Source organism: Poromitra crassiceps (assembly GCF_964638095.1).
Source record: "Poromitra crassiceps genome assembly, chromosome: 20".
Classification (NCBI taxonomy): domain Eukaryota; kingdom Metazoa; phylum Chordata; class Actinopteri; order Beryciformes; family Melamphaidae; genus Poromitra; species Poromitra crassiceps.
Window position 1 is genome coordinate 18,242,458 of NC_139637.1, and position 144,179 is coordinate 18,386,636.

General features: G+C 51.5%; 1 protein-coding gene across 1 annotated transcript in view; it reads left to right on the forward strand.

Moving 5' to 3' along the window:
• The window catches only part of LOC310794422 (CD209 antigen-like protein 2), a 4,771-nt gene extending 269 nt beyond the window's left edge, over nucleotides 1-4,502 (forward strand). The window contains exons 2-6 of the mRNA XM_083656424.1: nucleotides 2,210-2,323; nucleotides 2,427-2,576; nucleotides 3,569-3,717; nucleotides 3,871-3,980; nucleotides 4,112-4,502. Coding sequence (XP_083512550.1) covers nucleotides 2,278-2,323; nucleotides 2,427-2,576; nucleotides 3,569-3,717; nucleotides 3,871-3,980; nucleotides 4,112-4,262 — 606 coding nt within the window. The 5' untranslated portion in view covers nucleotides 2,210-2,277 and the 3' untranslated portion in view covers nucleotides 4,263-4,502. The remainder of the gene's footprint in view (nucleotides 1-2,209; nucleotides 2,324-2,426; nucleotides 2,577-3,568; nucleotides 3,718-3,870; nucleotides 3,981-4,111) is intronic.
• Nucleotides 4,503-144,179: the final 139,677 nt, after the last annotated feature.

Below are 144,179 nucleotides of genomic sequence, written 5' to 3' on the forward strand. Positions count from 1 at the left end.
AGTCTTACCCTTCTGGCTCTCCCCAGATCGGCAGAGGGTGGAGCAGCAACCAGGATAAATACATTTAGATTTGCACTAATGGGCGGAAAAAATGCTATAAAAAATCTGGAAAAAAATAAAAACAAAAAACTAAATTATTCAGTCTTATCCATCAATATTTTTGCTCCTTTTCTCATTCACTTCCATGCCACCACCTGCTCTCCCTGCCTGCCCTGTTGAATGATCATGCTCTCTCTCTCTCTCTCTCTCCTTCTTTGCTCTGACACCAGAGTGAACAACGAAATACTATCAGTAAACTCGTGACTAGAATTGATACACATATGGAGACCGCAGGAGTCTGTTATTAGTATTAGACTTGCAATGTCATTATTCGTAATGTCGTAATAACAATATTTGCTCATTTTATACCTTACCTCCATACACCACTCCGCAGTAGTCAACAAAAGTTAAATAATATTCACTAAAGATGGCAGAACATGGACAAATGTTGGCAAGAAACTCATCCTGAAGGAATGGAAACCCCCCTCCTCACCTTCTTTTCGAATGTGGTTGACAGACATTACCTCGGTTACGGATGGAGAGACTTAGGTTCCTGAGGACCAACTCACTTAAAAAATTCTCGGCCATCTGGGACCTGTTCCTGGCCTACCTTGATGATGTTAGGGCTGGGGTGACAGTAGCCGCAAAACGCGACTATTTCACTCGAGTACCTCTCCCATCATAGTCGCGCTCGCCCGACCCCTTTATCGAGGGAAAGTTGCACATTTAGCGATCTACAAGCTTCAAACATGCACCAATCACTAATATAAACTACGCACCTTGTTGCCACGGATGTTGTCGAGCAGGCCGCGCTGAGGCCGCGCTTTGTTAACTCGTATTTTAAGAAAGTTTGGGTTATTTGTGTGTCCGGAAACATTATTTTCCCTTCTCCAACGACTCTTCTTCTTTTTTGCTGCTCACCGGTTCAACTGCTCAACTGCGCCACCGCATCATGGGGTATTACATCATGTGTCAAGTATGGGGTTTGCCCTGTGTCGTTCTGTCAGTCACAGGTTTCTGTTGGGTGGCGCAGTTGAGCAGTTGAACCGGTGAGCAGCAAAAAAGAAGAAGAGTCGTTGGAGAAGGGAAAATAATGTTTCCGGACACACAAATAACCCAAACTTTCTTAAAATACGAGTTAACAAAGCGCGGCCTCAGCGCGGCCTGCTCGACAACATCCGTGGCAACAAGGTGCGTAGTTTATATTAGTGATTGGTGCATGTTTGAAGCTTGTAGATCGCTAAATGTGCAACTTTCCCTCGATAAAGGGGTCGGGCGAGCGCGACTATGATGGGAGAGGTACTCGAGTGAAATAGTCGCGTTTTGCAGCTAGGGTGACAGGTGACTCGCCTGGCTGGTTGCTCGTGGGCCCCTTGCGTGGGATCCCTTAGACAATATCTCATTATAAGTAACATATATACATTATAAGTAACGCTATAGCTACATAAGCACCTTAAGCGGCTTGTAGCACCACGTTGTAACATTGAATGTTGATAATGTTGGGTTTTTTTTCTGTGTGTGGCCTGTTCGTGTGTTTTGTTTGTGTACTGCTCAGAAAAAATTTAAATAAAATATTGAGGGGAAAAAATGGCAGGACACTTCTCTGCGATTCAGGCAATACAGACTACACCCACCTTTCTTCTTTTTGAAAAATGGAGTGACAAACTGTCGCCCTTTCTTTGATCTCTCGTCTTTCCTTTTTTGGCTTTAGCACGCTGCTGCCTGCTCCTGCTGCTCTCACCGCGCTTCTGTCTAGGAGGCTTCATGTGGTAGTCAGGAGTCAGGACCGAACCATTTAATGAAAAACGAAGGGGGCGGGGCATTGCGCAATACAGAGGGTGTCAGAGGGTGATGAGTATTATTTTGCCAAAACAAAAGAAGAAAATAAAAAGAAACCATTCGTTTTATTAGTACATTATGAATAAAATATTCTAATGATGACAGGTTAATATTGAAAAAAATCCCTACCGTTGATTTTTTTTTAGGGCCCTATATTTATATATTTGGAACTCTGGGCGCAGCGCAAAAGTGGCAAAATCGAGCTGTGCGTGTCGGGCAGCGCTGCCATCTAGTTGAGCAGCGCTGCTTGTGTAGGGGGCTTCAGAATTGTGCTAATCACCCCCCCCCATATGCCCATATCCTAAGTGTTTCTTCTGTATTTTGGATTTAGGATGGTTAGCTGGTGTTATCCATCCAGTGACCCAGCCCTGCAGGGTGACTGCAGTGTGTCTGCTGCTGATGTGTCTTCTCCTCCTGGCTGGCCTTATAGGCGTTGTGCTCCACAGTGAGTCATTCCCTCCCTCTATCACACATTAGATTTGCCCTCTTCGGCATTTGTAATTTTGTCTCTACCTAAATTTAACCACTGTTTTGGATTTCCTGTGCAGATACAAAGGCTGGTGGCAGATTAGAAGAGAAGCTCTCAAGACTAGAAGAGAGCCTCTCAAGGTGCAACTCCACATGCTTCGCAGACAGAAGCAAACTGCAGATCCTCAACAAGACCTGGGCTGAAAACGGAAACACTTTGTTTGAGCTCAGTGAGTGTGTGTGTGTGTGTGTGACGTGTGTGTGTGTGTGTGTGTGTGTGTGTGTGTGTGTGTGTGTGTGTGTGTGTGTGTGTGTGTGTGTGTGTGTGTGTGTGTGTGTGTGTGTGTGTGTGTTTACATTCATGAACATTTCTGTCAGGACCACTACACTTAATATTAGTCAATATTAATTAATAGCTATATGCAATATTTATATTTGGCAGTATGGCTCTGTTCTAGGAGCTCCCTGCACTTCCATGTGCTTACATGGAAAGCCTATAACAGGGAGAGCAGCAGCAACTTCTGGGAGCTTCCTGTGCTTCCATGTGTTACATGGACAGCCTGAGTCAGTAAGAGCAGCAGCAAAGACCCCCCAAAACAACCAGGCAAACCTCCCTGGCTCTCCATGTACTTACATGGAAGAACCAGCAGGAGGAGCTAGCTGAACACAACTTAAGAAGGAAAGCCTCTTAGACTGAAATGATAGAGAGGCAAAGTGACCGCCTACTTCCTGCTTCAGCACTGTACCAGAGATTTCTATCCACCATTTATTTTCCAATAGACATTTTGTCAAATGCTTATAAAAATAGTTTTACTTGGTCAAACCAAACTGTTCAGCTATATTTAGAATCGGAAGAGACCATAGAACATTTCACTGGGAACAAAACTTTAGAAAATATATAATAATATATAATATATAATATATATAATATTTTCTTTAAATCTGCAATTTTTTTACGTTTTGGGCCCAGTGAAATGTTATGCGGCCTCTCCTGTCTCTAAATATATCTGAACCGTTTGGTTTGAACCAGTAAAACTATTTTTATAAGCATTTTACAAAATGTCTATGGGAAAGTAAATGGCAGATGAAAATCTCTGGTACAGTGCTGAAGCAGGAAGTAGGCGGTCACTTTGCCTCTCTATAGCAGTGAAGGGCGGATCGATTTGTGTGCATGAGCATTAGTGCTTGTATTTGGTGCTCATAAGATCCTCTTCTCTTGCAGAGCGTCTCTGTCAAGCTGATGGAGGATGTCGCGTATTCGGCAACAGCTTTTACTACATTTCTACTAATGAAAAGAGCTGGGAGGACAGCAGGCAGGACTGCATACAGAGAGGAGCACACCTGGTCATCATAAACACTCTAGAAGAACAGGTAAAGAGAAAAGTGGCAACACGTGTTTCCCCGAAGTTGCTGTTTGAATGTAAAAATCTCTTTAGAGTATTTCATTGGATAAAATTTTATTAAAACGCTCATATTCCAAACGTTGTTTGAGTGATGTAATTTGTCTTTGAAACAATCCAACAGAAATTCATCAATTCCTTGAACAAGAAAATGTGGATTGGTTTGAGTGACCGGGATTCGGAGGGAATCTGGAAATGGGTGGATGGTAAACTTCTGAACAGCGCAGCCACAGGGTAAGACATTCATTCTTCAGTCCTATTTAACAGTAAACAGTCAACAGGTTATGGCCTGATAATGATAATCCATTGTGCATCTTATTTTCCATCAAGTAGCCTACAGTTGACTCTTTTCTTTTTTTAAACAGGTTCTGGAACACAGGCCAGCCCAATGGAGTCTACCAAGGTGAAAAGGCGGACTGTATCCACACAAATTTTCATCAAGAACTAAACAGCTGGAATGATTGCAGATGTGACTTAGCGCAAAACTGGGTCTGCGAAAAAGTGATTGACTTCTAACATTGTGTCATCTTAAATGAAAAAATGTGACTTCAACCCCGCACACCAAGGTTGTCATTGTCATTCACACAGAGAACGTGAAATCTCCTTAAAGGAACACTCCGCCCATTTTCAACCAGCTTTGTATCATTAGAACATCAGTAGTATATCAGAAAACTGTAAACGGTTTTGAAGTCTGTCATTTAATTTGACAGTTATTGAGTGTTAAAGTGTGGACTGGTCCACACCAACTCAAATGAATAACTCAGCAACTCTCAATAACTGTCAAAACTATTCATAATTCATCTAGTTTGAAAGTTATTGAGAGTTGATTTGAGTTAATGAGTTATTAATTTGATAATACTGTTCCTTTAAGGGATTGTCTTTTATTCTTTGTAAAGTACTTTGTCATCGATTTCTTTGTCATAGCTTCAGAACAGGAATGGCTGTTGGGACCAGGATCAGTATTTGTTAAGCATCCAGTAGAAGTGGAGTTTTACCAGCGCCTCTTTTCCACAGTCTCAACTCAGGACTTAAAAAGTGAATTTTGTTAGCAAGATTAGATTGTGCAACATCCTGCCTGAGGAACTGAGCTAAAATAAGAGATTAGACTGATTATCTTTAGATTGCTTATCTTTCAAATCACCTCAAATACACGTTCATTGATCTACTGTAGTTTTGCAGGTTTTTCATTTTCTTGTCGTGTTTTTATTTTTGTAATTTCTTTTAAACAATTTGTAACTCCTTTGTATATTTTACAATTCCTTATTTTATGCCGTATGATAAACTACATTGCAAACTTTGCTTTTATAAGAGAACAAGGAGAGAAGTGTGCTATATAAATCAAATGTATTTTGCCAACTTATTCTGTATTAAGAAATAAAATGTTTTTAGAAACAATAGATGGTCTTGATTAAGCATGCTCACAGCTGCTCTTTTACAAAAACAAATGAGCCAATCTGTGTGAGAACAAACAGAAGTGAACCTGTTCACTTAGGTTTGTGAGCAGGGCGATGCCTCAACCACTCCTCTAACAACTGGCAACCCTGGTAAGGTTACTTATACCTGGTGACCCCTTTCTGCTCTGTTTGTCTCAGATCTCTCGACCCACCGTCACTTCCCTTTCATCCATCCACCTTCCTACCTCATCCCTTCATCCATTCATCCTCACATCCATCATTCCTTCTTACGTAATCCGGTGCATAGCTCTCTCACGTCTCATTCTAGGTTCCCGTCCTTCAGCACGTCCTCCGGACCCAGACCAGCCTAACAGATGACATCCTCCTCCATCTTCACATCATTATACACACATACGCACATCTGACCATCTTTAATCTTTCAGCGATATATTGTTGTCTTGTGGTCCTTGCTACTAAACCAGCTTTCATTTGATCAAGCCCAGGAAATACTTTCACTAAAAGTCTGTTTTAGTACAGCAGCAACTTTAGCAGATCAGTCTCACTTGATTGTGCAAATGATATGGGAACTCTAAAAAGATTGTTCATTAACAATTTCTAAATTTATTTATGAATGCATGCCTAGGTTTCAAATGAAGAGCAGGTTTACAATGCCAGGTAGTTTATGCATCTCACATCAATTAGAACTTTAAAAATAATATCTTAACTTTACCTCACTGCCACAATGAGTGTTTCCTGTTAAAGCTGCTTCTTGTGAGCTGGGTGATTGGGTCAGGGGGCCCTGAGGCAGAGCCTGATTCATGATGCTGTCACTATCTTTACATTGACTGCCCTGCTGTCAAAGGGCTTAGTCATTTATATCAGTCACCTATAATACTGCCTATATGTAAGCTTGCTTTGTAGTGTAGCATTGTAGTGCAGGTTGGGCCGGGTATTTCTATGAAATGCCTATGCTTCTATGAAACCACCAGTCACATGTTTATCACACTTCTGTGTTTCTCTGAGAGCTGTAGCACAGAGAGGTGTGATAATGCCTATATGCTGCTATGAAACCTCATCCTGTTTAACACATCTCTTCGTTTGTCTGTATTCTTCACTGGTTCACTCACTCACACCCAGACACTCACAGTAGCTGATGATTGAGACAGAAGATGGAGATGTCTGAGCACGATCACATCTACGACAACGAAGATTGTCTGGAAAAAAAGGAGCGTCTAAGAGAGAGGGATGAGAGAGCCTTATTCACACCTGGAAGGAGCGACGAGGTGGAGGAGAGCGTAGTGGACCACTATGAAAGTTTAGACAACTTGGCGAGGGTAGTGAACTTCTATGACAGTTTAGGCAAGCATGAGGGTCGCAATCCCAGATTAAATACAGAGAACACACCACATCAGCAGCCTGGTGAGTAACACATCCACACACATATGAAAATATATCACATCGGGCCCCACCAAAAATAAATAAATAAATTCAACCCAGTCTCCAAAAAATTGTAAAATAGTAACGTTTTGGACCAACGTTGCTATGTTACAATTTCAGCTCCAAAATTGTAAAATGGTAAGGTTTTTTTTTCGGGGGTCTCCGACCCCACGGACCCCACGGACCCCTCTAACCTCTCCCAGACCCTAACCCTAATTATGGTTTGTGAGGGGGAAATGACAGATCGGTACCTATTTTTTACGTCATTGATATTCCTTATTGAACTTTGTTGCAGTACCGCCCAAAATCAGCCAGGGGACGACGTTGGCAACAAACTACAGTTAGCAGAGGAGAAGAAGAAAGTCCAGGGGGCGCTCTTGAGAATAAAATACGGTTCAAAGATAGGATTATTGTAAGAGAAGAAGAAGCGTGTCATGGTGTGTGTGTGTGGGGGGGGAGGGGTCTAACAGATGTTGTGCCAGGTCACTTGGAACATTGCTTGAGGGAAATTCCACTGATGGATGGGGGGGGGGGGAGGTATGAGTCACCATCTGAACCAGTTTGAACCGGTTCCTTATCTGTTTGTCCCAAGCTACACTTGGCTACCAGCCACGCTCGACCGCTCGTGCTCCAGCTCCAGCTCCAGTACGAGCTCTACGGCTCGTGCGAGAACACGAGCTCGACCGCTCATGCGAGAACTGGACCTGCACTCGAGCACAAGCTCCACCGCTCTTGCGAGACCGGCACTCGAGCTGCAGCACGAACTCGACCGCTCATGCGAGAACGGCAGTCGAGCTGCAGCTCGATCACAAACTCGACCGCTCGTGCGAGGACATGAGCTTGACCGCTTATGCGAGAATGGCACTCGTGCTGCAGCTCGAGTACGAGCTCCACCGCACGTGCGAGAACGGCACCAGCTCACACAGCATACTCTGATCATTGTTGTACAATATTGTTTTTTATTTTTGTCATTGGTCTCTCGAGCACTCTTGCGTGCCCGGCACCGTTCGCGAGTTGTCGGTGTCCGTGTCTCGAGCTCGAGCACCGCTCATGCGAGAACGGCACTCGTGCTGCAGCTCGAGCACGAGATCCACCGCTCATGCGAGAACGGGACCTGCACTCAAGCACAAGCTCCACCGCTCTCGAGCTGAAATGGCACCAGCTCACACAGCATACTCTGATCATTCTTGTATAATATTGTTTTTTATTTTTGTCATTGGTCTCTCGAGCACTCTTGCATGCCCGTTCGCGAGTTGTCGGTGTTGTCCGTGTCCGTGTCTCGAGCTCGAGCACTAGCTCGACCGCTCATGCGAGGATGGCACTCGTGCTGCAGCTTGCGCGCGAGTTTGACGGCTCAGGCGAGAACACGAACTTGACCGCACATGCAAGAACGGGACCTGCAATCGAGCACAAACTTGACCGCTCATGTGAGAATACGAGCTTGACCGCTCATGCGAGAACGGCACTCGTGCTGCAGCTGGAGCACGAGCTTGACCGCTCATGCGAGAACATGAGCTCGACGGCTCATGCGAGAACAGCGCTCGAGCTGTAGCTCGAGCACACACTTGACCGCTCATGTGAGAACACGAGCTGGGCCGCTCCTTCGAGAACGGCACTCGTGCTGCAGCTTGAGCACGAGCTCGACGCCTCATGCGAGCACACGAGCTCGACCGCTCATGCAAGAACGGGACCTGCACTCGAGCACAAGCTCGACTGCTCGTGCGAGGACACCAGCTCGACAGCTCATGCAAGAACGGCACCTGCGCTCAAGCTCGAGCACGAGCTCGACGGCTCATGCGAGAACACGAGCTCGACCGCTCATGCAAGTACGGGACCTGCACTCGAGCACAAGCTTGACCGCTTGTGCGAGAACACCAGCTCGACCGCTCATGCGAGAACGGCACCTGCGCTCAAGCTCGAGTAAAAGCTCCACCGCTCATGCGAGAACGGCACTCGTGCTGCAGCTCGAGCACGAGCTCCACCGCTCATGCGAGAACGGGACCTGCACTCAAGCACAAGCTCCACCGCTCGTGCGAGACCGGCACTCGAGCTGAAATGGCACCAGCTCACACAGCATACTCTGATCATTCTTGTATAATATTGTTTTTTATTTTTGTCATTGGTCTCTCGAGCACTCTTGCATGCCCGTCCGCGAGTTGTCGGTGTTGTCCCTGTCCGTGTCTCGAGCTCGAGTACTAGCTCGACCGCTCATGCGAGGACGGCACTCGTGCTGCAGCTCGAGCGCGAGTTTGACGGCTCAGGTGAGAACACGAACTTGACCGCACATGCGAGAACGGGACCTGCAATCGAGCACAAGCTCCACCGCTCGTGGGAGACCGGCACTCGAGCTGCAGCACGAACTCGACCGCTCATACGAGAACGGCAGTCGAGCTGCAGCTCGATCACGAGCTTGACCGCTCATGCGAGAACATGAGCTCGACTGCTCATGCAAGAACGGGACCTGCACTCGAGCACAAACTCGACCGCTCATGTGAGAATACGAGCTCGACCGCTCATGCGAGAATGGCACTTGTGCTGCAGCTCGAGCACGAGCTTGACCGCTCATGCGAGAACATGAGCTCGACTGCTCATGCAAGAATGGGACCTGCACTCGAGCACAAGCTCGACCGCTCGTGCGAGGACGACACTCGTGCTGCAGCTCGAGCATGAGCTTGACAGCTCAGAGAACACAAGCTTGACGGCTCGGGCGAGGACACGAGCTCGACCGCTCATGCGAGAACGGGACCTGCACTCGAGCACAAGCTCCACCGCTTGTGCGAGACCGGCACTCGAGCTGCAGCTCGAGCACAAACTCGACCGCTCGTGCGAGAATGGCACTCGAGCTGTAGCTCGATCACAAACTCGACCGGTCGTGCGAGAATGGCACTCGAGCACGAGCTCGACCGCTCATGCGAGACTGGCACTCGAGCTGCAGCTCGATCACGAGCTTGACCGCTCATGCGAGAACATGAGCTCGACTGCTCATGCAAGAACGGGACCTGCACTCGAGCACAAACTTGACCGCTCATGTGAGAATACGAGCTCGACCGCTCATGCGAGAACGGCACTCGTGCTGCAGCTGGAGCACGAGCTTGACCGCTCATGCGAGAACATGAGCTCGACGGCTCATGCGAGAACAGCGCTCGAGCTGTAGCTCGAGCACACACTTGACCGCTCATGTGAGAACACGAGCTGGGCCGCTCCTTCGAGAACGGCACTCGTGCTGCAGCTTGAGCACGAGCTCGACGCCTCATGCGAGCACATGAGCTCGACCGCTCATGCAAGAACGGGACCTGCACTCGAGCACAAGCTCGACTGCTCGTGCGAGGACACCAGCTCGACAGCTCATGCAAGAACGGCACCTGCGCTCAAGCTCGAGCACGAGCTCGGCGGCTCATGCGAGAACACCAGCTCGACCGCTCATGCAAGTACGGGACCTGCACTTGAGCACAAGCTTGACCGCTTGTGCGAGAACACCAGCTCGACCGCTCATGCGAGAACGGCACCTGCGCTCAAGCTCGAGTAAAAGCTCCACCGCTCATGCGAGAACGGCACTCGTGCTGCAGCTCGAGCACGAGCTCCACCGCTCATGCGAGAACGGGACCTGCACTCAAGCACAAGCTCCACCGCTCGTGCGAGACCGGCACTCGAGCTGAAATGGCACCAGCTCACACAGCATACTCTGATCATTCTTGTATAATATTGTTTTTTATTTTTGTCATTGGTCTCTCGAGCACTCTTGCATGCCCGTCCGCGAGTTGTCGGTGTTGTCCGTGTCAGTGTCTCGAGCTCGAGTACTAGCTCGACCGCTCATGCGAGGACGGCACTCGTGCTGCAGCTCGAGCGCGAGTTTGACGGCTCAGGTGAGAACACGAACTTGACCGCACATGCGAGAACGGGACCTGCAATCGAGCACAAGCTCCACCGCTCGTGGGAGACCGGCACTCGAGCTGCAGCACGAACTCGACCGCTCATACGAGAACGGCAGTCGAGCTGCAGCTCGATCACGAGCTTGACCGCTCATGCGAGAACATGAGCTCGACTGCTCATGCAAGAACGGGACCTGCACTCGAGCACAAACTCGACCGCTCATGTGAGAATACGAGCTCGACCGCTCATGCGAGAATGGCACTTGTGCTGCAGCTCGAGCACGAGCTTGACCGCTCATGCGAGAACATGAGCTCGACTGCTCATGCAAGAACGGGACCTGCACTCGAGCACAAACTCGACCGCTCATGTGAGAATACGAGCTCGACCGCTCATGCGAGAATGGCACTTGTGCTGCAGCTCGAGCACGAGCTTGACCGCTCATGCGAGAACATGAGCTCGACTGCTCATGCAAGAATGGGACCTGCACTCGAGCACAAGCTCGACCGCTCGTGCGAGGACGACACTCATGCTGCAGCTCGAGCATGAGCTCGACAGCTCAGAGAACACAAGCTTGACGGCTCGGGCAAGGACACGAGCTCGACCGCTCATGCTAGAACAGGACCTGCACTCGAGCACAAGCTCCACCGCTTGTGCGAGACCGGCACTCGAGCTGCAGCTCGAGCACGAACTCGACCGCTCGTGCGAGAACGGCACTCGAGCTGTAGCTCGATCACGAACTCGACCGGTCGTGCGAGAACGGCACTCGAGCACGAGCTCGACTCCACATGCGAGAATGGTACCAGCACACTCTTGCGTGCCCGGCACCGTTGGCGAGTTCTCAGGGGTGTCCGTGTCTCTAACTTGAGCACCAGCTCGACCGCACATGCGAGAACGGCACTCGTGCTGCATCTCCAGCACGAGCTCGATGGCTCAGGCGAGAACACAACCTCGGCCGCTCATGCAAGAACGGGACCTGCACTCGAGCACAAGCTCGACCGCTCATGCGAGACTGGCACTCGAGCTCCAGCTCCAGCACCAGCTCGACGGCTCATGCGAGAACAGCGCTCGAGCTGTAGCTCGAGCACACACTCGACCGCTCATGTGAGAACACGAGCTGGGCCGCTCCTTCGAGAACGGCACTCGTGCTGCAGCTTGAGCACGAGCTCGACGCCTCATGCGAGAACACGAGCTCGACCGCTCATGCAAGAACGGGACCTGCACTCGAGCACAAGCTCGACCGCTCGTGCGAGGACACCAGCTCGACAGCTCATGCGAGAACGGCACCTGCGCTCAAGCTCGAGCACGAGCTCGACGGCTCATGCGAGAACACAAGCTCGACCGCTCATGCAAGTACAGGACCTGCACTCGAGCACAAGCTTGACCGCTCGTGCGAGAACACCAGCTCGACCGCTCATGCGAGAACGGCACCTGCGCTCAAGCTCGAGTACAAGCTCCACCGCTCGTGCGAGAACGGGACCAGCTCACACAGCATCACAGCATGCTCTGATCATTCTTGTACATTATTGTTTTTTATTTTTGTCATTGGTCTCTCGAGCACTCTTGCGTGCCTGGCACCGTTCGCGAGTTGTCGGTGTTGTTGGTGTCCGTGTCTCGAGCTTGAGCACCAGCTCGACCGCTCATGTGAGAACGGCACCAGCACTCGAGCTCCCACCCGTGAACCCTTGCGCGCCCGGCACCATTTGCAAGATGGATGGGGATTGCATCTTTTTTTCAGATGATTGCATTTTTGTCAGAGGGTGATATTTATGTCAGACGACATTGGTTCTGTCAGAGCGACACAGACTTGTTGATATTCACATGCTTGGCTGGCTACCTAGTGCTGCTTGGTGGAGACAGAAGAGGCCCGTTGTCTGAGGGAGGAGGAGTTTGAGTGTGTATACGTAGCTGTGCCCCTATACAATTTCTGCACTTTGCTAAGCATGGAAGGACTATGAAGAAGGCCACCTGCATGGCTTCAACGTTCGGAAGGAGAACTTCATTAGCTGGGCATGTGTGTGCGTAAAAGCCTGCACCATCGAGAAATTGATACAGCAGCTGGGAATCGGTGCCAATCCCAAATGGGTTGTATCCTCTGATAAGCAGAGAGGACGGAAGCAGCTCCACTGCTCATGCGACAACAGCACTCGAGTCCCACATGTGTTTGTCCGTGTGCGAGAGAGAGAGAGATAGTTTCCTCTTTCTCTGCTGGGAGAGAGCAACAACACAGGGACTGAGAGAGAGGAGAGAGGGCGCGTGTGTGTGCACAAACTCAACTCAATCTCCGGCTCGGGGGTGGTCCTATGACCCTCCACCGACAAGTGGACTCTGCTCTCACCTATGAATGGGAACAGGTCGGACGCCAGCGCCACAGTACTGAACAACAAAGTGTACATCTGCGGTGGTGTAGGTGAGATACCTCCACTACATAATAGTAAGCCGAAGCCTGAGCCCTTGGCCACAGCCGAGTGCTACGACCCAGACACCGCCAGTGGATGAAGATCGCCAGCATGAGCAGTGAGCGTGCCGAATTGGGCGTCATTGCCTACAGACAGTGCGTCTACGCAGTGGGCGGAAAGACGCGCAGCCCTACAACACTGCGCAGCGCCGAGGCCTACGACCCGCTAACCGACGTGTGGAGCGCCGTGCCCAAGATGCGGGATTCACGCAGCGGCTTCGGCATAGGGGTGGTGGACGACGGGAGCACCAAAGAGTGGCACCAAGCCTGCGGGATGGGGGCCATAAGCATAGATATCAGCTGCTGTGTGTGTCTGGAGCATGCTCTACGAATGGACCCTTGTCTAAAGCTTCTCTCTCATAACCATAGATTGTTATAGTCCATTGTCATAGACTGTGTTGCATAGTTGCTCTATTGCTGACAAAAATGTGTTAATGTAAGTCGCTTTGGATAAAAGCGTCTGCCAAATGACGTAATGTAATGTAATGTAATAACCTGTCTAAAGCTTCTCTGTCATAACCTGAAATGTTGTTAAGAATGAAATAAAAACGCATACTCTGATAATGATTGTAGAACATTGTTTTTTCAAAACTTTGAGGAGACCAGAACTTTTATTACAGCAAGGCTGCTGCTCCATGTGTGACAATAAAAATAACTATAATGAAACATTTGTGTTATTAGTTTGGGTACATCGATCTATGCTCGTCTTACACAACACATTGGACCGACCAACACCTTTTACATGGGCGGGCCCCGGCCTGCCCGTGCTACACGACCAGCTGGACCAGGAAGGGGGCGGGGGACAAGGGGCACAGGGGGGAGTGATTCTAAAACGCCCCCTCCCCGTGCTCCTGCTCCTGCATATGTATATCTCTCTCTCTGGCGGCCCCCGGTGGCGTAAGGAATAAGTACGTCCTTATAGTACAATGTATCTCTCTCTGGCACCCCCCGGTGGCCGTAAAGAATAAGTACATCCTTCTAGAAGATTCCAGAAGATTCTATTTTTCTGGTGCCCCCCGGTGACCGTAAGGAATATTTACATCCTTATAGTACAATGTATCTCTCTCTGGCGCCCCCCGTTGGCCACCTTTCCGGAATTCCCCTTTCTTGGAGTGCTATATATAGCCGATATAACAATCTGTCTCTCTCTGGCGCCCCCATTCCTGCTGGCCGGAATGCCTATTTATATATATATATATATATATATATATATATATATATATATATATATATATATATATATAGATCTATGTACATGTACACCATTAGATCCTTATAGTACTATCTATCTATCCATCCATCCTCCTCTCTCTGGCGCCCCCCGGTGGCGATATTATATATAATATATAACTATTATATATATCATATAACAATCCACACCATTAGATCCTCATACTGCTATCTATCCGTCACCCTCTGGCGCCCCCCGGTGGCCGAAATGCGTATTTACATCCACCCCCCCCCCCACCCACATCATGCCACCTTTCCGGAATTCCCCTTTCTTGGAAGGCTATATATAGCCTCAGCCTACATAACAATCTACACCATTAGATCCTCATAGTGCTATCTATCCGTCGCCCTCTGGCACCCCCCGGTGGCCGGAATGCCTATATCTCTCTCTCTGTCTCGCACACAGACAAGCTCGTGTTCGAGCTGCAGCAGGATTGCTGTTCTCGCATGAGCGATCGAGCTGGTGCTCGAGCTCAAGACACGGACACCGACAACACAGACAACTCGCGAATGGTGCCGGGCACGCAAGAGTGCTCGAAACCAATGACAAAAATAAAAAAAACAATATTGTACAAGAATGATCAGAGTATGCTGTGTGAGCTGGTGCCGTTCTCGCACAACCGGTCGAGTTTGTGCGCAATATTCCTCTAGTGATATCTACATCTGTGTGTAAGTGAGTTCATTCTATCTGTGATGATTAACAATAATAAACTAACATCGACAAAGTCAAAGTTGTGTTTTCCTCTTTATTGCAAAATATATCAAAAGCACAATACAGCCGACCGCAGACAGCGAGCTCGGTGATACTGACAAACTCCTGTGCGCCTCAGTCCTCGAACACCACCCCAGGACCACTCCCGAGCCTGAGATTGAGTTGGGTTTGTGCACACACGCGCCCTCTCTCCTCTCTCTCAGTCCCCGTGTTGTTGCTCTCTCCCAGCAGAGAAAGAGGAAACTCTCTCTCTCTTTGTCTCGCACACAGACAAGCTCGTGTTCGAGCTGCAGCACGATTGCCGTCCTTGCATGAGCGGTCGAGCTGGTGCTCGAGCTCAAGACACGGACACCGACAACACAGACAACTCGAGAACGGTGCCGGGCACGCAAAAGTGCTCAAAAGACCAATGACAAAAATAAAAAACAATATTGTACAAGAATGATCAGAGTATGCTGTGTGAGCTGGTGCCGTTCTCGCACGGCAAGCACGGTCGAGTTCGTGCTCGAGCTGTGCGGTGGAGCCGTCGAGTTTGTCGTCGAGTTCTCATGCGAGAGCAGCTCGAGCACGAACTCGACCGGTCGTGCGAGAACGGCACCAGCTCACACAGCATTCTCTGATCATTCTTGTACAATATTGTTTTTTATTTTTGTCATTGGTCTCTCAAGCACTCTTGCGTGCCCGGCACCGTTCCCGAGGTGTCGGTGTTGTCGGTGTCCGTGTCTCGAGCTCGAGCACCAGCTCGACCGCGCGTGCGAGAACGACACTCGTGCTGCCGACCGGAGACAGCGAGCTCGGTGATACTGACAAACTCCTGTGCGCCTCAGTCCTCGAACACCACCACAGGACCACTCCCGAGCCCGAGCTTGAGTTGGGTTTGTGCACACACACGCGCCCTCTCTCCTCTCTCTCAGTCCCCGTGTTGTTGCTCTCTCCCAGCAGAGAAAGAGGAAACTCTCTCTCTCTCTCTCTGTCTCGCACACAGACACGCTCGTGTTCGAGCTGCAGCACGATTGCCATTCTCGCATGAGCGGTCGAGCTGGTGCTCCAGCTCAAGACACGGACACCGACAACACAGACAACTCGAGAACGGTGCCGGGCACGCAAGAGTGCTCAAAAGACCAATGACAAAAATAAAAAATAATATTGTACAAGAATGATCAGAGTATGCTGTGTGAGCTGGTGCCGTTCTCACACGGCAAGCACGGTCGAGTTCGTGCTCGAGCTGGGCGGTGGAGCCGCCGAGTTCGTCGTCGACTTCTCATGCTCGAGCAGCTCGAGCAGGAACACGACCGGTCGTGCGAGAACGGCACCAGCTCACACAGCATTCTCTGATCATTCTTGTACAATATTGTTTTTTAAATTTGTCATTGGTGTCTCGAGCACTCTTGCGTGCCCGGCACCGTTCGCGATGTGTCAGTGTTGTTGGTGTCGGTGTCTCGAGCTCGAGCACCAGCTCGACCGCTCATGTGGGAATGCCACTCGTGCTGCAGCTCGAGCACGAGCTCGACGGCTCGGGCGAGAACACGAGCTCGACAGCTCATGCGAGAACAGCTCGAGGACGATCTGGACGGGTCGTGCGAGAACGGCATTGGCGCTGCAGCTCGAGCATGCGCTCGACTGCTCATGTGAGTACACGGGTTTGACTCTCTCTCAGTCCCCGTGTTGTTGCTCTCTCCCAGCAGAGAAAGAGGAAACTCTCTCTCTCTCTCTCTGTCTCACACACAGACAAGCTCATGTTCGAGCTGCAGCACGATTGCCTGCAACACGCACCCTCTCTCCTCTCTCTCAGTCCCCGTGTTGTTGCTCTCTCCCAGCAGAGAAAGAGGAAACTATCTCTCTCTCTCTCTGGCTCGCACACAGACAAGCTCATGTTCGAGCTGCAGCACGATTGCCTATTCTCGCATGAGCGGTCGAGCTGGTGCTCGAACTCAAGACACGGACACCGACAACACAGACAACTCGAGAACGGTGCCGGGCACGTGCTCAAAAGACCAATGACAAAAATAAAAAACAATATTGTACAATAATGATCAGAGTATGCTGTGTGAGTTGGTGCCGTTCTCGCACGGCAAGCACGGTCGAGTTCGTGCTCGAGCTGTGCGGTGGAGCCGTCGAGTTTGTCGTCGAGTTCTCATGCTCGAGCAGCTCGAGCACGAACACGATCGGTCGTGCGAGAACGGCACCAGCTCATACAGCATTCTCTGATCATTCTTGTACAATATTGTTTTTTAAATTTGTCATTGGTCTCTCGAGCACTCTTGCATGCCTGGCACCGTTCGCGATGTGTCGGTGTTGTCCGTGTCCGTGTCTCGAGCTCGAGCACCAGCTCGACCACTCATGTGAGCACGACACTCGTGCTGCAGCTCGAGCACGAGCTCGACGGCTCGGGCGAGAACACGAGCTCGACAGCTCATGCGAGAACAGTTCGAGGACGATCTTGACGGGTCGTGCGAGAACGGCATTGGCGCTGCAGCTCGAGCATGTGCTCGACTGCTCATGTGAGCACACGGGCTCGACTCTCTCTCAGTCCCCATGTTGTTGCTATCTCCCAGCAGAGAAAGAGGAAACTCTCTCTCTCTCTCTCTGTCTTGCACACAGACAAGCTCGTGTTCGAGCTGCAGCAGGATTGCCGTTCTCGCATGAGCGGTCGAGCTGGTGCTCGAGCTCAAGACACGGACACCGACAACACAGACAACTCGCGAATGGTGCCGGGCATGCAAGAGTGCTCGAAAGACCAATGACAAAAATAAAAAACAATATTGTACTAGAATGATCAGAGTATGCTGTGTGAGCTGGTGCCGTTCTCGCACGGCAAGCACGCTCGAGTTTGTGCACAAGCTGTGCGGTGGAGCCGTCGAGTTCGTCGTCGAGTTCTCATGCTCGAGCAGCACCAGCTCACACAGCATTCTCTGATCATTCTTGTACAATTTTGTTTTTTAAATTTGTCATTGGTCTCTCGAGCACTCTTGCGTGCCCGGCACCGTTCAGGATGTGTTGGTGTTGTCGGTGTCCGTGTCTCGAGCTCGAGCACCAGCTTGACCGCTCATGCGAGAACGACACTCGTGCTGCCGACCGGAGACAGCGAGCTCGGTGATACTGACAAACTCCTGTGCGCCTCAGTCCTCGAACACCACCCCAGGACCACTCCCGAGCCCGAGATTGAGTTGGGTTTGTGAACACACACGCACCCTCTCTCCTCTCTCTCAGTCCCCGTGTTGTTGCTCTCTCCCAGCAGAGAAAGAGGAAACTCTCTCTCTCTCTCTCTGGCTCGCACACAGACAAGCTCATGTTCGAGCTGCAGCACGATTGCCTATTCTCGCATGAGCGGTCGAGCTGGTGCTCGAACTCAAGACACGGACACCGACAACACAGACAACTCGAGAACGGTGCCGGGCACGCAAGAGTGCTCAAAAGACCAATGACAAAAATAAAAAATAATATTGTACAAGAATGATCAGAGTATGCTGTGTGAGCTGGTGCCGTTCTCACACGGCAAGCACGGTCGAGTTCGTGCTCGAGCTGGGCGGTGGAGCCGCCGAGTTCGTCGTCGACTTCTCATGCTCGAGCAGCTCGAGCAGGAACACGACCGGTCGTGCGAGAACGGCACCAGCTCACACAGCATTCTCTGATCATTCTTGTACAATATTGTTTTTTAAATTTGTCATTGGTGTCTCGAGCACTCTTGCGTGCCCGGCACCGTTCGCGATGTGTCAGTGTTGTTGGTGTCGGTGTCTCGAGCTCGAGCACCAGCTCGACCGCTCATGTGGGAATGCCACTCGTGCTGCAGCTCGAGCACGAGCTCGACGGCTCGGGCGAGAACACGAGCTCGACAGCTCATGCGAGAACAGCTCGAGGACGATCTGGACGGGTCGTGCGAGAACGGCATTGGCGCTGCAGCTCGAGCATGCGCTCGACTGCTCATGTGAGTACACGGGTTTGACTCTCTCTCAGTCCCCGTGTTGTTGCTCTCTCCCAGCAGAGAAAGAGGAAACTCTCTCTCTCTCTCTCTGTCTCACACACAGACAAGCTCATGTTCGAGCTGCAGCACGATTGCCTGCAACACGCACCCTCTCTCCTCTCTCTCAGTCCCCGTGTTGTTGCTCTCTCCCAGCAGAGAAAGAGGAAACTATCTCTCTCTCTCTCTGGCTCGCACACAGACAAGCTCATGTTCGAGCTGCAGCACGATTGCCTATTCTCGCATGAGCGGTCGAGCTGGTGCTCGAACTCAAGACACGGACACCGACAACACAGACAACTCGAGAACGGTGCCGGGCACGTGCTCAAAAGACCAATGACAAAAATAAAAAACAATATTGTACAATAATGATCAGAGTATGCTGTGTGAGTTGGTGCCGTTCTCGCACGGCAAGCACGGTCGAGTTCGTGCTCGAGCTGTGCGGTGGAGCCGTCGAGTTTGTCGTCGAGTTCTCATGCTCGAGCAGCTCGAGCACGAACACGATCGGTCGTGCGAGAACGGCACCAGCTCATACAGCATTCTCTGATCATTCTTGTACAATATTGTTTTTTAAATTTGTCATTGGTCTCTCGAGCACTCTTGCATGCCTGGCACCATTCGCGATGTGTCGGTGTTGTCCGTGTCCGTGTCTCGAGCTCGAGCACCAGCTCGACCACTCATGTGAGCACGACACTCGTGCTGCAGCTCGAGCACGAGCTCGACGGCTCGGGCGAGAACACGAGCTCGACAGCTCATGCGAGAACAGTTCGAGGACGATCTTGACGGGTCGTGCGAGAACGGCATTGGCGCTGCAGCTCGAGCATGTGCTCGACTGCTCATGTGAGCACACGGGCTCGACTCTCTCTCAGTCCCCATGTTGTTGCTATCTCCCAGCAGAGAAAGAGGAAACTCTCTCTCTCTCTCTCTGTCTTGCACACAGACAAGCTCGTGTTCGAGCTGCAGCAGGATTGCCGTTCTCGCATGAGCGGTCGAGCTGGTGCTCGAGCTCAAGACACGGACACCGACAACACAGACAACTCGCGAATGGTGCCGGGCATGCAAGAGTGCTCGAAAGACCAATGACAAAAATAAAAAACAATATTGTACTAGAATGATCAGAGTATGCTGTGTGAGCTGGTGCCGTTCTCGCACGGCAAGCACGCTCGAGTTTGTGCACAAGCTGTGCGGTGGAGCCGTCAAGTTCGTCGTCGAGTTCTCATGCTCGAGCAGCACCAGCTCACACAGCATTCTCTGATCATTCTTGTACAATTTTGTTTTTTAAATTTGTCATTGGTCTCTCGAGCACTCTTGCGTGCCCGGCACCGTTCAGGATGTGTTGGTGTTGTCGGTGTCCGTGTCTCGAGCTCGAGCACCAGCTTGACCGCTCATGCGAGAACGACACTCGTGCTGCCGACCGGAGACAGCGAGCTCGGTGATACTGACAAACTCCTGTGCGCCTCAGTCCTCGAACACCACCCCAGGACCACTCCCGAGCCCGAGATTGAGTTGGGTTTGTGAACACACACGCACCCTCTCTCCTCTCTCTCAGTCCCCGTGTTGTTGCTCTCTCCCAGCAGAGAAAGAGGAAACTCTCTCTCTCTCTCTCTGGCTCGCACACAGACAAGCTCATGTTCGAGCTGCAGCACGATTGCCTATTCTCGCATGAGCGGTCGAGCTGGTGCTCGAACTCAAGACACGGACACCGACAACACAGACAACTCGAGAACGGTGCCGGGCACGCAAGAGTGCTCAAAAGACCAATGACAAAAATAAAAAACAATATTGTACAAGAATGATCAGAGTATGCTGTGTGAGCTGGTGCCGTTCTCGCACGGCAAGCACGGTCGAGTTCGTGCTCGAGCTGTGCGGTGGAGCCGTCAAGTTTGTCGTCGAGTTCTCATGCTCGAGCAGCTCGAGCACGAACACGAGCGGTCGTGCGAGAACGGCACCAGCTCATACAGCATTCTCTGATCATTCTTGTACAATATTGTTTTTTTAATTTGTCATTGGTCTCTCGAGCACTCTTGCGTGCCTGGCACCGTTCGCGATGTGTCGGTGTTGTCCGTGTCCGTGTCTCGAGCTCGAGCACCAGCTCGACCACTCATGTGAGCACGACACTCGTGCTGCAGCTCGAGCACGAGCTTGACGGCTCGGGCGAGAACACGAGCTCGACAGCTCATGCGAGAACAGCTCGAGGACGATCTCGACGGGTCGTGCGAGAACGGGATTGGCGCTGCAGCTCGAGCATGCGCTCGACTGCTCATGTGAGGACACGGGCTCGACTCTCTCTCAGTCCCCGTGTTGTTGCTCTCTCCCACCAGAGAAAGAGGAAACTCTCTCTCTCTCTCTCGCACACAGACAAGCTCGTGTTCGAGCTGCAGCACGATTGCCGTTCTTGCATGAGCGGTCGAGCTGGTGCTCGAGCTCAAGACACGGACACCGACAACACAGACAACTCGAGAACGGTGCGAGGCACGCAAGAGTGCTCAAAAGACCAATGACAAAAATAAAAAACAATATTGTACAAGAATGATCAGAGTATGCTGTGTGAGCTGGTGCCGTTCTCGCACGGCAAGCACGGTCGAGTTCGTGCTCGAGCTGTGCGGTGGAGCCGTCAAGTTTGTCGTCGAGTTATCATGCTCGAGCAGCTCGAGCACGAACACGAGCGGTCGTGCGAGAACGGCACCAGCTCATACAGCATTCTCTGATCATTCTTGTACAATATTGTTTTTTAAATTTGTCATTGGTCTCTCGAGCACTCTTGCGTGCCTGGCACCGTTCGCGATGTGTCGGTGTTGTCCGTGTCCGTGTCTCGAGCTCGAGCACCAGCTCGACCACTCATGTGAGCACGACACTCGTGCTGCAGCTCGAGCACGAGCTTGACGGCTCGGGCGAGAACACAAGCTCGACAGCTCATGCGAGAACAGCTCGAGGACGATCTCGACGGGTCGTGCGAGAACGGCATTGGCGCTGCAGCTCGAGCATGCGCTCGACTGCTCATGTGAGTACACGGGCTCGACTCTCTCTCAGTCCCCGTGTTGTTGCTCTCTCCCACCAGAGAAAGAGGAAACTCTCTCTCTCTCTCTCTGTCTCGCACACAGACAAGCTCGTGTTCGAGCTGCAGCACGATTGCCGTTCTCGCATGAGCGGTCGAACTGGTGCTCAAGCTCAAGACACGGACACCGACAACACAGACAACTCGAGAACGGTGCCAGGCACGCAAGAGTGCTCAAAAGACCAATGACAAAAATAAAAAACAATATTGTACAAGAATGATCAGAGTATGCTGTGTGAGCTGGTGCCGTTCTCGCACGGCAAGCACGGTCGAGTTCGTGCTCGAGCTGTGCGGTGGAGCCGTCGAGTTTGTCGTCGAGATCTCATGCTCCAGCAGCTCGAGCACGAACACGACCGGTCGTGCGAGAACGGCACCAGCTCACACAGCATTCTCTGATCATTCTTGTACAATATTGTTTTTTAAATTTGTCATTGGTCTCTCGAGCACTCTTGCGTGCCCGGCACCATTCGCGATGTGTCGGTGTTGTTGGTGTCCGTGTCTCGAGCTCGAGCACCAGCTCGAGCGCTCATGTGAGAACGACACTCGTGTGTCAACTGCTCATGTGAGTACACAGGCTCGACTCTCTCTCAGTCCCCGTGTTGTTGCTCTGTTCCAGCAGAGAAAGAGGAAACTCTCTCTCCCTCTCTCTGTCTCGCACACAGACAAGCTCGTGTTCGAGCTGCAGCACGATTGCTGTACTCGCATGAGCGGTCGAGCTGGTGCTCGAGCTCAAGACACGGACACCGACAACACAGACAACTCGCGAATGGTGCCGGGCACGCAAGAGTGCTCGAAATACCAATGACAAAAATAAAAAACAATATTGTACAAGAATGATCAGAGTGTGCTGTGTGAGCTAGTGCCGTTCTCGCACAACCGGTCGAGTTTGTGCGCAAGATTCCTCTAGTGATCTCTACATCTGTGTGTAAGTGAGTTAATTCCACCTGTGATGAATAACAATAATAAACTAACATCGACAAAGTCAAAGTTGTGTTTTCCTCTTTATTGCAAAATATATCAAAAGCACAATACAGCGGACCGGAGACAGCGAGCTCGGTGATACTGACAAACTCCTGTGCGCCTCAGTCCTTGAACACCACCCCAGGACCACTCCCGAGGCCGAGATTGAGTTGGGTTTGTGCACACACACGCGCCCTCTCTCCCCTGTCTCAGTCCCCGTGTTGTTGCTCTCTCCCAGCAGAGAAAGAGGAAACTCTCTCTCTCTCTCTCTGTCTCGCACACAGACAAGCTTGTGTTCGAGCTGCAGCAGGATTGCTGTTCTCGCATGAGCGGTCGAGCTGGTGCTTGAGCTCAAGACACGGACACCGACAACACAGACAACTTGCGAATGGTGCCGGGCACGCAAGAGTGCTCGAAAGACAAATGACAAAAATAAAAAACAATATTGTACAAGAATGATCAGAGTATGCTGTGTGAGCTGGTGCCGTTCTCGCACAACCGGTCGAGTTCGTGCTCGAGCTGTGCGGTGGAGCCGTCGAGTTCGTCGTCGAGTTCTCATGTGAGAGCAGCTCAAACAGGAACTCGACCGGTCGTGCGAGAACTGCACCAGCTCACACAGCATTCTCTGATCATTCTTGTACAATATTGTTTTTTATTTTTGTCATTGGTCTGTCAAGCACTCTTGCGTGCCCGGCACCGTTCGCGAGGTGTCCGTGTCCGTGTCTCGAGCTCGAGCACCAGCTCGACCGCTCATGCGAGAACGGCACTCGTGCTGCCGACCGGAGACAGCGAGCTCGGTGATACTGACAAACTCCTGTGGGCCTCAGTCCTCGAACACCACCCCAGGACCACTCCCGAGCCCGAGATTGAGTTGGGTTTGTGCACACACACGCGCCCTTTCTCCTCTCTCTCAGTCCCTGTGTTGTTGCTCTCTCCCAGCAGAGAAAGAGGAAACTCTCTCTCTCTCTCTGGCTCGCACACAGACAAGCTCGTGTTCAAGCTGCAGCACGATTACCATTCTCGCATGAGCGGTCGAGCTGGTGCTCGAGCTCAAGACACGGAGACCGACAACACAGACAACTTGAGAACGGTGCCGGGCACGCAAGAGTGCTCAAAAGACCAATGACAAAAATAAAAAACAATATTGTACAAGAATGATCAGAGTATGCTGTGTGAGCTGGTGCCGTTCTCGCACGGCAAGCACGTTCGAGTTTGTGCTCCAGCTGTGCGGTGGAGCCGTCGAGTTCGTCGTCGAGATCTCATGCTTGAGCAGCTCGAGCACGAACACGACCGGTCGTGCGAGAACGGCACCAGCTCACACAGCATTCTCTGATCATTCTTGTACAATACTGTTTTTTAAATTTGCCATTGGTCTCTCGAGCACTCTTGCGTGCCCGGCACCGTTCGCGATGTGTCGGTGTTGTCGTTGTCCGTGTCTCGAGCTCGAGCACCAGCTCGACCGCTCATGTGAGAACGACACTCGTGCTGCAGCTCGAGCACCAGCTCGACGGCTCGGGCGAGAACACGAGCTCGACAGCTCATGCGAGAACAGCTCGAGGACGATCTCGACGGGTCATGCGAGAACGTCATTGGCGCTGCAGCTCGAGCATGCGCTCGACTGCTCATGTGAGTACACGGGCTCGACTCTCTCTCAGTCCCCGTGTTGTTGCTCTCTTCCAGCAGAGAAAGAGGAAACTCTCTCTCTCTCTCTCTCTGTCTCGCACACAGACAAGCTCGTGTTTGAGCTGCAGCGAGAATGGCACTCGAGCATGAGCTCGACCGCACATGCGAGAACAGCTCGAGCATGAACTCGACCGGTCGTGCGAGAATGGCACCAGCTCACACAGCATACTCTGATCATTCTTGTACAATACTGTTTTTTATTTTTGTCATTGGTCTCTCGAGCACTCTTGCCTGCCCGGCACCGTTCGCGAGTTGTCGGTGTTGTCGGTGTCTGTGTCTCGAGCTCGAGCACCAGCTCGACCGCTCATGCGAGAACGGGACCTGCACTCAACACTCTCTAACAATATATCTTTGCAAGTTACAGAATAATTATCTACGCTATCCCCAGTTATAAAGGAATGCACGATATGTATGACTAGGCTTAGCCAATTGACAGCGCCAGTGCGTATGGGTCTGTAAGACATATCCCATTAAACAACGTTAATTTCGATGCATAACATTGCTTATCACTAGGCGATAAGCTGTGGTAGTAAGCCGAGAACTGCATTTTAAAACTAAAATATAACTGTGTGTTGCAGATGGGCATAGAGCAGTCCTGACAGCGGGGCTTTTTCACTGTCTGTGAATGCTGGGCTGACGGCTTTCTGCCTACACGATGCGCGCGCAGCTTGCTTTGTTGTCATTGTGACGTAGGCGTATAATTGGTCTATAGTACAATGTATCTCTCTCTGGCGCCCCCCGGTGGCTGTAAAGAATAAGTACGTCCTTCTAGAAGATTCCAGAAGATTATATTTCTCTGGTGCCCCCCGGTGGCCGTAAGGAATAATTACGTCCTTATAGTACAATGTATCTCTCTCTGGCGCCCCCCGTTGGCCACCTTTCCGGAATTCCCCTTTCTTGGAGTGCTATATATAGCCGATATAACAATCTGTCTCTCTCTGGCGCCCCCGCCCCTGCTGGCCGGAATGCCTATATATATATATATATATATATATGTATATATATATAGATCTATGTACATGTACACCATTAGATCCTTATAGTACTATCTATCTATCCATCCATCCTCCTCTCTCTGGCGCCACCCGGTGGCGATATTATATATAATATATAACTATTATATATATCATATAACAATCTACACCATTAGATCCTCATACTGCTATCTATCCGTCACCCTCTGGCGCCCCCCGGTGGCCGAAATGCGTATTTACATCCCCCCCTCCCCACCCCCACCCCACCCACATCATGCCACCTTTCCGGAATTCCCCTTTCTTGGAAGGCTATATATAGCCTCAGCCGACATAACAATCTACACCATTAGATCCTCATAGTGCTATCTATCCGTCGCCCTCTGGCGCCCCCCGGTGGCCGGAATGCCTATATATATATACATATCTACATCTACATCCACATCTACACATATCCTTACAGTGCTATCTATTCCTCGCCCTCTGGTGCCCCCCGGTGGCCGGGATGCGTATACACCCCCCCCCCACACCACAACCCCACACCCCCACCCCACCAACACACAGCCTTACATAACATGAGGAATTCCCCTCCCTCTGCCGCCCCCCGGTGGACGCAACGGCCCCCGGTGGCCGTAAGGAATAATTACGTCCTTATAGTACAATGTATCTCTCTCTGGCGCCCCCCGGTGGACGGGATGCCTATCCACACCCCCCCCCCCCCCCCCCCCCCCACCACCACACCCACACACCCCCACCCCACCCACACACAGCCTTACATAACAGCCGGAATTCCCATAAAGGTCAAATAAATAAAAAGAAAAAAAATATTTATATATATTCATCTGATGAACACGATTCATCTGGATGTGTGTGGGTCTGTGGGAGAGTTGGAGCCCGGTTTCGTGAGATGGTTGATTGTGTTTTTTTTTACTTTTTTGGAATAAAGACAAAACTCTCAGAATGAACTGCAAGGTGGACCCTTATATGACACCCAGTAGCAAAAAGACAGACAAACAAGGAGTCAGAACTGATTGGGTTGAGGTGTTCATTTTTATTTATTTTCTTTTTTGCAAACATAACCAATACAAAACAACAAATGTTTTACACAAACACACTAAAACCACCAAGTATCGATCGCTCGCATATTTTATTTATGTTTCAGAGCTATATCAGTACAACAGGTACATTTTAAGATGCTCTGGTACAATGGGTTAAAAACACAAAACATTGAATTGCAGTTTTCAAATTGTCAAATTTCAATTGATTGATGATAACAAAATGCTTTTAATAATAGCCTTATAAAAACAGCATACGTATAAAAAAATATACGATACACTTTAATGTCATGTTGATACAAACACACTTGTTTTTTTTATTGTACAAAGCACTAAGTACAGTCACCAATATTGGAACCTGCGTCCAATATCATAGAATTTCTGACTATAACAGTGGTAGACAGTAATAGAGTAATTTATGCTCTAATCAGACGAACTGTACTTGGGCAGTGTTTACGTTGCACAAGGCAGGTCCGAAGCAATCGTTCACCATCAAAGGGTCTGCTGGTTGGCGGCAGATTAGTTCTTGGTTGAGATCGATGTCGCCCGCAGCCGCCTGAGTAGGACGTTTAAAAAGCGTTTCGATGTAGTCCTTCTTGGTAACATTAAACGCAGACTGATATGCAGGATACAAGGGTGGCGTTTGTGTGCCCTCCGGCAGCTCAAGAAGCTGGCAGATCTTGACTAGGAAGCCCACCAAGCTGCTCTGTTCGACAGCTTTGCAGCCTAAGACAACCTCCACGTTTCTACTGTACTGGGACTTGAGCCACAGGTTCAAAGCGTAGGTCATGTTGTTGAAGTTGGCCAGGTTGTATTCAGCTTGGTCTAGCCCCAGGATCTGGTCATTCTGCATGAACCACATCGCCAAAATCACTGCTGTGTCCAGCACAAAGGCACACCAGTGAAATGCCAGCCCGGCGGGTAGGGACACATGGAAGAGTCGGGGGAGGTTGTCGTCTTTAGCCACCATCTGGGCCGGTGTGGGCCTGTTTAGGCCGACTGCGACATGGTTCCAGAAATCCGGCAGGTGGGGGATGCACGTGTAGCGCAAGCTCAAATCCAGCGGCACTTTCTCCAGGCACTTGAAACTCATACTGTCCCTGGCGTCCAGCAGCTTACTGTAGGCTGGCAATAGAGAAGAGAGGAGAAAATCAGTTATGTTTACACAGACACACAGACACACAAACTTGGAAACTGACTCTAATTCGAAAGGGACACTTACCTGTAAGCAACACCCGCAGGGTGATATCCGGCTGGTTCTCTATCATGGTGTGGACATAACGTTCCTGAGCTTCGAGGGTTTTGAACTCATCAGCGGGCACCAGGTTCATGTTCCATTTGTGCTTCTGCACAAACAGAGCTTTCAGGACTATCATGTCTATAGCTGGGCACGACGAGATGGCATTCTTCGATTTAAGATGGTGCTCTTTGCATCCTCCGTTCGTCTTGTAGCACTTGAAGCAGCAGATGCAATGGCAGGCCATCCTCACGGCCCTGTTGAGTTGGATGTAGTAGCTGTCGGCGTACAGCTGTGTGTTGAACACAACCTGGCAGAGGCCGCAGGTTGTCATTTCGAGAAGCTGCATAATACAGTCCAGCATGTATGCCTTACTGTTATAGCAGGCTGACAGGCTGAGGTGATCGCTGGTCTGGATCCTGTTCCTCAATGCCCCCTGCAATCTTTCAAACTTTCTTTTTGGGCCCTCGGGCTGCACTCTTCTCTCTGCCTGCAAACCGGCTGTGTTCCTCTGATTCAGGGAGATCTGGGCAGGTCGCTTCCTGGGAGCGTTGGATGAATTCTGAGGACGGGAAGAAGAGACCGACGCCTGGGCGGGGTTCCTCTGATTCAGGGAGATCTGGGCAGGTCGCTTCCTGGGAGCGTTGGAGGAATTCTGAGGACGGCAAGAAGAGACCGACGCCTGGGCGGGGTTCCTCTGATTCAGGGAGATCTGGGCAGGTCGCTTCCTGGGAGCGTTGGTGGAATTCTGAGGCCGGCAAGAAGAGACCGACGCCTGGGCGGGGTTCCGGACTGGCTGTGCCCCTAGCATTTGGGTCCGATTCTCTATCTCTGCTGTAATATCCATGTCGAAGAATGTTTCCATCCTGCTCCCCAAATCCCTGAGTGGGTCAGAATGCTGTGTTACTCCAACCAAGGCGTCAGAGCAAGCGTTATTGATCACGGCCAGCTCATCGTCGGCCGAAGGATAGAGAAGGTTCAGGTCGACCCTCTCTAACCTCACAACGGGCATTAGCGCCGGGCTGCCGTCGTCGTCGTCGCCGTCGTCATCGCCGTCGTCATCGCCGCCGCCGCCGCCGTTGTCGTCGCCGCTGCCACTGCCGCTGCCACTGCCGCTGCCACTGCCGCTGCTGCTGCTGCTGTCATCGCTGTCTGGTTGGCTGTTGTTCTCGGTCCAAGGTTTTCTGTTGCTTAGGTTGCGTGCAGCAACAGACTCCTGAGAAACAGACACAGATCTGCTAGCATTATACATGCTGTCACACCATGGCCAAACATTGTCATTATAGCGCTGTTTGCTGATAGACTTTGCCAAACTCCTTACATTTCCATGCTGGGGCTGCTCGTGCGCCGATTCTCCCATAGGCTCCTCCATCTCTTCAGTCTCGATCTGTTGCGTGTCCGGAGTCACCACGTCTGTGCTAGCCGGGGTGATAGAGGCGACAGCTCTCTCTAAGGCCTCCGTGCGGGATGTCTCTTCCTCAGAGAGCAGATCACCGTCGACATCCAGGAAGCGCTCACGTTGATCTCCAAAGCCATTCCAAGCTGGCTGTCTTTGTGCAGATTTGCACGAGGCGCCCTCATGGAGGGGGCTCGAGGAGCTCCCTGCCTTTCTCTCTCTCTGGCTCCCCTCAGGTTTGCTCTGCTTCGACCTCCTCTTGCTGTGGAGGGTGCTCGCGGAGCTCACAGCCTTTCTCTCTCTCTGGCTCCCCTCAGGTTCGCTCTGCTTCGAACTCCTCTTGCTGTTAAAGTCGAAAATCGTGCTGGGGTCCACGTAGCGGAAGACCCAGTGTCTTCCGTCTGTCAGCGGTGACCTGCTGCCCTTTCCAGGCGGTCCGCTCCCACTACCCTCCGATGACCTGCTGAGTTTACAGGGTGTTGGAGTTCTGTCCTCCGAGCTGTGCCGTTTGCCCCCCATCCATGGCCTGGCTTCATCCCATCCAGGCATCCCGTCTCTAGGCCGCCGATCGTTCAGATTAGGTCCCTCCAGCCTATTAGAGCCCGAAGACGAGTGCGGCGAGTCTCCACACATATGGTCAAACTGCTCTCGCTGCCTAGGCGGAATAGAAACCTGACACTTAAGTCTGCTGTTCAGCTTGTATGTCAGCGGCATCCTATACTGGAGCTCTCTCTCTGGAGAGTTCTCTCTCTGCTTCGAGTTACACTCATATATATGAAAAAGAAAACAACGTCCCTGGATAGGAGGTCCATCCTCCAGTTACAGAGAACACCTTCTCTCACAAAAATGTCAAATGCCCCTCCTACAAAGACGAACGCGACGACAAACTCGACGACGAACTTGACGACGAACTCGACGACGGACTCGACGGCTCCACCGCACATGCGAGAACAGCAGTCGAGCTCCTTTCGTGCTCGAGCTGTGCGGTGGAGCCGTCGAGTTCTCATGCTCGAGCAGCTCGAGCACGAACACGACCGGTCGTGGGAGAACGGCACCAGCTCACACAGCATTCTCTAAACATTCTTGTACAATATTGTTTTTTAAATTTGTCATTGGTCTCTCGAGCACTCTTGCGATGTGTCGGTGTTGTCGGTGTCCGTGTCTCGAGCTCGAGCACCAGCTCGACTGCTCATGTGAGAACGACACTCGTGCTGCAGCTCGAGCACGAGCTCAACGGCTCGGGCGAGAACACAAGCTCGACAGCTCATGCGAGAACAGCTCGAGGACGATCTCGACGGGTCGTGCGAGAACGGCATTGGCGCTGCAGCTCGAGCATGCGCTCGACTGCTCTTGTGAGTACACGGGCTCGACTCTCTCTCAGTCCCCGTGTTGTTGCTCTCTCCCAGCAGAGAAAGAGGAAACTCTCTCTCTCTCTCTCTCTGTCTTGCACACAGACAACCTCGTGTTCGAGCTGCAGCAGGATTGCTGTTCTCGCATGAGCGGTCGAGCTGGTGCTCGAGCTCAAGACACGGACACCGACAACACAGACAACTCGCGAATGGTGCCGGGCACGCAAGAGTGCTCGAAAGACCAATGAACAAAATAAAAAACAATATTGTACAAGAATGATCAGAGTATGCTGTGTGAGCTGGTGCCGTTCTCGCACAACCGGTCGAGTTCATGCTCGAGCTGCTCTCGCATGAGAACTCGACAACAAACTTGACGGCTCCACCGCACAGCTCGAGCACGAACTTGACCGGTTGTGCGAGAACGGCACCAGCTCACACAGCATACTCTGATCATTCTTGTACAATATTGTTTTTTATTTTTGTCATTGGTCTCTCAAGCACTCTTGCGTGCCCGGCACCGTTCGCGAGGTGTCGGTGTTGTCGGTGTCCGTGTCTCGAGCTCGAGCACCAGCTCGACCGCTCGTGCGAGAACGACACTTGTGCTGCCGACCGGAGACAGCGAGCTCGGTGATACTGACAAACTCCTGTGCGCCTCAGTCCTCGAACACCACCCCAGGACCACTCCCGAGCCCGAGATTGAGTTGGGTTTGTGCACACACACGCGCCCTCTCTCCTCTCTCTCAGTCCCCGGTGTTGTTGCTCTCTCCGAGCAGAGAAAGAGGAAACTCTCTCTCTCCCTCTCTGGCTCGCACACAGACAAGCTCATGTTCGAGCTGCAGCACGATTGCCATTCTCGCATGAGCGGTCGAGCTGGTGCTCGAGCTCAAGACACGGACACCGACAACACAGACAACTCGCGAATGGTGCCGGGCACGCAAGAGTGCTCGAAAGACCAAAGACAAAAATAAAAAACAATATTGTACTAGAATGATCAGAGTATGCTGTGTGAGCTGGTGCCGTTCTCGCACGGTCGAGTTTGTGCTCGAGCTGTGCGGTGGAGCCGTCAAGTTCGTCATCGAGTTCTCATGCTCGAGCAGCTCGAGCACGAACACGACCGGTCGTGCGAGAACGGCACCAGCTCACACAGCATTCTCTCATCATTCTTGTACAATATTGTTTTTTAAATTTGTCATTGCTCTCTCGAGCACTCTTGCGTGCCCGGCACCGTTCGCGATGTGTCGGTGTTGTCGGTGTCCGTGTCTCGAGCTCGAGCACCAGCTCGACCGCTCATGTGAGAACGACACTCGTGCTGCAGCTCGAGCACCAGCTCGACGGCTCGGGCGAGAACACAAGCTCGACAGCTCATGCGAGAACAGCTCGAGGACGATCTCGACGGGTCGTGCAAGAACGGCATTGGCGCTGCAGCTTGAGCATGCGCTCGACTGCTCATGTGAGTACACGTGCTCGACTCTCTCTCAGTCCCCGTGTTGTTGCTCTCTCTCAGCAGAGAAAGAGGAACCTCTCTCTCTCTCTCTGTCTCGCACACAGACAAGCTCGTGTTCGAGCTGCAGCAGGATTGCTGTTCTCGCATGAGCGGTCGAGCTGGTGCTCGAGCTCGAGCCACGGACCCCCGACAACACAGACAACTCGCGAATGGTGCTGGGCATGCAAGAGTGCTCGAAAGACCAATGACAAAAATAAAAAACAATATTGTACAAGAATGATCAGAGTATGCTGTGTCGAGTTCGTGCTCGAGCTGTGCGGTGGAGCCGTCGAGTTCGTTGTCGAGTTCTCATGCGAGAGCAGCTCGAGCATGAACTCGACCGGTCGCGCGAGAACGGCACCAGCTCACACAGCATTCTCTGATCATTCTTGTACAATATTGTTTTTTATTTTTGTCATTGGTCTCTCAAGCACTCTTGCGTGCCCGGCACCGTTCGCGAGGTGTCGGTGTTGTCGGTGTTGATTTCCCAAATGGTGAACTTGGGCCTGAGCAATGTTCCAGCGCCGCCGCTTTCCTAAATGACGCGGTCTACTGTGTTGGCGGCTACACAATAGATGAGAGAGGTTTGTCCCGCACTCTCAGCAGAGTGCAGAAGTTCGACCTCCTTACCCGTTCTTGACACGATGCGGCAGCCATGCATCATCCTCGCGATAGGCACAGCGTGTCGTCCGTGAAGCGTCTGTCGTACCCGTAGCCTCCCATGGCATAGATACTGCCATTCAGTACTGCCACGCTGTGCCCATCGCGAGGATGATGCATGGCTGCCGCATCGTGCCAAGTAAGCGTACAGAGGTCGTACCTCAGCACTCTGCTAAGGCTGTGGAAGTCCCCATGCTCGTCGAGCGTGAGGCCGCCAACACAGTAGACAGCGTCTAGACAGCGTCTAGACAGCTAAAGCCACCCCGAATCCTATCTCTTTGTTTCAGAATAAAGTCTCTGATGACGGCCAACAGGACGTCATGCGGATCCTTCATTAGGTTGTCGCAGGCACCGTTGCCGAATCTAGCGGCCACCGGGTCTGGCACGCCGTGCACGTGCCACGAAGTGAGTCTCTCATCTATCGTGTAGCCGCCAACACAGTAGACAGCATCATTTAGGAAAGCGGCAGCGCTGGAACATTGCTCAGGCCCAAGTTCACCATTTGGGAAATCAAACCAGAGGTCGGCACGGGGATCATATACACGAATCCCATCTCCTGTCGACTGAGCACTGTGGCCTGGTTCATGGACACACTCGTCAATTTGGGCAAAGGTCATAGCCGCAAGAGAACATTCAAGCTCGTCAACTTCATGGACAGGAACTACCATTTCGACAAGGCCGCCATAGAGTCGATCCTGAGCCGGCAGAACGAGACGTTCATCGCCGTCAAGGTTGCCTCGCTGCCCATGGCATTCAAGGACTACACCGGCATGCCGGTCCCTATGGAGAAATGTAATGAATTGATACAGTCGGCCATGTTTTGGCCAACCAGGGCATCGAACAAAACCTCGTGTCGACTCCATCATGACCAGGTGGTCTCGGTCGACACGGCCTGCGAGACTGAAACGGCCCTCACGCTCCGAGTTACCAACTCCGGAGCCCGAATCCCGACACCATCGTCGACCTAGTGTGCTACTACCTCATCCTCTGGCTGGCACGCACGCACGTGGCATGCTGCGAGGACGATGAGCTGGACCTGGTCAATTTCAGCAAGCTGGTGATCAGGAGAGCCTGGTCCCTCCTGCTCACGGCACAGCTGCACATGGGGGTCAGCCGCATCCCTGCTTCGAAGTGTGCCATAGTGGCTTCCGAGATCGCCATAGACACGGCCTGCCGAGGGGCTAATTGGGTACTCTGCGGCAGGGCTTTGCCTGCAAAGGGCCTGGCCGAGTTACTGAAGCGGACGGGGACAGATTTTAACGACCTGGCCACCGTGCGAGAGCTGTTTTCCCGCCAGTGCCCGGTCTGCAACATTGTCAACGTTGAGATACGAGAACGCCTGATGGACTTGACTTCCGACAGTTGCTTGATGTGTCAAGGACTGGCAAAGTAATGTGTGTACAGGACTCTTTGTGGGTCGAGATCAATTCAACACGACTTGTATATCAGATCAGTTGTACAGATGAATAAAAATAATAAACTACAATCGACAAAGTCAAAGTTGTGTTTTCCTCTTTATTGCATATATATATATATATATATATATATATATATATATATATATATATATATATATATATATATATATATATTGTCGCTGGCTATGATCTCCACGACTTGTATATCAGATCAGTTGTACAGATGAATAAAAATAATAAACTACAATCGACAAAGTCAAAGTTGTGTTTTCCTCTTTATTGCATATATATATATATATATATATATATATATATATATATATATATATATATATATATATTGTCGCTGGCTATGATCTCCACCGCAGCTGCCAGCGCGTCGGGCTGGATGCGCCCGCGCATATTTCATATTGCCGATCTCGCAGACTACGGCATCGATCTCCTTGTCGTACTTGGTGAGTCCTGGCACGACGGGACGCCTCGCACTGCTTGTCGAGCGCCGCTATGGACTTAGAGGTCATGGAGATGGCGATGTCGAGCTCGGCCTCGCTCTTCTTCTCGTAGCGCAGTAGGGACTCGTGCGTACGGCGGTGGATAAATATGCTGGCGAAAAAGTTGGCGCCGCAGAACATGGCGAGAAACGCAAGCTCGGCCAGGCCCCGGGAGATCTTCTCGCCGGGGCCTTGGCGGCGCCAGCCGTGCATCTCAGTGGCAGTCTGACGCCCAAGTGGGCACGTTCGCTGCTCATGCTGGCAATCTCCGTCCACCGGTCGAACAATAATAAACTAACATCGACAAAGTCAAAGTTGTGTTTTCCTCTTTATTGCAAAATATATCAAAAGCACAATACAGCCGACCGGAGACAGCGAGCTCGGTGATACTGACAAACTCCTGTGCGCCTCAGTCCTCGAACACCACCCCAGGACCAATCCCGAGCCCGAGATTGAGTTGGGTTTGTGCACACACATGTGCCCTCTCTCCTCTTTCTCAGTCCCCGTGTTGTTGCTCTCTCCCAGCAGAGAATGAGGAAACTCTCAAACGGCACGAGCCGTTTAGTTCGTGCTCGAGCTGCTCGAGCATGAGAACTCGACAACGAACTCGACGGCTCCACCGCACAGCTCGAGCACGAACTCGACCGGTTGTGCGAGAACGGCACCAGCTCACACAGCATACTCTGATCATTCTTGTACAATATTGTTTTTTATTCTTGTCATTGGTCTTTCGAGCACTCTTGTGTGCCCGGCACCATTCGCGAGTCGTCTGTGTTGTCGGTGTCCGTGTCTTGAGCTTGAGCACCAGCTCGACCGCTCATGCGAGAACAGCAATCCTGCTGCAGCTCGAACACGAGCTTGTCTGTGTGCGAGACAGAGAGAGAGAGAGAGAGTTTCCTCTTTCTCTGCTGGGAGAGAGCAACAACACGGGGACTGAGAGAGAGTCGAGCCCGTGTACTCACATGAGCAGTCGAGCGCATGCTCGAGCTGCAGCGCCAATGCCGTTCTCGCACGACCCGTCGAGATCGTCCTCGAGCTGTTCCCTTGCATGAGCTGTCGAGCTCGTGTCGTCGCCCGAGCCGTCGAGCTCGTGCTCGAGCTGCAGCACGAGTGTCGTTCTCACATGAGCGGTCGAGCTGGTGCTCGAGCTCGAGACACGGACACCCACAACAGCGACACATCGCGAACGGTGCCGGGCACGCAAGAGTGCTCGAGAGACCAATGACAAATTTAAAAAACAATATTGTACAAGAATGATCAGAGAATGCTGTGTGAGCTGGTGCCGTTCTCGCACGACCGGTCGTGTTCGTGCTCGAGCTGCTCGAGCATGAGAACTCGACGACGGACTTGACGGACAGCGTCTAGACAGCTACACGACCGCAGATGTACATTTGTTGTTCAGTACTGTGGCGTCTGTGCCCGTCCTCTTCCCGTTCATAGGTTGGAGCAGAGTCCACTTGTCGGTCTGAGGATCATAGCGTTCGACACTGTCGTGCGTGAAGCGTCTGTCGTACCCGTAGTCTCCCATGGCATAGATACTGCCATTCAGTACTGCCACAATGTGCCCATCGCGAGGATGATGCATGGCTGCCGCATCGTGCCAAGTAAGCGTACAGAGGTCATACCTCAGCACTCTGCTAAGGCTGTGGAAGTCCCCATGCTCGTCGAGCGTGAGGCCGCCAACACAGTAGACAGCGTCTAGACAGCGTCTAGACAGCTAAAGCCGCCCCGAATCCTATCTCTTTGTTTCAGAATAAAGTCTCTGATGACGGCCAACAGGACGTCATGCAGATCCTTCATTAGGTTGTCGCAGGCATCGTTGCCGAATCTAGCGGACACCGGGTCTGACACGCCGTGCACGTGCCACGAAGTGAGTCTCTCATCTATCGTGTGGCCGCCAACACAGTAGACAGCGTCATTTAGGAAAGCGGCAGCGCTGGAACATTGCTCAGGCCCAAGTTCAGCATTTGGGAAATCAAACCAGAGGTCGGCACGGGGATCATATACACGAATCCCATCTCCTGTCGACTGAGCACTGTGGCCTGGTTCATGGACACACTCGTCAATTTAGGCAAAGGTTATAGCCGCAAGAGAACATTCAAGCTCGTCAACTTCATGGACAGGAACTACCATTTCGACAAGGCCGCCATAGAGTCGATCCTGAGCTGGCAGAACGAGACGTTCATCGCCGTCAAAGTTGCCTCGCTGCCCATGGCATTCAAGGACTACACCGGCATGCCGGTCCCTATGGAGAAATGTAATGAATTGATACAGTCGGCCATGTTTTGGCCAACCAGGGCATCGAACAAAACCTCGTGTCGACTCCATCATGACCAGGTGGTCTCGGTCGACACGGCCTGCGAGACTGAAACGGCCCTCACGCTCCGAGTTACCAACTCCGGAGCCTGAATCCCGACACCATCGTCGACCTAGTGTGCTACTACCTCATCCTCTGGCTGGCACGCACGCACGTGGCATGCTGCGAGGACGCTGAGCTGGACCTGGTCAATTTCAGCAAGCTGGTGATCAGGAGAGCCTGGTACCTCCTGCTCACGGCACAGCTGCACATGGGGGTCAGCCGCATCCCTGCTTCGAAGTGTGCCATAGTGGCTTCCGAGATCGCCATAGACACGGCCTGCCGAAGGGCTAATTGGGTACTCTGCGGCAGGGCTTTGCCTGCAAAGGGCCTGCCGACCGACGCGTGGAGCGCCATGCCCAAGATGCGGGATTCACGCAGCGGCTTTGGCATAGGGGTGGTGGACGACCAGTTGTTCATATGCGGAGGAGAATGCCCCAACAGCTCCAAGATGGAGCGCTACGACGGGAGCACCAAACAGTGGCACCAAGCCTGCGGGATGGGGGCCATAAGCATAGATATCAGCTTCTGTCTGTGTCCGGAGCATGCTCTAAGAAATGGACCCTTGTCTAAAGCTTCTCTCTCATACCAGCGCCGCTGCTTTCCTAAATGGCGCGGTCTACTGTGTTGGCGGCTACACGATAGATGAGACAGGTTTGTCCCGCACTCTCAGCAGCGTGTGGAAGTTTGACCTTCTTTACACGTTCTTGGCACGATGCGGCAGCCATGCATCATCCTCGCGATGGGCACAGCGTGGCAGTACTGAATGGCAAAATCTATGCCATGGGAGGCTACTCACACAAAGAAATGAATCACGACAGTTTGGAATGCTATGATCCTCAGACCGACAAGTGCACTCTGCTCTCACCTATGAACGGGAACAGGTCGGACGCCAGCGCCACAGTACTGAACAACAAAGTGTACATCTGCGGTGGTGTAGGTTGGATACCTCCACTACATAATAGTACGCCGAAGCCTGAGCACCTGGCCACAGCCGAGTGCTACGACCCAGACACCGACCAGTGGACGAAGATCGCCAGCATGAGCAGCGAGTGTGCCGAATTGGGCATCATTGCCTACAGACAGCGCGTCTACGCCGTGGGCGGCAAGACGCGCAGATCTGGGACACTGCGCAGCACCGAGGCCTACGACCCGTTAACCGACGCGTGGAGCGCCGTGCCCAAGATGCGGGATTCACGCAGCGGCTTCGGCATAGGGGTGGTGGACGACCAGTTGTTCGTAGATATCAGCTGCTGTGTGTGTCTGGAGCATGCTCTACGAATGGACCCTTGTCTAAAGCTTCTCTCTCATAACCATAGATTGTTATAGTCCATAGGTCCCGCACAGAATCGTGGAGTAACGAGGAAGAATGAAATAAAAACGCATACTTTCATCATTCTTATAGAACATTGTTTTTTCAATACTTTGAGGAGAAATATATATATATATATATCTAGATCTACATCTACACATATCCTTACAGTGCTATCTATCCCTTGCCCTCTGGTGCCCCCCGGTGGCCGGGATGCGTATACTCCCCCCCCCCCCCCACCCCACCCACACACAGCCTTACATAACAGCCGGAATTCCCCTCCCTCTGCCGCCCCAGTATGAGGATCTAATGGTGTAGATTGTTATATGATGATATGTTATATATAATATCGCCACCGGGGGCGCCAGAGAGAGGAGGATGGATGGATAGATACATAGTACTATAAGGATCTTATGGTGTATATATATAATAGTGCAATTTGCAGGCAAAGCCCTGCCGCAGATTGTATATATATATATATATATATATATATATATATATATATATATATGGTATATAGTCCCTATGAGTATTTTTAAAACCAGGGTAAAAATATGGAGGAAGCTGAAATCCAGGTCTGCAAATGTTTTGATCCATAATGAACCCTGTTGTGTATTTTCTTACGTTTTAGATGTTTTTGTTTGTATTGGTTATGTTAAAATGTCTGCTTTCTTGGCCAGGTCTCTCTTGAAAAAGAGATTTTCAATCTCAATGAGACTAACCTGGTTAAATAAAGGTCAAATAAATAAAAATAAATAAACAAAAAAATATATATATATTCATCTGATGAACACGATTCATCTGAATGTGTGTGGGTCTGTGGGACAGTTGGAGCCCGGTTTGGTGAGATGGTTGATTGTGTGTTTTTTTTTACTTTTTTGGAATAAAGACAATACTCTCAGAATGAACTGCAAGGTGGACCCTTATATGACACCCAGTAGCAAAAACACAAACAAACAAGGAGTCGGAACTGATTGGGTTGAGGTGTTCATTTTTATTTATTTTCTTTTTTGCAAACATAACCAATACAAAACAACACATGTTTTACACAAACACCCTAAAACCACCAAGTATCGATCGATCGAATATTTTATTTATGTTTCAGAGATATATCAGTACAACAGGTACATTTTAAGATGCTCTGGTACAATGGGTTAAAAACACAAAACATTGAATTGTAGAGTTTTCAAATTGTCAAACTTCAATTGATTGATGATAACACTTTTTTTTAATAATAGTCTTATAAAAACAGCATAAGTATAAAAAAAATGATACACTTGAATGTCATGTTGATACAAACACACTTGTTTTTTTCATTGTACAAAGCACCAAGTACAGTCACCAATATCGGGAACTGCGTCCAATATCATAGAATTTCTGACTATAACAGTGGTAGACAGTAATAGAGTAATTGATGCTCTAATCAGATGAACTGTACTTGGGCAGTGTTTACATTGCACAAGGCAGGTCCGAAGCAATCGTTCACCATCAAAGTGTCTGCTGGTTGGCGGCGGATTAGTTCTTGGTTGAGATCGATGTCGCTCGCAGCCGCCTGAGTAGGACGTTTAAAAAGCGTTTCGATGTAGTCCTTCTTGGTAACATTAAACGCAGACTGATATGCAGGATACAAGGGTGGCGTTTGTGCGCCCTCCGGCAGCTCAAGAAGCTGGCAAATCTTGCCTAGGAAGCCCACCAAGCTGCTCTGTTCGACAGCTTTGCAGCCTAAGACAACCTCAACGTTTCTACTGTACTGGGACTTGAGCCACAGGTTCAAAGCGTAGGTCATGTTGTTGAAGTTGGCCAGGTTGTATTCAGCTTGATCTAGCCCCAGGATCTGGTCGTTCTGCGTGAACCACATCGCCAAAATCACTGCTGTGTCCAGCACAAAGGCACACCAGTGAAATGCCAGCCCCGCGGGTAGGGACACATGGAAGAGTCGGGGGAGGTTGTCGTCTTTAGCCACCATCTGGGCCGGTGAGGGCCTGTTTAGGCCGACTGCGATGTGGTTCCAGAAATCCGGCAGGTGGGGGATGCATGTGTAGCGCAAGCTCAAATCCAGCGGCACTTTCTCCAGGCACTTGAAACTCATACTGTCCCTGGCGTCCAGCAGCTTACTGTAGGCTGGCAATAGAGAAGAGAGGAGAAAATCAGTTACGTTTACACAGACACACAGACACACAAACTATGAAACTGACTCAAATTCGAAAGGGACACTTACCTGTAAGCAACACCTGCCCGGTGATATCCGGCTGGTTCTCTATCATGCTGTGGACATAACGTTCCTGAGCTTCAAGGGTTTTGAACTCATCAGCGGGCACCAGGGTAATGTTCCATTTGTGCTTGTGCACAAACAGAGCTTTCAGGACTATCATGTCTATAGCTGGGCACGACGAGATGGCATTCTTCGATTTAAGATGGTGCTCTTTGCATCCCCCGTTCGTCTTGTAGCACTTGAAGCAGCAGATGCACTGGCAGGCCATCCTCACGGCCCTGTTGAGTTGGATGTAGTAGCTGTCGGCGTACAGCTGTGTGTTGAACACAACCTGGCAGAGGCCGCAGGTCGTCATTTCGAGAAGCTGCATAATACAGTCCAGCATGTATGCCTTACTGTTATAGCAGGACAGGCTGAGGTGATCGCTGGTCTGGATCCTGTTCCTCAATGCCCCCTGCAATCTTTCAAACTTTCTTTTTGGACCCTCGGGCTGCACTCTTCTCTCTGCCTGCAAACCGGCTGTGTTCCTCTGATTCAGGGAGATCTGGGCAGGTCGCTTCCTGGGAGCGTTGGACGAATTCTGAGGACGGGAAGAAGAGACCGACGCCTTGGCGGGGTTCCTCTGATTCAGGGAGATCTGGGCAGGTCGCTTCCTGGGAGCGTTGGAGGGATTCTGAGGACGGGAAGAATAGGCCGACGCCTGGGTGTGGTTCCTCTGATTCAGGGAGATCTGGGCAGGTCGCTTCCTGGGAGCGTTGGAGGAATTCTGAGGACGGGAAGAAGAGGCCGAAACCTGGGCGGAGTTCCTCTGATTCAGGGAGATCTGGGCAGGTCGCTTCCTGGGAGCGTTGGAGGAATTCTGAGGACGGCAAGAAGAGACCGACGCCTGGGCGGGGTTCCGGACTGGCTGTGCCCCTAGCATTTGGGTCCGATTCTCTATCTCTGCTGTAATATCCATGTCGAAGAATGTTTCCATCCAGCTCCCCAAATCCCTGAGTGGGTCAGAGTGCTGTGTTGCTCCAACCAGAGCAAGCGTTATTGATCACGGCCAGCTCGTCGTCGACTGAAGGATAGAGAAGGTTCAGGTCGACCCTCTCTAACCTCACAACGGCCATTAGCACCGGCCCAAGCTCGCTTCTGCAGATTCCTCCTCCTCTCAAGCAACTTTGGATCAATCCTATGTGCGGCCTCTTGATGTAAGGCTCAGTCTCCTCTTCTCGCTGCAGTGGTGAGCCGAGAAGATGCACAGAGTCCAAATAACTACATCAGCCATAATGGGGAAGTGTCCAGTCTCCCGATAGCTCTGCCCGTGGATTGTGAAGCAGTCCTCTGCGCTTCTCCCGGTGTAAGGGCTTACCAGTCCAGCCCGATGCTGGGGTCCAGAGTGAGTTCCTCTTCTGTGTGGGATCCTCTTCGTTGTAGACTGGCCCAGATGTATTTGAGACAATCTCTTTTATAATGTTTGTGTGAGTCGATCCTCCCACCCAAAGTGGCCTGTTCAGAACGTGGGCCATTCAACATCGTCTCATTCCATATTTGGTTATCATGATGTCACAATGTCGCAATTAATGGAAATACCCATTTCCATTGTTCTCGCATGACCGGACGAGCTCGTGCTCGAGCTGTTCTCGCATGAGTGGTCGAGTTTGTGCTCGAGCTGCAGCTCTAGTGCCGTTCTCGCGTGAGCGGTCGAGTTCGTGATCGAGCTGCAGCTCGACTGCGTTCTCGCATGAGCGGTCGAGTTCGCGGCAAGCACGGTCGAGTTCGTGCTCGAGCTGTGCGGTGGAGCCGTCAAGTTCGTCGTCGAGATCCCATGCTCGAGCAGCTCGAGCACGAACACGACCGGTCGTGCAAGAACGGCACCAGCTCACACAGCATTCTCTGATCATTCTTGTACAATATTGTTTTTTAAATTTGTCATTGGTCTCTCGAGCACTCTTGCGTGCCCGGCACCGTTCGCAATGTGTCATGTTGTCGGTGTCCATGTCTCGAGCTCGAGCACCAGCTCGACCGCTCATGTGAGAATGACACTCGTGCTGCAGCTCGAGCACCAGCTCGACGGCTCGGGCGAGAACACGAGCTTGACAGCTCATGCGAGAACAGCTCGAGGACGATCTCGACGGGTCGTGCGAGAACGGCATTGGCGCTGCAGCTCGAGCATGCGCTCGATTACTCATGTGAGTACACGGGCTCGACTCTCTCTCAGTCCCCGTGTTGTTGCTCTCTCCCAGCAGAGAAAGAGGAAACTCTCTCTCTCTCTCTGTCTCGCACACAGACAAGCTCGTGTTCGAGCTGCAGCACGATTGCCGTTCTCGCATGAGCGGTAGAGCTGGTGCTCGAGCTCAAGACACGGACACGACAACACAGACAACTCGCGAATGGTGCCGGGCACGCAAGAGTGCTCGAAGGACCAATGACAAAAATAAAAAACAATATTGTACTAGAATGATCAGAGTATGCTGTGTGAGCTGGTGCCGTTCTCGCATGACCGGTCATGTTCATGCTCGAGCTGCTCGAGCATGAGAACTCGATGACAAACTCGACGGCTCCACCGCACAGCTCAAGCACGAACTCGACCGTGCGAGATCGGCACAAGCTCACACAGCATATTCTGATCATTCTTTCTTGTACAATATTGTTTTTTATTTTTGTCATTGGTCTTTTGAGCACTCTTGCGTGCCCGGCACCGTTCTCGAGTTGTCTGTGTTGTCGGTGTCCGTGTCTTGAGCTCGATCAACAGCTCGACCGCTCATGCGAGGACGGCAATCGTGCTGCAGCTCGAACACGAGCTTGTCTGTGTGCGAGACAAAGAGAGAGAGAGAGAGTTTCCTCTTTCTCTGCTGGGAGAGAGCAACAACACGGGGACTGAGAGAGAGGAGAGAGGGTGCGTGTGTGTGCACAAACCCAACTCAAGCTCGGGCTCGGGAGTGGTCCTGTGGTGGTGTTCGAGGACTGAGGCGCACAGGATTTGTCAGTATCACCAAGCTCGCTGTCTCCGGTCGGCAGCACGAGTGTCGTTCTCGCACGAGCGGTCGAGCTGGTGCTCGAGCTCGAGACATGGACACCGACAACATGACACATTGCGAACGGTGCCGGGCACGCAAGAGTGCTCGAGAGACCAATGACAAAAATAAAAAAAAAATTTGTACAAGAATGATCAGAGAATGCTGTGTGAGCTGGTGCCGTTCTCGCACGACCGGTCGAGTTCGTGCTCGAGCTGCTCTCGCATGAGAACTCGACGACAAACTTGACGGCTCCACCGCACAGCTCGAGCACGAACTCGACCGGTTGTGCGAGAACGGCACCAGCTCACACAGCATACTCTGATCATTCTTGTACAATATTGTTTTTTATTTTTGTCATTGGTCTTTCGAGCACTCTTGCGTGCCCAGCACCATTCGCGAGTTGTCTGTGTTGTCGGTGTCCGTGGCTCGAGCTCGAGCACCAGCTCGACCGCTCATGCGAGAACAGCAATCCTGCTGCAGCTCGAACACGAGCTTGTCTGTGTGCGAGACAGAGAGAGAGAGAGAGGTTCCTCTTTCTCTGCTGAGAGAGAGCAACAACACGGGGACTGAGAGAGAGTCGAGCACGTGTACTCACATGAGCAGTCGAGCGCATGCTCGAGCTGCAGCGCCAATGCCGTTCTCGCACGACCCGTCGAGATCGTCCTAGAGCTGTTCTCGCATGAGCTGTCGAGCTCGTGTTCTCGCCCGAGCCGTCGAGCTCGTGCTGGAGCTGCAGCATGAGTGTCATTCTCACATGAGCGGTCAAGCTGGTGTTCGAGCTCGAGACACAGACACCGACAACACCGACACATTGCGAACGTTGCCGGGCACGCAAGAGTGCTCGAGAGACCAATGACAAATTTGAAAAACAATATTGTACAAGAATGATCAGAGAATGCTGTGTGAGCTGGTGCCGTTCTCGCACGACCGATGAACTCGGCGGCTCCACCGCACAGCTCGAGCATGAACTCGACCGTGCTTGCCGTGCGAGAACGGCACCAGCTCACACAGCATACTCTGATCATTCTTGTACAATATTCTTTTTTTTTTTTGTCATTGGTCTTTTGAGCCATTGGTCTCTTGCGTGCCCGGCACCGTTCTCGAGTTCATGCGAGAACAGCAATCCTGCTGCAGCTTGAACACAAGCTTGTCTGTGTGCGAGACAGAGAGAGAGAGAGAGAGTTTCCTCTTTATCTGCTCGGGAGAGAGCAACAACACGGGGACTGAGAGAGAGTGGAGCCCGTGTACTCACATGAGCAGTCGAGCGCATGCTCGAGCTGCAGCGCCAATGCCGTTCTCGCACGACCCGTCGAGATCGTCCTCGAGCTGTTCTCGCATGAGCTGTCGAGCTCGTGTTCTCGCCCGAGCCGTCGAGCTCGTGCTTGAGCTGCAGCACGAGTGTCATTCCCACATGAGCAGTCGAGCTGGTGCTCGAGCTCGAGACACCAAAACCAACAACACAGACACATCGCGAACGGTGCCGGGCACGCAAGAGTGCTCGAGAGACCAATGACAAATTTAAAAAACAATATTGTACAAGAATGATCAGAGAATGCTGTGTGAGCTGGTGCCGTTCTCGCACGACCGGTCGTGTTCGTGCTCGAGCTGCTCGAGCATGAGAACTCGACGACGAACTCGGCGGCTCCACCGCACAGCTCGAGCACGAACTTGACTGTGCTTGCCGTGCGAGAACGGCACCAGCTCACACAGCATACTCTGATCATTCTTGGACAATATTTTTTTTTTTTTTTGTCATTGGTCTTTTGAGCACTCTTGCGTGCCCGGCACCGTTCTCGAGTTGTCTGTGTTGTCGGTGTCCGTGTCTTGAGCTCGAGCACCAGCTCGACCGTTCATGCGAGAATGGTAATCATGCTGCAGCTCGAACACAAGTTTGTCTGTGTGCGAGCCAGAGAGAGAGAGAGTTTCCTCTTTCTCTGCTGGGAGAGAGCAACAACACGGGGACTGAGAGAGAGGAGGGAGGGCGCGTGTGTGTGCACAAACCCAACTCAATCTCGGGCTCGGGAGAGGTCCTGCGGTGGTGTTCGAGGACTGAGGCGCACAGGAGTTTGTCAGTATCACCGAGCTCGCTGTCTCCGGTCGGCTGTATTGTGCTTTTGATATATTTTGCAATAAAGAGGAAAACACAACTTTGACTTTGTCGATGTTAGTTTATTATTGTTATTCATCACAGGTAGAATGAATTCACTTACACACAGATGTAGAGATCACTAGAGGAATGTTGCGCACAAACTCGACCGGTTGTGCGAGAACGGCACCAGCTCACACAGCATACTCTGATCATTCTTGTACAATATTGTTTTTTATTTTTGTCATTGGTTTCGAGCACTCTTGCGTGCCCGGCACCATTCGCGAGTTGTCTGTGTTGTCGGTGTCCGTGTCTTGAGCTCGAGCACCAGCTCGACCGCTCATGCGAGAACAGCAATCCTGCTGCAGCTCGAACACGAGCTTGTCTGTGTGCGAGACAGAGAGAGAGAGAGGGAGTTTCCTCTTTCTCCGCTGGGAGAGAGCAACAACACGGGGACTGAGAGAGAGTCAAACCCGTGTGCTCACATGAGCAGTCGAGCGCATGCTCGAGCTGCAGCGCCAATGCCGTTCTCGCACGACCCGTCCAGATCGTCCTCGAGCTGTTCTCGCATGAGCTGTCGAGCTCGTGTTCTCGCCCGAGCCGTCGAGCTCATGCTCGAGCTGCAGCACGAGTGGCATTCCCACATGAGTGGTCGAGCTGGTGCTCGAGCTCGAGACACCGACACCAACAACACTGACACCTCGCGAATGGTGCCGGGCACGCAAGAGTGCTCGAGAGACCAATGACAAATTTAAAAAACAATATTGTACAAGAATGATCAGAGAATGCTGTGTGAGCTGGTGCCGTTCTCGCACGACCGGTCGTGTTCGTGCTCGAGCTGCTCGAGCATGAGAACTCGACGACGAACTCGGCGGCTCCAGCACACAGCTCGAGCACGAACTCGACCGTGCTTGCCGTGCGAGAACGGCACCAGCTCACACAGCATACTCTGATCATTCTTGTACAATATTGTTTTTTATTTTTGTCATTGGTCTTTTGAGCACTCTTGCGTGCCCGGCACCGTTCTCGAGTTGTCTGTGTTGTCGGTGTCTGTGTCTTGAGCTCGAGCACCAGCTCGACCGCTCATGCGAGAATGGCAATCGTGCTGCAGCTCGAACACGAGCTTGTCTGTGTGCGAGACAGAGAGAGAGAGAGAGAGTTTCCTCTTTCTCTGCTGGGAGAGAGCAACAACACGGGGACTGAGAGAGAGGAGAGAGGGCGCGTGTGTGTGCACAAACCCAACTCAAGCTCGGGCTCGGGAGTGGTCCTGTGGTGCTGTTCGAGGACTGAGGCGCACAGGAGTTTGTCAGTATCACCGAGCTCGCTGTCTCCGGTCGGCAGCACGAGTGTCGTTCTCGCACGAGCAGTCGAGCTGGTGCTCGAGCTCGAGACACGGACACCGACAACACCGACACCTCGCAAACGGTGCCGGGCACGCAAGAGTGCTTGAGAGACCAATGACAAAATTAAAAAACAATATTGTACAAGAATGATCAGAGAATGCTGTGTGAGCTGGTGCCGTTCTCGCACGACCGGTCGAGTTCGTGCTCGAGCTGCTCTCGCATGAGAACTCGACGACAAACTCGACGGCTCCACCGCACAGCTCGAGCACGAACTCGACCGGTTGTGCGAGAACGGCACCAGCTCACACAGCATACTCTGATCATTCTTGTACAATATTGTTTTTTATTTTTGTCATTGGTCTTTCGAGCACTCTTGCATGCCCAGCACCATTCGCGAGTTGTCTGTGTTGTCGGTGTCCGTGGCTCGAGCTCGAGCACCAGCTCGACCGCTCATGCGAGAACAGCAATCCTGCTGCAGCTCGAACACGAGCTTGTCTGTGTGCGAGACAGAGAGAGAGAGAGAGGTTCCTCTTTCTCTGCTGAGAGAGAGCAACAACACGGGGACTGAGAGAGAGTCGAGCACGTGTACTCACATGAGCAGTCGAGCGCATGCTCGAGCTGCAGCGCCAATGCCGTTCTCGCACGACCCGTCGAGATCGTCCTCGAGCTGTTCTCGCATGAGCTGTCGAGCTTGTGTTCTCGCCCGATCCGTCGAGCTGGTGCTCGAGCTGCAGCACGAGTGTCGTTCTCACATGAGCGGTCGAGCTGGTGCTCGAGCTCGAGACACGGACACCGACAACACCGACACATCGCGAACGGTGCCGGGCACGCAAGAGTGCTCGAGAGAGCAATGACAAATTTAAAAAACAATATTGTACAAGAATGATGAGAGAATGCTGTGTGAGCTGGTGCCGTTCTCGCACGACCGGTCGTGTTCGTGCTCGAGCTGCTCGAGCATGAGAACTCGATGATGAACTTGACGGCTCCACCGCACAGCTCGAGCACAAACTCGACCGTGCTTGCCGTGCGAGAACGGCACCAGCTCACACAGCATACTCTGATCATTCTAGTACAATATTGTTTTTTATTTTTGTCTTTGGTCTTTCGAGCACTCTTGCGTGCCCGGCACCATTCGCGAGTTGTCTGTGTTGTCGGTGTCCGTGTCTTGAGCTCGAGCACCAGCTCGACCGCTCATGCGAGAATGGCAATCGTGCTGCAGCTCGAACATGAGCTTGTCTGTGTGCGAGCCAGAGAGGGAGAGAGAGAGTTTCCTCTTTCTCTGCTGGGAGAGAGCAACAACACCGGGGACTGAGAGAGAGGAGAGAGGGCGCGTGTGTGTGCACAAACCCAACTCAATCTCGGGCTCGGGAGTGGTCCTGGGGTGGTGTTCGAGGACTGAGGCGCACAGGAGTTTGTCAGTATCACCGAGCTCGCTGTCTCCGGTCGGCAGCACAAGTGTCGTTCTCGCACGAGCGGTCGAGCTGGTGCTCGAGCTCGAGACACGGACACCGACAACACCGACACCTCGCGAACGGTGCCGGGCACGCAAGAGTGCTTGAGAGACCAATGACAAAAATAAAAAACAATATTGTACAAGAATGATCAGAGTATGCTGTGTGAGCTGGTGCCGTTCTCGCACAACCGGTCGAGTTCGTGCTCGAGCTGTGCGGTGGAGCCGTCAAGTTTGTTGTCGAGTTCTCATGCGAGAGCAGCTCGAGCATGAACTCGACCGGTTGTGCGAGAACGGCACCAGCTCACACAGCATACTCTGATCATTCTTGTACAATATTGTTTTTTATTTTGTTCATTGGTCTTTCGAGCACTCTTGCGTGCCCGGCACCATTCGCGAGTTGTCTGTGTTGTCGGTGTCCGTGTCTTGAGCTCGAGCACCAGCTCGACCGCTCATGCGAGAACAGCAATCCTGCTGCAGCTCGAACACGAGGTTGTCTGTGTGCAAGACAGAGAGAGAGAGAGAGAGAGTTTCCTCTTTCTCTGCTGGGAGAGAGCAACAACACGGGGACTGAGAGAGAGTCGAGCCCGTGTACTCACAAGAGCAGTCGAGCGCATGCTCGAGCTGCAGCGCCAATGCCGTTCTCGCACGACCCGTCGAGATCGTCCTCGAGCTGTTCTCGCATGAGCTGTCGAGCTTGTGTTCTCGCCCGAGCCGTTGAGCTCGTGTTCGAGCTGCAGCACGAGTGTCGTTCTCACATGAGCAGTCGAGCTGGTGCTCGAGCTCGAGACACGGACACCGACAACACCGACACATCGCAAGAGTGCTCGAGAGACCAATGACAAATTTAAAAAACAATATTGTACAAGAATGTTTAGAGAATGCTGTGTGAGCTGGTGCCGTTCTCCCACGACCGGTCGTGTTCGTGCTCGAGCTGCTCGAGCATGAGAACTCGACGGCTCCACCGCACAGCTCGAGCACGAAAGGAGCTCGACTGCTGTTCTCGCATGTGCGGTGGAGCCGTCGAGTCCGTCGTCGAGTTCGTCGTCAAGTTCGTCGTCGAGTTCGTCGTCAAGTTCGTCTTTGTAGGAGGGGCATTTGACATTTTTGTGAGAGAAGGTGTTCTCTGTAACTGGAGGATGGACCTCCTATCCAGGGACGTTGTTTTCTTTTTCATATATATGAGTGTAACTCGAAGCAGAGAGAGAACTCTCCAGAGAGAGAGCTCCAGTATAGGATGCCGCTGACATACAAGCTGAACAGCAGACTTAAGTGTCAGGTTTCTATTCCGCCTAGGCAGCGAGAGCAGTTTGACCATATGTGTGGAGACTCGCCGCACTCGTCTTCGGGCTCTAATAGGCTGGAGGGACCTAATCTGAACGATCGGCGGCCTAGAGACGGGATGCCTGGATGGGATGAAGCCAGGCCATGGATGGGGGGCAAACGGCACAGCTCGGAGGACAGAGCTCCAACACCCTGTAAACTCAGCAGGTCATCGGAGGGTAGTGGGAGCGGACCGCCTGGAAAGGGCAGCAGGTCACCGCTGACAGACGGAAGACACTGGGTCTTCCGCTACGTGGACCCCAGCACGATTTTCGACTTTAACAGCAAGAGGAGTTCGAAGCAGAGCGAACCTGAGGGGAGCCAGAGAGAGAGAAAGGCTGTGAGCTCCGCGAGCACCCTCCACAGCAAGAGGAGGTCGAAGCAGAGCAAACCTGAGGGGAGCCAGAGAGAGAGAAAGGCAGGGAGCTCCTCGAGCCCCCTCCATGAGGGCGCCTCGTGCAAATCTGCACAAAGACAGCCAGCTTGGAATGGCTTTGGAGATCAACGTGAGCGCTTCCTGGATGTCGACGGTGATCTGCTCTCTGAGGAAGAGACATCCCGCACGGAGGCCTTAGAGAGAGCTGTCGCCTCTATCACCCCGGCTAGCACAGACGTGGCGACTCCGGACACGCAACAGATCGAGACTGAAGAGATGGAGGAGCCTATGGGAGAATCGGAGCACGAGCAGCCCCAGCATGGAAATGTAAGGAGTTTGGCAAAGTCTATCAGCAAACAGCGCTATAATGACAATGTTTGGCCATGGTGTGACAGCATGTATAATGCTAGCAGATCTGTGTCTGTTTCTCAGGAGTCTGTTGCTGCACGCAACCTAAGCAACAAAAAACCTTGGACCGAGAACAACAGCCAACCAGACAGCGATGACAGCAGCAGCAGCAGCGGCAGTGGCAGCGGCAGTGGCAGCGGCAGTGGCAGCGGCGACGACAACGGCGGCGGCGGCGGCGATGACGACGGCGATGACGACGGCGACGACGACGGCGACGACGACGACGGCAGCCCGGCGCTAATGCCCGTTGTGAGGTTAGAGAGGGTCGACCTGAACCTTCTCTATCCTTCGGCCGACGATGAGCTGGCCGTGATCAATAACGCTTGCTCTGACGCCTTGGTTGGAGTAACACAGCATTCTGACCCACTCAGGGATTTGGGGAGCAGGATGGAAACATTCTTCGACATGGATATTACAGCAGAGATAGAGAATCGGACCCAAATGCTAGGGGCACAGCCAGTCCGGAACCCCGCCCAGGCGTCGGTCTCTTCTTGCCGGCCTCAGAATTCCACCAACGCTCCCAGGAAGCGACCTGCCCAGATCTCCCTGAATCAGAGGAACCCCGCCCAGGCGTCGGTCTCTTCTTGCCGTCCTCAGAATTCCTCCAACGCTCCCAGGAAGCGACCTGCCCAGATCTCCCTGAATCAGAGGAACCCCGCCCAGGCGTCGGTCTCTTCTTCCCGTCCTCAGAATTCATCCAACGCTCCCAGGAAGCGACCTGCCCAGATCTCCCTGAATCAGAGGAACACAGCCGGTTTGCAGGCAGAGAGAAGAGTGCAGCCCGAGGGCCCAAAAAGAAAGTTTGAAAGATTGCAGGGGGCATTGAGGAACAGGATCCAGACCAGCGATCACCTCAGCCTGTCAGCCTGCTATAACAGTAAGGCATACATGCTGGACTGTATTATGCAGCTTCTCGAAATGACAACCTGCGGCCTCTGCCAGGTTGTGTTCAACACACAGCTGTACGCCGACAGCTACTACATCCAACTCAACAGGGCCGTGAGGATGGCCTGCCATTGCATCTGCTGCTTCAAGTGCTACAAGACGAACGGAGGATGCAAAGAGCACCATCTTAAATCGAAGAATGCCATCTCGTCGTGCCCAGCTATAGACATGATAGTCCTGAAAGCTCTGTTTGTGCAGAAGCACAAATGGAACATGAACCTGGTGCCCGCTGATGAGTTCAAAACCCTCGAAGCTCAGGAACGTTATGTCCACACCATGATAGAGAACCAGCCGGATATCACCCTGCGGGTGTTGCTTACAGGTAAGTGTCCCTTTCAAATTAGAGTCAGTTTCCAAGTTTGTGTGTCTGTGTGTCTGTGTAAACATAACTGATTTTCTCCTCTCTTCTCTATTGCCAGCCTACAGTAAGCTGCTGGACGCCAGGGACAGTATGAGTTTCAAGTGCCTGGAGAAAGTGCCGCTGGATTTGAGCTTGCGCTACACGTGCATCCCCCACCTGCCGGATTTCTGGAACCATGTCGCAGTCGGCCTAAACAGGCCCACACCGGCCCAGATGGTGGCTAAAGACGACAACCTCCCCCGACTCTTCCATGTGTCCCTACCCGCCGGGCTGGCATTTCACTCGTGTGCCTTTGTGCTGGACACAGCAGTGATTTTGGCGATGTGGTTCATGCAGAATGACCAGATCCTGGGGCTAGACCAAGCTGAATACAACCTGGCCAACTTCAACAACATGACCTACGCTTTGAACCTGTGGCTCAAGTCCCAGTACAGTAGAAACGTGGAGGTTGTCTTAGGCTGCAAAGCTGTCGAACAGAGCAGCTTGGTGGGCTTCCTAGTCAAGATCTGCCAGCTTCTTGAGCTGCCGGAGGGCACACAAACGCCACCCTTGTATCCTGCATATCAGTCTGCGTTTAATGTTACCAAGAAGGACTACATCGAAACGCTTTTTAAACGTCCTACTCAGGCGGCTGCGGGCGACATCGATCTCAACCAAGAACTAATCTGCCGCCAACCAGCAGACCCTTTGATGGTGAACGATTGCTTCGGACCTGCCTTGTGCAACGTAAACACTGCCCAAGTACAGTTCGTCTGATTAGAGCATAAATTACTCTATTACTGTCTACCACTGTTATAGTCAGAAATTCTATGATATTGGACGCAGGTTCCAATATTGGTGACTGTACTTAGTGCTTTGTACAATAAAAAAAACAAGTGTGTTTGTATCAACATGACATTAAAGTGTATCGTATATTTTTTTATACGTATGCTGTTTTTATAAGGCTATTATTAAAAGCATTTTGTTATCATCAATCAATTGAAATTTGACAATTTGAAAACTGCAATTCAATGTTTTGTGTTTTTAACCCATTGTACCAGAGCATCTTAAAATGTACCTGTTGTACTGATATAGCTCTGAAACATAAATAAAATATGCGATCGATCGATACTTGGTGGTTTTAGTGTGTTTGTGTAAAACATTTGTTGTTTTGTATTGGTTATGTTTGCAAAAAAGAAAATAAATAAAAATGAACACCTCAACCCAATCAGTTCTGACTCCTTGTTTGTCTGTCTTTTTGCTACTGGGTGTCATATAAGGGTCCACCTTGCAGTTCATTCTGAGAGTTTTGTCTTTATTCCAAAAAAGTAAAAAAAACACAATCAACCATCTCACGAAACCGGGCTCCAACTCTCCCACAGACCCACACCCATCCAGATGAATCGTGTTCATCAGATGAATATATATAAATATTTTTTTTCTTTTTATTTATTTGACCTTTATGGGAATTCCGGCTGTTATGTAAGGCTGTGTGTGGGTGGGGTGGGGGTGTGTGGGTGTGGTGGTGGGGGGGGGGGGGGGGGGGGGGGTGTGGATAGGCATCCCGTCCACCGGGGGGCGCCAGAGAGAGATACATTGTACTATAAGGACGTAATTATTCCTTACGGCCACCGGGGGCCGTTGCGTCCACCGGGGGGCGGCAGAGGGAGGGGAATTCCTCATGTTATGTAAGGCTGTGTGTTGGTGGGGTGGGGGTGTGGGGTTGTGGTGTGGGGGTAAGGATATGTGTAGATGTGGATGTAGATGTAGATATGTATATATATATAGGCATTCCGGCCAAAGGGGGGCGCCAGAGGGCGACGGATAGATAGCACTATGAGGATCTAATGGTGTAGATTGTTATGTCGGCTGAGGCTATATATAGCCTTCCAAGAAAGGGGAATTCCGGAAAGGTGGCATGATGTGGGTGGGGTGGGGGTGGGGAGGGGGGGATGTAAATACGCATTTCGGCCACCGGGGGGCGCCAGAGGGTGACGGATAGATAGCAGTATGAGGATCTAATGGTGTAGATTGTTATATGATATATATAATAGTTATATATTATATATAATATCGCCACCGGGTGGCGCCAGAGAGAGGAGGATGGATGGATAGATAGATAGTACTATAAGGATCTAATGGTGTACATGTACATAGATCTATATATATATACATATATATATATATAGGCATTCCGGCCAGCAGGGGCGGGGGCGCCAGAGAGAGACAGATTGTTATATCGGCTATATATAGCACTCCAAGAAAGGGGAATTCCGGAAAGGTGGCCAACGGGGGGCGCCAGAGAGAGATACATTGTACTATAAGGACGTAAATATTCCTTACGGCCACCGGGGGGCACCAGAGAAATATAATCTTCTGGAATCTTCTAGAAGGACGTACTTATTCTTTACAGCCACCGGGGGGCGCCAGAGAGAGATACATTGTACTATAGACCAATTATACGCCTACGTCACAATGACAACAAAGCAAGCTGCGCGCGCATCGTGTAGGCAGAAAGCTGTCAGCCCAGCATTCACAGACAGTGAAAAAGCCCCGCTGTCAGGACTGCTCTATGCCCATCTGCAACACACAGTTATATTTTAGTTTTAAAATGCAGTTCTCGGCTTACTACCACAGCTTATCGCCTAGTGATAAGCAATGTTATGCATCGAAATTAACGTTGTTTAATGGGATATGTCTTACAGACCCATACGCACTGGCGCTGTCAATTGGCTAAGCCTAGTCATACATATCGTGCATTCCTTTATAACTGGGGATAGCGTAGATAATTATTCTGTAACTTGCAAAGATATATTGTTATGTTGATAATGCACACAACTCAATAATGACATTATGTAACGTTACTTGGTCGTTAACTAACCGAGCGATGTGGCTGAGCAGCCTACAGTTTCAGGCAGCTTACCTGATTATGAAATGAGTCGGGCATTTTTAATGATGTCCTCGTTCCAATCAGTTCAACTCAATAATGACATTATTTAACGTTACTTGGTCATTAACTAACCGAGCAATGTGGCTGAGCAGCCTTCCAAGAAAGGGGAATTCCGGAAAGGTGGCATGATGTGGGTGGGGGGGGGGGGGGGGTGGATGTAAATACGCATTTCGGCCACCGGGGGGCGCCAGAGCCCGTCATGCCAGGACTCACCAAGTACGACAAGGAGATCAATGCCGTAGTCTGCGAGATCGGCAATATGAAATATGCGCGGGCGCATCCAGCCCGACGCGCTGGCGGCTGCGGTGGAGATCATAGCCAGCGACAATATATATATATATATATATATATATGCAATAAAGAGGAAAACACAACTTTGACTTTGTCGATTGTAGTTTATTATTTTTATTCATCTGTACAACTGATCTGATATACAAGTCGTGTTGAATTGATCTCGACCCACACAGAGTCCTGTACACACATTACTTTGCCAGTCCTTGACACATCAAGCACCTGTCGGAAGTCAAGTCCATCAGGCGTTCTCGTATCTCAACGTTGACAATGTTGCAGACCGGGCACTGGTGGGAAAACAGCTCTCGCACGGTGGCCAGGTCGTTAAAATCTGTCCCCGTCCGCTTCAGTAATTGGGCCAGGCCCTTTGCAGGCAAAGCCCTGCCGCAGAGTACCCAATTAGCCCCTCGGCAGGCCGTGTCTATGGCGATCTCGGAAGCCACTATGGCACACTTCGAAGCAGGGATGCTCGGCCGCAACGACTACGTCGGTGACATCGCGGCCATTGCGGCCCGGAGACGAGCCGGCAGGGCATGCGGTGCTGGCTCCGCCAAGGATGAGGCAATGCTCTCCGTGGCAGAGGCTCTGAGTTCTCAATTTTCCGACTCCGAGGCCCTGCGTTATGTCGTACGGGCGTACATCATGCTTTACATCCAGTACGTGGAGGTGTGGCGCGACATGAGCACTAGGGTGCGCAGCGAACTCCCCATCATGGAGTTCGTGAGGCTGACCAGCGGCAGGCCCGGCGCGGACCGATGCGAGCCCTGGTCCGAGGCACTGGCCTACGCGACACGCATGGAGGACAGGATGAAGCTCATGGTGCCCGCGAAAATCCGGGATATGTGCGTTGCGGACCTGTAGGCCGTCAAGCCCCTTTTGACAGGAGTACCCACGGGCTGCGACTTCCGGGTACCTCTGGACGCCGCGTCCGTCTCGCTAGAGGCCGTCCGCTCGAGGCTGGACGAACACGTTTCGCAGTGGGCCGCCGACCAGCGGCAGATGGACCTCTACCTGGACATGCGGTCCGACCTCAGTCTGATGACAAACTTGACCGCTCACGAGCGGTGGAGCTTGTGCTCGAGTGCAGGTCCCGTTCTCGCATGAGCGGTCGAGCTGGTGCTCGAGCTCGAGACACAGACACCGACAACACCGACAACTCGCGAACGGTGCCGGGCAGGCAAGAGTGCTCGAGAGACCAATGACAAAAAAAAAAAACAGTATTGTACAAGAATGATCAGAGTATGCTGTGTGAGCTGGTGCCGTTCTCGCACGACCGGTCGAGTTCATGCTCGAGCTGTTCTCGCATGTGCGGTGGAGCTCATGCTCGAGTGCCATTCTCGCTGCAGCTCGAACACGAGCTTGTCTGTGTGCGAGACAGAGAGAGAGAGAGAGAGTTTCCTCTTTCTCTGCTGGAAGAGAGCAACAACACGGGGACTGAGAGAGAGTCGAGCCTGTGTACTCACATGAGCAGTCGAGCGCATGCTCGAGCTGCAGCGCCAATGACGTTGTCGCACGACCCGTCAAGATCGTCCTCGAGCTGTTCTCGCATGAGCTGTCGAGCTCGTGTTCTCGCCCGAGCCGTCGAGCTGGTGCTCGAGCTGCAGCACGAGTGTCGTTCTCACATGAGCGGTCGAGCTGGTGCTCGAGCTCGAGACACGGACACCGACAACACCGACACATCGCGAACGGTGCCGGGCACGCAAGAGTGCTCGAGAGACCAATGACAAATTTAAAAAACAGTATTGTACAAGAATGATCAGAGAATGCTGTGTGAGCTGGTGCCGTTCTCGCACGACCGGTCGTGTTCGTGCTCGAGCTGCTCGAGCATGAGATCTCGACGACGAACTCGACGGCTCCACCGCACAGCTGGAGCACAAACTCGACCGTGCTTGCCGTGCGAGAACGGCACCAGCTCACACAGCATATTCTGATCATTCTTGTACAATATTGTTTTTTATTTTTGTCATTGGTCTTTTGAGCACTCTTGCGTGCCCGGCACCGTTCTCAAGTTGTCTGTGTTGTCGGTCTCCGTGTCTTGAGCTCGAGCACCAGCTCGACCGCTCATGCGAGAATGGTAATCGTGCTGCAGCTTGAACACGAGCTTGTCTGTGTGCGAGCCAGAGAGAGAGAGAGAGAGTTTCCTCTTTCTCTGCTGGGAGAGAGCAACAACACGGGGACTGAGAGAGAGGAGAAAGGGCGCGTGTGTGTGCACAAACCCAACTCAATCTCGGGCTCGGGAGTGGTCCTGGGGTGGTGTTCGAGGACTGAGGCCCACAGGAGTTTGTCAGTATCACCGAGCTCGCTGTCTCCGGTCGGCAGCACGAGTGTCGTTCTCGCATGAGCGGTCGAGCTGGTGCTCGAGCTCGAGACACGGACACCGACAACACCGACACCTCGCGAACGGTGCCGGGCACGCAAGAGTGCTTGACAGACCAATGACAAAAATAAAAAACAATATTGTACAAGAATGATCAGAGAATGCTGTGTGAGCTGGTGCAGTTCTCGCACGACCGGTCGAGTTCCTGTTTGAGCTGCTCTCACATGAGAACTCGACGACGAACTCGACGGCTCCACCGCACAGCTCGAGCACGAATTCGACCGGTTGTGCGAGAACGGCACCAGCTCACACAGGATACTCTGATCATTCTTGTACAATATTGTTTTTTATTTTTGTCATTTGTCTTTCGAACACTCTTGTGTGCCCGGCACCATTCGCAAGTTGTCTGTGTTGTCGGTGTCCGTGTCTTGAGCTCGAGCACCAGCTCGACCGCTCATGCGAGAACAGCAATCCTGCTGCAGCTCGAACACAAGCTTGTCTGTGTGCGAGACAGAGAGAGAGAGAGAGAGTTTCCTCTTTCTCTGCTGGGAGAGAGCAACAACACGGGGACTGAGACAGAGGAGAGAGGGCGCGTGTGTGTGCACAAACCCAACTCAATCTCGGCCTCGGGAGTGGTCCTGGGGTGGTGTTCGAGGACTGAGGCGCACAGGAGTTTGTCAGTATCACCGAGCTCGCTGTCTCCGGTCCGCTGTATTGTGCTTTTGATATATTTTGCAATAAAGAGGAAAACACAACTTTGACTTTGTCGATGTTAGTTTATTATTGTTATTCATCACAGGTGGAATGAACTCACTTACACACAGATGTAGAGATCACTAGAGGAATCTTGCGCACGAACTCAACCGGTTGTGCGAGAACGGCACTAGCTCACACAGCACACTCTGATCATTCTTGTACAATATTGTTTTTTTTTTTTGTCATTGGTCTTTCGAGCACTCTTGCGTGCCCGGCACCATTCGCGAGTTGTCTGTGTTGTCGAACACGAGCTCGACCGCTCATGCGAGTACGGCACTCGAGCTGCAGCACAAACTCGACCGCTCATGCGAGAACGGCAGTCGAGCTGCAGCTCGATCACCTCGACCTCAACTTGACCGCTCGTGCGAGAACAGCACTAGAGCTGAAGCTCGACCACAAACTTGACCGCTCACGAGCGGTGGAGCTTGTGCTCGAGTGCAGGTCCCGTTCTCGCATGAGCGGTCGAGCTGGTGCTCGAGCTCGAGACACAGACACCGACAACACCGACAACTCGCGAACGGTGCCGGGCAGGCAAGAGTGCTCGAGAGACCAATGACAAAAATAAAAAACAGTATTGTACAAGAATGATCAGAGTATGCTGTGTGAGCTGGTGCCATTCTCGCACGACCGGTCGAGTTCATGCTCGAGCTGTTCTCGCATGTGCGGTCGAGCTCATGCTCGAGTGCCATTCTCGCTGCAGCTCAAACACGAGCTTGTCTGTGTGCGAGACAGAGAGAGAGAGAGAGAGTTTCCTCTTTCTCTGCTGGAAGAGAGCAACAACACGGGGACTGAGAGAGAGTCGAGCCCGTGTACTCACATGAGCAGTCGAGCGCATGCTCGAGCTGCAGCGCCAATGACGTTCTCGCATGACCTGTCGAGATCGTCCTCGAGCTGTTCTCGCATGAGCTGTCGAGCTCGTGTTCTCGCCCGAGCCGTCGAGCTAGTGCTCGAGCTGCAGCACGAGTGTCGTTCTCACATGAGCGGTCGAGCTGGTGCTCGAGCTCGAGACACGGACACCGACAACACCGACACATCGCGAACGGTGCCGGGCACGCAAGAGTGCTCGAGAGACCAATGGCAAATTTAAAAAACAGTATTGTACAAGAATGATCAGAGAATGCTGTGTGAGCTGGTGCCGTTCTCGCACGACCGGTCGTGTTCGTGCTCGAGCTGCTCAAGCATGAGATCTCGACGACGAACTCGACGGCTCCACCGCACAGCTGGAGCACAAACTCGACCGTGCTTGCCGTGCGAGAACGGCACCAGCTCACACAGCATACTCTGATTATTCTTGTACAATATTGTTTTTTTATTTTTGTCATTGGTCTTTTGAGCACTCTTGCGTGCCCGGCACCGTTCTCAAGTTGTCTGTGTTGTCGGTCTCCGTGTCTTGAGCTCGAGCACCAGCTCGACCGCTCATGCGAGAATGGTAATCGTGCTGCAGCTTGAACACAAGCTTGTCTGTGTGCGAGCCAGAGAGAGAGAGAGAGAGTTTCCTCTTTCTCTGCTGGGAGAGAGCAACAACACGGGGACTGAGAGAGAGGAGAAAGGGCGCGTGTGTGTGCACAAACCCAACTCAATCTCGGGCTCGGGAGTGGTCCTGGGGTGGTGTTCGAGGACTGAGGCCCACAGGAGTTTGTCAGTATCACCGAGCTCGCTGTCTCCGGTCGGCAGCACGAGTGTCGTTCTCGCATGAGCGGTCGAGCTGGTGCTCGAGCTCGAGACACGGACACGGACACCTCGCGAACGGTGCCGGGCACGCAAGAGTGCTTGACAGACCAATGACAAAAATAAAAAACAATATTGTACAAGAATGATCAGAGAATGCTGTGTGAGCTGGTGCAGTTCTCGCACGACCGGTCGAGTTCCTGTTTGAGCTGCTCTCACATGAGAACTCGACGACGAACTCGACGGCTCCACCGCACAGCTCGAGCACGAACTCGACCGGTTGTGCGAGAACGGCACCAGCTCACACAGCATACTCTGATCATTCTTGTACAATATTGTTTTTTATTTTTGTCATTTGTCTTTCGAGCACTCTTGCGTGCCCGGCACCATTCGCAAGTTGTCTGTGTTGTCGGTGTCTGTGTCTTGAGCTCAAGCACCAGCTCGACCGCTCATGCGAGAACAGCAATCCTGCTGCAGCTCGAACACAAGCTTGTCTGTGTGCGAGACAGAGAGAGAGAGAGAGAGTTTCCTCTTTCTCTGCTGGGAGAGAGCAACAACACGGGGACTGAGACAGGGGAGAGAGGGCGCGTGTGTGTGCACAAACCCAACTCAATCTCGGCCTCGGGAGTGGTCCTGGGGTGGTGTTCAAGGACTGAGGCGCACAGGAGTTTGTCAGTATCACCGAGCTCGCTGTCTCCGGTCCGCTGTATTGTGCTTTTGATATATTTTGCAATAAAGAGGAAAACACAACTTTGACTTTGTCGATGTTAGTTTATTATTGTTATTCATCACAGGTGGAATTAACTCACTTACACACAGATGTAGAGATCACTAGAGGAATCTTGCGCACAAACTCGACCGGTTGTGCGAGAACGGCACTAGCTCACACAGCACACTCTGATCATTCTTGTACAATATTGTTTTTTATTTTTGTCATTGGTCTTTCGAGCACTCTTGCGTGCCCGGCACCATTCGCGAGTTGTCTGTGTTGTCGGTGTCCGTGTCTTGAGCTCGAGCACCAGCTCGACCGCTCATGCGAGAACAGCAATCGTGCTGCAGCTCGAACACGAGCTTGTCTGTGTGCGAGACAGAGAGAGGGAGAGAGAGTTTCCTCTTTCTCTGCTGGAACAGAGCAACAACACGGGGACTGAGAGAGAGTCGAGCCTGTGTACTCACATGAGCAGTTGACACACAAGTGTCGTTCTCACATGAGCGCTCGAGCTGGTGCTCGAGCTCGAGACACGGACACCGACAACACCGACACATCGCGAATGGTGCCGGGCACGCAAGAGTGCTCGAGAGACCAATGACAAATTTAAAAAACAATATTGTACAAGAATGATCAGAGAATGCTGTGTGAGCTGGTGCCGTTCTCGCACGACCGGTCGTGTTCGTGCTCGAGCTGCTGGAGCATGAGATCTCGACGACAAACTTGACGGCTCCACCGCACAGCTCGAGCACGAACTCGACCGTGCTTGCCGTGCGAGAACGGCACCAGCTCACACAGCATACTCTGATCATTCTTGTACAATATTGTTTTTTATTTTTGTCATTGGTCTTTTGAGCACTCTTGCGTGCCTGGCACCGTTCTCGAGTTGTCTGTGTTGTCGGTGTCCGTGTCTTGAGCTCGAGCACCAGTTCGACCGCTCATGCGAGAACGGCAATCGTGCTGCAGCTCGAACACGAGCTTGTCTGTGTGCGAGACAGAGAGAGAGAGAGAGAGTTTCCTCTTTCTCTGGTGGGAGAGAGCAACAACACGGGGACTGAGAGAGAGTCGAGCCCGTGTACTCACATGAGCAGTCGAGCGCATGCTCGAGCTGCAGCGCCAATGCCGTTCTCGCACGACCCGTCGAGATCGTCCTCGAGCTGTTCTCGCATGAGCTGTCGAGCTTGTGTTCTCGCCCGAGCCGTCAAGCTCGTGCTCGAGCTGCAGCACGAGTGTCGTGCTCACATGAGTGGTCGAGCTGGTGCTCGAGCTCGAGACACGGACACGGACAACACCGACACATCGCGAACGGTGCCAGGCACGCAAGAGTGCTCGAGAGACCAATGACAAATTTAAAAAACAATATTGTACAAGAATGATCAGAGAATGCTGTATGAGCTGGTGCCGTTCTCGCACGACCGCTCGTGTTCGTGCTCGAGCTGCTCGAGCATGAGAACTCAACGACAAACTTGACGGCTCCACCGCACAGCTCGAGCACGAACTCGACCGTGCTTGCCGTGCGAGAACGGCACCAGCTCACACAGCATACTCTGATCATTCTTGTACAATATTGTTTTTTATTTTTGTCATTGGTCTTTTGAGCACTCTTGCGTGCCTGGCACCGTTCTCGAGTTGTCTGTGTTGTCGGTGTCCGTGTCTTGAGCTCGAGCACCAGCTCGACCGCTCATGCAAGTACGGCAATCGTGCTGCAGCTCGAACACGAGCTTGTCTGTGTGCGAGAGAGAGAGAGAGAGAGAGAGTTTCCTCTTTCTCTGCTGGGAGAGAGCAACAACACGGGGACTGAGAGAGAGGAGAGAGGGTGCGTGTGTGTTCACAAACCCAACTCAATCTCGGGCTCGCGAGTGGTCCTGGGGTGGTGTTCGAGGACTGAGGCGCACAGGAGTTTGTCAGTATCACCGAGCTCGCTGTCTCCGGTCGGCAGCACGAGTGTCGTTCTCGCATGAGCGGTCAAGCTGGTGCTCGAGCTCGAGACACGGACACCGACAACACCGACACATCCTGAACGGTGCCGGGCACGCAAGAGTGCTCGAGAGACCAATGACAAATTTAAAAAACAAAATTGTACAAGAATGATCAGAGAATGCTGTGTGAGCTGGTGCTGCTCGAGCATGAGAACTCGACGACGAACTCGACGGCTCCACCGCACAGCTCGTGCACAAACTCGAGCGTGCTTGCCGTGCGAGAACGGCACCAGCTCACACAGCATACTCTGATCATTCTAGTACAATATTTTATTTTTTTTTTGTCATTGGTCTTTCGAGCACTCTTGCATGCCCGGCACCATTCGCGAGTTGTCTGTGTTGTCGGTGTCCGTGTCTTGAGCTCGAGCACCAGCTCGACCGCTCATGCGAGAACGGCAATCCTGCTGCAGCTCGAACACGAGCTTGTCTGTGTGCGAGACAGAGAGAGAGAGAGAGAGTTTCCTCTTTCTCTGCTGGGAGATAGCAACAACATGGGGACTGAGAGAGAGTCGAGCCCGTGTGCTCACATGAGCAGTCGAGCACATGCTCGAGCTGCAGCGCCAATGCCGTTCTCGCACGACCCGTCGAGATCGTCCTCGAACTGTTCTCGCATGAGCTGTCGAGCTCGTGTTCTCGCCCGAGCCGTCGAGCTCGTGCTCGAGCTGCAGCACGAGTGTCGTGCTCACATGAGTGGTCGAGCTGGTGCTCGAGCTCGAGACACGGACACGGACAACACCGACACATCGCGAACGGTGCCAGGCACGCAAGAGTGCTCGAGAGACCAATGACAAATTTAAAAAACAATATTGTACAAGAATGATCAGAGAATGCTGTATGAGCTGGTGCCGTTCTCGCACGACCGATCGTGTTCGTGCTCGAGCTGCTCGAGCATGAGAACTCGACGACAAACTCGACGGCTCCACCGCACAGCTCGAGCACGAACTCGACCGTGCTTGCCGTGCGAGAACGGCACCAACTCACACAGCATACTCTGATCATTATTGTACAATATTGTTTTTTATTTTTGTCATTGGTCTTTTGAGCACGTGCCCGGCACCGTTCTCGAGTTGTCTGTGTTGTCGGTGTCCGTGTCTTGAGTTCGAGCACCAGCTCGACCGCTCATGCGAGAATAGGCAATCGTGCTGCAGCTCGAACATGAGCTTGTCTGTGTGCGAGCCAGAGAGAGAGAGCGATAGTTTCCTCTTTCTCTGCTGGGAGAGAGCAACAACACGGGGACTGAGAGAGAGGAGAGAGGGTGCGTGTTGCAGGCAATCGTGCTGCAGCTCGAACATGAGCTTGTCTGTGTGCGAGACAGAGAGAGAGAGAGAGAGTTTCCTCTTTCTCTGCTGGGAGAGAGCAACAACACGGGGACTGAGAGAGAGGAGAGAGGGCGCGTGTGTGTGCACAAACCCAACTCAATCTCGGGCTCGGGAGTGGTCCTGGGGTGGTGTCCGAGGACTGCGGCGCACAGGAGTTTGTCAGTATCACCGAGCTCGCTGTCTCCGGTCGGCAGCACGAGTGTCGTTCTCGCACGAGCCGTCGAGCTGGTGCTCGAGCTCGAGACACAGACACGGACAACACGACACCTCGCGAACGGTGCCGGGCACGCAAGAGTGCTTGAGAGACCAATGACAAAAATAAAAAACAATATTGTACAAGAATGATCAGAGAATGCTGTGTGAGCTGGTGCCGTTCTCGCACGACCGGTCAAGTTCGTGCTCGAGCTGCTCTCGCATGAGAACTCGACGATAAACTTGACGGCTCCACCGCACAGCTCGAGCACGAACTCGACCGGTTGTGCGAGAACGGCACCAGCTCACACAGCATACTCTGATCATTCTTGTACAATGTTGTTTTTTATTTTTGTCATTGGTCTTTCGAGCACTCTTGCGTGCCCGGCACCATTCGCGAGTTGTCTGTGTTGTCGGTGTCCGTGTCTTGAGCTCGAGCACCAGCTCGACCGCTCATGCGAGAACGCAATCGTGCTGCAGCTCGAACACGAGCTTGTCTGTGTGCGAGGCAGAGAGAGAGAGATAGTTTCCTCTTTCTCTGCTGGGAGAGAGCAACAACACGGGGACTGAGAGAGAGGAGAGAGGGCGCGTGTGTGTGCACAAACCCAACTCAACCGTTCTCGCACGACCCATCGAGATCGTCATCGAGCTGTTCTCGCATGAGCTGTCGAGCTTGTGTTCTCGCCCGAGCCTTTGAGCTCGTGCTCGAGCTGCAGCACGAGTGTCGTTCTCACATGAGCGGTCGAGCTGGTGCTCGAGCTCGAGACACGGACACCGACAACACCGACACATCGCGAACGGTGCCGGGCAAGCAAGAGTGCTCGAGAGACCAATGACAAATTTAAAAAACGATATTGTACAAGAATGATCAGAGAATGCTGTGTGAGCTGGTGCCATTCTCGCACGAGCTGCTCGAATGGCACCAGCTCGTGCTCGAGCTGCTCGAGCATGAGATCTCGACGACAAACTCGACGGCTCCACCGCACAGCTCGAGCACGAACTAGACCGTGCTTGCCGTGCGAGAACGGCACCAGCTCACACAGCATACTCTGATCATTATTGTACAATATTGTTTTTTATTTTTGTCATTGGTCTTTTGAGCACACTTGCGTGTCCGGCACCGTTTTCGAGTTGTCTGTGTTGTCGGTGTCTGCGTCTTGAGCTCGAGCACCAGCTCGACCGCTCATGCGAGAATGGCAATCGTGCTGCAGCTTGAACATGAGCTTGTCTGTGTGCGAGCCAGAGAGAGAGAGAGAGAGTTTCCTCTTTCTCTGCTGGGAGAGAGCAACAACACGGGGACTGAGAGAGAGGAGAGAGGGCGCGTGTGTGTGCACAAACCCAACTCAATCTCGGGCTCGGGAGTGGTCCTGGGGTGGTGTCCGAGGACTGCGGCGCACAGGAGTTTGTCAGTATCACCGAGCTCGCTGTCTCCGGTCGGCAGCACGAGTGTCGTTCTCGCACGAGCCGTCGAGCTGGTGCTCGAGCTCGAGACACAGACACGGACAACACGACACCTCGCGAACGGTGCCGGGCACGCAAGAGTGCTTGAGAGACCAATGACAAAAATAAAAAACAATATTGTACAAGAATGATCAGAGAATGCTGTGTGAGCTGGTGCCGTTCTCGCACGACCGGTCAAGTTCGTGCTCGAGCTGCTCTCGCATGAGAACTCGACGATAAACTTGACGGCTCCACCGCACAGCTCGAGCACGAACTCGACCGGTTGTGCGAGAACGGCACCAGCTCACACAGCATACTCTGATCATTCTTGTACAATGTTGTTTTTTATTTTTGTCATTGGTCTTTCGAGCACTCTTGCGTGCCCGGCACCATTCGCGAGTTGTCTGTGTTGTCGGTGTCCGTGTCTTGAGCTCGAGCACCAGCTCGACCGCTCATGCGAGAACGCAATCGTGCTACAGCTCGAACACGAGCTTGTCTGTGTGCGAGGCAGAGAGAGAGAGATAGTTTCCTCTTTCTCTGCTGGGAGAGAGCAATAACACGGGGACTGAGAGAGAGGAGAGAGGGCGCGTGTGTGTGCACAAACCCAACTCAACCGTTCTCGCACGACCCATCGAGATCGTCATCGAGCTGTTCTCGCATGAGCTGTCGAGCTTGTGTTCTCGCCCGAGCCTTTGAGCTCGTGCTCGAGCTGCAGCACGAGTGTCGTTCTCACATGAGCGGTCGAGCTGGTGCTCGAGCTCGAGACACGGACACCGACAACACCGACACATCGCGAACGGTGCCGGGCAAGCAAGAGTGCTCGAGAGACCAATGACAAATTTAAAAAACGATATTGTACAAGAATGATCAGAGAATGCTGTGTGAGCTGGTGCCATTCTCGCACGAGCTGCTCGAATGGCACCAGCTCGTGCTCGAGCTGCTCGAGCATGAGATCTCGACGACAAACTCGACGGCTCCACCGCACAGCTCGAGCACGAACTAGACCGTGCTTGCCGTGCGAGAACGGCACCAGCTCACACAGCATACTCTGATCATTATTGTACAATATTGTTTTTTATTTTTGTCATTGGTCTTTTGAGCACACTTGCGTGTCCGGCACCGTTTTCGAGTTGTCTGTGTTGTCGGTGTCTGCGTCTTGAGCTCGAGCACCAGCTCGACCGCTCATGCGAGAATGGCAATCGTGCTGCAGCTCGAACATGAGCTTGTCTGTGTGCGAGCCAGAGAGAGAGAGAGAGAGTTTCCTCTTTCTCTGCTGGGAGAGAGCAACAACACGGGGACTGAGAGAGAGGAGAGAGGGCGCGTGTGTGTGCACAAACCCAACTCAATCTCGGGCTCGGGAGTGGTCCTGGGGTGGTGTTCGAGGACTGAGGCGCACAGGAGTTTGTCAGTATCACCGAGCTCGTTGTCTCCGGTCGGCAGCACGAGTGTCGTTCTCGCACGAGCCGCCGAGCTGGTGCTCGAGCTCGAGACACGGACACCGACAACACGACACCTCGCGAACGGTGCCGGGCACGCAAGAGTGCTTGAGAGACCAATGACAAAAATAAAAAACAATATTGTACAAGAATGATCAGAGAATGCTGTGTGAGCTGGTGCCGTTCTCGCACGACCGGTCAAGGTCGTGCTCGAGCTGCTCGAGCATGAGATCTCGACGACGAACTCGGCGGCTCCACTGTACAGCTCGAGCACGAACTTGACCGGTTGTGCGAGAACGGCACCAGCTCACACAGCATACTCTGATCATTCTTGTACAATATTGTTTTTTATTTTTGTCATTGGTCTTTCGAGCACTCTTGCGTGCCCGGCACCATTCGCGAGTTGTCTGTGTTGTCGGTGTCCGTGTCTTGAGCTCGAGCACCAGCTCGACCGCTCATGCGAGAACAGCAATCCTGCTGCAGCTCGAACACGAGCTTGTCTGTGTGCGAGACAGAGAGAGAGAGAGTTTCCTCTTTCTCTGGTGGGAGAGAGCAACAACACGGGGACTGAGAGAGAGGAGAGAGGGCGCGTGTGTGTGCACAAACCCAACTCAATCTCGGGAGAGGTCCTAGGGGGGTGTTCGAGGACTGAGGCGCACAGGAGTTTGTCAGTATCACCGAGCTCGCTGTCTCCGGTCGGCTGTATTGTGCTTTTGATATATTTTGCAATAAAGAGTAAAACACAACTTTGACTTTGTCGATGTTAGTTTATTATTGTTATTCATCACAGGTAGAATGAACTCACTTACACACAGATGTAGACATCACTAGAGGAATGTTGCGCACGAACTCGACCGGTTGTGCGAGAACGGCACCAGCTCACACAGCATACTCTGATCATTGTTGTACAATATTGTTTTTTATTTTTGTCATTGGTTTTGAGCACTCTTGCGTGCCCGGCACCATTCGCGAGTTGTCTGTGTTGTCGGTGTCCATGTCTTGAGCTCGAGCACCAGCTCGACCGCTCATGCGAGAACAGCAATCCTGCTGCAGCTCGAACACAAGCTTGTCTGTGTGCGAGACAGAGAGAGAGAGAGAGAGAGAGTTTCCTCTTTCTCTGCTGGGAGAGAGCAACAACACGGGGACTGAGAGAGAGTCGAGCCCGTGTACTCACATGAGCACAATATTGTTTTTTATTTTAGTCATTGGTCTTTTGAGCACTCTTGCGTGCCCGGCACCGTTCTCGAGTTGTCTGTGTTGTCGGTGTCCGTGTCTTGAGCTCGAGCACCAGCTCGACCGCTCATGCGAGAATGGCAATCGTGCTGCAGCTCGAACATGAGCTTGTCTGTGTGAGAGCCAGAGAGAGAGAGAGAGAGTTTCCTCTTTCTCTGCTGGGAGAGAGCAACAACACGGGGACTGAGAGAGAGGAGAGAGGGCGCGTGTGTGTGCACAAACCCAACTCAATCTCGGGCTCAGGAGTGGTCCTGGGGTGGTGTTCGAGGACTGAGGCGCACAGGAGTTTGTCAGTATCACCGAGCTCGCTGTCTCCGGTCGGCAGCACGAGTGTCGTTCTCGCATGTGCGGTCGAGCTGGTGCTCGAGCTCGAGACACGGACACCGACAACACCGACACATCGCGAACGGTGCCGGGCACGCAAGAGTGCTCGAGAGACCAATGACAAATTTAAAAAACAATATTGTACAAGAATGATCAGAGAATGCTGTGTGAGCTGGTGCCGTTCTCGCACGACCGGTCGTGTTCGTGCTCGAGCTGCTCGAGCATGAGATCTCGACGACGAACTCGACGGCTCCACCGCACAGCTCGAGCACGAACTCGACCGGTTGTGCGAGAACGGCACCAGCTCACACAGCATACTCTGATCATTCTTGTACAATATTGTTTTTTATTTTTGTCATTGGTCTTTCGAGCACTCTTGCGTGCCCGACACCATTCGCGAGTTGTCTGTGTTGTCATGTCCGTGTCTTGAGCTCGAGCACCAGCTCGACCGCTCATGCGAGAACAGCAATCCTGCTGCAGCTCGAACACGAGCTTGTCTGTGTGCGAGACAGAGAGAGAGAGAGTTTCCTCTTTCTCTGGTGGGAGAGAGCAACAACACGGGGACTGAGAGAGAGTCGAGCCCGTGTAATCACATGAACAGTCGAGCGCATGCTCGAGCTGCAGCGCCAATGCCGTTCTCGCACGACCCGTCGAGATCGTCCTCGAGCTGTTCTCGCATGAGCTGTCGAGCTCGTGTTCTCGCCCGAGCCGTCGAGCTCGTGCTCGAGCTGCAGCACGAGTGTCGTTCTCACATGAGCGGTCGAGCTGGTGCTCGAGCTCGAGACACGGACACCGACAACACCGACACATCGCGAACGGTGCCGGGCACGCAAGAGTGCTCGAGAGACCAATGACAAATTTAAAAAACAATATTGTACAAGAATGATCAGAGAATGCTGTGTGAGCTGGTGCCGTTCTCGCTCGACGGGTCGTGTTCGTGCTCGAGCTGCTCGAGCATGAGAACTCGACGACAAACTCGACGGCTCCACCGCACAGCTCAAGCACAAACTTGACCGTGCTTGCCGTGCGAGAACGGCACCAGCTCACACAGCATACTCTGATCATTCTAGTACAATATTGTTTTTTATTTTTGTCATTGGTCTTTCGAGCACTCTTGCGTGTCCGGCACCGTTCTCGAGTTGTCTGTGTTGTCGGTGTCTGCGTCTTGAGCTCGAGCACCAGCTCGACCGTTCATGCGAGAATGGCAATCGTGCTGCAGCTCGAACATGAGCTTGTCTGTGTGCGAGCCAAAGAGAGAGAGAGAGAGTTTCCTCTTTCTCTGCTGGGAGAGAGCAACAACACGGGGACTGAGAGAGAGGAGAGAGGGCGCGTGTGTGTGCACAAACCCAACTCAATCTCGGGCTCGGGAGTGGTCCTGGGGTGGTGTTCGAGGACTGCGGCGCACAGGAGTTTGTCAGTATCACCGAGCTCGCTGTCTCCGGTCGGCAGCACGAGTGTCGTTCTCGCACGAGCCGTCGAGCTGGTGCTCGAGCTCGAGACACGGACACGGACAACACGACACCTCGCGAACGGTGCCGGGCACGCAAGAGTGCTTGAGAGACCAATGACAAAAATAAAAAACAATATTGTACAAGAATGATCAGAGAATGCTGTGTGAGCTGGTGCCGTTCTCGCACGACCGGTCAAGTTCGTGCTCGAGCTGCTCTCGCATGAGAACTCGACGACAAACTTGACGGCTCCACCGCACAGCTCGAGCACGAACTCGACCGGTTGTGCGAGAACGGCACCAGCTCACACAGCATACTCTGATCATTCTTGTACAATGTTGTTTTTTATTTTTGTCATTGGTCTTTCGAGCACTCTTGCGTGCCCGGCACCATTCGCGAGTTGTCTGTGTTGTCGGTGTCCGTGTCTTGAGCTCGAGCACCAGCTCGACCGCTCATGCGAGAACGCAATCGTGCTGCAGCTCGAACACGAGCTTGTCTGTGTGCGAGGCAGAGAGAGAGAGATAGTTTCCTCTTTCTCTGCTGGGAGAGAGCAACAACACGGGGACTGAGAGAGAGGAGAGAGGGCGCGTGTGTGTGCACAAACCCAACTCAACCGTTCTCGCACAACCCGTCGAGATCGTCATCGAGCTGTTCTCGCATGAGCTGTCGAGCTCGTGTTCTCGCCCGAGCCTTTGAGCTTGTGCTCGAGCTGCAGCACGAGTGTCGTTCTCACATGAGCGGTCGAGCTGGTGCTCGAGCTCAAGACACGGACACGGACAACACCGACACATCGCGAACGGTGCCGGGCACGCAAGAGTGCTCGAGAGACCAATGACAAATTTAAAAAACGATATTGTACAAGAATGATCAGAGAATGCTGTGTGAGCTGGTGCCATTCTCGCACGAGCTGCTCGAATGGCACCAGCTCGTGTTCGAGCTGCTCGAGCATGAGATCTCGACGACAAACTCGACGGCTCCACCGCACAGCTCGAGCACGAACTAGACCGTGCTTGCCGTGCGAGAACGGCACCAGCTCACACAGCATACTCTGATCATTATTGTACAATATTGTTTTTTATTTTTGTCATTGGTCTTTTGAGCACACTTGCGTGTCCGGCACCGTTCTCGAGTTGTCTGTGTTGTCGGTGTCTGCGTCTTGAGCTCGAGCACCAGCTCGACCGCTCATGCGAGAACAGCAATCCTGCTGCAGCTCGAACACGAGCTTGTCTGTGTGCGAGACAGAGAGAGAGTTTCCTCTTTCTCTGCTGGGAGAGAGCAACAACACGGGGACTGAGAGAGAGGAGAGAGGGCGCGTGTGTGTGCACAAACCCAACTCAATCTCGGGCTCAGGAGTGGTCCTGGGGTGGTGTTCGAGGACTGAGGCGCACAGGAGTTTGTCAGTATCACCGAGCTCGACCGCTCATGCGAGAACAGCAATCCTGCTGCAGCTCGAACACAAGCTTGTCTGTGTGCGAGACAGAGAGAGAGAGAGTTTCCTCTTTCTCTGGTGGGAGAGAGCAACAACACGGGGACTGAGAGAGAGTCGAGCCCGTGTAATCACATGAACAGTCGAGCGCATGCTCGAGCTGCAGCGCCAATGCCGTTCTCGCACGACCCGTCGAGATCGTCCTCGAGCTGTTCTCGCATGAGCTGTCGAGCTCGTGTTCTCGCCCGAGCCGTCGAGCTCGTGCTCGAGCTGCAGCACGAGTGTCATTCTCACATGAGCGGTCGAGCTGGTGCTCGAGCTCGAGACACGGACACCGACAACACCGACACATCGCGAACGGTGCCGGGCACGCAAGAGTGCTCGAGAGACCAATGACAAATTTAAAAAACAATATTGTACAAGAATGATCAGAGAATGCTGTGTGAGCTGGTGCCGTTCTCGCTCGACGGGTCGTGTTCGTGCTCGAGCTGCTCGAGCATGAGAACTCGACGACAAACTCGACGGCTCCACCGCACAGCTCAAGCACAAACTTGACCGTGCTTGCCGTGCGAGAACGGCACCAGCTCACACAGCATACTCTGATCATTATTGTACAATATTGTTTTTTATTTTTGTCATTGGTCTTTTGAGCACACTTGCGTGTCCGGCACCGTTCTCGAGTTGTCTGTGTTGTCGGTGTCTGCGTCTTGAGCTCGAGCACCAGCTCGACCGCTCATGCGAGAACAGCAATCCTGCTGCAGCTCGAACACGAGCTTGTCTGTGTGCGAGACAGAGAGAGAGTTTCCTCTTTCTCTGCTGGGAGAGAGCAACAACACGGGGACTGAGAGAGAGGAGAGAGGGCGCGTGTGTGTGCACAAACCCAACTCAATCTCGGGCTCAGGAGTGGTCCTGGGGTGGTGTTCGAGGACTGAGGCGCACAGGAGTTTGTCAGTATCACCGAGCTCGACCGCTCATGCGAGAACAGCAATCCTGCTGCAGCTCGAACACGAGCTTGTCTGTGTGCGAGACAGAGAGAGAGAGAGTTTCCTCTTTCTCTGGTGGGAGAGAGCAACAACACGGGGACTGAGAGAGAGTCGAGCCCGTGTAATCACATGAACAGTCGAGCGCATGCTCGAGCTGCAGCGCCAATGCCGTTCTCGCACGACCCGTCGAGATCGTCCTCGAGCTGTTCTCGCATGAGCTGTCGAGCTCGTGTTCTCGCCCGAGCCGTCGAGCTCGTGCTCGAGCTGCAGCACGAGTGTCGTTCTCACATGAGCGGTCGAGCTGGTGCTCGAGCTCGAGACACGGACACCGACAACACCGACACATCGCGAACGGTGCCGGGCACGCAAGAGTGCTCGAGAGACCAATGACAAATTTAAAAAACAATATTGTACAAGAATGATCAGAGAATGCTGTGTGAGCTGGTGCCGTTCTCGCTCGACGGGTCGTGTTCGTGCTCGAGCTGCTCGAGCATGAGAACTCGACGACAAACTCGACGGCTCCACCGCACAGCTCAAGCACAAACTTGACCGTGCTTGCCGTGCGAGAACGGCACCAGCTCACACAGCATACTCTGATCATTCTAGTACAATATTGTTTTTTATTTTTGTCATTGGTCTTTCGAGCACTCTTGCGTGTCCGGCACCGTTCTCGAGTTGTCTGTGTTGTCGGTGTCTGCGTCTTGAGCTCGAGCACCAGCTCGACCGTTCATGCGAGAATGGCAATCGTGCTGCAGCTCGAACATGAGCTTGTCTGTGTGCGAGCCAAAGAGAGAGAGAGAGAGTTTCCTCTTTCTCTGCTGGGAGAGAGCAACAACACGGGGACTGAGAGAGAGGAGAGAGGGCGCGTGTGTGTGCACAAACCCAACTCAATCTCGGGCTCGGGAGTGGTCCTGGGGTGGTGTTCGAGGACTGCGGCGCACAGGAGTTTGTCAGTATCACCGAGCTCGCTGTCTCCGGTCGGCAGCACGAGTGTCGTTCTCGCACGAGCCGTCGAGCTGGTGCTCGAGCTCGAGACACGGACACGGACAACACGACACCTCGCGAACGGTGCCGGGCACGCAAGAGTGCTTGAGAGACCAATGACAAAAATAAAAAACAATATTGTACAAGAATGATCAGAGAATGCTGTGTGAGCTGGTGCCGTTCTCGCACGACCGGTCAAGTTCGTGCTCGAGCTGCTCTCGCATGAGAACTCGACGACAAACTTGACGGCTCCACCGCACAGCTCGAGCACGAACTCGACCGGTTGTGCGAGAACGGCACCAGCTCACACAGCATACTCTGATCATTCTTGTACAATGTTGTTTTTTATTTTTGTCATTGGTCTTTCGAGCACTCTTGCGTGCCCGGCACCATTCGCGAGTTGTCTGTGTTGTCGGTGTCCGTGTCTTGAGCTCGAGCACCAGCTCGACCGCTCATGCGAGAACGCAATCGTGCTGCAGCTCGAACACGAGCTTGTCTGTGTGCGAGGCAGAGAGAGAGAGATAGTTTCCTCTTTCTCTGCTGGGAGAGAGCAACAACACGGGGACTGAGAGAGAGGAGAGAGGGCGCGTGTGTGTGCACAAACCCAACTCAACCGTTCTCGCACGACCCGTCGAGATCGTCATCGAGCTGTTCTCGCATGAGCTGTCGAGCTCGTGTTCTCGCCCGAGCCTTTGAGCTTGTGCTCGAGCTGCAGCACGAGTGTCGTTCTCACATGAGCGGTCGAGCTGGTGCTCGAGCTCGAGACACGGACACCGACAACACCGACACATCGCGAACGGTGCCGGGCACGCAAGAGTGCTCGAGAGACCAATGACAAATTTAAAAAACGATATTGTACAAGAATGATCAGAGAATGCTGTGTGAGCTGGTGCCATTCTCGCACGAGCTGCTCGAATGGCACCAGCTCGTGTTCGAGCTGCTCGAGCATGAGATCTCGACGACAAACTCGACGGCTCCACCGCACAGCTCGAGCACGAACTAGACCGTGCTTGCCGTGCGAGAACGGCACCAGCTCACACAGCATACTCTGATCATTATTGTACAATATTGTTTTTTATTTTTGTCATTGGTCTTTTGAGCACACTTGCGTGTCCGGCACCGTTCTCGAGTTGTCTGTGTTGTCGGTGTCTGCGTCTTGAGCTCGAGCACCAGCTCGACCGCTCATGCGAGAACAGCAATCCTGCTGCAGCTCGAACACGAGCTTGTCTGTGTGCGAGACAGAGAGAGAGTTTCCTCTTTCTCTGCTGGGAGAGAGCAACAACACGGGGACTGAGAGAGAGGAGAGAGGGCGCGTGTGTGTGCACAAACCCAACTCAATCTCGGGCTCAGGAGTGGTCCTGGGGTGGTGTTCGAGGACTGAGGCGCACAGGAGTTTGTCAGTATCACCGAGCTCGACCGCTCATGCGAGAACAGCAATCCTGCTGCAGCTCGAACACGAGCTTGTCTGTGTGCGAGACAGAGAGAGAGAGAGTTTCCTCTTTCTCTGGTGGGAGAGAGCAACAACACGGGGACTGAGAGAGAGTCGAGCCCGTGTAATCACATGAACAGTCGAGCGCATGCTCGAGCTGCAGCGCCAATGCCGTTCTCGCACGACCCGTCGAGATCGTCCTCGAGCTGTTCTCGCATGAGCTGTCGAGCTCGTGTTCTCGCCCGAGCCGTCGAGCTCGTGCTCGAGCTGCAGCACGAGTGTCGTTCTCACATGAGCGGTCGAGCTGGTGCTCGAGCTCGAGACACGGACACCGACAACACCGACACATCGCGAACGGTGCCGGGCACGCAAGAGTGCTCGAGAGACCAATGACAAATTTAAAAAACAATATTGTACAAGAATGATCAGAGAATGCTGTGTGAGCTGGTGCCGTTCTCGCTCGACGGGTCGTGTTCGTGCTCGAGCTGCTCGAGCATGAGAACTCGACGACAAACTCGACGGCTCCACCGCACAGCTCAAGCACAAACTTGACCGTGCTTGCCGTGCGAGAACGGCACCAGCTCACACAGCATACTCTGATCATTCTAGTACAATATTGTTTTTTATTTTTGTCATTGGTCTTTCGAGCACTCTTGCGTGTCCGGCACCGTTCTCAAGTTGTCTGTGTTGTCGGTGTCTGCGTCTTGAGCTCGAGCACCAGCTCGACCGTTCATGCCAGAATGGCAATCGTGCTGCAGCTCGAACATGAGCTTGTCTGTGTGCGAGCCAAAGAGAGAGAGAGAGAGTTTCCTCTTTCTCTGCTGGGAGAGAGCAACAACACGGGGACTGAGAGAGAGGAGAGAGGGCGCGTGTGTGTGCACAAACCCAACTCAATCTCGGGCTCGGGAGTGGTCCTGGGGTGGTGTTCGAGGACTGCGGCGCACAGGAGTTTGTCAGTATCACCGAGCTCGCTGTCTCCGGTCGGCAGCACGAGTGTCGTTCTCGCACGAGCCGTCGAGCTGGTGCTCGAGCTCGAGACACGGACACGGACAACACGACACCTCGCGAACGGTGCCGGGCACGCAAGAGTGCTTGAGAGACCAATGACAAAAATAAAAAACAATATTGTACAAGAATGATCAGAGAATGCTGTGTGAGCTGGTGCCGTTCTCGCACGACCGGTCAAGTTCGTGCTCGAGCTGCTCTCGCATGAGAACTCGACGACAAACTTGACGGCTCCACCGCACAGCTCGAGCACGAACTCGACCGGTTGTGCGAGAACGGCACCAGCTCACACAGCATACTCTGATCATTCTTGTACAATGTTGTTTTTTATTTTTGTCATTGGTCTTTCGAGCACTCTTGCGTGCCCGGCACCATTCGCGAGTTGTCTGTGTTGTCGGTGTCCGTGTCTTGAGCTCGAGCACCAGCTCGACCGCTCATGCGAGAACGCAATCGTGCTGCAGCTCGAACACGAGCTTGTCTGTGTGCGAGGCAGAGAGAGAGAGATAGTTTCCTCTTTCTCTGCTGGGAGAGAGCAACAACACGGGGACTGAGAGAGAGGAGAGAGGGCGCGTGTGTGTGCACAAACCCAACTCAACCGTTCTCGCACGACCCGTCGAGATCGTCATCGAGCTGTTCTCGCATGAGCTGTCGAGCTCGTGTTCTCGCCCGAGCCTTTGAGCTTGTGCTCGAGCTGCAGCACGAGTGTCGTTCTCACATGAGCGGTCGAGCTGGTGCTCGAGCTCGAGACACGGACACCGACAACACCGACACATCGCGAACGGTGCCGGGCACGCAAGAGTGCTCGAGAGACCAATGACAAATTTAAAAAACGATATTGTACAAGAATGATCAGAGAATGCTGTGTGAGCTGGTGCCATTCTCGCACGAGCTGCTCGAATGGCACCAGCTCGTGTTCGAGCTGCTCGAGCATGAGATCTCGACGACAAACTCGACGGCTCCACCGCACAGCTCGAGCACGAACTAGACCGTGCTTGCCGTGCGAGAACGGCACCAGCTCACACAGCATACTCTGATCATTATTGTACAATATTGTTTTTTATTTTTGTCATTGGTCTTTTGAGCACACTTGCGTGTCCGGCACCGTTCTCGAGTTGTCTGTGTTGTCGGTGTCTGCGTCTTGAGCTCGAGCACCAGCTCGACCGCTCATGCGAGAACAGCAATCCTGCTGCAGCTCGAACACGAGCTTGTCTGTGTGCGAGACAGAGAGAGAGTTTCCTCTTTCTCTGCTGGGAGAGAGCAACAACACGGGGACTGAGAGAGAGGAGAGAGGGCGCGTGTGTGTGCACAAACCCAACTCAATCTCGGGCTCAGGAGTGGTCCTGGGGTGGTGTTCGAGGACTGAGGCGCACAGGAGTTTGTCAGTATCACCGAGCTTGACCGCTCATGCGAGAACAGCAATCCTGCTGCAGCTCGACACAAGCTTGTCTGTGTGCGAGACAGAGAGAGAGAGAGTTTCCTCTTTCTCTGGTGGGAGAGAGCAACAACACGGGGACTGAGAGAGAGTCGAGCCCGTGTAATCACATGAACAGTCGAGCGCATGCTCGAGCTGCAGCGCCAATGCCGTTCTCGCACGACCCGTCGAGATCGTCCTCGAGCTGTTCTCGCATGAGCTGTCGAGCTCGTGTTCTCGCCCGAGCCGTCGAGCTCGTGCTCGAGCTGCAGCACGAGTGTCGTTCTCACATGAGCGGTCGAGCTGGTGCTCGAGCTCGAGACACGGACACCGACAACACCGACACATCGCGAACGGTGCCGGGCACGCAAGAGTGCTCGAGAGACCAATGACAAATTTAAAAAACAATATTGTACAAGAATGATCAGAGAATGCTGTGTGAGCTGGTGCCGTTCTCGCTCGACGGGTCGTGTTCGTGCTCGAGCTGCTCGAGCATGAGAACTCGACGACAAACTCGACGGCTCCACCGCACAGCTCAAGCACAAACTTGACCGTGCTTGCCGTGCGAGAACGGCACCAGCTCACACAGCATACTCTGATCATTCTAGTACAATATTGTTTTTTATTTTTGTCATTGGTCTTTCGAGCACTCTTGCGTGTCCGGCACCGTTCTCAAGTTGTCTGTGTTGTCGGTGTCTGCGTCTTGAGCTCGAGCACCAGCTCGACCGTTCATGCCAGAATGGCAATCGTGCTGCAGCTCGAACATGAGCTTGTCTGTGTGCGAGCCAAAGAGAGAGAGAGAGAGTTTCCTCTTTCTCTGCTGGGAGAGAGCAACAACACGGGGACTGAGAGAGAGGAGAGAGGGCGCGTGTGTGTGCACAAACCCAACTCAATCTCGGGCTCGGGAGTGGTCCTGGGGTGGTGTTCGAGGACTGCGGCGCACAGGAGTTTGTCAGTATCACCGAGCTCGCTGTCTCCGGTCGGCAGCACGAGTGTCGTTCTCGCACGAGCCGTCGAGCTGGTGCTCGAGCTCGAGACACGGACACGGACAACACGACACCTCGCGAACGGTGCCGGGCACGCAAGAGTGCTTGAGAGACCAATGACAAAAATAAAAAACAATATTGTACAAGAATGATCAGAGAATGCTGTGTGAGCTGGTGCCGTTCTCGCACGACCGGTCAAGTTCGTGCTCGAGCTGCTCTCGCATGAGAACTCGACGACAAACTTGACGGCTCCACCGCACAGCTCGAGCACGAACTCGACCGGTTGTGCGAGAACGGCACCAGCTCACACAGCATACTCTGATCATTCTTGTACAATGTTGTTTTTTATTTTTGTCATTGGTCTTTCGAGCACTCTTGCGTGCCCGGCACCATTCGCGAGTTGTCTGTGTTGTCGGTGTCCGTGTCTTGAGCTCGAGCACCAGCTCGACCGCTCATGCGAGAACGCAATCGTGCTGCAGCTCGAACACGAGCTTGTCTGTGTGCGAGGCAGAGAGAGAGAGATAGTTTCCTCTTTCTCTGCTGGGAGAGAGCAACAACACGGGGACTGAGAGAGAGGAGAGAGGGCGCGTGTGTGTGCACAAACCCAACTCAACCGTTCTCGCACGACCCGTCGAGATCGTCATCGAGCTGTTCTCGCATGAGCTGTCGAGCTCGTGTTCTCGCCCGAGCCTTTGAGCTCGTGCTCGAGCTGCAGCACGAGTGTCGTTCTCACATGAGCGGTCGAGCTGGTGCTCGAGCTCGAGACACGGACACCGACAACACCGACACATCGCGAACGGTGCCGGGCACGCAAGAGTGCTCGAGAGACCAATGACAAATTTAAAAAACAATATTGTACAAGAATGATCAGAGAATGCTGTGTGAGCTGGTGCCGTTCTCGCACGACCGGTCGTGTTCGTGCTCGAGCTGCTCGAGCATGAGATCTCGACGACGAACTTGACGGCTCCACCGCACAGCTCGAGCACGAACTCGACCGGTTGTGCGAGAACGGCACCAGCTCACACAGCATACTCTGATCATTCTTGTACAATATTGTTTTTTATTTTTGTCATTGGTCTTTCGAGCACTCTTGCGTGCCCGACACCATTCGCGAGTTGTCTGTGTTGTCGTGTCCGTGTCTTGAGCTCGAGCACCAGCTCGACCGCTCATGCGAGAACAGCAATCCTGCTGCAGCTCGAACACGAGCTTGTCTGTGTGCGAGACAGAGAGAGAGAGAGTTTCCTCTTTCTCTGGTGGGAGAGAGCAACAACACGGGGACTGAGAGAGAGTCGAGCCCGTGTAATCACATGAACAGTCGAGCGCATGCTCGAGCTGCAGCGCCAATGCCATTCTCGCACGACCCGTCGAGATCGTCCTCGAGCTGTTCTCGCATGAGCTGTCGAGCTCGTGTTCTCGCCCGAGCCGTCGAGCTCGTGCTCGAGCTGCAGCACGAGTGTCGTTCTCACATGAGCGGTCGAGCTGGTGCTCGAGCTCGAGACACGGACACCGACAACACCGACACATCGCGAACGGTGCCGGGCACGCAAGAGTGCTCGAGAGACCAATGACAAATTTAAAAAACAATATTGTACAAGAATGTTCAGAGAATGCTGTGTGAGCTGGTGCCGTTCTCGCTCGACCGGTCGTGTTCGTGCTCGAGCTGCTCGAGCATGAGAACTCGACGACAAACTTGACGGCTCCACCGCACAGCTCAAGCACAAACTTGACCGTGCTTGCCGTGCGAGAACGACACCAGCTCACACAGCATACTCTGATCATTCTAGTACAATATTGTTTTTTATTTTTGTCATTGGTCTTTTGAGCACTCTTGCATGCCCGGCACCATTCGCGAGTTGTCTGTGTTGTCGGTGTCCGTGTCTTGAGCTCGAGCACCAGATCGACCGCTCATGCGAGAACGGCAATCGTGCTGCAGCTCGAACACGAGCTTGAGTGTGTGCGAGACAGAGAGAGAGAGAGAGAGAGTTTCCTCTTTCTCTGCTGGGAGAAAGCAACAACACAGGGACTGAGAGATAGGAGAGAGGGCGCATGTGTGTGCACAAACCCAACTCAATGTCGGGCTCGGGAGTGGTCCTGGGGTTGTGTTCGAGGACTGAGGCGCACAGGAGTTTGTCAGTATCACCGAGCTCGCTGTCTCCGGTCGGCTGTATTGTGCTTTTGATATATTTTGCAATAAAGAGTGAAACACAACTTTGACTTTGTCGATGTTAGTTTATTATTGTTATTCATCACAGGTAGAATGAACTCACTTACACACAGATGTAGACATCACTAGAGGAATGTTGCACACAAACTCGACCGGTTGTGCGAGAACGGCACCAGCTCACACAGCATACTCTGATCATTGTTGTACAATATTGTTTTTTATTTTTGTCATTGGTTTCGAGCACTCTTGCGTGCCCGGCACCATTCGCGAGTTGTCTGTGTTGTCGGTGTCCGTGTCTTGAGCTCGAGCACGAGCTCGACCGCTCATGCGAGAAGAGCAATCCTGCTGCAGCTCGAACACAAGCTTGTCTGTGTGCCAGAGAGAGAGAGAGAGAGTTTCCTCTTTCTCTGGTGGGAGAGAGCAACAACACAGGGACTGAGAGAGAGTCGAGCCCGTGTACTCACATGAGCAGTCGAGAGCATGCTCGAGCTGCAGCGCCAATGCCGTTCTCGCACGACCCGTCGAGATCGTCCTCGAGCTGTTCTCGCATGAGCTGTCGAGCTCGTGTTCTCGCCCGAGCCGTCGAGCTCGTGCTCGAGCTGCAGCACGAGTGTCGTTCTCACATGAGCGGTTGAGCTGGTGCTCGAGCTCGAGACACGGACACGGACAACAGCGACACATCGCGAACGGTGCCGGGCACGCAAGAGTGCTCGAGAGACCAATGACAAATTTAAAAAACAATATTGTACAAGAATGATCAGAGAATGCTGTGTGAGCTGGTGCCTTTCTCGCACAACCGGTCGTGTTCGTGCTCGAGCTGCTCGAGCATGAGAACTCGACGACGAACTTGACGGCTCCACCGCACAGCTCGAGCACGAACTCGACCGTGCTTGCCGTGCGAGAACGGCACCAGCTCACACAGCATACTCGGATCATTCTTGTACAATATTGTTTTTTATTTTAGTCATTGGTCTTTTGAGCACTCTTGCGTGCCCGGCACCGTTCTCGAGTTGTCTGTGTTGTCGGTGTCCGTGTCTTGAGCTCGAGCACCAGCTCGACCGCTCATGCGAGAATGGCAATCGTGCTGCAGCTCGAACATGAGCTTGTCTGTGTGAGAGCCAGAGAGAGAGAGAGAGAGTTTCCTCTTTCTCTGCTGGGAGAGAGCAACAACACGGGGACTGAGAGAGAGGAGAGAGGGCGTGTGTGTGTGCACAAACCCAACTCAATCTCGGGCTCAGGAGTGGTCCTGGGGTGGTGTTCGAGGACTGAGGCGCACAGGAGTTTGTCAGTATCACCGAGCTCGCTGTCTCCGGTCGGCAGCACGAGTGTCGTTCTCGCATGTGCGGTCGAGCTGGTGCTCGAGCTCGAGACACGGACACCGACAACACCGACACATCGCGAACGGTGCCGGGCACGCAAGAGTGCTCGAGAGACCAATGACAAATTTTAAAAACAATATTGTACAAGAATGATCAGAGAATGCTGTGTGAGCTGGTGCCGTTCTCGCACGACCGGTCGTGTTCGTGCTCGAGCTGCTCGAGCATGAGATCTCGACGATGAACTCGGCGGCTCCACCGCACAGCTCGAGCACGAACTCGACCAGTTGTGCGAGAACGGCACCAGCTCACACAGCATACTCTGATCATTCTTGTACAATATTGTTTTTTATTTTTGTCATTGGTCTTTCGAGCACTCTTGCGTGCCCGGCACCATTCGCGAGTTGTCTGTGTTGTCCGTGTCCGTGTCTTGAGCTCGAGCACCAGCTCGACCGCTCATGCGAGAACAGCAATCCTGCTGCAGCTCGAACACGAGCTTGTCTGTGTGCGAGACAGAGAGAGAGAGTTTCCTCTTTCTCTGCTGGGAGAGAGCAACAACACGGGGACTGAGAGAGAGTCGAGCCCGTGTACTCACATGAGCAGTCGAGCGCATGTTCGAGCTGCAGCGCCAATACCATTCTCGCACGACCCGTCGAGATCGTCCTCGAGCTGTTCTCGCATGAGCTGTCGAGCTCGTGTTCTCGCCAGAGCCGTCGAGCTGGTGCTCGAGCTGCAGCACGAGTGTCGTTCTCACATGAGCGGTCGAGCTTGTGCTCGAGCTCGAGACACGGACACCGACAACACTAACACATCGCAAACAGTGCCGGGAGCACGCAAGAGTGCTCGAGAGACCAATGACAAATTTAAAAAACAATATTGTGCAAGAATGATCAGAGAATGCCCTGTGAGCTGGTGCCGTTCTCGCACGTCCGGTCGTGTTCGTGCTCGAGCTGCTCGAGCATGAGATCTCGACGACGAACTCGGCGGCTCCACCGCACAGCTCGAGCACGAACTCGACCGGTTGTGCGAGAACGGCACCAGCTCACACAGCATACTCTGATCATTCTTGTACAATATTGTTTTTTATTTTTGTCATTGGTCTTTCGAGCACTCTTGCGTGCCCGGCACCATTCGCGAGTTGTCTGTGTTGTCGGTGTCCGTGTCTTGAGCTCGAGCACGAGCTCGACCGCTCATGCGAGAACAGCAATCCTGCTGCAGCTCGAACACAAGCTTGTCTGTGTGCCAGAGAGAGAGAGAGAGAGTTTCCTCTTTCTCTGGTGGGAGAGAGCAACAACACAGGGACTGAGAGAGAGTCGAGCCCGTGTACTCACATGAGCAGTCGAGCGCATGCTCGAGCTGCAGCGCCAATGCCGTTCTCGCACGACCCGTCGAGATCGTCCTCGAGCTGTTCTCGCATGAGCTGTCGAGCTCGTGTTCTCGCCCGAGCCGTCGAGCTCGTGCTCGAGCTGCAGCACGAGTGTCGTTCTCACATGAGCGGTCGAGCTTGTGCTCGAGCTGCAGCACGAGTGTCGTTCTCACATGAGCGGTCGAGCTTGTGCTCGAGCTCGAGACACGGACACCGACAACACTAACACATCGCAAACAGTGCCGGGAGCACGCAAGAGTGCTCGAGAGACCAATGACAAATTTAAAAAACAATATTGTGCAAGAATGATCAGAGAATGCCCTGTGAGCTGGTGCCGTTCTCGCACGTCCGGTCGTGTTCGTGCTCGAGCTGCTCGAGCATGAGATCTCGACGACGAACTCGGCGGCTCCACCGCACAGCTCGAGCACGAACTCGACCGGTTGTGCGAGAACGGCACCAGCTCACACAGCATACTCTGATCATTCTTGTACAATATTGTTTTTTATTTTTGTCATTGGTCTTTCGAGCACTCTTGCGTGCCCGGCACCATTCGCGAGTTGTCTGTGTTGTCGGTGTCCGTGTCTTGAGCTCGAGCACGAGCTCGACCGCTCATGCGAGAACAGCAATCCTGCTGCAGCTCGAACACAAGCTTGTCTGTGTGCCAGAGAGAGAGAGAGAGAGTTTCCTCTTTCTCTGGTGGGAGAGAGCAACAACACAGGGACTGAGAGAGAGTCGAGCCCGTGTACTCACATGAGCAGTCGAGCGCATGCTCGAGCTGCAGCGCCAATGCCGTTCTCGCACGACCCGTCGAGATCGTCCTCGAGCTGTTCTCGCATGAGCTGTCGAGCTCGTGTTCTCGCCCGAGCCGTCGAGCTCGTGCTCGAGCTGCAGCACGAGTGTCGTTCTCACATGAGCGGTTGAGCTGGTGCTCGAGCTCGAGACACGGACACGGACAACACCGACACATCGCGAACGGTGCCGGGCACGCAAGAGTGCTCGAGAGACCAATGACAAATTTAAAAAACAATATTGTACAAGAATGATCAGAGAATGCTGTGTGAGCTGGTGCCGTTCTCGCACAACCGGTCGTGTTCGTGCTCGAGCTGCTCGAGCATGAGAACTCGACGACGAACTTGACGGCTCCACCGCACAGCTCGAGCACGAACTCGACCGTGCTTGCCGTGCGAGAACGGCACCAGCTCACACAGCATACTCGGATCATTCTTGTACAATATTGTTTTTTATTTTAGTCATTGGTCTTTTGAGCACTCTTGCGTGCCCGGCACCGTTCTCGAGTTGTCTGTGTTGTCGGTGTCCGTGTCTTGAGCTCGAGCACCAGCTCGACCGCTCATGCGAGAATGGCAATCGTGCTGCAGCTCGAACATGAGCTTGTCTGTGTGCGAGCCAGAGAGAGAGAGAGAGAGTTTCCTCTTTCTCTGCTGGGAGAGAGCAACAACACGGGGACTGAGAGAGAGGAGAGAGGGCGCGTGTGTGTGCACAAACCCAACTCAATCTCGGGCTCAGGAGTGGTCCTGGGGTGGTGTTCGAGGACTGAGGCGCACAGGAGTTTGTCAGTATCACCGAGCTCGCTGTCTCCGGTCGGCAGCACGAGTGTCGTTCTCGCATGTGCGGTCGAGCTGGTGCTCGAGCTCGAGACACGGACACCGACAACACCGACACATCGCGAACGGTGCCGGGCACGCAAGAGTGCTCGAGAGACCAATGACAAATTTAAAAAACGATATTGTACAAGAATGATCAGAGAATGCTGTGTGAGCTGGTGCCATTCTCGCACGAGCTGCTCGAATGGCACCAGCTCGTGTTCGAGCTGCTCGAGCATGAGATCTCGACGACAAACTCGACGGCTCCACCGCACAGCTCGAGCACGAACTAGACCGTGCTTGCCGTGCGAGAACGGCACCAGCTCACACAGCATACTCTGATCATTATTGTACAATATTGTTTTTTATTTTTGTCATTGGTCTTTTGAGCACACTTGCGTGTCCGGCACCGTTCTCGAGTTGTCTGTGTTGTCGGTGTCTGCGTCTTGAGCTCGAGCACCAGCTCGACCGCTCATGCGAGAACAGCAATCCTGCTGCAGCTCGAACACGAGCTTGTCTGTGTGCGAGACAGAGAGAGAGTTTCCTCTTTCTCTGCTGGGAGAGAGCAACAACACGGGGACTGAGAGAGAGGAGAGAGGGCGCGTGTGTGTGCACAAACCCAACTCAATCTCGGGCTCAGGAGTGGTCCTGGGGTGGTGTTCGAGGACTGAGGCGCACAGGAGTTTGTCAGTATCACCGAGCTCGACCGCTCATGCGAGAACAGCAATCCTGCTGCAGCTCGAACACAAGCTTGTCTGTGTGCGAGACAGAGAGAGAGAGAGTTTCCTCTTTCTCTGGTGGGAGAGAGCAACAACACGGGGACTGAGAGAGAGTCGAGCCCGTGTAATCACATGAACAGTCGAGCGCATGCTCGAGCTGCAGCGCCAATGCCGTTCTCGCACGACCCGTCGAGATCGTCCTCGAGCTGTTCTCGCATGAGCTGTCGAGCTCGTGTTCTCGCCCGAGCCGTCGAGCTCGTGCTCGAGCTGCAGCACGAGTGTCATTCTCACATGAGCGGTCGAGCTGGTGCTCGAGCTCGAGACACGGACACCGACAACACCGACACATCGCGAACGGTGCCGGGCACGCAAGAGTGCTCGAGAGACCAATGACAAATTTAAAAAACAATATTGTACAAGAATGATCAGAGAATGCTGTGTGAGCTGGTGCCGTTCTCGCTCGACGGGTCGTGTTCGTGCTCGAGCTGCTCGAGCATGAGAACTCGACGACAAACTCGACGGCTCCACCGCACAGCTCAAGCACAAACTTGACCGTGCTTGCCGTGCGAGAACGGCACCAGCTCACACAGCATACTCTGATCATTATTGTACAATATTGTTTTTTATTTTTGTCATTGGTCTTTTGAGCACACTTGCGTGTCCGGCACCGTTCTCGAGTTGTCTGTGTTGTCGGTGTCTGCGTCTTGAGCTCGAGCACCAGCTCGACCGCTCATGCGAGAACAGCAATCCTGCTGCAGCTCGAACACGAGCTTGTCTGTGTGCGAGACAGAGAGAGAGTTTCCTCTTTCTCTGCTGGGAGAGAGCAACAACACGGGGACTGAGAGAGAGGAGAGAGGGCGCGTGTGTGTGCACAAACCCAACTCAATCTCGGGCTCAGGAGTGGTCCTGGGGTGGTGTTCGAGGACTGAGGCGCACAGGAGTTTGTCAGTATCACCGAGCTCGACCGCTCATGCGAGAACAGCAATCCTGCTGCAGCTCGAACACGAGCTTGTCTGTGTGCGAGACAGAGAGAGAGAGAGTTTCCTCTTTCTCTGGTGGGAGAGAGCAACAACACGGGGACTGAGAGAGAGTCGAGCCCGTGTAATCACATGAACAGTCGAGCGCATGCTCGAGCTGCAGCGCCAATGCCGTTCTCGCACGACCCGTCGAGATCGTCCTCGAGCTGTTCTCGCATGAGCTGTCGAGCTCGTGTTCTCGCCCGAGCCGTCGAGCTCGTGCTCGAGCTGCAGCACGAGTGTCGTTCTCACATGAGCGGTCGAGCTGGTGCTCGAGCTCGAGACACGGACACCGACAACACCGACACATCGCGAACGGTGCCGGGCACGCAAGAGTGCTCGAGAGACCAATGACAAATTTAAAAAACAATATTGTACAAGAATGATCAGAGAATGCTGTGTGAGCTGGTGCCGTTCTCGCTCGACGGGTCGTGTTCGTGCTCGAGCTGCTCGAGCATGAGAACTCGACGACAAACTCGACGGCTCCACCGCACAGCTCAAGCACAAACTTGACCGTGCTTGCCGTGCGAGAACGGCACCAGCTCACACAGCATACTCTGATCATTCTAGTACAATATTGTTTTTTATTTTTGTCATTGGTCTTTCGAGCACTCTTGCGTGTCCGGCACCGTTCTCGAGTTGTCTGTGTTGTCGGTGTCTGCGTCTTGAGCTCGAGCACCAGCTCGACCGTTCATGCGAGAATGGCAATCGTGCTGCAGCTCGAACATGAGCTTGTCTGTGTGCGAGCCAAAGAGAGAGAGAGAGAGTTTCCTCTTTCTCTGCTGGGAGAGAGCAACAACACGGGGACTGAGAGAGAGGAGAGAGGGCGCGTGTGTGTGCACAAACCCAACTCAATCTCGGGCTCGGGAGTGGTCCTGGGGTGGTGTTCGAGGACTGCGGCGCACAGGAGTTTGTCAGTATCACCGAGCTCGCTGTCTCCGGTCGGCAGCACGAGTGTCGTTCTCGCACGAGCCGTCGAGCTGGTGCTCGAGCTCGAGACACGGACACGGACAACACGACACCTCGCGAACGGTGCCGGGCACGCAAGAGTGCTTGAGAGACCAATGACAAAAATAAAAAACAATATTGTACAAGAATGATCAGAGAATGCTGTGTGAGCTGGTGCCGTTCTCGCACGACCGGTCAAGTTCGTGCTCGAGCTGCTCTCGCATGAGAACTCGACGACAAACTTGACGGCTCCACCGCACAGCTCGAGCACGAACTCGACCGGTTGTGCGAGAACGGCACCAGCTCACACAGCATACTCTGATCATTCTTGTACAATGTTGTTTTTTATTTTTGTCATTGGTCTTTCGAGCACTCTTGCGTGCCCGGCACCATTCGCGAGTTGTCTGTGTTGTCGGTGTCCGTGTCTTGAGCTCGAGCACCAGCTCGACCGCTCATGCGAGAACGCAATCGTGCTGCAGCTCGAACACGAGCTTGTCTGTGTGCGAGGCAGAGAGAGAGAGATAGTTTCCTCTTTCTCTGCTGGGAGAGAGCAACAACACGGGGACTGAGAGAGAGGAGAGAGGGCGCGTGTGTGTGCACAAACCCAACTCAACCGTTCTCGCACGACCCGTCGAGATCGTCATCGAGCTGTTCTCGCATGAGCTGTCGAGCTCGTGTTCTCGCCCGAGCCTTTGAGCTTGTGCTCGAGCTGCAGCACGAGTGTCGTTCTCACATGAGCGGTCGAGCTGGTGCTCGAGCTCGAGACACGGACACCGACAACACCGACACATCGCGAACGGTGCCGGGCACGCAAGAGTGCTCGAGAGACCAATGACAAATTTAAAAAACGATATTGTACAAGAATGATCAGAGAATGCTGTGTGAGCTGGTGCCATTCTCGCACGAGCTGCTCGAATGGCACCAGCTCGTGTTCGAGCTGCTCGAGCATGAGATCTCGACGACAAACTCGACGGCTCCACCGCACAGCTCGAGCACGAACTAGACCGTGCTTGCCGTGCGAGAACGGCACCAGCTCACACAGCATACTCTGATCATTATTGTACAATATTGTTTTTTATTTTTGTCATTGGTCTTTTGAGCACACTTGCGTGTCCGGCACCGTTCTCGAGTTGTCTGTGTTGTCGGTGTCTGCGTCTTGAGCTCGAGCACCAGCTCGACCGCTCATGCGAGAACAGCAATCCTGCTGCAGCTCGAACACGAGCTTGTCTGTGTGCGAGACAGAGAGAGAGTTTCCTCTTTCTCTGCTGGGAGAGAGCAACAACACGGGGACTGAGAGAGAGGAGAGAGGGCGCGTGTGTGTGCACAAACCCAACTCAATCTCGGGCTCAGGAGTGGTCCTGGGGTGGTGTTCGAGGACTGAGGCGCACAGGAGTTTGTCAGTATCACCGAGCTCGACCGCTCATGCGAGAACAGCAATCCTGCTGCAGCTCGAACACGAGCTTGTCTGTGTGCGAGACAGAGAGAGAGAGAGTTTCCTCTTTCTCTGGTGGGAGAGAGCAACAACACGGGGACTGAGAGAGAGTCGAGCCCGTGTAATCACATGAACAGTCGAGCGCATGCTCGAGCTGCAGCGCCAATGCCGTTCTCGCACGACCCGTCGAGATCGTCCTCGAGCTGTTCTCGCATGAGCTGTCGAGCTCGTGTTCTCGCCCGAGCCGTCGAGCTCGTGCTCGAGCTGCAGCACGAGTGTCGTTCTCACATGAGCGGTCGAGCTGGTGCTCGAGCTCGAGACACGGACACCGACAACACCGACACATCGCGAACGGTGCCGGGCACGCAAGAGTGCTCGAGAGACCAATGACAAATTTAAAAAACAATATTGTACAAGAATGATCAGAGAATGCTGTGTGAGCTGGTGCCGTTCTCGCTCGACGGGTCGTGTTCGTGCTCGAGCTGCTCGAGCATGAGAACTCGACGACAAACTCGACGGCTCCACCGCACAGCTCAAGCACAAACTTGACCGTGCTTGCCGTGCGAGAACGGCACCAGCTCACACAGCATACTCTGATCATTCTAGTACAATATTGTTTTTTATTTTTGTCATTGGTCTTTCGAGCACTCTTGCGTGTCCGGCACCGTTCTCAAGTTGTCTGTGTTGTCGGTGTCTGCGTCTTGAGCTCGAGCACCAGCTCGACCGTTCATGCCAGAATGGCAATCGTGCTGCAGCTCGAACATGAGCTTGTCTGTGTGCGAGCCAAAGAGAGAGAGAGAGAGTTTCCTCTTTCTCTGCTGGGAGAGAGCAACAACACGGGGACTGAGAGAGAGGAGAGAGGGCGCGTGTGTGTGCACAAACCCAACTCAATCTCGGGCTCGGGAGTGGTCCTGGGGTGGTGTTCGAGGACTGCGGCGCACAGGAGTTTGTCAGTATCACCGAGCTCGCTGTCTCCGGTCGGCAGCACGAGTGTCGTTCTCGCACGAGCCGTCGAGCTGGTGCTCGAGCTCGAGACACGGACACGGACAACACGACACCTCGCGAACGGTGCCGGGCACGCAAGAGTGCTTGAGAGACCAATGACAAAAATAAAAAACAATATTGTACAAGAATGATCAGAGAATGCTGTGTGAGCTGGTGCCGTTCTCGCACGACCGGTCAAGTTCGTGCTCGAGCTGCTCTCGCATGAGAACTCGACGACAAACTTGACGGCTCCACCGCACAGCTCGAGCACGAACTCGACCGGTTGTGCGAGAACGGCACCAGCTCACACAGCATACTCTGATCATTCTTGTACAATGTTGTTTTTTATTTTTGTCATTGGTCTTTCGAGCACTCTTGCGTGCCCGGCACCATTCGCGAGTTGTCTGTGTTGTCGGTGTCCGTGTCTTGAGCTCGAGCACCAGCTCGACCGCTCATGCGAGAACGCAATCGTGCTGCAGCTCGAACACGAGCTTGTCTGTGTGCGAGGCAGAGAGAGAGAGATAGTTTCCTCTTTCTCTGCTGGGAGAGAGCAACAACACGGGGACTGAGAGAGAGGAGAGAGGGCGCGTGTGTGTGCACAAACCCAACTCAACCGTTCTCGCACGACCCGTCGAGATCGTCATCGAGCTGTTCTCGCATGAGCTGTCGAGCTCGTGTTCTCGCCCGAGCCTTTGAGCTTGTGCTCGAGCTGCAGCACGAGTGTCGTTCTCACATGAGCGGTCGAGCTGGTGCTCGAGCTCGAGACACGGACACCGACAACACCGACACATCGCGAACGGTGCCGGGCACGCAAGAGTGCTCGAGAGACCAATGACAAATTTAAAAAACGATATTGTACAAGAATGATCAGAGAATGCTGTGTGAGCTGGTGCCATTCTCGCACGAGCTGCTCGAATGGCACCAGCTCGTGTTCGAGCTGCTCGAGCATGAGATCTCGACGACAAACTCGACGGCTCCACCGCACAGCTCGAGCACGAACTAGACCGTGCTTGCCGTGCGAGAACGGCACCAGCTCACACAGCATACTCTGATCATTATTGTACAATATTGTTTTTTATTTTTGTCATTGGTCTTTTGAGCACACTTGCGTGTCCGGCACCGTTCTCGAGTTGTCTGTGTTGTCGGTGTCTGCGTCTTGAGCTCGAGCACCAGCTCGACCGCTCATGCGAGAACAGCAATCCTGCTGCAGCTCGAACACGAGCTTGTCTGTGTGCGAGACAGAGAGAGAGTTTCCTCTTTCTCTGCTGGGAGAGAGCAACAACACGGGGACTGAGAGAGAGGAGAGAGGGCGCGTGTGTGTGCACAAACCCAACTCAATCTCGGGCTCAGGAGTGGTCCTGGGGTGGTGTTCGAGGACTGAGGCGCACAGGAGTTTGTCAGTATCACCGAGCTCGACCGCTCATGCGAGAACAGCAATCCTGCTGCAGCTCGAACACGAGCTTGTCTGTGTGCGAGACAGAGAGAGAGAGAGTTTCCTCTTTCTCTGGTGGGAGAGAGCAACAACACGGGGACTGAGAGAGAGTCGAGCCTGTGTAATCACATGAACAGTCGAGCGCATGCTCGAGCTGCAGCGCCAATGCCGTTCTCGCACGACCCGTCGAGATCGTCCTCGAGCTGTTCTCGCATGAGCTGTCGAGCTCGTGTTCTCGCCCGAGCCGTCGAGCTCGTGCTCGAGCTGCAGCACGAGTGTCGTTCTCACATGAGCGGTCGAGCTGGTGCTCGAGCTCGAGACACGGACACCGACAACACCGACACATCGCGAACGGTGCCGGGCACGCAAGAGTGCTCGAGAGACCAATGACAAATTTAAAAAACAATATTGTACAAGAATGATCAGAGAATGCTGTGTGAGCTGGTGCCGTTCTCGCTCGACGGGTCGTGTTCGTGCTCGAGCTGCTCGAGCATGAGAACTCGACGACAAACTCGACGGCTCCACCGCACAGCTCAAGCACAAACTTGACCGTGCTTGCCGTGCGAGAACGGCACCAGCTCACACAGCATACTCTGATCATTCTAGTACAATATTGTTTTTTATTTTTGTCATTGGTCTTTCGAGCACTCTTGCGTGTCCGGCACCGTTCTCAAGTTGTCTGTGTTGTCGGTGTCTGCGTCTTGAGCTCGAGCACCAGCTCGACCGTTCATGCCAGAATGGCAATCGTGCTGCAGCTCGAACATGAGCTTGTCTGTGTGCGAGCCAAAGAGAGAGAGAGAGAGTTTCCTCTTTCTCTGCTGGGAGAGAGCAACAACACGGGGACTGAGAGAGAGGAGAGAGGGCGCGTGTGTGTGCACAAACCCAACTCAATCTCGGGCTCGGGAGTGGTCCTGGGGTGGTGTTCGAGGACTGCGGCGCACAGGAGTTTGTCAGTATCACCGAGCTCGCTGTCTCCGGTCGGCAGCACGAGTGTCGTTCTCGCACGAGCCGTCGAGCTGGTGCTCGAGCTCGAGACACGGACACGGACAACACGACACCTCGCGAACGGTGCCGGGCACGCAAGAGTGCTTGAGAGACCAATGACAAAAATAAAAAACAATATTGTACAAGAATGATCAGAGAATGCTGTGTGAGCTGGTGCCGTTCTCGCACGACCGGTCAAGTTCGTGCTCGAGCTGCTCTCGCATGAGAACTCGACGACAAACTTGACGGCTCCACCGCACAGCTCGAGCACGAACTCGACCGGTTGTGCGAGAACGGCACCAGCTCACACAGCATACTCTGATCATTCTTGTACAATGTTGTTTTTTATTTTTGTCATTGGTCTTTCGAGCACTCTTGCGTGCCCGGCACCATTCGCGAGTTGTCTGTGTTGTCGGTGTCCGTGTCTTGAGCTCGAGCACCAGCTCGACCGCTCATGCGAGAACGCAATCGTGCTGCAGCTCGAACACGAGCTTGTCTGTGTGCGAGGCAGAGAGAGAGAGATAGTTTCCTCTTTCTCTGCTGGGAGAGAGCAACAACACGGGGACTGAGAGAGAGGAGAGAGGGCGCGTGTGTGTGCACAAACCCAACTCAACCGTTCTCGCACGACCCGTCGAGATCGTCATCGAGCTGTTCTCGCATGAGCTGTCGAGCTCGTGTTCTCGCCCGAGCCTTTGAGCTCGTGCTCGAGCTGCAGCACGAGTGTCGTTCTCACATGAGCGGTCGAGCTGGTGCTCGAGCTCGAGACACGGACACCGACAACACCGACACATCGCGAACGGTGCCGGGCACGCAAGAGTGCTCGAGAGACCAATGACAAATTTAAAAAACAATATTGTACAAGAATGATCAGAGAATGCTGTGTGAGCTGGTGCCGTTCTCGCACGACCGGTCGTGTTCGTGCTCGAGCTGCTCGAGCATGAGATCTCGACGACGAACTTGACGGCTCCACCGCACAGCTCGAGCACGAACTCGACCGGTTGTGCGAGAACGGCACCAGCTCACACAGCATACTCTGATCATTCTTGTACAATATTGTTTTTTATTTTTGTCATTGGTCTTTCGAGCACTCTTGCGTGCCCGACACCATTCGCGAGTTGTCTGTGTTGTCCTGTCCGTGTCTTGAGCTCGAGCACCAGCTCGACCGCTCATGCGAGAACAGCAATCCTGCTGCAGCTCGAACACGAGCTTGTCTGTGTGCGAGACAGAGAGAGAGAGAGTTTCCTCTTTCTCTGGTGGGAGAGAGCAACAACACGGGGACTGAGAGAGAGTCGAGCCCGTGTAATCACATGAACAGTCGAGCGCATGCTCGAGCTGCAGCGCCAATGCCATTCTCGCACGACCCGTCGAGATCGTCCTCGAGCTGTTCTCGCATGAGCTGTCGAGCTCGTGTTCTCGCCCGAGCCGTCGAGCTCGTGCTCGAGCTGCAGCACGAGTGTCGTTCTCACATGAGCGGTCGAGCTGGTGCTCGAGCTCGAGACACGGACACCGACAACACCGACACATCGCGAACGGTGCCGGGCACGCAAGAGTGCTCGAGAGACCAATGACAAATTTAAAAAACAATATTGTACAAGAATGTTCAGAGAATGCTGTGTGAGCTGGTGCCGTTCTCGCTCGACCGGTCGTGTTCGTGCTCGAGCTGCTCGAGCATGAGAACTCGACGACAAACTCGACGGCTCCACCGCACAGCTCAAGCACAAACTTGACCGTGCTTGCCGTGCGAGAACGACACCAGCTCACACAGCATACTCTGATCATTCTAGTACAATATTGTTTTTTATTTTTGTCATTGGTCTTTCGAGCACTCTTGCATGCCCGGCACCATTCGCGAGTTGTCTGTGTTGTCGGTGTCCGTGTCTTGAGCTCGAGCACCAGATCGACCGCTCATGCGAGAACGGCAATCGTGCTGCAGCTCGAACACGAGCTTGAGTGTGTGCGAGACAGAGAGAGAGAGAGAGAGAGTTTCCTCTTTCTCTGCTGGGAGAAAGCAACAACACAGGGACTGAGAGATAGGAGAGAGGGCGCATGTGTGTGCACAAACCCAACTCAATGTCGGGCTCGGGAGTGGTCCTGGGGTTGTGTTCGAGGACTGAGGCGCACAGGAGTTTGTCAGTATCACCGAGCTCGCTGTCTCCGGTCGGCTGTATTGTGCTTTTGATATATTTTGCAATAAAGAGTGAAACACAACTTTGACTTTGTCGATGTTAGTTTATTATTGTTATTCATCACAGGTAGAATGAACTCACTTACACACAGATGTAGACATCACTAGAGGAATGTTGCACACAAACTCGACCGGTTGTGCGAGAACGGCACCAGCTCACACAGCATACTCTGATCATTGTTGTACAATATTGTTTTTTATTTTTGTCATTGGTTTCGAGCACTCTTGCGTGCCCGGCACCATTCGCGAGTTGTCTGTGTTGTCGGTGTCCGTGTCTTGAGCTCGAGCACGAGCTCGACCGCTCATGCGAGAAGAGCAATCCTGCTGCAGCTCGAACACAAGCTTGTCTGTGTGCCAGAGAGAGAGAGAGAGAGTTTCCTCTTTCTCTGGTGGGAGAGAGCAACAACACAGGGACTGAGAGAGAGTCGAGCCCGTGTACTCACATGAGCAGTCGAGAGCATGCTCGAGCTGCAGCGCCAATGCCGTTCTCGCACGACCCGTCGAGATCGTCCTCGAGCTGTTCTCGCATGAGCTGTCGAGCTCGTGTTCTCGCCCGAGCCGTCGAGCTCGTGCTCGAGCTGCAGCACGAGTGTCGTTCTCACATGAGCGGTTGAGCTGGTGCTCGAGCTCGAGACACGGACACGGACAACAGCGACACATCGCGAACGGTGCCGGGCACGCAAGAGTGCTCGAGAGACCAATGACAAATTTAAAAAACAATATTGTACAAGAATGATCAGAGAATGCTGTGTGAGCTGGTGCCGTTCTCGCACAACCGGTCGTGTTCGTGCTCGAGCTGCTCGAGCATGAGAACTCGACGACGAACTTGACGGCTCCACCGCACAGCTCGAGCACGAACTCGACCGTGCTTGCCGTGCGAGAACGGCACCAGCTCACACAGCATACTCGGATCATTCTTGTACAATATTGTTTTTTATTTTAGTCATTGGTCTTTTGAGCACTCTTGCGTGCCCGGCACCGTTCTCGAGTTGTCTGTGTTGTCGGTGTCCGTGTCTTGAGCTCGAGCACCAGCTCGACCGCTCATGCGAGAATGGCAATCGTGCTGCAGCTCGAACATGAGCTTGTCTGTGTGAGAGCCAGAGAGAGAGAGAGAGAGTTTCCTCTTTCTCTGCTGGGAGAGAGCAACAACACGGGGACTGAGAGAGAGGAGAGAGGGCGTGTGTGTGTGCACAAACCCAACTCAATCTCGGGCTCAGGAGTGGTCCTGGGGTGGTGTTCGAGGACTGAGGCGCACAGGAGTTTGTCAGTATCACCGAGCTCGCTGTCTCCGGTCGGCAGCACGAGTGTCGTTCTCGCATGTGCGGTCGAGCTGGTGCTCGAGCTCGAGACACGGACACCGACAACACCGACACATCGCGAACGGTGCCGGGCACGCAAGAGTGCTCGAGAGACCAATGACAAATTTTAAAAACAATATTGTACAAGAATGATCAGAGAATGCTGTGTGAGCTGGTGCCGTTCTCGCACGACCGGTCGTGTTCGTGCTCGAGCTGCTCGAGCATGAGATCTCGACGATGAACTCGGCGGCTCCACCGCACAGCTCGAGCACGAACTCGACCAGTTGTGCGAGAACGGCACCAGCTCACACAGCATACTCTGATCATTCTTGTACAATATTGTTTTTTATTTTTGTCATTGGTCTTTCGAGCACTCTTGCGTGCCCGGCACCATTCGCGAGTTGTCTGTGTTGTCCGTGTCCGTGTCTTGAGCTCGAGCACCAGCTCGACCGCTCATGCGAGAACAGCAATCCTGCTGCAGCTCGAACACGAGCTTGTCTGTGTGCGAGACAGAGAGAGAGAGTTTCCTCTTTCTCTGCTGGGAGAGAGCAACAACACGGGGACTGAGAGAGAGTCGAGCCCGTGTACTCACATGAGCAGTCGAGCGCATGTTCGAGCTGCAGCGCCAATACCATTCTCGCACGACCCGTCGAGATCGTCCTCGAGCTGTTCTCGCATGAGCTGTCGAGCTCGTGTTCTCGCCAGAGCCGTCGAGCTGGTGCTCGAGCTGCAGCACGAGTGTCGTTCTCACATGAGCGGTCGAGCTTGTGCTCGAGCTCGAGACACGGACACCGACAACACTAACACATCGCAAACAGTGCCGGGAGCACGCAAGAGTGCTCGAGAGACCAATGACAAATTTAAAAAACAATATTGTGCAAGAATGATCAGAGAATGCCCTGTGAGCTGGTGCCGTTCTCGCACGTCCGGTCGTGTTCGTGCTCGAGCTGCTCGAGCATGAGATCTCGACGACGAACTCGGCGGCTCCACCGCACAGCTCGAGCACGAACTCGACCGGTTGTGCGAGAACGGCACCAGCTCACACAGCATACTCTGATCATTCTTGTACAATATTGTTTTTTATTTTTGTCATTGGTCTTTCGAGCACTCTTGCGTGCCCGGCACCATTCGCGAGTTGTCTGTGTTGTCGGTGTCCGTGTCTTGAGCTCGAGCACGAGCTCGACCGCTCATGCGAGAACAGCAATCCTGCTGCAGCTCGAACACAAGCTTGTCTGTGTGCCAGAGAGAGAGAGAGAGAGTTTCCTCTTTCTCTGGTGGGAGAGAGCAACAACACAGGGACTGAGAGAGAGTCGAGCCCGTGTACTCACATGAGCAGTCGAGCGCATGCTCGAGCTGCAGCGCCAATGCCGTTCTCGCACGACCCGTCGAGATCGTCCTCGAGCTGTTCTCGCATGAGCTGTCGAGCTCGTGTTCTCGCCCGAGCCGTCGAGCTCGTGCTCGAGCTGCAGCACGAGTGTCGTTCTCACATGAGCGGTCGAGCTTGTGCTCGAGCTGCAGCACGAGTGTCGTTCTCACATGAGCGGTCGAGCTTGTGCTCGAGCTCGAGACACGGACACCGACAACACTAACACATCGCAAACAGTGCCGGGAGCACGCAAGAGTGCTCGAGAGACCAATGACAAATTTAAAAAACAATATTGTGCAAGAATGATCAGAGAATGCCCTGTGAGCTGGTGCCGTTCTCGCACGTCCGGTCGTGTTCGTGCTCGAGCTGCTCGAGCATGAGATCTCGACGACGAACTCGGCGGCTCCACCGCACAGCTCGAGCACGAACTCGACCGGTTGTGCGAGAACGGCACCAGCTCACACAGCATACTCTGATCATTCTTGTACAATATTGTTTTTTATTTTTGTCATTGGTCTTTCGAGCACTCTTGCGTGCCCGGCACCATTCGCAAGTTGTCTGTGTTGTCGGTGTCCGTGTCTTGAGCTCGAGCACGAGCTCGACCGCTCATGCGAGAACAGCAATCCTGCTGCAGCTCGAACACAAGCTTGTCTGTGTGCCAGAGAGAGAGAGAGAGAGTTTCCTCTTTCTCTGGTGGGAGAGAGCAACAACACAGGGACTGAGAGAGAGTCGAGCCCGTGTACTCACATGAGCAGTCGAGCGCATGCTCGAGCTGCAGCGCCAATGCCGTTCTCGCACGACCCGTCGAGATCGTCCTCGAGCTGTTCTCGCATGAGCTGTCGAGCTCGTGTTCTCGCCCGAGCCGTCGAGCTCGTGCTCGAGCTGCAGCACGAGTGTCGTTCTCACATGAGCGGTTGAGCTGGTGCTCGAGCTCGAGACACGGACACGGACAACACCGACACATCGCGAACGGTGCCGGGCACGCAAGAGTGCTCGAGAGACCAATGACAAATTTAAAAAACAATATTGTACAAGAATGATCAGAGAATGCTGTGTGAGCTGGTGCCGTTCTCGCACAACCGGTCGTGTTCGTGCTCGAGCTGCTCGAGCATGAGAACTCGACGACGAACTTGACGGCTCCACCGCACAGCTCGAGCACGAACTCGACCGTGCTTGCCGTGCGAGAACGGCACCAGCTCACACAGCATACTCGGATCATTCTTGTACAATATTGTTTTTTATTTTAGTCATTGGTCTTTTGAGCACTCTTGCGTGCCCGGCACCGTTCTCGAGTTGTCTGTGTTGTCGGTGTCCGTGTCTTGAGCTCGAGCACCAGCTCGACCGCTCATGCGAGAATGGCAATCGTGCTGCAGCTCGAACATGAGCTTGTCTGTGTGCGAGCCAGAGAGAGAGAGAGAGAGTTTCCTCTTTCTCTGCTGGGAGAGAGCAACAACACGGGGACTGAGAGAGAGGAGAGAGGGCGCGTGTGTGTGCACAAACCCAACTCAATCTCGGGCTCAGGAGTGGTCCTGGGGTGGTGTTCGAGGACTGAGGCGCACAGGAGTTTGTCAGTATCACCGAGCTCGCTGTCTCCGGTCGGCAGCACGAGTGTCGTTCTCGCATGTGCGGTCGAGCTGGTGCTCGAGCTCGAGACACGGACACCGACAACACCGACACATCGCGAACGGTGCCGGGCACGCAAGAGTGCTCGAGAGACCAATGACAAAAATAAAAAACAATATTGTACAAGAATGATCAGAGAATGCTGTGTGAGCTGGTGCCGTTCTCGCACGACCGGTCGTGTTCGTGCTCGAGCTGCTCGAGCATGAGATCTCGACGATGAACTCGGCGGCTCCACCGCACAGCTCGAGCACGAACTCGACCGGTTGTGCGAGAACGGCACCAGCTCACACAGCATACTCTGATCATTCTTGTACAATATTGTTTTTTATTTTTGTCATTGGTCTTTCGAGCACTCTTGCGTGCCCGGCACCATTCGCGAGTTGTCTGTGTTGTCGGTGTCCGTGTCTTGAGTTCGAGCACCAGCTCGACCGCTCATGCGAGAACAGCAATCCTGCTGCAGCTCGAACACGAGCTTGTCTGTGTGCGAGACAGAGAGAGAGAGAGTTTCCTCTTTCTCTGGTGGGAGAGAGCAACAACACGGGGACTGAGAGAGAGGAGAGAGGGCGCGTGTGTGTGCACAAACCCAACTCAATCTCGGGAGAGGTCCTAGGGGGGTGTTCGAGGACTGAGGCGCACAGGAGTTTGTCAGTATCACCGAGCTCGCTGTCTCCGGTCGGCTGTATTGTGCTTTTGATATATTTTTGCAATAAAGAGTAAAACACAACTTTGACTTTGTCGATGTTAGTTTATTATTGTTATTCATCACAGGTAGAATGAACTCACTTACACACAGATGTAGACATCACTAGAGGAATGTTGCGCACAAACTCGACCGGTTGTGCGAGAACGGCACCAGCTCACACAGCATACTCTGATCATTGTTGTACAATATTGTTTTTTTATTTTTGTCATTGGTTTTGAGCACTCTTGCGTGCCCGGCACCATTCGCGAGTTGTCTGTGTTGTCGGTGTCCGTGTCTTGAGCTCGAGCACCAGCTCGACCGCTCATGCGAGAACGCAATCGTGCTGCAGCTCGAACACGAGCTTGTCTGTGTGCGAGGCAGAGAGAGAGAGATAGTTTCCTCTTTCTCTGCTGGGAGAGAGCAACAACACGGGGACTGAGAGAGAGGAGAGAGGGCGCGTGTGTGTGCACAAACCCAACTCAACTGTTCTCGCACGACCCATCGAGATCGTCATCGAGCTGTTCTCGCATGAGCTGTCGAGCTCGTGTTCTCGCCCGAGCCTTTGAGCTCGTGCTCGAGCTGCAGCACGAGTGTCGTTCTCACATGAGCGGTCGAGCTGGTGCTCGAGCTCGAGACACGGACACCGACAACACCGACACATCGCGAACGGTGCCGGGCAAGCAAGAGTGCTCGAGAGACCAATGACAAATTTAAAAAACGATATTGTACAAGAATGATCAGAGAATGCTGTGTGAGCTGGTGCCATTCTCGCACGAGCTGCTCGAATGGCACCAGCTCGTGCTCGAGCTGCTCGAGCATGAGATCTCGACGACAAACTCGACGGCTCCACCGCACAGCTCGAGCACGAACTAGACCGTGCTTGCCGTGCGAGAACGGCACCAGCTCACACAGCATACTCTGATCATTATTGTACAATATTGTTTTTTATTTTTGTCATTGGTCTTTTGAGCACACTTGCGTGTCCGGCACCGTTTTCGAGTTGTCTGTGTTGTCGGTGTCTGCGTCTTGAGCTCGAGCACCAGCTCGACCGCTCATGCGAGAATGGCAATCGTGCTGCAGCTCGAACATGAGCTTGTCTGTGTGCGAGCCAGAGAGAGAGAGAGAGAGTTTCCTCTTTCTCTGCTGGGAGAGAGCAACAACACGGGGACTGAGAGAGAGGAGAGAGGGCGCGTGTGTGTGCACAAACCCAACTCAATCTCGGGCTCGGGAGTGGTCCTGGGGTGGTGTTCGAGGACTGAGGCGCACAGGAGTTTGTCAGTATCACCGAGCTCGTTGTCTCCGGTCGGCAGCACGAGTGTCGTTCTCGCACGAGCCGCCGAGCTGGTGCTCGAGCTCGAGACACGGACACCGACAACACGACACCTCGCGAACGGTGCCGTGCACGCAAGAGTGCTTGAGAGACCAATGACAAAAATAAAAAACAATATTGTACAAGAATGATCAGAGAATGCTGTGTGAGCTGGTGCCGTTCTCGCACGACCGGTCAAGGTCGTGCTCGAGCTGCTCGAGCATGAGATCTCGACGACGAACTCGGCGGCTCCACTGTACAGCTCGAGCACGAACTTGACCGGTTGTGCGAGAACGGCACCAGCTCACACAGCATACTCTGATCATTCTTGTACAATATTGTTTTTTATTTTTGTCATTGGTCTTTCGAGCACTCTTGCGTGCCCGGCACCATTCGCGAGTTGTCTGTGTTGTCGGTGTCCGTGTCTTGAGTTCGAGCACCAGCTCGACCGCTCATGCGAGAACAGCAATCCTGCTGCAGCTCGAACACGAGCTTGTCTGTGTGCGAGACAGAGAGAGAGAGAGTTTCCTCTTTCTCTGGTGGGAGAGAGCAACAACACGGGGACTGAGAGAGAGGAGAGAGGGCGCGTGTGTGTGCACAAACCCAACTCAATCTCGGGAGAGGTCCTAGGGGGGTGTTCGAGGACTGAGGCGCACAGGAGTTTGTCAGTATCACCGAGCTCGCTGTCTCCGGTCGGCTGTATTGTGCTTTTGATATATTTTTGCAATAAAGAGTAAAACACAACTTTGACTTTGTCGATGTTAGTTTATTATTGTTATTCATCACAGGTAGAATGAACTCACTTACACACAGATGTAGACATCACTAGAGGAATGTTGCGCACAAACTCGACCGGTTGTGCGAGAACGGCACCAGCTCACACAGCATACTCTGATCATTGTTGTACAATATTGTTTTTTTTATTTTTGTCATTGGTTTTGAGCACTCTTGCGTGCCCGGCACCATTCGCGAGTTGTCTGTGTTGTCGGTGTCCATGTCTTGAGCTCGAGCACCAGCTCGACCGCTCATGCGAGAACAGCAATCCTGCTGCAGCTCGAACACAAGCTTGTCTGTGTGCGAGACAGAGAGAGAGAGAGAGAGAGAGTTTCCTCTTTCTCTGCTGGGAGAGAGCAACAACACGGGGACTGAGAGAGAGTCGAGCCCGTGTACTCACATGAGCACAATATTGTTTTTTATTTTAGTCATTGGTCTTTTGAGCACTCTTGCATGCCCGGCACCGTTCTCGAGTTGTCTGTGTTGTCGGTGTCCGTGTCTTGAGCTCGAGCACCAGCTCGACCGCTCATGCGAGAATGGCAATCGTGCTGCAGCTCGAACATGAGCTTGTCTGTGTGAGAGCCAGAGAGAGAGAGAGAGAGAGTTTCCTCTTTCTCTGCTGGGAGAGAGCAACAACACGGGGACTGAGAGAGAGGAGAGAGGGCGCGTGTGTGTGCACAAACCCAACTCAATCTCGGGCTCAGGAGTGGTCCTGGGGTGGTGTTCGAGGACTGAGGCGCACAGGAGTTTGTCAGTATCACCGAGCTCGCTGTCTCCGGTCGGCAGCACGAGTGTCGTTCTCGCATGTGCGGTCGAGCTGGTGCTCGAGCTCGAGACACGGACACCGACAACACCGACACATCGCGAACGGTGCCGGGCACGCAAGAGTGCTCGAGAGACCAATGACAAATTTAAAAAACAATATTGTACAAGAATGATCAGAGAATGCTGTGTGAGCTGGTGCCGTTCTCGCACGACCGGTCGTGTTCGTGCTCGAGCTGCTCGAGCATGAGATCTCGACGACAAACTCGACGGCTCCACCGCACAGCTCGAGCACGAACTAGACCGTGCTTGCCGTGCGAGAACGGCACCAGCTCACACAGCATACTCTGATCATTCTTGTACAATATTGTTTTTTATTTTTGTCATTGGTCTTTCGAGCACTCTTGCGTGCCCGGCACCATTCGCGAGTTGTCTGTGTTGTCGGTGTCCGTGTCTTGAGTTCGAGCACCAGCTCGACCGCTCATGCGAGAACAGCAATCCTGCTGCAGCTCGAACACGAGCTTGTCTGTGTGCGAGACAGAGAGAGAGAGAGTTTCCTCTTTCTCTGGTGGGAGAGAGCAACAACACGGGGACTGAGAGAGAGGAGAGAGGGCGCGTGTGTGTGCACAAACCCAACTCAATCTCGGGAGAGGTCCTAGGGGGGTGTTCGAGGACTGAGGCGCACAGGAGTTTGTCAGTATCACCGAGCTCGCTGTCTCCGGTCGGCTGTATTGTGCTTTTGATATATTTTTGCAATAAAGAGTAAAACACAACTTTGACTTTGTCGATGTTAGTTTATTATTGTTATTCATCACAGGTAGAATGAACTCACTTACACACAGATGTAGACATCACTAGAGGAATGTTGCGCACAAACTCGACCGGTTGTGCGAGAACGGCACCAGCTCACACAGCATACTCTGATCATTGTTGTACAATATTGTTTTTTTTATTTTTGTCATTGGTTTTGAGCACTCTTGCGTGCCCGGCACCATTCGCGAGTTGTCTGTGTTGTCGGTGTCCATGTCTTGAGCTCGAGCACCAGCTCGACCGCTCATGCGAGAACAGCAATCCTGCTGCAGCTCGAACACAAGCTTGTCTGTGTGCGAGACAGAGAGAGAGAGAGAGAGAGAGTTTCCTCTTTCTCTGCTGGGAGAGAGCAACAACACGGGGACTGAGAGAGAGGAGAGAGGGCGCGTGTGTGTGCACAAACCCAACTCAATCTCGGGCTCAGGAGTGGTCCTGGGGTGGTGTTCGAGGACTGAGGCGCACAGAAGTTTGTCAGTATCACCGAGCTCGCTGTCTCCGGTCGGCAGCACGAGTGTCGTTCTCGCATGTGCGGTCGAGCTGGTGCTCGAGCTCGAGACACGGACACCGACAACACCGACACATCGCGAACGGTGCCGGGCACGCAAGAGTGCTCGAGAGACCAATGACAAATTTAAAAAACAATATTGTACAAGAATGATCAGAGAATGCTGTGTGAGCTGGTGCCGTTCTCGCACGACCGGTCGTGTTCGTGCTCGAGCTGCTCGAGCATGAGATCTCGACGACAAACTCGACGGCTCCACCGCACAGCTCGAGCACGAACTAGACCGTGCTTGCCGTGCGAGAACGGCACCAGCTCACACAGCATACTCTGATCATTCTTGTACAATATTGTTTTTTATTTTTGTCATTGGTCTTTTGAGCACACTTGCGTGTCCGGCACCGTTCTCGAGTTGTCTGTGTTGTCGGTGTCTGCGTCTTGAGCTCGAGCACCAGCTCGACCGCTCATGCGAGAATGGCAATCGTGCTGCAGCTCGAACATGAGCTTGTCTGTGTGCGAGCCAGAGAGAGAGAGAGAGAGTTTCCTCTTTCTCTGCTGGGAGAGAGCAACAACACGGGGACTGAGAGAGAGGAGAGAGGGCGCGTGTGTGTGCACAAACCCAACTCAATCTCGGGCTCGGGAGTGGTCCTGGGGTGGTGTTCGAGGACTGCGGCGCACAGGAGTTTGTCAGTATCACCGAGCTCGCTGTCTCCGGTCGGCAGCACGAGTGTCGTTCTCGCACGAGCCGTCGAGCTGGTGCTCGAGCTCGAGACACGGACACGGACAACACGACACCTCGCGAACGGTGCCGGGCACGCAAGAGTGCTTGAGAGACCAATGACAAAAATAAAAAACAATATTGTACAAGAATGATCAGAGAATGCTGTGTGAGCTGGTGCCGTTCTCGCACGACCGGTCAAGTTCGTGCTCGAGCTGCTCTCGCATGAGAACTCGACGACAAACTTGACGGCTCCACCGCACAGCTCGAGCACGAACTCGACCGGTTGTGCGAGAACGGCACCAGCTCACACAGCATACTCTGATCATTCTTGTACAATGTTGTTTTTTATTTTTGTCATTGGTCTTTCGAGCACTCTTGCGTGCCCGGCACCATTCGCGAGTTGTCTGTGTTGTCGGTGTCCGTGTCTTGAGCTCGAGCACCAGCTCGACCGCTCATGCGAGAACGCAATCGTGCTGCAGCTCGAACACGAGCTTGTCTGTGTGCGAGGCAGAGAGAGAGAGATAGTTTCCTCTTTCTCTGCTGGGAGAGAGCAACAACACGGGGACTGAGAGAGAGGAGAGAGGGCGCGTGTGTGTGCACAAACCCAACTCAACCGTTCTCGCACGACCCATCGAGATCGTCATCGAGCTGTTCTCGCATGAGCTGTCGAGCTCGTGTTCTCGCCCGAGCCTTTGAGCTCGTGCTCGCGCTGCAGCACGAGTGTCGTTCTCACATGAGCGGTCGAGCTGGTGCTCGAGCTCGAGACACGGACACCGACAACACCGACACATCGCGAACGGTGCCGGGCAAGCAAGAGTGCTCGAGAGACCAATGACAAATTTAAAAAACGATATTGTACAAGAATGATCAGAGAATGCTGTGTGAGCTGGTGCCATTCTCGCACGAGCTGCTCGAATGGCACCAGCTCGTGCTCGAGCTGCTCGAGCATGAGATCTCGACGACAAACTCGACGGCTCCACCGCACAGCTCGAGCACGAACTAGACCGTGCTTGCCGTGCGAGAACGGCACCAGCTCACACAGCATACTCTGATCATTATTGTACAATATTGTTTTTTATTTTTGTCATTGGTCTTTTGAGCACACTTGCGTGTCCGGCACTGTTTTCGAGTTGTCTGTGTTGTCGGTGTCTGCGTCTTGAGCTCGAGCACCAGCTCGACCGCTCATGCGAGAATGGCAATCGTGCTGCAGCTCGAACATGAGCTTGTCTGTGTGCGAGCCAGAGAGAGAGAGAGAGAGTTTCCTCTTTCTCTGCTGGGAGAGAGCAACAACACGGGGACTGAGAGAGAGGAGAGAGGGCGCGTGTGTGTGCACAAACCCAACTCAATCTCGGGCTCGGGAGTGGTCCTGGGGTGGTGTTCGAGGACTGAGGCGCACAGGAGTTTGTCAGTATCACCGAGCTCGTTGTCTCCGGTCGGCAGCACGAGTGTCGTTCTCGCACGAGCCGCCGAGCTGGTGCTCGAGCTCGAGACACGGACACCGACAACACGACACCTCGCGAACGGTGCCGGGCACGCAAGAGTGCTTGAGAGACCAATGACAAAAATAAAAAACAATATTGTACAAGAATGATCAGAGAATGCTGTGTGAGCTGGTGCCGTTCTCGCACGACCGGTCAAGGTCGTGCTCGAGCTGCTCGAGCATGAGATCTCGACGATGAACTCGGCGGCTCCACTGTACAGCTCGAGCACGAACTTGACCGGTTGTGCGAGAACGGCACCAGCTCACACAGCATACTCTGATCATTCTTGTACAATATTGTTTTTTATTTTTGTCATTGGTCTTTCGAGCACTCTTGCGTGCCCGGCACCATTCGCGAGTTGTCTGTGTTGTCGGTGTCCGTGTCTTGAGTTCGAGCACCAGCTCGACCGCTCATGCGAGAACAGCAATCCTGCTGCAGCTCGAACACGAGCTTGTCTGTGTGCGAGACAGAGAGAGAGAGAGTTTCCTCTTTCTCTGGTGGGAGAGAGCAACAACACGGGGACTGAGAGAGAGGAGAGAGGGCGCGTGTGTGTGCACAAACCCAACTCAATCTCGGGAGAGGTCCTAGGGGGGTGTTCGAGGACTGAGGCGCACAGGAGTTTGTCAGTATCACCGAGCTCGCTGTCTCCGGTCGGCTGTATTGTGCTTTTGATATATTTTTGCAATAAAGAGTAAAACACAACTTTGACTTTGTCGATGTTAGTTTATTATTGTTATTCATCACAGGTAGAATGAACTCACTTACACACAGATGTAGACATCACTAGAGGAATGTTGCGCACAAACTCGACCGGTTGTGCGAGAACGGCACCAGCTCACACAGCATACTCTGATCATTGTTGTACAATATTGTTTTTTTATTTTTGTCATTGGTTTTGAGCACTCTTGCGTGCCCGGCACCATTCGCGAGTTGTCTGTGTTGTCGGTGTCCATGTCTTGAGCTCGAGCACCAGCTCGACCGCTCATGCGAGAACAGCAATCCTGCTGCAGCTCGAACACAAGCTTGTCTGTGTGCGAGACAGAGAGAGAGAGAGAGAGAGAGTTTCCTCTTTCTCTGCTGGGAGAGAGCAACAACACGGGGACTGAGAGAGAGTCGAGCCCGTGTACTCACATGAGCACAATATTGTTTTTTATTTTAGTCATTGGTCTTTTGAGCACTCTTGCGTGCCCGGCACCGTTCTCGAGTTGTCTGTGTTGTCGGTGTCCGTGTCTTGAGCTCGAGCACCAGCTCGACCGCTCATGCGAGAATGGCAATCGTGCTGCAGCTCGAACATGAGCTTGTCTGTGTGAGAGCCAGAGAGAGAGAGAGAGAGAGTTTCCTCTTTCTCTGCTGGGAGAGAGCAACAACACGGGGACTGATAGAGAGGAGAGAGGGCGCGTGTGTGTGCACAAACCCAACTCAATCTCGGGCTCAGGAGTGGTCCTGGGGTGGTGTTCGAGGACTGAGGCGCACAGGAGTTTGTCAGTATCACCGAGCTCGCTGTCTCCGGTCGGCAGCACGAGTGTCGTTCTCGCATGTGCGGTCGAGCTGGTGCTCGAGCTCGAGACACGGACACCGACAACACCGACACATCGCGAACGGTGCCGGGCACGCAAGAGTGCTCGAGAGACCAATGACAAATTTAAAAAACAATATTGTACAAGAATGATCAGAGAATGCTGTGTGAGCTGGTGCCGTTCTCTCACGACCGGTCGTGTTCGTGCTCGAGCTGCTCGAGCATGAGATCTCGACGACGAACTCGACGGCTCCACCGCACAGCTCGAGCACGAACTCGACCGGTTGTGCGAGAACGGCACCAGCTCACACAGCATACTCTGATCATTCTTGTACAATATTGTTTTTTATTTTTGTCATTGGTCTTTCGAGCACTCTTGCGTGCCCGACACCATTCGCGAGTTGTCTGTGTTGTCATGTCCGTGTCTTGAGCTCGAGCACCAGCTCGACCGCTCATGCGAGAACAGCAATCCTGCTGCAGCTCGAACACGAGCTTGTCTGTGTACGAGACAGAGAGAGAGAGAGTTTCCTCTTTCTCTGGTGGGAGAGAGCAACAACACGGGGACTGAGAGAGAGTCGAGCCCGTGTAATCACATGAACAGTCGAGCGCATGCTCGAGCTGCAGCGCCAATGCCGTTCTCGCACGACCCGTCGAGATCGTCCTCGAGCTGTTCTCGCATGAGCTGTCGAGCTCGTGTTCTCGCCCGAGCCGTCGAGCTCGTGCTCGAGCTGCAGCACGAGTGTCGTTCTCACATGAGCGGTCGAGCTGGTGCTCGAGCTCGAGACACGGACACCGACAACACCGACACATCGCGAACGGTGCCGGGCACGCAAGAGTGCTCGAGAGACCAATGACAAATTTAAAAAACAATATTGTACAAGAATGATCAGAGAATGCTGTGTGAGCTGGTGCCGTTCTCGCTCGACGGGTCGTGTTCGTGCTCGAGCTGCTCGAGCATGAGAACTCGACGACAAACTCGACGGCTCCACCGCACAGCTCAAGCACAAACTTGACCGTGCTTGCCGTGCGAGAACGGCACCAGCTCACACAGCATACTCTGATCATTCTAGTACAATATTGTTTTTTATTTTTGTCATTGGTCTTTCGAGCACTCTTGCGTGTCCGGCACCGTTCTCGAGTTGTCTGTGTTGTCGGTGTCTGCGTCTTGAGCTCGAGCACCAGCTCGACCGCTCATGCGAGAATGGCAATCGTGCTGCAGCTCGAACATGAGCTTGTCTGTGTGCGAGCCAAAGAGAGAGAGAGAGAGTTTCCTCTTTCTCTGCTGGGAGAGAGCAACAACACGGGGACTGAGAGAGAGGAGAGAGGGCGCGTGTGTGTGCACAAACCCAACTCAATCTCGGGCTCGGGAGTGGTCCTGGGGTGGTGTTCGAGGACTGCGGCGCACAGGAGTTTGTCAGTATCACCGAGCTCGCTGTCTCCGGTCGGCAGCACGAGTGTCGTTCTCGCACGAGCCGTCGAGCTGGTGCTCGAGCTCGAGACACGGACACGGACAACACGACACCTCGCGAACGGTGCCGGGCACGCAAGAGTGCTTGAGAGACCAATGACAAAAATAAAAAACAATATTGTACAAGAATGATCAGAGAATGCTGTGTGAGCTGGTGCCGTTCTCGCACGACCGGTCAAGTTCGTGCTCGAGCTGCTCTCGCATGAGAACTCGACGACAAACTTGACGGCTCCACCGCACAGCTCGAGCACGAACTCGACCGGTTGTGCGAGAACGGCACCAGCTCACACAGCATACTCTGATCATTCTTGTACAATGTTGTTTTTTATTTTTGTCATTGGTCTTTCGAGCACTCTTGCGTGCCCGGCACCATTCGCGAGTTGTCTGTGTTGTCGGTGTCCGTGTCTTGAGCTCGAGCACCAGCTCGACCGCTCATGCGAGAACGCAATCGTGCTGCAGCTCGAACACGAGCTTGTCTGTGTGCGAGGCAGAGAGAGATAGTTTCCTCTTTCTCTGCTGGGAGAGAGCAACAACACGGGGACTGAGAGAGAGGAGAGAGGGCGCGTGTGTGTGCACAAACCCAACTCAACCGTTCTCGCACGACCCGTCGAGATCGTCATCGAGCTGTTCTCGCATGAGCTGTCGAGCTCGTGTTCTCGCCCGAGCCTTTGAGCTCGTGCTCGAGCTGCAGCACGAGTGCCGTTCTCACATGAGCGGTCGAGCTGGTGCTCGAGCTCGAGACACGGACACCGACAACACCGACACATCGCGAACGGTGCCGGGCACGCAAGAGTGCTCGAGAGACCAATGACAAATTTAAAAAACGATATTGTACAAGAATGATCAGAGAATGCTGTGTGAGCTGGTGCCATTCTCGCACGAGCTGCTCGAATGGCACCAGCTCGTGTTCAAGCTGCTCGAGCATGAGATCTCGACGACAAACTCGACGGCTCCACCGCACAGCTCGAGCACGAACTAGACCGTGCTTGCCGTGCGAGAACGGCACCAGCTCACACAGCATACTCTGATCATTATTGTACAATATTGTTTTTTATTTTTGTCATTGGTCTTTTGACCACACTTGCGTGTCCGGCACCGTTCTCGAGTTGTCTGTGTTGTCGGTGTCTGCGTCTTGAGCTCGAGCACCAGCTCGACCGCTCATGCGAGAACAGCAATCCTGCTGCAGCTCGAACACGAGCTTGTCTGTGTGCGAGACAGAGAGAGAGTTTCCTCTTTCTCTGCTGGGAGAGAGCAACAACACGGGGACTGAGAGAGAGGAGAGAGGGCGCGTGTGTGTGCACAAACCCAACTCAATCTCTGGCTCAGGAGTGGTCCTGGGGTGGTGTTCGAGGACTGAGGCGCACAGGAGTTTGTCAGTATCACCGAGCTCGCTGTCTCCGGTCGGCAGCACGAGTGTCGTTCTCGCATGTGCGGTCGAGCTGGTGCTCGAGCTCGAGACACGGACACCGACAACACCGACACATCGCGAACGGTGCCGGGCACGCAAGAGTGCTCGAGAGACCAATGACAAATTTAAAAAACAATATTGTACAAGAATGATCAGAGAATGCTGTGTGAGCTGGTGCCGTTCTCGCACGACCGGTCGTGTTCGTGCTCGAGCTGCTCGAGCATGAGATCTCGACGACGAACTTGACGGCTCCACCGCACAGCTCGAGCACGAACTCGACCGGTTGTGCGAGAACGGCACCAGCTCACACAGCATACTCTGATCATTCTTGTACAATATTGTTTTTTATTTTTGTCATTGGTCTTTCGAGCACTCTTGCGTGCCCGACACCATTCGCGAGTTGTCTGTGTTGTCGTGTCCGTGTCTTGAGCTCGAGCACCAGCTCGACCGCTCATGCGAGAACAGCAATCCTGCTGCAGCTCGAACACGAGCTTGTCTGTGTGCGAGACAGAGAGAGAGAGAGTTTCCTCTTTCTCTGGTGGGAGAGAGCAACAACACGGGGACTGAGAGAGAGTCGAGCCCGTGTAATCACATGAACAGTCGAGCGCATGCTCGAGCTGCAGCGCCAATGCCATTCTCGCACGACCCGTCGAGATCGTCCTCGAGCTGTTCTCGCATGAGCTGTCGAGCTCGTGTTCTCGCCCGAGCCGTCGAGCTCGTGCTCGAGCTGCAGCACGAGTGTCGTTCTCACATGAGCGGTCGAGCTGGTGCTCGAGCTCGAGACACGGACACCGACAACACCGACACATCGCGAACGGTGCCGGGCACGCAAGAGTGCTCGAGAGACCAATGACAAATTTAAAAAACAATATTGTACAAGAATGATCAGAGAATGCTGTGTGAGCTGGTGCCGTTCTCGCTCGACCGGTCGTGTTCGTGCTCGAGCTGCTCGAGCATGAGAACTCGACGACAAACTCGACGGCTCCACCGCACAGCTCAAGCACAAACTTGACCGTGCTTGCCGTGCGAGAACGGCACCAGCTCACACAGCATACTCTGATCATTCTAGTACAATATTGTTTTTTATTTTTGTCATTGGTCTTTCGAGAACTCTTGCATGCCCGGCACCATTCGCGAGTTGTCTGTGTTGTCGGTGTCCGTGTCTTGAGCTCGAGCACCAGATCGACCGCTCATGCGAGAACGGCAATCGTGCTGCAGCTCGAACATGAGCTTGTCTGTGTGCGAGACAGAGAGAGAGAGAGAGAGTTTCCTCTTTCTCTGCTGGGAGAAAGCAACAACACAGGGACTGAGAGATAGGAGAGAGGGCGCATGTGTGTGCACAAACCCAACTCAATGTCGGGTTCGGGAGTGGTCCTGGGGTTGTGTTCGAGGACTGAGGCGCACAGGAGTTTGTCAGTATCACCGAGCTCGCTGTCTCCGGTCGGCTGTATTGTGCTTTTGATATATTTTGCAATAAAGAGTGAAACACAACTTTGACTTTGTCGATGTTAGTTTATTATTGTTATTCATCACAGGTAGAATGAACTCACTTACACACAGATGTAGACATCACTAGAGGAATGTTGCGCACAAACTCGACCGGTTGTGCGAGAACGGCACCAGCTCACACAGCATACTCTGATCATTGTTGTACAATATTGTTTTTTATTTTTGTCATTGGTTTCGAGCACTCTTGCGTGCCCGGCACCATTCGCGAGTTGTCTGTGTTGTCGGTGTCCGTGTCTTGAGCTCGAGCACCAGCTCGACTGCTCATGCGAGAACAGCAATCCTGCTGCAGCTCAAACACAAGCTTGTCTGTGTGCGAGACAGAGAGAGAGAGAGAGAGAGTTTCCTCTTTCTCTGCTGGGAGAGAGCAACAACACGGGGACTGAGAGAGAGTCGAGCCTGTGTACTCACATGAGCAGTCGAGCGCATGCTCGAGCTGCAGCGCCAATACCGTTCTCGCACGACCCGTCGAGATCGTCCTCGAGCTGTTCTCGCATGAGCTGTCGAGCTCGTGTTCTCGCCAGAGCCGTCGAGCTGGTGCTCGAGCTGCAGCACGAGTGTCGTTCTCACATGAGCGGTCGAGCTTGTGCTCGAGCTCGAGACACGGACACCGACAACACTAACACATCGCAAACAGTGCCGGGAGCACGCAAGAGTGCTCGAGAGACCAATGACAAATTTAAAAAACAATATTGTGCAAGAATGATCAGAGAATGCCCTGTGAGCTGGTGCCGTTCTCGCACGTCCGGTCGTGTTCGTGCTCGAGCTGCTCGAGCATGAGATCTCGACGACGAACTCGGCGGCTCCACCGCACAGCTCGAGCACGAACTCGACCGCTTGTGCGAGAACGGCACCAGCTCACACAGCATACTCTGATCATTCTTGTACAATATTGTTTTTTATTTTTGTCATTGGTCTTTCGAGCACTCTTGCGTGCCCGGCACCATTCGCGAGTTGTCTGTGTTGTCGGTGTCCGTGTCTTGAGCTCGAGCACGAGCTCGACCGCTCATGCGAGAACAGCAATCCTGCTGCAGCTCGAACACAAGCTTGTCTGTGTGCCAGAGAGAGAGAGAGAGAGTTTCCTCTTTCTCTGGTGGGAGAGAGCAACAACACAGGGACTGAGAGAGAGTCGAGCCCGTGTACTCACATGAGCAGTCGAGCGCATGCTCGAGCTGCAGCGCCAATGCCGTTCTCGCACGACCCGTCGAGATCGTCCTCGAGCTGTTCTCGCATGAGCTGTCGAGCTCGTGTTCTCGCCCGAGCCGTCGAGCTCGTGCTCGAGCTGCAGCACGAGTGTCGTTCTCACATGAGCGGTTGAGCTGGTGCTCGAGCTCGAGACACGGACACGGACAACACCGACACATCGCGAACGGTGCCGGGCACGCAAGAGTGCTCGAGAGACCAATGACAAATTTAAAAAACAATATTGTACAAGAATGATCAGAGAATGCTGTGTGAGCTGGTGCCGTTCTCGCACAACCGGTCGTGTTCGTGCTCGAGCTGCTCGAGCATGAGAACTCGACGACGAACTTGACGACTCCACCGCACAGCTCGAGCACGAACTCGACCGTGCTTGCCGTGCGAGAACGGCACCAGCTCACACAGCATACTCGGATCATTCTTGTACAATATTGTTTTTTATTTTAGTCATTGGTCTTTTGAGCACTCTTGCGTGCCCGGCACCGTTCTCAAGTTGTCTGTGTTGTCGGTGTCCGTGTCTTGAGCTCGAGCACCAGCTCGACCGCTCATGCGAGAATGGCAATCGTGCTGCAGCTCGAACATGAGCTTGTCTGTGTGAGAGCCAGAGAGAGAGAGAGAGAGTTTCCTCTTTCTCTGCTGGGAGAGAGCAACAACACGGGGACTGAGAGAGAGGAGAGAGGGCGCGTGTGTGTGCACAAACCCAACTCAATCTCGGGCTCAGGAGTGGTCCTGGGGTGGTGTTCGAGGACTGAGGCGCACAGGAGTTTGTCAGTATCACCGAGCTCGCTGTCTCCGGTCGGTAGCACGAGTGTCGTTCTCGCATCTGCGGTCGAGCTGGTGCTCGAGCTCGAGACACGGACACCGACAACACCGACACATCGCGAACGGTGCCGGGCACGCAAGAGTGCTCGAGAGACCAATGACAAATTTAAAAAACAATATTGTACAAGAATGATCAGAGAATGCTGTGTGAGCTGGTGCCGTTCTCGCACGACCGGTCGTGTTCGTGCTCGAGCTGCTCGAGCATGAGATCTCGACGATGAACTCGGCGGCTCCACCGCACAGCTCGAGCACAAACTCGACCAGTTGTGCGAGAACGGCACCAGCTCACACAGCATACTCTGATCATTCTTGTACAATATTGTTTTTTATTTTTGTCATTGGTCTTTCGAGCACTCTTGCGTGCCCGGCACCATTCGCGAGTTGTCTGTGTTGTCCGTGTCCGTGTCTTGAGCTCGAGCACCAGCTCGACCGCTCATGCGAGAACAGCAATCCTGCTGCAGCTCAAACACAAGCTTGTCTGTGTGCGAGACAGAGAGAGAGAGAGAGAGAGTTTCCTCTTTCTCTGCTGGGAGAGAGCAACAACACGGGGACTGAGAGAGAGTCGAGCCTGTGTACTCACATGAGCAGTCGAGCGCATGCTCGAGCTGCAGCGCCAATACCGTTCTCGCATGACCCGTCGAGATCGTCCTCGAGCTGTTCTCGCATGAGCTGTCGAGCTCGTGTTCTCGCCAGAGCCGTCGAGCTGGTGCTCGAGCTGCAGCACGAGTGTCGTTCTCACATGAGCGGTCGAGCTTGTGCTCGAGCTCGAGACACGGACACCGACAACACTAACACATCGCAAACAGTGCCGGGAGCACGCAAGAGTGCTCGAGAGACCAATGACAAATTTAAAAAACAATATTGTGCAAGAATGATCAGAGAATGCCCTGTGAGCTGGTGCCGTTCTCGCACGTCCGGTCGTGTTCGTGCTCGAGCTGCTCGAGCATGAGATCTCGACGACGAACTCGGCGGCTCCACCGCACAGCTCGAGCACGAACTCGACCGGTTGTGCGAGAACGGCACCAGCTCACACAGCATACTCTGATCATTCTTGTACAATATTGTTTTTTATTTTTGTCATTGGTCTTTCGAGCACTCTTGCGTGCCCGGCACCATTCGCGAGTTGTCTGTGTTGTCGGTGTCCGTGTCTTGAGCTCGAGCACGAGCTCGACCGCTCATGCGAGAACAGCAATCCTGCTGCAGCTCGAACACAAGCTTGTCTGTGTGCCAGAGAGAGAGAGAGAGAGTTTCCTCTTTCTCTGGTGGGAGAGAGCAACAACACAGGGACTGAGAGAGAGTCGAGCCCGTGTACTCACATGAGCAGTCGAGCGCATGCTCGAGCTGCAGCGCCAATGCCGTTCTCGCACGACCCGTCGAGATCGTCCTCGAGCTGTTCTCGCATGAGCTGTCGAGCTCGTGTTCTCGCCCGAGCCGTCGAGCTCGTGCTCGAGCTGCAGCACGAGTGTCGTTCTCACATGAGCGGTTGAGCTGGTGCTCGAGCTCGAGACACGGACACGGACAACACCGACACATCGCGAACGGTGCCGGGCACGCAAGAGTGCTCGAGAGACCAATGACAAATTTAAAAAACAATATTGTACAAGAATGATCAGAGAATGCTGTGTGAGCTGGTGCCGTTCTCGCACAACCGGTCGTGTTCGTGCTCGAGCTGCTCGAGCATGAGAACTCGACGACGAACTTGACGACTCCACCGCACAGCTCGAGCACGAACTCGACCGTGCTTGCCGTGCGAGAACGGCACCAGCTCACACAGCATACTCGGATCATTCTTGTACAATATTGTTTTTTATTTTAGTCATTGGTCTTTTGAGCACTCTTGCGTGCCCGGCACCGTTCTCAAGTTGTCTGTGTTGTCGGTGTCCGTGTCTTGAGCTCGAGCACCAGCTCGACCGCTCATGCGAGAATGGCAATCGTGCTGCAGCTCGAACATGAGCTTGTCTGTGTGAGAGCCAGAGAGAGAGAGAGAGAGTTTCCTCTTTCTCTGCTGGGAGAGAGCAACAACACGGGGACTGAGAGAGAGGAGAGAGGGCGCATGTGTGTGCACAAACCCAACTCAATCTCGGGCTCAGGAGTGGTCCTGGGGTGGTGTTCGAGGACTGAGGCGCACAGGAGTTTGTCAGTATCACCGAGCTCGCTGTCTCCGGTCGGCAGCACGAGTGTCGTTCTCGCATCTGCGGTCGAGCTGGTGCTCGAGCTCGAGACACGGACACCGACAACACCGACACATCGCGAACGGTGCCGGGCACGCAAGAGTGCTCGAGAGACCAATGACAAATTTAAAAAACAATATTGTACAAGAATGATCAGAGAATGCTGTGTGAGCTGGTGCCGTTCTCGCACGACCGGTCGTGTTCGTGCTCGAGCTGCTCGAGCATGAGATCTCGACGATGAACTCGGCGGCTCCACCGCACAGCTCGAGCACAAACTCGACCAGTTGTGCGAGAACGGCACCAGCTCACACAGCATACTCTGATCATTCTTGTACAATATTGTTTTTTATTTTTGTCATTGGTCTTTCGAGCACTCTTGCGTGCCCGGCACCATTCGCGAGTTGTCTGTGTTGTCCGTGTCCGTGTCTTGAGCTCGAGCACCAGCTCGACCGCTCATGCGAGAACAGCAATCCTGCTGCAGCTCGAACACAAGCTTGTCTGTGTGCGAGACAGAGAGAGAGAGTTTCCTCTTTCTCTGCTGGGAGAGAGCAACAACACGGGGACTGAGAGAGAGTCGAGCCCGTGTACTCACATGAGCAGTCGAGCGCATGTTCGAGCTGCAGCGCCAATACCATTCTCGCACGACCCGTCGAGATCGTCCTCGAGCTGTTCTCGCATGAGCTGTCGAGCTCGTGTTCTCGCCAGATCCGTCGAGCTGGTGCTCGAGCTGCAGCACGAGTGTCGTTCTCACATGAGCGGTCGAGCTTGTGCTCGAGCTCGAGACACGGACACCGACAACACTAACACATCGCAAACAGTGCCGGGAGCACGCAAGAGTGCTCGAGAGACCAATGACAAATTTAAAAAACAATATTGTGCAAGAATGATCAGAGAATGCCCTGTGAGCTGGTGCCGTTCTCGCACGTCCGGTCGTGTTCGTGCTCGAGCTGCTCGAGCATGAGATCTCGACGACGAACTCGGCGGCTCCACCGCACAGCTCGAGCACGAACTCGACCGGTTGTGCGAGAACGGCACCAGCTCACACAGCATACTCGGATCATTCTTGTACAATATTGTTTTTTATTTTAGTCATTGGTCTTTTGAGCACTCTTGCGTGCCCGGCACCGTTCTCGAGTTGTCTGTGTTGTCGGTGTCCGTGTCTTGAGCTCGAGCACCAGCTCGACCGCTCATGCGAGAATGGCAATCGTGCTGCAGCTCGAACATGAGCTTGTCTGTGTGCGAGACAAAGAGAGAGAGAGAGAGTTTCCTCTTTCTCTGCTGGGAGAGAGCAACAACACGGGGACTGAGAGAGAGGAGAGAGGGCGCGTGTGTGCACAAACCCAACTCAATCTCGGGCTCGGGAGTGGTCCTAGGGTGGTGTTCGAGGACTGAGGTGCACAGGAGTTTGTCAGTATCACCGAGCTCGCTGTCTCCGGTCGGCTGTATTGTGCTTTTGATATATTTTGCAATAAAGAGGAAAACACAACTTTGACTTTGTCGATGTTAGTTTATTATTGTTATTCATCACAGGTAGAATGAACTCACTTACACACAGATGTAGATATCACTAGAGGAATGTTGCGCACAAACTCGACCGGTTGTGCGAGAACGGCACCAGCTCACACAGCATACTCTGATCATTCTTGTACAATATTGTTTTTTTTATTTTTGTCATTGGTTTCGAGCACTCTTGCGTGCCCGGCACCATTCGCGAGTTGTCTGTGTTGTCGGTGTCCGTGTCTTGAGCTCGAGCACCAGCTCGATCGCTCATGCGAGAACAGCAATCCTGCTGCAGCTCGAACACGAGCTTGTCTGTGTGCGAGACAGAGAGAGAGATATAGGCATTCCGGCCACCGGGGGGTGCCAGAGGGCGACGGATAGATAGCACTATGAGGATCTAATGGTGTAGATTGTTATGTAGGCTGAGGCTATATATAGCCTTCCAAGAAAGGGGAATTCCGGAAAGGTGGCATGATGTGGGTGGGGGGGGGGGGGTGGATGTAAATACGCATTTCGGCCACCGGGGGGCGCCAGAGGGTGACGGATAGATAGCAGTATGAGGATCTAATGGTGTGGATTGTTATATGATATATATAATAGTTATATATTATATATAATATCGCCACCGGGGGGCGCCAGAGAGAGGAGGATGGATGGATAGATAGATAGTACTATAAGGATCTAATGGTGTACATGTACATAGATCTATATATATATATATATATATATATATATATATATATATATATAAATAGGCATTCCGGCCAGCAGGAATGGGGGCGCCAGAGAGAGACAGATTGTTATATCGGCTATATATAGCACTCCAAGAAAGGGGAATTCCGGAAAGGTGGCCAACGGGGGGCGCCAGAGAGAGATACATTGTACTATAAGGACGTAAATATTCCTTACGGCCACCGGGGGGCACCAGAGAAATAGAATCTTCTGGAATCTTCTAGAAGGATGTACTTATTCTTTACGGCCACCGGGGGGCGCCAGAGAGAGATACATTGTACTATAAGGACGTACTTATTCCTTACGCCACCGGGGGCCGCCAGAGAGAGAGATATACATATGCAGGAGCAGGAGCACGGGGAGGGGGGGGGGGGCGTTTTAGAATCACTCCCCCCTGTGCCCCTTGTCCCCCGCCCCCTTCCTATGGTCCAGCTGGCCGTGTAGCGCAGGCAGGCCGGGCCCCGCCCACGTTTTTAGAGGTGGTTTCGCGCACCCTCTATGGCCTGCGTCCACCGGGGGGCGCCAGAGGGAGGGGAATTCCGGCTGTTATGTAAGGCTGTGTGTGGGTGGGGTGGGGGTGAGGTGGGGGGGCTCAGGGTGTGGATACGCATCCCGGCCACCGGGGGGCGCCAGAGAGATACATTGTACTATAAGGACTTAATTATTCCTTAAGGCCACCGGGGGGCACCAGAGAGATAGAATCTTCTGGAATCTTCTAGAAGGACGTACTTATTCTTTACAGCCACCGGGGGGCGCCAGAGAGAGATACATTGTACTATAAGGACGTACTTATTCCTTACGGCCACCGGGGGCCGTTGCGTCCACCGGGGGGCGGCAGAGGGGGGGGAATTCCGGATGTTATGTAAGGCTGTGTGTTGGTGGGGTGGGGGTGTGGGGGTGTGGTGTGTGGGGGGGGTGGATACGCATCCTGGCCACCGGGGGGCGCCAGAGGGCGAGGAATAGATTGCACTGTAAGGATATGTGTAGATGTGGATGTAGATGTAGATATGTACATATATATATAGGCATTCCGGCCACCGGGGGGTGCCAGAGGGCGACGGATAGATAGCACTATGAGGATCTAATGGTGTAGATTGTTATGTAGGCTGAGGCTATATATAGCCTTCCAAGAAAGGGGAATTCCGGAAAGGTGGCATGATGTGGGTGGGGTGGGGTGGGGGGGGGAATGCAAATACGCATTTCGGCCACCGGGGGGCGCCAGAGGGTGACGGATAGATAGCAGTATGAGGATCTAATGGTGTAGATTGTTATATGATATATATAATAGTTATATATTATATATAATATCGCCACCGGGGGGCGCCAGAGAGAGGAGGATGGATGGATAGATAGATAGTACTATAAGGATCTAATGGTGTACATGTACATAGATCTATATATATATATATATATATATATATATGGAGAAATGTAATGAATGTAATGAAATGTAATGAATTGATACACTCGGCCCTGTTTTGGCCAACCAGGGCATCGAACAATACCTCGTGTCGACTCCATCATGACCAGGTGGTCTTGGTCGACACGGTCTGCGAGACTGAAACGGCCCTCACACTCCGAGTTACCAACTCTGGAGCCCGAATACCGACACCATCATCGACCTAGTGTGCTACTCCCTCATCCTCTGGCTGGCACGCACGCACGTGGCATGCTGCGAGGACGATGAGCTGGACCTGGTCAATTTCAGCAAGCTGGTGATCAGGAGAGCCTGGTCCATCCTGCTCACGGCACAGCTGCACATGGGGGTCAGCCGCATCCCTGCTTGCAAGTGTGCAATAGTGGCTTCCGAGATCGCCATAGACACGGCCTGCCGAGGGGCTAATTGGGTACTCTGCGGCAGGGCTTTGCCTGCAAGGGGCCTGGCCGAATTACTGAAGCAGACGGGAACAGATTTTAGCGACCTGGCCACCGTGCGATAGCTGTTTTCCGGCCAGGGCCCGGTCTGCAATATTGTCAACGTTGAGATACGAGAACGCCTGATGGACTTGACTTCCGACAGTTGCTTGATGTGTCAAGGGCTGGCAAAGTAATGTGTGTACAGGACTCTGTGTGGGTCGAGATCAATTCAACACGACTCGTATATGAGATCAGTTGTACAGATGAATAAAAATAATAAACTACAATCGACAATTTCAAAGTTGTGTTTTCCTCTTTATTGCATATATATATATATATATATATATATATATATATATATATATATATATATATATATATATATATATATGATAAATGAATATGTTACACACACACACACAGACACAACCCCCCTCCAAAAGACATTAATCTCCATAGAGTCAAAGTTGTGTTTTCCTCTTTATTGCAAAATATATCAAAAGCACAATACAGCCGACCGGAGACAGCAAGCTCGGTGATACTGACAAACTCCTGTGCGCCTCAGTCCTCGAACACCACCCCAGGACCACCCCCGAGCCGGAGATTGAGTTGACTTTGTGCACACACACGCGCCCTCTCTCCTCTCTCTCAGTCCCTGTGTTGTTGCTCTCTCCCAGCAGAGAAAGAGGAAACTCTCTCTCTCTCTCTCTCTCTGTCTCGCACACGGACAAACACATGTGGGACTCGAGTGCTGTTGTCGCATGAGCAGTGGAGCTGCTTCCGTCCTCTCTGCTTATCAGAGGATACAACCCATGGGGATTGGTGCCGATTCCCAGCTGCTGTATCAATTTCTCGATGGTGCAGGCTTTAAAGCACACACGTGCACAGCTAATGAAGTTCTCCTTCCTAACGTTGAAGCCATGCAGGTGGCCTTCTTCATAGTCCTTCCATGCTTAGCAAAGTGCAGAAATCGTATAGGGGCACGGCTACGTATACACACTCAAACTCCTCCTCCCTCAGACAACGGGCCTCTTCTGTCTCCACCAAGCAGCACTAGGTAGCCAGCCAAGCATGTGAATATCATCCTCTGATGTCGCTCTGACAGAACCAATGTCGTCTGACATAAATATCACCCTCTGACAAAAATGCAATCATCTGAAAAAAAGATGCAATCCCCATCCATCTTGCAAACGGTGCCGGGCGCGCAAGGGTTCACGGGTGGGAGCTCGAGTGCTGGTGCCGTTCTCGCATGAGCGGTCGAGCTGGTGCTCAAGCTCGAGACACGGACACCAACAACACCGACAACTCGCGAACGGTGCCAGGCACGCAAGAGTGCTCGAGAGACCAATGACAAAAATAAAAAACAATAATGTAAAAGAATGATCAGAGCATGCTGTGATGCTGTGTGAGCTGGTCCCGTTCTCGCACGAGCGGTGGAGCTCATGTTCTCGCATGAGCCGTCGAGCTCATGCTCGAGCTTGAGCGCAGGTGCCGTTCTCGCATGAGCTGTCGAGCTGGTGTTCTCGCACGAGCGGTCGAGCTTGTGCTCAAGTGCAGGTCCCGTTCTTGCATGAGCGGTCAAGCTCGTGTTCTCGCATGAGGCGTCGAGCTCGTGCTCGAGCTGCAGCACGAGTGCCGATCTCGAAGGTGCGGTCGAGCTCGTGTTCTCACATGAGCGGTCGAGTTTGTGCTCGAGCTACAGCTCGAGCGCTGTTCTCGCATTAGCCGTCGAGCTGGTGCTGGAGCTGGAGCTCGAGTGCCAGTCTCGCATGAGCGGTCGAGCTTGTGCTCGAGTGCAGGTCCCGTTCTTGCATGAGCGGCCGAGGTTGTGTTCTCGCCCGAGCCATCGAGCTCGTGCTGGAGCTGCAGCAAGAGTGCCGTTCTCGCATGAGCGGTCGAGCTGGTGCTCAAGTTAGAGACACAGACACCCGAGAACTCGCGAACGGTGCAGGGCACGCAAGAGTGTGCTGGTGCCATTCTCGCATGTGCAGTCGAGCTCGTGCTCGAGTGCCGTTCTCGCACGACCGGTCGAGTTTGTGATTGAGCTACAGCTCGAGTGCCGTTCTCGCACGAGCGGTCAAGTTCGTGCTCGAGCTGCAGCTCGAGTGCCGGTCTCGCACAAGCGGTGGAGCTTGTGCTCGAGTGCAGGTCCCGTTCTCGCATGAGCGGTCAAGCTTGTGTTCTCGCCCGAGCCGTCGAGCTTGTGTTCTCTGAGCTGTCGAGCTCATGCTCGAGCTGCAGCACGAGTGTCGTCCTCGCACGAGCGGTCGAGCTTGTGCTCGAGTGCAGGTCCCATTCTTGCATGAGCAGTCGAGCTCATGTTCTCGCATGAGCGGTCAAGATCGTGCTCGAGCTGCAGCACGAGTGCCGTCCTCGCATGAGAGGTCGAGCTCGTATTCTCACATGAGCGGTCGAGTTTGTGCTCGAGTGCAGGTCCCGTTCTTGCATGAGCAGTCGAGCTCATGTTCTCGCATGAGCGGTCAAGCTCGTGATCGAGCTGCAGCTCGACTGCCGTTCTCGCATGAGCGGTCGAGTTCGTGCTGCAGCTCGAGTGCCACTCTCGCACGAGCGGTGGAGCTTGTGCTCGATTGCAGGTCCCGTTCTCGCATGTGTGGTCGAGTTCGTGTTCTCGCCTGAGCCGTCAAACTCGTGCTCGAGCTGCAGCACGAGTGCCGTCCTCGCATGAGCGGTCGAGCTAGTGCTCGAGCTCGAGACACGGACACGGACAACACTGACAACTCGCAAACGGTGCCGGGCATGCAAGAGTGCTCGAGAGACCAATGACAAAAATAAAAAACAATATTATACAAGAATGATCAGAGTATGCTGTGTGAGCTGGTGCCGTTCTCGCACGAGCGGTGGAGCTCGTACTCGAGCTTGAGCGCATTGCCTCCCCGTAGAGAGAAGAAAAATCTCAGACACACCGTTTACACACCGATTTTTATTTTTCATTTGTACGTGTGTGAAACACGTACGTGTACGCGTGTGAAGTGAGTACGTACGTACACGTACGTGTACATGTGTGAAACACTTTGAGCATTTGTCTCATTTTACTTGGTTCAGGATAACAGCCTATTGAGTCCAAAGATTTCACTTCATCAACAAGGCTGCGGTCACACCAATGCCGGCAATTCCAAGAAGTGCCATCAGCAGTATCCTCACTGTGGACTCGGAGTCATATACCCGAAAGAAATCCACAAAACCGTCCTGAAAAGAAAACATATGTTAGATCGAGAGACAGGACTGAGCACCCATCACTTCTCTGTACAACCGTCGATTATACAATAGTCTCCTTTTCTTCCGCACAACATACAGGTTCACGCAAAACGGTTTAGTTTCTCAAACATGAATTGTTTTTGATCAGCCATTCGTGGCAGTCAGAAAGTAGATATCTGGAGATCTCCTCACCCACCAAGCCAAAACACGGTGTCCTGTCTGTCGCCTTCAAGTGCTGAGACACAACTGCACCAAAGCACACCAGGGCGGCGATGCGACCCCAGTTTATGTTACCATCCTCGAAGACACTGTTTGCTACAGATGTTATCATGATGATGGCGATGTGATGGCGATCTCGTCATCAAATTTGTTGACCAAGCCTTTAAACACACACACACACACACACACACAAACTTAGATTAGCCCCAAAAGGCCCCAAAAGGTGACTCTGTGTAATGTTCTACAACTTTTTTAATCATTCATTGAACCTTGAGGCAGATTAAGACAAAGGTATTTTGAGAAAACGGGAGGCTGCAGTAGGAAATAGAAAAATGAGACAGCGAGTTTTGGAGACGAGTTTAAGCCAGTGGATACCCACCATTCCAGTAATATCTGTGTTCTTCAATTGTGTTCTCTACAACTCTTGTCATGGTTATAAGAGCTTCGCTTTGCGTCCGGCGCGGTTCAGATATACCTACAAAGTCCCTTAGGAAATTCCCAATCAGTTCTCTTGTTTCACTCTCCAACACCTCATCCCGTGGGTTAGGCAAAACAGCCGTCATTATAACCGAGATGATTTCTAGAGACATGCGCGCAGTTGGAGCGGGAGAGAGAAACGTGTAAGAGCGAGTCACGCCCGTTCTACAAATGTGTCAGAGATGATTGTAGCCTAAATACTTGTTATACATACTTGTGTGTGTGTGTGTGTGTGTGTGTGTGTGAGAGAGAGACAGAGAGAGAGAGAGAGAGAGAATAATACCATAAATGACGTAATTCATAGCCCCAAACCTGTTTTTGTTGCTCACTTGCGCCCCCTTATGGTCAGAAATACCATGTGTTTCTGCTCAGTTAAGAGAGAGAGAAAATAACACCATAAATGACGTAATTCATAGCCCGAACCTGTTTTTGTTGCTCACTTGCGCCCCCTTATGGTCAGAAATACCATGTGTTTCTGCTCAGTTAAGAGAGAGAGAAAATAATACCATAAATGACATAATTCATAGCCCAAACCTGTTTTTGTTGCTCACTTGCACCCCCTTATGGTCAGAAATAGCCCAAGCCTGTTTTTGTTGCTCACTTGCGCCCCCTTATGGTCAGAAATACCATGTGTTTCTGCTCAGTTAAGAGAGAGAGAAAATAACACCATAAATGACGTAATTCATAGCCCGAACCTGTTTTTGTTGCTCACTTGCGCCCCCTTATGGTCAGAAATACCATGTGTTTCTGCTCAGTTAAGAGAGAGAGAAAATAATGCCATAAATGACATAATTCATAGCCCAAACCTGTTTTTGTTGCTCACTTGCGCCCCCTTATGGTCAGAAATAGCCCAAACCTGTTTTTGTTGCTCACTTGCGCCCCCTTATGGTCAGAAATACCATGTGTTTCTGCTCAGTTAAGAGAGAGAGAAAATAATACCATAAATGACGTAATTCATAGCCCGAACCTGTTTTTGTTGCTCACTTGCGCCCCATTATGGTCAGAAATAGCCCAAACCTGTTTTTGTTGCTCACTTGCGCCCCCTTATGGTCAGAAATACCATGTGTTTCTGCTCAGTTAAGAGAGAGAGAAAATAATACCATAAATGACATAATTCATAGCCCAAACCTGTTTTTGTTGCTCACTTGCGCCCCCTTATGGTCAGAAATAGCCCAAACCTGTTTTTGTTGCTCACTTGCGCCCCCTTATGGTCAGAAATACCATGTGTTTCTGCTCAGTTAAGAGAGAGAGAAAATAATACCATAAATGACGTAATTCATAGCCCAAACCTGTTTTTGTTGCTCACTTACGCCCCCTTATGGTCAGAAATAGCCCAAACCTGTTTTTGTTGCTCACTTCCGCCCCCTTATGGTCAGAAATACCATGTGTTTCTGCTCAGTTAAGAGAGAGAGAAAATAATACCATAAATGACGTAATTCATAGCCCAAACCTGTTTTTGTTGCTCACTTACGCCCCCTTATGGTCAGAAATAGCCCGAACCTGTTTTTGTTGCTCACTTGCGCCCCCTTATGGTCAGAAATACCATGTGTTTCTGCTCAGTTAAGAGAGAGAGAAAATAATACCATAAATGACGTAATTCATAGCCCAAACCTGTTTTTGTTGCTCACTTGCGCCCCCTTATGGTCAGAAATAGCATGTGTTTCTGCTCAGTTACGCCACCTGCAGGTGAGGAAGACCCCTAAAAAGACAGAAAAAAAAGGATCCTACTAATTGTTTTTGTTGCTCACTTGCGCCCCCTTATGGTCAGAAATAGCCCAAACCTGTTTTTGTTGCTCCCTTGCGCCCCCTTATGGTCAGAAATACCATGTGTTTCTGCTCAGTTAAGAGAGAGAGAAAATAATACCATAAATGACATAATTCATAGCCCAAACCTGTTTTTGTTGCTCACTTGCGCCCCTTTATGGTCAGAAATAGCCCAAACCTGTTTTTGTTGCTCACTTGCACCCCCTTATGGTCAGAAATACCATGTGTTTCTGCTCAGTTAAGAGAGAGAGAAAATAATACCATAAATGACGTAATTCATAGCCCAAACCTGTTTTTGTTGCTCACTTGCGCCCCCTTATGGTCAGAAATAGCCCGAACCTGTTTTTGTTGCTCACTTGCGCCCCCTTATGGTCAGAAATAGCCCGAACCTGTTTTTGTTGCTCACTTGCGCCCCCTTATGGTCAGAAATGCCATGTGTTTCTGCTCAGTTAAGAGAGAGAGAAAATAATACCATAAATGACGTAATTCATAGCCCGGACCTGTTTTTGTTGCTCACTTGCGCCCCCTTATGGTCAGAAATAGCATGTGTTTCTGCTCAGTTACGCCACCTGCAGGTGAGGAAGACCCCTAAAAAGACAGAAAAAACTGGATCCTACGAATTACGTTATTCCTAGGAAATGCATGGGAAAATGACAGAAAGTAGCTCTGTGCGAAGGCCTCGTTCTGCATATGACTCGCAGACAGAATGGAAATGAATATAATTAATAGCATAAACAATGTAATTCATAGCTATTAGTTCAGAATTCATAGCCGCAGACCCTAACCCTAATCCTAACTTGGCCTAAACCTAACCTCTCCCCAGACCCTAACCCTAAACCTAAAACGTTGCCATTTTACAATTTTGGAGCCGAAATTGTAACATACGTTGGTCCAAAACGTTGCTATTTTACAATTTTCTGTGATACTGTGTTGCATAAATTGGGCTGTTTGAAGCCAGATTTAGAGGAATATCTCATTTTTATTTAGATTATATTTCTAATTTTAAAATTAGGATTAGACTGTTGTGATGTCATTATTCAGTCTTATCCATCAATATTTTTGCTCCTTTTCTCATTCACTTCCATGCCACCACCTGCTCTCCCTGCCTGCCCTGTTGAATGATCATGCTCTCTCTCTCTCTCTCCTTCTTTGCTCTGACACCAGAGTGAACAATGAAATACTATCAGTAAACTCATGACTAGAATTGATACACATATGGAGACCGCAGGAGTCTGTTATTAGTATTAGACTTGTGATGTCATTATTCAGTCTTAATAACAATATTTGCTCATTTCATATCTTACCTCCATACACCTCTCCCCAGTAGTCAACAAAAGATAAATAATATTCACTAAAGATGGCAGGACACTTCTCTGGTTAAACATGACAGAGCTGCGATTCAGGCACTACGGACTACACCCACCTTCCTTCTGGTTGAAAAATTGAGTGACAAACTGTCGCCCTTTCTTTTATCTCACCCGTCTTTCTTTCTTTTTTTGGCTTTAGCTGTCGGGGTTCCTCTGCCTTTCCGAAGCCCTGCCACTCCGATCGTTAACTTCCATTATTCGGACTGGCGGTCGTTCACCTTAGAAGCCGCAATGCCGACCTTAGGTTTAGGCGTGGGGGTGGGAGAGGTTAGGTTTTGGGTTAGGGTCTGGGGGAGGTTAGGTTTAGGCATGGGGGGAGGTTAGGTTTGGCGTGGGGGCTGGGAGAGGTTAGTGAAAAACGGGGAATATAGACCCCCTTTCTGAGTGCCGATATTTCGGAGTGGCAGAACGTCGGAGTGGCAGCATGTAACCGCAGCTCCTGCTGCTCTGCAGTGCGCGACTGCTTCTGCTATATAGGGATACTACTTCCTGCTTCAGCACTGTACCAGAGATTTTCATCTGCCATTTATTTTCCCATAGACATTTTGTAAAATGCTTATAAAAATAGTTGTACTTGTTCAAACCAAACGCTTCAGATATAGAAACAGGAGAGACCACATAACATTTCACTCACAATAGCGCTTCACGTGGTAGGCCTACAGTAGGAGTTAGGACCGAAACATTTCATGAAAAACGAAGGGGGAGGAAGATTGTGCAATAGCCTACTCAGGGTGATGATAATTTTTCTGCACACACACACAAAAATAAGAAGAAAAAAAAAAAAAACCCATTAGTTTTATTAGTACATTACACACACAGACGCACGCATGCACACACTCATACAGCAAAACCAGAAATGTGGGGCAATGAGCAGCAATATTCAGTAGTGTAACAGTCCCTCTGGTGCTTGTGTTACTAAAACGTGTTCTTACAGGTGATGTTATCCAGCCAGTGAAGAAGCCCTGCAGGGTGACTGTAGCATGTCTGCTGCTGATGTGTGTTCTCCTACTGGCTGGCCTTATAGGCGTTGTGGTCTACTGTGAGCCATTCACTTCCTCTATCACACATTAGATTTGCACTCTTTAGCATCCATTTTGTATTTTTGTCTCTACCTAAATGTAACCACTGTTTTGGATTTCCTGTGCAGATACAAAGGCTGGTGGCAGATTAGAAGAGAAGCTCTCAAGACTAGAAGAGAGCCTCTCAAGGTGCAACTCCACATCCTTCGCAGACAGAAGCAAACTGCAGATCCTCAACAAGACCTTGGCTGAAAACAGAAACACTTGGTTTGAGCTCAGTGAGTGAGTGAGTGAATGTGTGTGTGTGTGTGTGTGTGTGTGTGTGTGTGTGTGTGTGTGTGTGTGTGTGTGTGTGTGTGTGTGTGTGTGTTTGCATTCATGAACATTTCTGTCAGGACAACTATAGTCCAAATGAATTATCAGCTACCATATGCAATATTTATATTTGGCGGTAAGGCTCTGTTCTAGGAGCTCCCTGCACTTCCACATGGAAAGCCTAAGGCAGTGAGGGCAGCAGCAACTTCTAAATAAAATTAAAATTGCAATTAGCTGCGTACAAAAGAGTTTGCAAATGAAGTGCAAATATATTCAATGTAAAATCTATAAAATGTAAATCCAGACGAATATAGCAGAGATATACTGCGGGAGTGCAGTAAATCAATCCCCCAAACAAAATGGCTTCTCACAAAAAAGTGAACAGCATACTGGAGGTTGAGTCGATGTCTCGTCATAGATGCTGGGGTAGCTGGCTGGGGGCGTGGTCAGGGTGGGGTAAAAATCCTCCCGTTCTCTCCATTCAGCATACTTAGCATTTAGCTGCTAGCTCAGCCCAGGCAGACACGATCGGGGACGGGGATTTAACCCCTGCAGTAAACAAACGTCTGAACAGATGTCTGTACTGTACCTGCTCTAGAGTGTAGAGCCGCAGCACCATCCTTTGGTGAGTCAGCCCATTGAGATATATGTTTTTTTTTACCCCACCCGCGCACCAGAGTTATAGTAACATTTTGTGGACGTTCCGCCACAGACCGACTGTATATGTTCCTGACCAATAAGATCGACAACCAATGTAGCCACAGCTTACGATACAAGCCCAGTAAAGCAGCAGCATTTCAGCAGTATAATGCTTTTATCACAGCATCAGTTCAAAACTGATTATCGTTTCTGCTGATGCTAATCAAACCGAAGTTGTCAGGGTGACTTAAAAATCATATTTAAAGTTGGAAATAAGGTCCAGGGTGTAAAAAAACTTCATTCTCCTTTAAAAGGGGCGCTCTCTATGAGATTTGCCAATTGAAAGCCTAGAGGGAAGTCAACTGATGTGGCCTGCCAGAACTATCGCAATGCTCGATTTGTGTGCATCAGCATTCGTGCTTTTATTTGCTGCTCATAAGATCCTCTTCTCTTGCAGAGCGTCTCTGTCAAGCTGATGGAGGATGGATCACATTCAGCAACAGCTTTTACTACATTTCTACTAATGAAAAGAGCTGGGAGGACAGCAGGCAGGAGTGCATACAGAGAGGAGCAGACCTGGTCATCATAAACACTGTAGAAGAACAGGTAAAGAGAAAAGTGGCAACACCCCCCCCCCCCCCCACCCCCCCGCCGTTTCTGTTTGGCTTTGATTGCAAATGGATCAAATTTTATTCAAACGCTCACATTCCACACTTTGAGTGTCTTGATGTAATTTGTCTTTGAAACAATCCAACAGAAATTCATCAATTCCTTGAACAAGAAAATGTGGATTGGTTTGAGTGACAGGGATGCGGAGGGAATCTAGAAATGGGTGGATGGTAAACTTCTGAACAGCGCAGCCACAGGGTAAGACATTCATTCTTCAGTCCTATACAGTAAACAGTCAACAGGTTATGGCCTGATAATGATAATCCATTGTGCATCTTATTTTCCATCAAGTAGCCTACAGTTGACTCTTTTCTTTTTTAAACAGGTTCTGGATGGTAGGCCAGCCCAATGGACAATACTACGGTGCAAAGGCGGACTGTGTTCACACAGATTCGCCTCAAGAACTAAACAGCTGGAATGATTGCAGATGTGACTTAGCGCAATACTGGGTCTGCGAAAAAGTGATTGACTTCTAACATTGTGCCATATCTTAAATGAAAAAATGTGACTTCAAGGTTGTCATTGTCATTCACACAGAGAACGTGAAATCTCCTTAAGGGATTGTCTTTTATTCTTTGTAAAGTACTTTGTCATAGATTTTTTTGTTATAGCTTCAGAACAGGAATGGCTGTTGGGACCAGGATCAGTATTGGTTAAACATCCAGTAGAAGTGGAGTTTTAGCATTTACCTCTTTTCCACAGTCTCAACTCAGGACTTAAAAAGTGAATTTTGTTAGCAAGATTAGATTGTGCAACATCCTGCCTGAGGAACTGAGATAAGATAAGAGATTAGACTGATTATCTTTAGATTGCTTGTCTTTCAAATCACCTCAAAATACACGTTCATTGACCTACTGTAGTTTTGCGGGTTTTTAATTTTCTGGTGGTGTTTTTATTTTTATTTCTTAACAATTTGTAACTCCTTTGTATATTTTACAATTCCTTCTTTTATGCCGTACGATCAAGTACATTGCAAACTTTGCTTATATAAGAGAACAAAGAGAGAAGTGTGCTATATAAATAAAATGTATTTTGCCAACTTATTCTGTATGGATTAAGAAATAAAATGTTTTTAGAAACACAATAGATGGTCTTGATTACCGTAAATTCCGGACTATAAGCCGCGGCTTTTTTCCCGTTTTTTGGCCCCTGCGGCTTATATAACGGTGCGTCTTATCTATGGATTTTTTCAGAAAAAAAAAAAAAAAAAAAAAAAAATCTCTCTTTTTTAGCACTCTTTCTAACTATAAATCCACTTCTGTTTTAATTTCCTCTCTTGCCCTCTTTTCACCACACCGCGGACACTGTGTGCACTGTAAAAATAAACAACGGTGGTGTTGTGTTATGTTGTTTTGTTGAAATGTTGTAATACGGTAAATGGGAGCTTCCTCAAACAGCCATCTCTTCCCGACAATCCCCTCTGTGCGTGACCACTTACATATGGTAATTACGGTAAGCAAACGGCCACTCGGGCAACAACTCCCTCCCCCGACTACCAGGAGAAAATCACAAACTTCAGCGAATTCACACAAAGGAAGATCAAGGAATATTCACAACAAGACGAGCAGTAGAAGCAACACTCTCACTTACCATGGGGAAGGTACGCAGAAATTCACACGAGGCAGCTTTCAAGTTGAAAGCAGTCAATCTCGCATTAAAAGAGAGCAGCCGCCGATCAAACAGAGCAGCCGCGCGTAACCTGGGCAAAAGGGACTGTCCGTCCGGGGGAGAACTACTGAACAACTCCCTCCCGACTACCAGGAGAAAATCACAAACTTCGGCGAATTCACACAAAGGAAGATCACGGAATATTATAGGAGTGTGAAAACATCCACAATTACCAACGGGTTCCAAAACGCTGGACTGCTGCGGGATGAAGAGGATCACCGCTGCGGGGACTGCCCCCTAGTCCGATACCTCACGAGTCCGATACCTCACGAGTCCGACACCTCATGGTTTTGGGTTAGGGTCTGGGGGAGGTTAGGTTTAGGCGTGGGGGTGGGAGAGGTTAGGTTTTGGGTTAGGGTCTGGGGGATGTTAGGTTTAGGCGTGGGGGTGGGAGAGGTTAGGTTTTGGGTTAGGGTCTGGGGGAAGTTAGCCTCTTTTTTCGGACTCGTGAGGTGTCGGACTCGTGAGGTATCGGACTCGTGCCATGGCACCTGAAGGAGAGAGGAGAGTGGTTGACGAAGCCACCCTGAACCTGTTCGTTTCCGACACTGAAGATGAGGACTTTGGTGGTTTCAGTACGCAGGAAGAAGAGGAAGACGAGGATTAGTGACTTGACTTCTCTGGTTACAGGTTTGCTGCACATATAGCCTATTGTTGTGTGATTTTGTCTGGGGATTAGTGACCTGACTTTTGTTTTGTTTTGTTGAAATGTTAATAAATGGGAGCTTCCCCAAACAGCCATCGCTTTCCCGACATTCCTCTCTGTGCACGAACCCTTTCATATGGTAATTAAACATCAAAACACCCGCGGCTTATAGTCCGGTGCGGCTTATAGAAGAAAAAAATAGTCAATTTTGGTCCCGCGGCTTATACACCGGTGCGTCTTATAGTCCGGAATTTACGGTAAGTCTGCTCACAGCTGCTCTTTTACAAAAACAAATGAGCCAATCTGTGTCAGAACAAACAGAAGTGAACCTGTTCACTTGGGTTTGTGAGCAGGGCGACGCCTCAACCACTCCTCTAACAGCTGCAACCCTGGTAAGGTTACTTATACCTGGTGAAGCTTTCCTGTCCTGTTTGTCTCAGATCTCTCAACCCACCCTCACTTCCCTTTCATCCATCCACCTTCCTACCTCATCCCTTCATCCATTCATCCTCACATCCATCATTCCTTCTTATTTAATCGGGTGCATAGCTCTCTCACGTCTCATTCTAGGTTCCCGTCCTTCAGCACGTCCTCCGGACCCAGACCAGCCTAACAGATGACATCCTCCTCCATCTTCACATCATTATACACACATACACACATCTGACCATCTTTAATCTTTCAGCGATATATTGTTGTGTTGTGGTCCTTGCTACTAAACCAGCTTTCATTTGATCAAGCCCAGGAAATACTTTCACTAAAAGTCTGTTTTAGTACAGCAGCAACTTTAGCAGATCAGTCTCACTTGATTGTGCAAATGATATGGGAACTCTAAAAAGATTGTTCATGAACAATTTCTAATTTATTTATGAATGCATGCATAGGTTTTAAATGAAGAGCAGGTTTACAATGCCAGGTTTTTTATGCATCTCACATCAATTGGAACTTTAAAAATAATATCTTAACTTTACCGCACTGCCACAATGAGTGTTTCCTGTTAAAGCTGCTTCTTGTGAGCTGGGTGTTGGGTCAGCCACAACACCCAGGTGTCACATCTAGAGAAGTGAGGAGAAACTGTTATAGTATCTGCACAGAGACGCATGATACTGAATGGAGCAAGGAAACAGAAGGTTTTATTTGGACATAGATCAGAAAAAATGAATGATTTTGTAGTTTAGTATGAAGACAAGAGAGGTAAATAATTGAAAAGAAGTCTGAATAGAGACCATCTTGTGATGGGATCAGACCAGCCGTGATGCCCGCGACTTACAAATTAACTCAATTTGTAACTTGAGTTACTTGATAAAGTAACTGGTATAATATTACTGAAATCCTATAAGTAATAAGTTATATTACTGAGTTACTGCTAAAAGTAATATATTAAATGTATGTTACTTTTGTAATGAGTTACCCCAACACTATATAACTCAAATGTATAAATTACACCAATAAAGAAAATGAAAGGTTAAACAATAGGAGGTTAGTGGGTAGTTACAACAAGGCTCATTCTGCCTGCTCATGCTGTACCAGAGCAGCACAGGAGGTCCTTCCTGCCCTCAGACTCTACAATGCCTCCCTGGGTTAACCACCAGACCATCCACTGATCAACACCTTAACCACTCGAGCTAAAGGGCCAGCCCAATATAGCTCGAGCGGTAGTGAAGTGGGAAGGGTATTTTGTTGCTGCTCTAACAGAGGAACCCTTGGGCAGTAATAAAAGTATCTACCTACCTACCTAAAAAACACACGCACGCACGCAAAAACGCAAACACACACACACACACACACACACACACAGGGGGGTAGCCTGGGTAAACCCATCCCCCACGTGACCTGCTCTCAGACCTGTTCTCAGTCACTAGGAACTGAGAGAGCAGGTCAGGTGGGGGCTGGGTTTACCTAGGCTAGGGGGGGGCACATGGTCCCAAGAACTCAGGTGGCCCTGAGTCAGAGCCTGATAAATGATGATGCTGTCACTAACTTTAGGGGCTTCGTCATTTTTATTGATATCAGTCACCTTCTAATACTGCCTACATGTAAGCTTTACTTGGTGCATTATAGTGCGGGTTCTATGAAACAGCACCAGGTCACATGTTTATCACACATGTTTCTCTGAGAGCTGTGTCTTAGGGGTAGGGTTAGGTGTGATAGTGCCTATATATGCTTCTATGAAACCTCATCCTGTTTAACACAGTTCCTTGTTTCCCTGTATTCTTCACTGGTTTCACACACTCACACCCAGACACACACAGTAGCTGATGATTGAGACAGAAGATGGAGATGTCTGAGCACGATCACATCTACGCCAACGAAGATCCTCTCGAGAAAAAGGAGCGTCTAAGAGAGAGGGATGAGAGAGCCTTAGCTGGAGGGAGCGACGAGGTGGAGGAGAGCGTAGTGGACCACTATGGAAGTTTAGACAAGGAGAGGGTAGTGGACGACGACGTCCTGACCCCAGATCAAATATGGAGAACACACCAGATCAGCAGCCTGGTGAGTAACACCCCCCCCCCACACACACACACACATACACACACACACACGTGCACACACACAAACACACACACACACACACACGCACGCACACGCATGCACGCACGCACGCACGCACGCATGCATGCACACACATACAGCAAAACCAGAAAATAGCCAGTTATGTTGCAATGAGCAGTATTCAGTAGCTGTGTAACAGTCCCTCTGGTGCTTGTGTTACTAAAACATGGCCGGTCTGTCTTGTTGTTCTTACAGCTGATGTTATCCAGCCAGTGACCAAACCCTGCAGAGTGACTGTAGTGTGTCTGCTGCTGATGTGTCTTCTCCTACTGGCTGGCCTTATAGGCGTTGTGGTCCACCGTGAGCCATTTACTTCCTCTATCACACATTAGATTTGCCCTCTTCAGCATCCATTTTGTAATTTTGTCTCTACCTAAATGTAACCACTGTTTTGGATTTCCTGTGCAGATACAAAGGCTGGTGGCAGATTAGAAGAGAAGCTCTCAAGACTAGAAGAGAGCCTCTCAAGGTGCAACTCCACATCCTTCGCAGACAGAAGCAAACTGCAGATCCTCAACAAGACCTGGGCTGAAAACAGAAACACTTGGTTTGAGCTCAGTGAGTGAGTGAGTGAATGTGTGTGTGTGTGTGTGTGTGTGTGTGTGTGTGTGTGTGTGTGTGTGTGTGTGTGTGTGTGTGTGTGTGTGTGTGTGTGTGTGTGTGTGTGCATTCATGAACATTTATGTCAGGACAACTATAGTCCAAATTAATTATTATCTCCCATATGCAATATTTATATTTGGCGGTATGGCTCTGTTCTAGGAGCTCCCTGCACTTCCACATGGAAAGCCTAAGGCAGTGAGGGCAGCAGCAACTTCTAAATAAAATTAAAATTGCAATTAGCTGCGTACAAAATAGTTTGCAAATGAAGTGGAAATATATTAAATGTAAAATCTATAAAATGTAAATACAGACGAATATAGCAGAGATATACTGGGGGAGTGCAGTAAATCAATCCCCCAAACAAAATGGCTTCTCACAAAAAAGTGAACAGCATACTGGAGGTTGAGTCGATGTCTCGTCATAGATGCAGGGGTAGCTGGCTGGGGGCGTGGTCAGGGTGGGGTAAAAATCCTCCCGTTCTCTCCATTCAGCATACTTAGCATTTAGCTGCTAGCTCAGCCCGGGCAGACACGATCGGGGATGGGGATTTAACCCCTGCAGTAAACAAACGTGAACAGATGTCTGTACCTGCTCTAGAGTGTAGAGCCGCAGCACCGTCCTTTGGTGAGTCAGCCCATTGAGATATATGTTTTTTTACCCCACCCGCACACCAGAGTTATAGTAACATTTTGTGGGCGTTCCGCCACAGACCGACTGTATATGTTCCTGACCAATAAGATCGACAACCAATGTAGCCACAGCTTACGATACAAGCCCAGTAAAGCAGCAGCATTTCAGCAGTATAATGCTTTTATCACAGCATCAGTTCAAAACTGATTATCGTTTCTGCTGATGCTAATCAAACCGAAGTTGTCAGGGTGACTTAAAAATCATATTTAAAGTTGGAAATAAGGTCCAGGGTGTAAAAAAAACTTCATTCTCCTTTAAAAGGGGCGCTCTCTATGAGATTTGCAAGTTGAAAGCCTAGAGGGAAGTCAACTGATGTGGCCTGCCAGAACTATCGCAATGCTCGATTTGTGTGCATGAGCATTCATGCTTTTATTTGCTGCTCATAAGATCCTCTTCTCTTGCAGAGCGTCTCTGTCAAGCTGATGGAGGATGGATCACATTCAGCAACAGCTTTTACTACATTTCTACTAATGAAAAGAGCTGGGAGGACAGCAGGCAGGAGTGCATACAGAGAGGAGCACACCTGGTCATCATAAACACTGAAGAAGAACAGGTAAAGGGAAAAGTGGCAACCCCCCCCCCCCCCCCCCCCCCCCCCCCCCCCCGCCGTTTCTGTTTGGCTTTGATTGCAAATGGTTCAAATTTTATTCAAACGCTCACATTCCACACTTTGAGTGTCTTGATGTCATTTGTCTTTGAAACAATCCAACAGAAATTCATCAATTCCTTGAACAAGATAATGTGGATTGGTTTGAGTGACAGGGATGAGGAGGGAATCTGGAAATGGGTGGATGGTAAACTTCTGAACAGCACAGCCACAGGGTAAGACATTCATTCTTCAGTCCTATTTAACAGTAAACAGTCAACAGGTTGGCCTGATCATTATAATGCATTGTGCATCTTATTTTCCATCAAGTAGCCTACAGTTGACTCTTTTCTTTTTTAAACAGGTTCTGGATAGCAGGCCAGCCCAATGGAGGATACCACGGTGTAAAGGCGGACTGTGTTCACACATATCAGCATAAAGAACTAAACAGCTGGAATGATTGCAAATGTGACTTATCGCAATACTGGGTCTGCGAAAAAGTGATTGACTTCTAACATTGTGACATCTTAAATGAAAACATATTGTGACTTCACCCCGCACACCAAGAGTGTCATTGTCATTCACACAGAGAACGTGAAATCTCCTTTTAAGTGATTATCTTTTATTCTTTGTAAAGCACTTTGTCATCGATTTTTTTGTCATAGCTTCAGAACAAGAATAGCTGTTGCAGGACCAGTGTTTATCAAGCATCCAGTAGAAGTGGAGTTTTACCACTTCTTTTCCACAGTCTCAACTCAGGACTTAAAAAGTGAATTTTGTTAGCAAGATTAGATTGTGCAACATCCTGCCTGAGGAACTGAGATAAGATAAGAGATTAGACTGATTATCTTTAGATTGATTATCTTTCAAATCACTTCAAAATGCACGTTCATTGACCTACTGTAGTTTTGCAGGTTTTTAATTTTCTCGCTGTGTTTTTATTTTTAACTTCTTCTTCTTCTTTTTTTAATTTGTAACACCTTTGTATATTTTACAATTCCTTCTTTTATGCTGTACGATAAAGTACATTGCAAACTTTGCTTTTAGAAGAGAACAAGGAGAGAAGTGTGCTATATAAATCAAATGTATTTTGCCAACTTATTCTGTATGGATTAAGAAATAAAATGTTTTTAGAAACACAGTAGATGGTCTTGATTAAGTATGCTCACAGCTGCTCTTTTACAAAAACAAATGAGCCAATCCGTGTGAGAACAAACAGAAGTGAACCTGTTAACTTGGGTTTGTGAGCAGGGCGATGCCTCAACCACTCCTCTAACAGCTGCAACCCTGGTAAGGTTACTTATATCTGGTGAAGCTTTCCTGTCCTGTTTGTCTCAGATCTCTCAACCCACCCTCACTTCCCTTTCATCCATCCACCTTCCTACCTCATCCCTTCATCCATTCATCCTCACATCCATCATTCCTTCTTATTTAATCGGGTGCATAGCTCTCTCACGTCTCATTCTAGGTTCCCGTCCTTCAGCACGTCCTCCGGACCCAGACCAGCCTAACAGATGACATCCTCCTCCATCTTCACATCATTATACACACATACACACATCTGACCATCTTTAATCTTTGCTAATCCTTGCTACTAAACCAGCTTTCATTTGATCAAGCCCAGGAATTACTTTCACTAAAAGTCTGTTTTAGTACAGCAGCAACTTTAGCAGATCAGTCTCACTTGATTGTGCAAATGATATCGGAACTCTAAAAAGATTGTTCATTAACAATTTCTAATTTATTTATGAATGCATGCATAGGTTTTAAATGAAGAGCAGGTTTACAATGCCAGGTTTTTTATGCATCTCACATCAATTGGAACTTTAAAAATAATATCTTAACTTTACCGCACTGCCACGATGAGTGTTTCCTGTTAAAGCTGCTTCTTGTGAGCTGGGTGTTGGGTCAGCCACAGAACCCAGGTGTCACATCTAGAGAAGTGAGGAGGGGGGCGTCTTTAATCAGCTCGGGCAGGAACACGCCTGAGACAGAACCCCCACACACAAGTTACTTTCAAAATGTAATATACTACATATTACTAGGTACTTTCATTTGAGAGTAATAAGTTACTTTACAATATTACTGTCTGTGTAGAGTAACTCGTTACTTATTACACTACTTTTGCATTACTTTCACCAAAACAACAGCAGCAGCAGAATGACATCGCCGCCCTGGAACCATCCCTAAAAATAATTTAAACTGTCTTTGAAGTCAGTGTAAACAATCCAAAATTCTAAATGGTATTATTTTCCTTTGTTATTGTCATCTATAGTGGTTATTTGCATAAAAAACACACAGTTTGATTAGGAAATGATTATATCTTTATTTAAATACTTGCATTAAATACGTGCTTTGCTAAAAAAAATAATGTTTAACTCAATTTGTAACTTGAGTTACTTGACAAAGTAACTGGTATAATATTACTGAAATCCTAAGTAATAAGTTATATTACTGAGTTACTGCTAAAAGTAATATATTACATGTAATATGTTACTTTTGTAATGAGTTACCCCAACACTATATAACTCAAATGTATAAATTACACCAATAAAGAAAACAAAAGGTTAAACAATAGGAGGTTAGCGTGTAGTTACCAGGCTCATTCTGCCAGGCTGCACGAAAGCGTCATAGGAGGTCCTTCCTGCCCACAGCCATCAGACTCTGCAAGGCCTCCCTGGGTTAACCACCAACACCTTAACCGCTTGAGGCTTGAGCTAAAGGGCCAGCCCAATATAGCTCGAGCGGTAGTGAAGCCGTGCCATTTCTGAAGCCTACATTACAACTACATTACTACAACATTATTATTATACTATTATTATTGTGGTGTATATATTGAGTAGGTGTACAATTGCGTATATTTATACGTATATTATTAGCTAAATGCTACATTTTTTTTATTTTTTTTTACTGTTATTCATATTTTTCCTCTATCTATGCAGTATATCCTGCCTATGTGGATTTGTATTTTGTTGCTGCTCTAACAGAGGAATTCCCCTTGGGGAGTAATAATAATATCTACCTACCTAAAAAACGCACGCACGCACGCATGCACAGTTCCTTGTTTGTCTGTATTCTTCACTGGTTTCACACTCACTCACACCCAGACACACACAGTAGCTGAGGATTGAGACAGAAGATGGAGATGTCTGAGCACGATCACATCTACGACAACGAAGAGGAGCGTCTAAGAGAGAGGGATGAGAGAGCCTTAGTCACAGCTGGAGGGAGCGACGAGGTGGAGGAGAACGTAGTGGACCACTATGAAAGAATGGAGACGGTAGTGGACCACTATGAAAGAATGGAGAGCGTAGTGGACCACTATGAAACTTTACCCAACCATGGGCGTTGTGACCCCAGATCAAATACGGAGAACACACCAGATCAGCAGCCTGGTGAGTAACACCCCCCCCCCCCCCCCCCACACACACACACACAGACACCCACACACAGACGCACACAGACACACACACACACACACACACACACACACACACACACACACACACACACACACACACACACACACACACACACACACACACACACACATACAGTACATACAGCAAAACCAGAAAATAGTCAGTCATGTTGCAATGAGCAGTATTCAGTATCTGTGTAACAGTCCCTCTGGTGCTGTCAGTGGCGATTCTAGAGTCTGTAGCATCGACATAGAAAAGATGGACGCCGCCTCTGGTACCGTTCAGTGAAGCCGCTGCATGTTAGATCGCCGCTCTGGTGGCTGTATCCAGTTTAGGTCACAAGGCCCACCTCCCCATGTTAGTGGATTGGGGAAATGGACAACCGAAACAATCATAGTACACATCAGATAATTTTTCCCCAAAGGTGGTTTGTATCATTTTAGATAGTTCTTTTGACGCTAATGCCTGTGCAAGTGGTCATTTTTCTGATCAGTTTGTTTTTCAGTAGTTATTTGACATATAAAAAGGGATGATTGACAGCTGTAGCAGCCAGTCTCAAGCCGCTATTGGCTGGACAGGCTCTTCATATTATAGAGCTAGCGTTAGTTTTACATAGACAGGACACAGTAGGTACTGCTTGATCTGTTATCTACCAGACATATCGATGGACCGCAATAAAAAGGACATTGTTTTGAGAAAGGTGCATGCAGCACGAGGAAGTAACATTGGTTGAGGACTGAAGTAAGTTCCGAAAATATGTGGTGACTGGTGACTGGTGCTAATTGTGTGACCTGCTTTCATAGCAATTTATAGCTTAACTATTAGCTTAGCCGGGTTAACTAACAACAACAAAATGTGACACCATTGCTAGCTGAATTTATTCAAGTATCTCCCCATAGGCTATACTAAAATAACAGCATTCAGTTATCTGCCTAATCAGTATCTGTTCCACTTGTTTTTAACCCACATCCGCTTTTTTCTCTTTCGTTCAGATATCCAGATATTTCATTTCCTTCATTCACTTTCAATTCAAGAGAATACAGGACTCATGCAAGTCACATACATTGTCTTGAATTTAAAGTGAATTCACGTCATTCAAAATCGTCCAGGTCAGGGGATGACATGGAGCCCCTTTAGGGAGGTTTAAATGCCATTGCAAATTGTCCATTGGTTGTATATATACAGTATATATATATACACACATCTCCAGGGACCACTACACCACTGCTGCTACACAACTACCTGTATGCACAGTGCACTGTAGCCTATTATGTTTTATCTTTGGTGTGAATGTGTGTGTGTGTGTGTGTGTGTGTGTGTGTGTGTGTGTGGGTGTGTGTGTGTGTGTGTGTGTGTGTGTGATTGCGTGCATGCGTGCGTGTATGTGCGTGCACTGCACACTGGACAGAGACATGTAGTACACGAAACTGAAACTGTTATGTCTCATGCGATTCAATGTTTTTTATGCACTTATGTCTTGCACATTCGATGTCTCATGTGATTTAATGTTTCTTAGGCTCTTACATGTTTTTATATGTTTGCCCCTTCGACCACCTGAATTTCCCTCTGGGATGATCCAGTTTACATTGACTTGACTGCTACATGTCTATTGTTTATCTGCACTTCTGTGTCGTTTCTAGAGAATGTCACAATGGGGGCGGGGGGGGGGGGGGGGGGGGGCAGACTATTCGCTGGAAGAGCTTTAGCAGAAGTGAGAGAGTTATCCAATCAGAAGCAGGAAATATTGAGAGGATATGCAACTACAAATGTCCAAAATGATTGCATAACTCAGTACTAAGTTTATACACACAAGAAAATACACACTTTGATATATGTTTTCTTTGTGACGCTGATTCAATCAGTAATCTCATGTCACTATTTTTGGGAACTGACTAAAAGCTAAAAGACACTACTAACATATATGTGAGATGAGAGTATTATTGTGTTTATGTCATCTCACTGATAATCCATTATCATTTCAATCCTTAACAATGACATTACATTACATTACGTCATTTGGCAGACGCTTTTGTCCAAAGCAACTTACATTAACACATTTTTGTCAGCAATAGAGCAATCAACTATGCAACACATGACAGCTACAACTTCTGAAGAAATAGTGGTAAAGTTTAGTTTAGTTTTTTTCTCTCCCATCACTCCCATGATAAGGCCGTATGATTGATTCCTAAAAAGTGACTTTTTTGATTATGTTTGACAGGAATGACATGGGGCCCCCGTTAGGCAAGTTTCCTATGTCATTCCAAATCAGCCTTCGGGGGCCCCTAAAGGCCTGGGGCCCCAAGCAGTTGACTGCCTTGCCTGTTCACAAGCTACACCTCTGGGTGCTGTGTTACTAAAACATGGCCACTCTGTCTTTATTGGCATTAGATACCAAGCAGGCCAGGCCGATACGGGCCGAAGCGCGTGCCGGCGTCCGAAGGGCCCCTGCGAAAAATTTGGGGCGTTTGAAGCTCAATTTGGGCCGTTTGAAGCCCAATTTGGGCCGTTTGAAGCCAGATTTGGGTCGTTTAAAGCCAGATTTGGGCCGTTTGAAGCCCGATTTGGGCCCTTTGAAGCCCAATTTGGGCCGTTTGAAGCCCAATTTCGGCCAAGTCCAATTTTACAATGAGATGCACCCACTTTAAACCTGAATAAAGTAATAAAACCACTAGTAAACCAGTAGGCGGCGCCTGGCCTGCTGTTCAGTGAGTGGCCTGGCCTGGCCTGCAAAAAAAAAAAAAAATTGGCAGGCCAGGCCAGGCCAGGCCACCGGGCATTTGCCCGACGTGCCCGATTATGCAGTCCGCCACTGTGTGTGTGTGTGTGTGTGTGTGTGTGTGCATGTGTGTGTGTGTGTGTGTGTGTGTGAGAGAGAGAGAGAGAGAGAGAGAGATTGTGTATGTGAGTGAGTGAGTGCGTGCATGTGTTTGCATTCATGAACTTGCATGTACTGTACATTTGTGAGCATTGTGCTTTTATTTGCTGCTCTGAAGATCCTCTTCTCTTCCAGTGCGTCTCTGTAAAGCTGGAGCATGCAGCTAATTTCAGCAACAGTTTTTACTACATTTCTACTGAGAGAAGAAGCTGGGAGGACAGCAGGCAGGAGTGCATACAGAGAGGAGCACACCTGGTCATCATAAACACTGAAGAAGAACAGGTAAAGGGAAAAGTGGCACCCCCCCCCCCCTTCCCCGTTGCTGTTTGTCTTTGATTGCAAATGGATTATAACATTCACATTCCACACTTTGTTTGAGTGTGTTGATGTAATTTGTCTTTGAAACAATTCAACAGAAATTCATCAATTCCTTGAACAAGATCATTTGGATTGGTTTGAGTGACAGGGATGCGGAGGGAATCTGGAAATGGGTGGATGGTAAACTTCTGAACAGCACAGCCACAGCGTAAGACATTCATTCTTCAGTCCTATTTAACAGTAAACAGTCAACAGGTTGGCCTGATAATGATAATCCATTGTGCATCTTATTTTCCATCAAGTAGCCTACAGTTGACTCTTTTCTTTTTTAAACAGGTTCTGGATGGCAGGCCAGCCCAATGGACAATACTACCGTGCAAAGGCGGACTGTGTTCACACAGATTCACCTCAAGAACTAAACAGCTGGAATGATTGCAGATGTGACTTAGCGCAATACTGGGTCTGCGAAAAAGTGATTGACTTCTAACATTGTGGCGTATCTTAAATGAAAAAATGTGACTTCAAGGTTGTCATTGTCATTCACACAGAGAACGTGAAATCTCCTTTTAGGGATTGTCTTTTATTCTTTGTAAAGTACTTTGTCATCGATGTTTTTGTCATAGCTTCAGAACAGGAATGGCTGTTGGGACCAGGATCAGTATTGGTTAAACATCCAGTAGAAGTGTAGATTTAGCATTTACCTCTTTTCCACAGTCCCAACTCAGGACTTAAAAAGTGAATTTTGTTAGCAAGATTAGATTGTGCAACATCCTGCCTGAGGAACTGAGATAAGATAAGAGATTAGACTGATTATCTTTAGATTGCTTATCTTTCAAATCATCTCAAAATACACGTTCATTGACCTACTGTACTTTTGCAGGTTTTTAATTTTCTTGTGGTGTTTTTATTTTTAATATTATTATTTTTCACAATTTGTAACTCCTTTGTATATTTTACAATTCCTTCCTTCCATATGATAAAGTACATTGCAAACTTTGCTTTTATAAGAGAACAAGGAGAGAAGTGTGCTATATAAATAAAATGTATTTTCCAACTTATTCTGTATTAAGAAATAAAATGTTTTTAGAAACACAATAGATGGTCTTGATTAAGTATGCTCACAGCTGCTCTTTTACAAAAACAAATGAGCCAATCTGTGTCAGAACAAACAGAAGTTAACCTGTTAACTTAGGTTTGTGAGCAGGGCCTCAACCACTCCTCTAACAACTGCAACCCTGGTAAGGTTACTTATACCTGCTGAAGCTTTCCTGTCCTGTTTGTCTCAGATCTCTCAACCCACCCTCACTTCCCTTTCATCCATCCACCTTCCTACCTCATCCCTTCATCCATTCATCCTCACATCCGTCATTCCTTCTTATTTAATCGGGTGCATAGCTCTCTCACGTCTCATTCTATAGGTTCCCGTCCTTCAGCACGTCCTCCGGACCCAGACCAGCCTAACAGATGACATCCTCCTCC